This window comes from Centruroides vittatus, unplaced genomic scaffold (assembly GCF_030686945.1).
Source record: "Centruroides vittatus isolate TY-2023 unplaced genomic scaffold, ASM3068694v2 contig_628, whole genome shotgun sequence".
NCBI classification, from domain to species: domain Eukaryota; kingdom Metazoa; phylum Arthropoda; class Arachnida; order Scorpiones; family Buthidae; genus Centruroides; species Centruroides vittatus.
Window position 1 is genome coordinate 5922696 of NW_027122385.1, and position 116310 is coordinate 6039005.

Sequence of the window (116310 nt, forward strand, 5' to 3'; positions counted from 1 at the left end):
ATGTAAATTATTGTGCACATCATACAGTTAATGATACGTCACCAGAATAAATTCGATTTTTTTTAATAAATAAATTTTAAAATATATACATTAAAAGTGTAATTTTAATCTTTAAATAATTAATAAACCTCGAATATTTAATTAAATTAAAAAATTAATTAATTTACATTTAACTTTTAATTATCGATTTAAACAACAGATGGCAGTAAGATCTTTCCAGCACAAACTTCATTCTTACTGATAGTGCTGGAAGGACCATCACAATTATATTATTAATTGCTACTTACTAGAAATTTTATCAATAGTTACATTGATATTTAAATGCGAAAGGTTTTGGAACATTTCCAGAATGGTCCCCCCTTTATCCAAGCCAATAATTGTCACGCGCCTCGTGACCAAAATGACAGTTTTGTAGAAGACAAAGTGAGATAAACCCTCATGTTCATTTGCTTGGATACTTAATTGGAAGAAGATTATAGCTTATCTTTACTTCTATTCTTCACTGAAGGAAGGACATCTCTTTCTCTTTTTTCCTCTTTTCCAATACATGAACTCGACCTGAATTGATACACACATTGTCCTATTTTTTGGTATCTTCGTTTCTATTGAATTGGAAATTTTATCTCAACTGTTGGATTATATCAAAAAGTGTTTATTGAATGTCTGATAACTGAAACGATAATTTTTGCTCTTCTCTCTTTTCTGTTTAGTAATTTCATGCCAATGTTAGTGTCTGTGTTTTAAATCGATTGTTTAATATTAAACAATAGAATATTATCTAATTTTTTTTTGGTACAATTTAATTTTTTAACCAGTTTTATCTGCTGGAAAAACTTCCATTTCAGTTTACTTTTCTGGTTTTTATATCTATAGAAGGAAAGAATGGGAAAATGACCTCCAATATTTTTAAATTTTTGGACACGGGGACCATGAAACGTCCAGAATTGCAAAAAGTGAGAGTTCTGTACGTATGGATGTTAGAGTGCGTGGGGGTTGTGTACGTATCAATGTGCATGGGGGTTGTGTACGTATCAGAGTGCATGGCGGTTGTGTACGTATTATAATGCATGATGGTTCTGTACGTATTAGAGTGCATGGTGGTTCTTTACGTATTAGAGTGCATGGTGGTTCTGTAGGTATTAGAGTGCATGGGGGTTCTGTACCTATGAATGTTAATGTGTATATGTGGAAGAGACAAAAATTCTGTTCACCCATTTTAAAGCTTAATACCTCCTGTGCCTTCTGAAATTTTGCAGGGAGGTTTGTGTATTAGGAGCATTGAAGCTGTTAAATTTTGGTAGTTAAAGGTCGAGGGGTTAGGGAGATAGAATTATTATATAACATATCTCGAGTGGGATTGGAATTAATGAAGATTTTACTCGTTATTAGTATTTACAGTTTTCGATAAGACTCATCTCTACCGTTAAAATTAAACTTTATACCATTTTATAATATATAATAATATATACAGTTGTTTTTAATAAAATCTTACAATAGATGGCGCCACGCACGATTTTAAGTTTTGTGCCGAGAAAGTTACGCAATTCGTTGCTAGATTTTTTAAATTACATTTTTTAATATAAAAGAATAAAATATTATCTAAACTTTAATACATTTATTCAATTTTTTGGGTTTTATCTCAGAAAAACTCTATTCTTTTCATAGCTTTTCTGATTTTTCAGCTAATTAATCAGATTATATTGATATTTCTGCTGAATTTATCGCTGTTTTTCTATAGAAAAATTAATAAGATTAAATTTTTATATGGGATTTAAGCAAATTATATCGATGTTCTATTGTTAATTACTTTCTGCGTAAATAAAGCAAATTAATTTGCTTATTTGTATGACGTTCCTTAATCAAGCTTCTACTGGTTAGTACATTCAAACCTGTAAACAACGAACAATGAAAGAAATATATAGACTGTCCGTCGTTGGGAGGTTATTCTGTATGCCATTCAAAAAGAAACGTTTCTGGAAAAGTGGCCGTTGTTGAGGGTTAGATTTATTATGTTTCTTTATGATGTTTCTACAAATTAGTGGATATCCTTATAATATTTGTTTAAAAAATATAAAAATTTCATTCCAAAATTGCAGTTTATTTGTTAGAAAAAACTCAGAAAAAATTACATTTAGACCTTACATACAGTGGAACCTGTAATAATGGCCATTTCATTCGGAAACATTTCTTTTCTTGAACAAAATAACCTGCAAACAGCGACCAACAGCCGTTTTTTTAAATAATATATACCCGTCAGTGTCCGTTATTTACAGGTTTTACTGTATCAATTTCGTCCTATAGAATTGTGTTCTTTACGCGTAATTGATTTTTTTATTTTTATATAATAAATAAATGGAAATAAATTCGAAAAAATTTGTGAGAAATTGCTTTATTTTTACGCTGCATTAAATTTCTTTTATAAGATTTATTTCTGATAAATAAATATTTATATATAAAAATATATACACTTTTTATAGAGGACACAAAAGTACATTTTATTAAAAATGAAAATAAAAAATTTCCGCTTTAAAATATTCTTTAGAAATGTAAAAAATAAATAAATAATATTTCTATAAAAGTAAGTTTAAACTTTAAATAAATAAAATTCCATTTTTTATGATGTAAAGTATTCCTATATACTGCAAAACCTCGATATAGCGCCACCGTCTGAAATTGTTAGGCGCTAAATCGAACAATCGTAAACAATAATAATTACATAAAACAACGAGGTTTAAACACAAGCTTCAAGGTTGAAGGTTCGAAAGATCCTGAGTATTCATTGACATTTTATGGGAAGGGCGTTATATTGAGGTTTTTCACTATTAAGCAACGTTATACTGAAATTTCTTAGACGTTTTTTCTGAATCTTTTCTGTAAATTTATGCAGAAAACTAAGTTAATTTCACGTATATTTAAAGTCCCTGACCCAATTTTTACAGTTATTATACAGATAACCTATATAACAGTAAGATGAAACCTACTAAGAAGGCGAGCCCTCCTACTGTTTTCGTGTTTTAATGCGTTAATGGGTTAACTGTATGTATGTAAGCACTGCGTGGGTTCGGATTCAAAAAAGGATTCGAACCCCCACTCTTTAGCAGTAAGTACTTATAGAAGGATGAGATATTTCCTAAAATCTTATACATTTTACAACCAAACTTGTGAATAACGGCCCCTGATGGTAAGATAAAAAAAAGGGTCGCCGTTTGGAGGTTATTTTGTATTTATTTAGAAAAAAATTTCCTGAAAAATAACCGCAATTTAGAGATGGCCGTCATTGTAGGTTCGACCGTACTAATATTTTTAATGATTCGTGCGTATAAAATGTTTATATTCATACCTCGATATAGTGCCACCTCTATCCGCTTCTGAAATCGTCATTAAATCGAGTGTGCCGCGTTTACGAGCATTGATTGACGTTTTAAGCGGTTATACAGGAGGGCACTATATCGAGGTTTAAGTGTAATTCTATCAGGATTTTTATATTAACAGAAACTGTAATAGAAATATCAAACGTTTCTATTGCAGTAAGGGAACTTCATGAATATTAACATGCCGTTTATATTTTACAGTTTAAGCTAGAAATTTACATAAACACTTAAAATTTTCTTTTAAAAATAAAATTAATCTTTTATTATCTGTTAAGTATTACAGCAGATAATTATATAAGATGACGTTTCATTAAAAAATTTATGAAGGAAGAAATTAATTATTTTCGTGATATTACACAGAAAAATGTCGTAACAGTCATCGAGTTTAATTGCTATTTTCAAACTAAAATATGTTATTTATAGCCGTGTTATTGCTAAAATATTATTATAACATAAGTACTCGTAACCTTCATTGTATACTTTACAAATGAGTGTCGTGTACAGTCACGTAATAGCCACATTTCCCTATATATATTCGTACATTCGATCATATATATATGGGAAATGTGACTATCACGTGACTTTAACCCTTTACAGTGTACAGGTCATTCATTTGTAAGGTGTGTAATAATGTACAAAGGGTGAAGTCACATACCTTACACATAAATATTTGTAACCTTATTATTGTTGACAGTTATTATAGCATAAATATTCTGTAACCTGATCAATATTCATATCTTTTGTCTTATCTGATTAATATTACAGCATGAAAAATTCGATAAACTTTCCCCTCCCACCCAAAAAATGCAAAAATTTTGACGTGTATCATACAAAATATGATTTAAAATTATTCATTTTAATTGAATATTCATTGTCACTAAATTACCAAAATGGATTTTTAATGATAAAGTATTTTACAGGTGATCAAGATGTCGAACGAGCTAATAAATTATTCATTTTTTAAAAATTAATTTTCATGTAATTTATTCGAAATAAGCATTTTTTTTTCTTTTTTTTATTCTCGTGTACCAATCAACAGTCTTAATTGTAAATAATAGAAGAATTTACATGTTAAAATTGCAATTTTTAATGCAGTTTTCTTGTATTAAATTACAAATAAATAACTTAAAAACGAAGAGGTGAGCCTTATTATTAAATTTAAATATATTTAACACTATAAAATATTAAAATATATAATTAATTATTGGTAACTTTTAAAAATCTGGGGTGTTTTTTTTTCCTGTTTGTATTGATGTTAGTGTGAGGAGGGACGATTTTCTCCCACAATTTGAAGCTTAATAACTCCTGTGCCTTTTGTCGAAAATTTCTGAAATTTTGCAGGGAGGTTTGAGTATTAGGGGCATTAATATTATTAAATTTTGGTGGTTAAAGGTCAAGGGGTTGGACTTAATGAAGATTTTACTGGTTTTATCATTTACAATTTTTTAAAAATAAAACTCAATTCTACCTTCAAAATTAAGTTTTTTAGCATTATACAAAAAATATAATTGACAATATAAATTTTTAAAAATAAAATCTCATAGCAGATGGCGCCATAAACGATTTTAAAGTCTATTGCCGGAAAAGTTATGCAACTCGTTGCTAGATTATTACTTTATTAATGCATCTATGCGGTGGATTAATCAATAGAAATGCAATTAATTAATAAAATAACACATTTACTATCTTAATTTTTATACTTTTATCAAAGAAACAAACACGAATCTTCTTTTTCTGTGACAAAAAAAGACAGTAATTTCAACGAGAGAATCGATATTATAAACGTTTATTATTTTAATTATTGTTTTTATTGGTTAAATTTTGTATATCGATGAAGTTAGAGAAAAAGCGAAGGATCGAATTGCACTTAAAAGTTACATTTCATAAAGGTATCATTCATCAAAGACAATTAAAAGAAAGAATCGATTTTTCCAAAAGAGTCGCCTTGTCAACTGAATTTAAAGATCAGCTTTATAAAAGAATGAATTTTTGATAAATCTATATATCATGTAAGTCGACTCTAATGGAAATTATAGTAATTCTTTAATTAAATTTATAGAAGAGCCTCGGAATTTATGGGAATATTTAAATTTTTTTAATGATAAATACACTATGAATAGTTTTATCTATGTTTAGCCATAGTATTGTTTTCATGAGAAGTAAATATATTTCTTGAAATACTCAGTTTATGAGATTTTTCCTTGAATGACACAATGCTTTAACCACGCACTGAATGGTACAATACCTTCACAACGCCTTCACAACGGGTTGAATGGTACAATGGATCTTGAATGCCTCTCTCAACAAATAAGCCTCATATCTTGCATAAATATGTGCAAAATGTACATCTTTATTAAATTATAGAATTTAAAACTGTATCTATGTTCTTATTGTATCTATGTAAAATTGTAAAATAATTGTAATTGTAAAACTGTATCTATATAAAATTGTATTATATGTTTCTATGGATGTTCCCCCTATCTGCACGTGTATCATATGCATGCATAAAGGAAATATGCTGCATTTAGTATAAGGAAAACAGATTAACTTAGAACATAAAACAAACTAGAAACAGATACTTAACATTTTTCATCTGCTGCTGTAAATTTTCATCGCATTAACGAGATGTTATCATCATTACACGCGACACAGCGAATATCTTTTTAATTAAAAACAAGTATTTAGTCTTTTAAAATAAATTATAATTAATGTTTCTTTATATAAACAAATCATAAATTTTACGCTACAATTAAAATATGAGCAAAAATTAATCATATTTTTAATTTATTTAACTTAAAATATAATTTGAGATCGAGAGCATATATTTTAAATCAAAAAGTAAGTAAAAATATACACTCTCGATTGCACCTCGCCTCTGTACATCATACCTTTTCTGTGGAGTATGGCGTATGTGGACTTCCGGTGAAGTATGTGACTTTATTATATACGTTATCAGAGCCTTTTGCCTCTGTACTACCTACATTTAATCTCGAATTTCACCTATCTAACATGCTTATCGAGGTTAAGGAAGGACAGACAGCAGGTCGACGACAGTGGAGACCAATTAGTCTAGAAAACCATACACAGAGGTTACGTGTGTGTATTTTCTAGTAATCTCAGACATTAGAACATCTTTAAGGTTCATTAAATAAAAGATTAGGGCTATAGTATATAAAAATAGGGCTTTAGTTTGAAGAATTAATGCATTCTGTGAAGACCCTACTAAAAACTACTGTAATAAATTATTGGAGACCGTTAGGTAGTCTGTTCGTATGTCGTAAAATATAGATTATGAGCCAACTCTTAAAACTATATATGTAATATAACAATGTATAAGGCAGACGTATGCAATTCACTAAGAAAATTTGCATTAACATGATTATTATTCAGTTGAAATTTTCAGTGAGATCGATTTTTGTAGCAGCGATCATTTAGTAAATTGATCGATATTCCCTACTTAAAATAGCTTAATAATCCTTAATAATCGATAGGCTCATAAATAAAGATTTACTTATGTAAATATTCCCTACAGAAATTGATAAAAATCGATATAAGAAATTACAAAATAAAATTACAAATTTTTATTTACATTTATTTAATAATAATAATTAAAAATGAATTTTTTTGAGAAAAATTTTGATCGATATTTTTGATATACAAACATTTTTAAAGTAAAAATTAAAGGTGTAATTAATATATTTGAGTAATTGAGTTGAATTTTTACATATAAAATTTAATTTTGTATTTTTTTTTATAAACAGGTTATCTCAATGTCCGTTGATTTCAGGTGATTGGCTTTATTTCCTGTCTTTTTATTGCTGTTTGATTTCATTTTCTGATCGGAAGAAGGTGAATCGTGAGTAGTTTTCGTCGTTACTGACTGAAAAAACGTTTGAAATATTTAATTAAAATTATAAAATAGTAATTATATGACACAAAATTCAGTGGCGAGTTATCCTGTGGGCAAAAAAGGGCAATTTCCTGGTTGATGAGAACCCAAATCAATCTTTTCTCCCAAAATTCCCCCAAAGAAAATTGGTATTAAGGGGACCCCACCACTACAGGTGGGGTCCCCTTAATACCAATTAGCCCGGGCCCCTTTGAAGCCATAACACGCCACTGGTAAAATTTAATTAAAATTGAATAAATGGAAAACATTTTTTAATAGGCTGAAATTTAATTTAAAATATTTGCTCTCGATTTAAAATCAGTAGTGTTTTGCCCCTGTACATCATACTTTTCCTTACAACGGCAGTGTCGTGCCGGTCTGGTATAAAGATTTGAATTGAAATCACGTGACTTCCGTTCTAGACCGGAAGTTGGAATATAGTTAATAGGGGTCTACTGCCCCTAAGCTTTCCATATCTAATACAGTTATCGAGATTAATTGCAAATTAGTTAACTCGAGGATAAAGAAGGATGCTAACGAGGAAGATACGTTAGCTAGCATTGTTTAGCGCTATACGCAGGTGACGTTATATCGAAGTTTGACTATAAAGTTAACATGAAAGCTTTAGTAAGGAGACTGCAAACATTTAATTAACATTTTAAACAGAAATATTTATTGTTCTGCTCTGGAATCTTCATGTGTACATGTGTGAATCTGTATGGTTCTTTTAAATTGAATAAAATAACTGCAAAAGTTGTATATAATCCTAACAATATTATTTTAAATTTACTTTTTTGGGTAGTAAACAGAAATTTTAATAAGCAGACTGAAAACAGGCTTCTGGATTCATAAACGTTTAACAATATTTTTGAGTTAAAAACGTTTACTAATGCATTTTTTAGATCCTAAAACGTTTTATACCACTTTTTCCTTTTTTCCTGTAGCATTCGTGACGAATTTCTTCCATCGAAAACATTTATTAATAGAAACTTTTTGAAGGAACAGTAAAGTTTGCTCTGAAAAGCTGACGAAAACATCATAATTAGTGAAGCTGAAAATGCATTCGCTATCGGACACAAGAACCGAAAACTCTTCCTTTACATTGTGATGAAAGTGAGATATGGAGGCTTGCAACAGAAGTGAGAAAAGAAGAAATATTCTAGCAAAGAAAAAAATGTGTGTGAAGTTAAGAGAAGTGAAAGAAAAGAAAAAATGAATGAAGAAATACTAAATCAAATTAGCGAGAGACGAGAAGTGTTAAAGAAAGTAAAAATAAGAAGAGAAAGATGGATGTAACATATTGTAAGACAAGAACATTTGAGACAAGTAAACTGTAGGAAGTGCCAGGAAGAATGAGGAGAAAATAGACCAAGAAAAATGCAATCAAAAGAAGCAGTGAAGTAATATTTGAATTAAAATCCTATCAAGAAATAAAGGAAACAAACAACAATAAAAGACGTGTCAGAATTAATAACGAGAAGCGTTAAATTGTATAAAAGTTTACACGATAACGACCGTTTATACACGTAAAAAATTCTCAAAATAAATAAAAAAACAGCAAGAAGTATTTTCTTTAAATTGTCTTGAATTATACTGTTGTAAATTATAAAAAAATTAATTATAGTTTAATTTATTTCAGTGTATAAATGCTGTAAATCATGAAAATTTATCAGTTTTATCATCTCTTCTACATTTCTCACAGCGGGGATATTATTTTTACTTGTTAAGTTCATTAAAATTTATGTTACAAAATCACGATGTCACATAAATCAATGCAGAAATATAATATATTAAATTTATTTATATTATATCAATGAAACTACGATATATTTTGCAATTCTCCTACGTTTTTATATGCCTAGTGGAACTTTATCCTATACTATAAAGTCCTAACTATAATGAGGATATTATAATAAGTAATTGCTTGTGGTCAACTGAGGGATACTCTAAATAATGAATGATACTCTTTGTCTTATTGCCAGTTTCCCAGCTGCTATACATAGTTGAGAATATGGCAATAAAATGGAAACAAATAATATTTGACTGTTAAAGTGCTTTACTATTGAAATATATGTTGTAAAGCAAACGATAAATCATTCAAAAAAATCCAAGATTTAGACCAAAATGTTCTATGTATTGATAAAGTATTATTCTTAAAAGTAGCATTTTCTCGAATTGAATCGATCAAGAAAAGAAAAATTGTGATTTATTCAGGGAACAAAACGGATAACTTTTCGTGTTATTTAAAATCTAAAACTACATTCGTTAAAATGCACGATTAAACTTTACCGTGTAGTTGACTGAAGAATATCTTCTGCTTGGATCCTTCATAATTCTCATTTGTTCCCATCTCTTTTTTAATGTAGCTATCACCTAAAACAATCAAAATAATCAGCAAATTATAAAAGAAATAATAAAAAAATATACTAAATCCCTTATAAGCAACACAACTATGTCTAGATATTAATAGAAATTTTAAATTTTGTAATTTTAAATTATTATTTATACTACTTTAAAGCATCACTTACACTTATACTACTTTAAGGAATTGCTTACACTTATACAACATTAAAGTATTTCTTATTTTACGGCTCTTCTAGAAAACATTCTAATATGTGAAAAACAGTAAAATTTTGGGCAATAAACACACTGTTTATTGGCCAAACAGCGGTCAAAGGTCACGCGAGGTATACAAGTTATCAATCAGTTTTTAAATTATATACGTGGAAGATGTACTAGATTTTGTGCTGTAATTATGCAAACAATATTGAAGAGAGATTTCAGAAAACATGAGCTAAAAATAATAAAGAAAAACAATCGAAGACATGTAAAAAGAAAATATTTATGTTCTGACATCCAACTAGAATAATGGCTATTTTCCAATCAAACTTCTGTTTTGCATATTAAGTTACGTTGTTGCTTCGATTTAACGTATTTTTAATTTGACTATCTCTTCTATTTTATTCTACTTTTTGATTTAAAGTAACAAGTATAGGACCCACTAGAGGCTGGGTGGATAAAACTACTGATCAATAGAGTCGTGAGTTCGCGTCTAGCCAAGTGAGGTTTCCCGGGTTTCCTTTGCGTTTGTAACACCTAAATAGGGGCCAATTTTCCGTAGAAAATAGCTGGTATGTGGGAAAGCGCTGCTGTATACAAACAAATATAACACAATGCTAAATTCCAAGTAATGCAGGTCTTCCACGTTTTACTTCTCCCATATTTTCTACCTTATGTTGACACTAAAACGAGTAAACTATTAAGAAATATTTCACTTAGATACGTGTTTGTTCTTCTTAGTACAGGTTTATATAGTAAAAATTGTTTGTGTACAGTTTATTTCTTTTCAAACTCACCTAATTCTCTCACAGGAGCGCATTATACCTTCAAGAGACCCAGAAAATTTGAATTAGGGGGCTCCAAGCAATTGCCCTTTTTGCTCATAGGATAATGCGCCTCTGTTTTCTCATAAAATTGTCATTGTATAATGTAGATATCTCATAATTCTTTCTCTTATATTCAAGATAATTCGAGAATAACTTACCTCATTGTTGAAAAAACAGAACAGTAGAGAGACACACAATCCCTGAAATATAATAAAATATATATAAATTAATCACGTATAGACAAATAAATATTTTAAAATAAATAAAACTCGTAAATATAAATAAATATCTTTCAATAAAAGTGGACATATGACCTATACTATTTTATGGTTTGTTTATGAGATAATTTTCTTCAAAAGTATTCTATAAATAAAATATCAAGCACGGATTTAGTTACAGATATATTTTCCTTTATTTTTCCTCTTTCTTCAGATATTTCTATAATTTGTTATTTGAACTTTTATAGCATTTATATTTTTCTGAATAATATCCTCAATTATTCGGTAAGTGTTGTATTATTTTAAACGAAAACATGCTTTGTTGAGTGTTTTATTTTAGCGGAAAGATTGATCGAAATATATAAATATATATATATATTAAGTCCCTCTTTCTTGTGTAATTTTCGTATCAAAATAATCTTTATTTTTTCCCTCTACAAAAATATATTTCCTTGGAAATAAGAGTGGTTACAAGATATTGATTATTAATGAGTAAACTGACATTAAATACTCAAGTGCTTAAAGAGAAATCGATACAGAATTATGAAAGACATCCTTTGGCATACTTTACACTCTGTCATTGAGTGTCATTTACCTTGGACTATGAAGAAAATACGCATTGCTTCATAGTACTAGTACCAATGTTCATACAGGAGCATAAAAACCTGTTGTGCCAATGTTTAAACCCCGTTCATAGAATATGTTACTTGTTCTCATCATATATTTATGTGGCTATGAAGCAACATATTCACTTACCAACAACAATACATGCCACTTTTTTCGACGTGTTGACTATAAACTACCTTTCCAGTAGTTTATGCCGCTTGGTATCAGCATAAATTTGTTATATCTGTTGAAGAAGGGATGTAAACAAATTTAAAAGTAGTATTATAAGGCGTCATAACATTAATCTAAATGAAGATATCAGATATTCCTTTCACTGAACGATATTCATAAGTTGTTATTTGATAGTTCAATACGTTATAAATGAAGCTTTTCATTCAGATCATTTATCAGTTATATCACGTTACCAAGACTTATAAAAAAAAAAATAATAATAAAAAGTGGATTTATTTAAGACGTTTTTGCGTGTTTTGACGTTTACGTCAAAGTATTAAGAGATTTATTAATGATAAGGAGTATTAAAAGAAGGTTTGTCAAGTGATTTTTGAGTAAATAAATCAAGAAAAAGTACGCGTAAAACGTAATTAATTACTTTAAAAATCGTGGGTATAGATTATATATTTTTAAATTTTAAAATATATATTTGGCTCCTGTTGAAATTATATAAGATTTTTGACTGTTAACATTTATTTTGGCTCAAATTTTGACACTTGTTCAGATGAAGATTGATCATTTTAGCATATTTAGTGAGTGAATATTTGTTTCTAATGTTAGTAAGGTCATTTAAAATACTTCAAATATTATATTTTTGCATCAGCCAACAGGTAAAAAAAAATAAACCCTTGCTTTTTTGCTAATTTATTTTTTAATTCTATTTTTGGTAGATTGACTAATGAGGAAATTAGGGGGGGAAAACACCTTGAATGTGATGAACAGCTGAAACAAATCAGCTGTTGAAGTTAAAGATTGCGAGATAATTTATATTTTTAATTGGCACTTATGACCTGTTTATGCTGCAATTATTATTTAAGTACTTACCACTATGAAAAGTAACAAGTTTTCTAAGACTTAACATAATTTAATTGAACTTTTCCTAATTAAAATTCTATGATATTGGATTTAATTTTTATTTATAATTAATATTATTAATTGGTAGTTAATTGCAACATAAATAAGTTATATTTTTTATTTAATTGCTTCTGCTATGAAAGATAATATATTTTCTTGGATTTACCATAATTTAATTTACTTTTTGCCTATTAATTTCTATGATTTAAAATTTAATTTTATACATATAAATAATTTAATTAAATTTGTTTCCTTACCTGAAATGAATTTATGAAAACTGAGATAATTTCATATGCAAATTCAGCTTTTGTTCCTGGTTTTGGTCTAAGTGGTAATATTAAATAATGCAATCCTAATAATGGTATCAAGATGACAGTAGCTCTTACAGCTTTCCTATTTTAATAATTAAAAATTAATTAATTAATATTATAGAGCCTACTTAGAAATCCACAATATTATAGAGTCTAGTCAAGGGCTGAAAAAAGGAAGAGAGTGAGGAGATGAGGAAGAGGAGAGAAGAGATTTAATAGGATGCTGACCAGGGATTAAATCAAAAAGCCAAACTGGTATAAATATTCGATACCGTACTATTCCGTTTTACACAGGTTTTACTTCATTTAAATTTTATATCATAGAATAATTGAAAATTATCAAAAATAATATTCATTGTCGTATTCCAGTGCTTGTAAGTCGAACAAGAGCCTTACCAGCCTTTTGTATTATATAAATATTGTATAAAGCATGCATAAATATGTTATTTACATATAAAAATTAACATTTATTACTAAAACTTAAATACAGTCGAACCCTCTAATAACAGCGACTTCTGTTCCTATCAAAGGCCATTGTTTATAGGTTTATCTATTCATATATTAATAATTAAAAACACACTAATATTGCAATATAAAATTAAAAAATATTGCATAATAAGATAAGTTAATTTAAATGTATATATATATATAAATTTAAATTGTATATATATATATATATATAGTCTTTTTGGATAAGTTCCAACAGTAGAATTTTGATTTCAGAGTATGTTATTTATAAAATATTTATTTTATACTATTTTCAATATTTATAAAAAGTAAACAGAGGAAAAAAGGGTTTGTTTATACATTTTTCTTTAAAAATAATAAAGAAAATTTTAAATTTTCCTATAAAAATTGTAACAAAAGTACTTACTTAGTCTGTTGTGATTCTGGAGTGTTTAAGGCTCTTAATTTAATAACCAAAACTCTAATAATATTTACTAAAAATATAAAATTTAACTGAAAATAAAATTAAAAAAACATATTATTTAATTTATTTATCTATTAAAATAAAAGCATAAATTAAATTTTAAAAAAATCGACAGGAAAAAAGTAATGACTTTAAAATTTATGTTCTGACAAATAAAAAAAAAGTAAAAATGTTAAAAAAATATTACATTAATAAAATGGCAATTTTTTATGTTTATTTTAGAAGAATATTTACAGTTTTTTTAAATAAATAAATAAATAAAATGCATTAAAAATTCTTTAATAATTTATTATTCTTACTGTCTAATATGATTTGAATGAAATTTATTGATGAAATTTTATTAAAGGATTATTATTTTCCAGATGTGTAAAAAAAAATCTCATAAAATCTGCTTTATGTAATTTTAAATAATATTAATCAATGCAGTGAGTCGTAGCCTATTTATTTATTTATTATTATTATTATTTATTTTTTTTTCAATTTAAAAATAAGGGAGTTAACTAAAATTTTTCCTTTTGGATATAATTGAAATGCTTCTGGATTCTGTAAATATTCTAACTTTAAAAATAAAATTGTTTTAACTGTCATTCTTGATTTACATTTCTTAAAATAAGAGTAATGGCCGTCAATTTTATTATTTTTAATGTTACAGAAATGAATATTCTGAAGTATACTTTCAATGCTGTTTATTTTAATATAGAGAACGAATGAATAACATTTCATTAATGTTTTGCAAGTTGCATTATCAATATTATTTATTACATATTATAGAGAATGAAGTGTGCGAAAGTTCTACCTAAATATAAAGTACATTGAAGCCATATCTTGTTTATTTAAATTAAGATTAACACAAACATCTATGATACTCTAAATAAAAGAAAATAGCCATTCATGTGGTATACTTCAGCTGAACATCCTTACTTTCTTCCCTTTATATTATAGATAAATGTAAACTTTCATATTTGTGTGCAAATAAATAGTGTTTATTTAAAAATAAATATACATTAACAGATATATCTTGTTTATTTAAATTAATATAAACACCAATACCTATGCTTCTCTCTCTCCAAACGAGAGAGAGAAACATTTAGAAAACAGCCAAATTTTCTTACTTTCTACTTAGATAAATTCATGCCACACCTCCTAAAGTGTAGATAAAGGTAAACTTTCATGTTATTCCCCCAGAAAATACAGACATGCTCCTTCCATAAACATATATTTATGCCAAAAATAGAACAGAGATGTATGATAAGGTGTGCGAATCACACTATTAGTTCGAAGAAATACATAGAAACATAAATTTATTAAAGGGGAAAAAACTGTTTATTAAACTGTTATGTAAGTTATTAATCAGTGATAATTTATATACTTACTACTAATGATATACAAACTGGTCCTGACAATATCCATAAATATTTACTGTCATCCATCCAGCAACTAGATAGAATAATTTTTTTTTAAATTAAATGCTTAATAAACTTCTATTTAATTGAAATTGTATATTAGAAATAAATTACAGGCATATTAACAAGTGAATGATTGAACAGGAATTGTTATTACATGTTTTTTTTAAATCTAATATAAATACATGCTTATCACACTGTAAATATTTATACTAATTTTACTCTAAGCAGTTATATAAACATGTTATATAAAACTGTCCTTACTGTAAAATATTTTCAGAATGGCGACTTCTCGCAACTGCATAAGCTACAATCAAAACTACTGGAAATCCTGAATGAAAGTTTAATTTTTTTTATTTATAAATTAGTAAAATAATTAAATTTTAATATACTTTGACTGATTAACTCACCCCAACCAAGAAAGTATAACCATATTAAAACTTTTGATTCTGATAAGAAGGCAACGACAAGTAATACATGAAGATATAAACCTTCACACAGCATCCAAAAATAATTAGTTACCATGAAGTAGTATAAAAGAATATGCAAAATCTGGCAACTTATCTATAAAATTATATGTATATTAATTAATTAAATATATAAATTGATCAGAAAGTATAATTAATTGAGTAAACATTCCATACTTTATTATCTTCAACAATCTGATGATTAGCTACAACAGTACTGTACCATATTATCCATAGTATGCTGCTGACAAAGAACGAAATGAATAGATTTTTGTGGATGATAACTCTCGTACATTGCAAAGCTCTTGACAATAAAGACATTTTCATTAATAATCAGTTAAATAAACACTTTTATGTACTTTGAAAGTTAAAGAAAGAGAAATTGAATTAAATTTTAATCAAAAGTCACTCTTTCATTTACTTTGATATAATTACATCAAAAGAAATTCTTGATTGATAGTCACTTTGATCAAATTATATTCAAGCATTTACTTGTCTACACTTTCGAAAATGTATTGATTTAATTTATTTATACATTGTTCCATTAATAAGTTCGTTTTAAGGAGTTTAAACAGTACTTTATACTTACTTAAAGTAAAAATATAAGAATAAAGATATGATCAATGCTGTTGCTGATATTGCATATCCACCCATTTGAAGTGAATTAATCAGTTGTCTAAACTGTAAAAATTAATGAAAAAGTACTGATTTAAGGGTAAATTTTCTCAAATATCTTGTTAAGAGTAAATAGGGCCTACTTTCAAATCTTCAAAGTCTACGCAAGTTGTATAATTGGACCAAGTTTTGTTAGAATGAGGATGTTTAAACCATGTTCCATCTTCGTTACACACTTTATATGCGGTTCCTAAGTTAATTATACTAAAGAGTTATTAGAATTAATCAATAAAATTCTCTAAAATTTACACTAGAATGCTGCAATATATATATATAGGGCCTATAAGATAAATTTATTTTCTTATACGTACTTTCTTCAGAATTGGGAAATATCAAAGCTGGGCATTTGGTGTAAGCTATATCTCCAGCTTTCGTGTCATTCCAGCATCCCCATCCATCATAAGTTCTTTCACAATATAACCCATCTGTAAGTAACATAAATCATAGATCAGAACAATTCTTATTATTGGTATATTAGAGAAGAAATATTATATATAGGTATATTTATTTAATTATACAGAAAATGTAAAAGTTTTATGATGTACCTAACGGCTTATGATCAGATAATATAACTTCGGTAATACATTCTTCTAATGAAATTTCATCCATTGGTGCCTCATAAGGATTCCAATCAGAAAGTGATAATTTCGTTAGAACATACATCAGTAACTCTACATCTGGTACCTGTTTCGAGCGTAAATAACAAAAAAGTAGTAAAAAATGTATGTAATTTGTAATTTCTCACATTATTTTCTACTAAATAGAAGGCTTATATACTCAATTTCTATAATATATAGTTGTAAACAGAGCAGTCGTAAAGCGAGTATAGACTCAGGGCCTGTCATAATCGGGCCAACCCTATATAGATTTGACGAGCCAAACAAAAGGCCTCACTACACGAGTTTACAGTTTAAGGCCTCACATTTTGAACTTACTTTTCATACGGTGAAGTGTAAAGCTTCCTTTAAGAGCGCAAGTCTAACACCGACCCCGCTTGTGACCATACAAAACGAGGTATTTAAGTGTTGTATTTTTAGATAATCGTCTATAAATATAGCATATTTCCGAGAACGTAATCGTAATTTATTAAATTGAATTTACAGGAAATATAACGGCTCGCTTTACGACCGCAAAAAAAGAGGAAATTTACATACCAAAATCGAATCTTTTCTCGGAGTAATTTTAAATTATAAATAAACGCAAATAACACTCAAAGTACAGTACAACCGCATAATTAATATAAAAAAGTGTCTCGACAGTTAAGATGTTTAGTAAACTTACATATGGAATACATCGAAAGACGTGGGTTCGGTTCTCATCTGTGAAAACTGCTTTTTTTGACAGACTTAAAGGTGGGCTTTTTTTCCCCTTTATATCCTTGGGCGGCCACGTGATTTTTAGACTTTGAATGTCGTGCGTTTATTTTTTGACAAGTTGTTTACATAAAATTAGAATAGCAAGCAAAATATTTATATATGCATAAATTCTTACTTTAGAAAAATTAGATAAACAGGAACTGTAATCGATAATGTCAATTCGGCTTTTTGGATCAATAGGCCAAGTACCATCGACTTGACAAAATCTTGTGGCGTATCCTAAGAAAATAACTACTTTCGAGTAACTGTTAATGACATTTTAACAGGAGAGATGGGTTTAAAAAACGGGTGAGAATAAGGTAATACCGCATTTTTCGGTTAACAGACGTGGTATTTAATAGTTTACAGCTATTACATGAAAGAATAAGAAGAATTTCTCTTAGTATTCCTTCATGTATATGGCCGTAAATGAATAATTTCGTATACAGTAACTTACTGATTTCATGTACAGCACATAGCTGTACGCAGCTACATACATGAAAGTTTCTCTTGTGAGAACAAGAAAAACTTTCGCATCGTCTATTCACAATATTCTATAATTGTTTACAATTTTTAAGTAGTTGTAACTTGTATAAAAAGAAATATAAATCATACTCGCTTCGTCTCCTTCATATATGATTTTTGGACATGTAATAGTAGATGTTTTCCCAGCAGGTGTTGGCAACCAACAACTCCATCCATCAAAATCAGTTGGACAATATATTACTGAAAATAATATGTCCGTTTGAATAATAACAATAATGAATAAAAGTAATATTAGCATTGTTTTTAATGGCGAGAATTACTCGTATCGTTGTAAGAAGTTTGCTCAAGTTGGGTATTGTAGCACTCTCTTAGGGCACGTAACTGCTTTGCTACGAACTTCTTCTCCGTGTATGATATCGCCATCTGTTGAGGCGAATTAGAAATTGTCCCAAAAGTTATCTGAACAGAAGACGTGTTATTGTAGCACAAACAGATCCGAGGTGTCATTATCAAAAATTTAAAAAAATCAATAAAAATTCATATATTTAAGTAATATAAAAAATCCTAATATTTAAATAATATAAATCCTGTGTTAACATTAATAAAATCGCTTGTAAAAATAATTAACTCACCCCTAAAAGGTAGAGAACGGGAAACTTAAACATGCTTAACCTGCGAAAAGAGATTTGTGTTAGTTAAACAGAAAAAGCACGCGTTAATTGGTTACTGTTGTGTCACGTGCGCGCGACGTCAGCGTATTATCTAGCGTGTTATGAAGTGATAAAAATCGAAAGTAAAGACTTAAGCTCCTTTTAAACTCACCTTTGTAAGATTGTGCGTGCTTTGTCAATGGAAAGCTTTGATGTTCTGTTTTTATCGCTTCCTTTTACACCCCAATGAGACTTCAAGGACAACGTTCCTCTGTAACGTCATCGGTCATGACGTCACGGGTCAGTATTGCAAGTTTTCTTCGCTACGGACGAATATTCAAAATCACACTAGTCGATTGTTTAACCTCACAGAATACCAAAATAGAGAAAGTCGTGTTATCGCATGGGGCCAGCTTAATGTTATTTTAGTGTGACGTATACAATTCGGTACCTTAAAGCGAATACTTTTTCTTCGTTTTAATCAAGAAAATTACAACTTAAATGTATAATAATTCGTATAAGTTTTAAAACACACCAGCGTTGCGTGGGTTTAAAAATTCCCATTAGATTTATTTACCTTTCTTAAAGGAAAATTTGATATTTTTATGAATGTATTTGTATTTTACACGTTATTTACGTGTATATTAATTCTTCCGAGAAATATTTCTGCCTGTCTTTCGTAACGGTGTGTGTGAGAATTTTTATGTGTTTAATACAAGCACACATAAAACACTCCAATTAACTCTCACTACTTGTGAAAAATCTTCCTTTACGCTTATAAAAAAAGTAGTTTTCATTATAATATCACTTTACTTACAAGAAAAAGTATTAATATAATGTAATATTCAAGGTTATTTACATAGAAATGGATCATCACTTTTAATATTTGACACACTTATCAACCGATTACAAGTGACTCTCTTGTAAATATTTTCTAGATACTTCATTTTAAGTGATTTATAAACATAAATAAGGTAAAATATCATTTAAACGCCTTATAAATAACCAACCTTTAATACGTAAATAAGTAAATTCCAACGTGTTTAACGCTGATTTGTGAAGTTTTAAGTGTTATAACTTCCAACTGTCGAGCAAACCTGAAACCAAAATTGGTATGTGACATCCTTTAGATATTTTATAGATATTTGGTATAATATAGGGGAATTAAATAAGAGAAAACAATTTATATTATAATTTTCTAAAATAATTCAAAAAGAATTTACAGTGGTTGAAGTAATTCTATATTCAAGGATCGTATTTTGCCTGTACTTTGTTCGTGATATCACATACGTAGAGGGGTAGGTATTGTGTATAAAATGCATTAATTTATAATATAATTTTATTCCCAAGCTTGTTTTTGTTGATTCTAACTTATTAAATATATAATTTTTTATCAAAATTATTTTAAAATTTGGCACAGAAGTATCACAAAATCCCTGTTTACATGCACGAATCGAGTGGAAACAGGATGCTCTATCGAAAATTTAACTTCCTTCTACAATGCATTAATTACATTATCGATAAAGGAACTTAATATTTGATACGATCTTTCACAACATGAAAACAATTTAAAATTTCAACTAACGAATTTTAATACATTAATCCATTTTAGTATGTAACAACCATCCTAAAGCTTAAACTGTGTAAGGAAAGGATTTTTGTATAATTCCTTTATATCCCTAAACAATTTATGGATTCAGCACATAATAAACATGATTAGATGCGTAAGAGATTCGTGTAGGAAACGAAATTCCCTAAACAAACTTCAGTAAATTATACAGTTATCATAAATGATAATTTATTATTCATTTGTATTGACTGTGGTTATTTATTTCTTTTTCGATTACATTAAAAGTCAAAGTGTATACGTTACCAGAATTTCTACTGAACAATATAAAGCCTTTACTAATCTCTAACTCGTATTCTTCAATGTTTAACAAGCAGCAATGACAGATTGAGAGTTGATTCATTTGCATATAATCTGTATTAAAGAGTAGTGAATAAACTTTTGACGATTTTGCATTTCCTGAATAAGATTTACAAATGACAAAATCGGGTTAAACGTGAATAAAATTATGTATTTTCCTTTAACACAACGTGCCTTACAACTATATTACAAATAAATGTTCATTACACTAACCCCCTTAACTAATTATGTAATTAAGTTACATTAAACGAATTCTGGTTAATTGTGAAGTTTGTTTTAAAAGTATTTTATAAATAAAATTATTTTTAAAACGTAGTTTAAACGTTGTTATACATGATTTATAAGTCTGCAATTTTTGAAAATTGAAGCCCTATTATTTCCCATTTGTCTGTCCTTTCTTAATCTCGAGAAGAGGGTTAGATAGAGTAAAGTCGAGACCAGATATAGAAAACATTAGAAGCTGTACCCCAGATTAAGTATATAGGAACTTCCAATTTAGAGTGAAAGTCACGTTATTTCCAATTCAAAAGTTTCTCCTGATTTATCGGCATGACTTTCTTGTTAACAGGAAAAAAATGATGTACAGTACAGGGGCAAGATACTAGTAAAATTGAGAGCATTGTGTAGATGTAACAGTAATTAATTGCTGGTTATTATTATTATTATTTTATTAAAACGAAACGTTGTAAAACAATTTGGACACAACTCTCGAGTGATAAAATATGATTTTTATCCATAAAAACACTATTAAAATCTTTATTATTAATCAGAAAAACCTTATCAACATTAATTTCAAATACTTCATATAAATATATTATTTATTTTCTCGTTACATAGTTGAAAAATTTTGCAAACAAAGCTTAATTTTTAAATGAAAAATCTATTTTTGGGTGGTCGAAATTATAAAAATCGTACCATTTGCATTAGTGTTTTTCAACGAATTAATTTTTCAAAATATTTTCAATCGTAACATTTCTCCTTTTAATAATATATCATGTTGTTTTCAACAACGTTGATTTATATCTTTAATGTTTTATTATCAGGACCTATGTCTAGTAGCAGTTTTAGTCATAGGTTACTTAGGTTTTTAAGAATGGCAGATAGGCTGAATGCTTGGTCTTGTCCAATACTCAAGATCTTAAACGTGTACAATATCAAATATAGGGCTTCATATTATATAAAATTACATACCGTATTTTACGGACTATAAGACGCATTTTTTTCTTCGAAAAATTGCCTCCAAAATTCAGGTGCGTCTTATATCCGTAGCATCTTATAGGTATTTTTTTATTTAAAAAAAATGCTTAAAAATGCTTAAAAATTAAAGTGCGTCTTATAGTCTGTAGCGTCTTATAGTCCGTAAAATACGGTAATTATAATATAAATAAGTCTTGCATAACCTAAAACCGTAGCTACATATCTCGTGATTTAAGTACTGAAGTCCACCAGTGGCTGAGTGGATAAAACCACTAAACACTAGTGGGTTCTTGCCTCATTAACGTGGAGTTTTCCTGGTTTTCTTCAGTTTAGTAACACCTAAACAGAAGCCTGTTTCCCATAATAGTCCTTCCCTGTAAGAAAAGGGATGTTTCCGTTTTAGCCAGGTTCCGCTTTACGCAGATTTTACTGTATATTATTTCCAGTAATACCAGGTTTTTATTATTAAAAAATTCGGAAATTATAAGAAACTGGCATTAAATTACGTTGAAAAAATTATTGTATTATTTCAATATCCATCTAAAGACTATTTTCGAATGGTGACGTCACAGGAGATGGCCGTTATCTATCATACAACGGGCAAAAGCTGCCAGCAGGTGTCAAAATATTCAATCAGCATTTTAAGAAATGGGAAAACTGCCAAAATACACAAAGTATCTCCTGAGAATTTCTCGTAATATTCTGTATATTTTTAAAAAAGAAAATTTTCATTTATATTTTATTAATATCCTTCCCTCTTTTTACATTATAATAAGAGATCGAATATTATCATAATTAATTATCTACCCCCCAAACCTAATGGGGTTGTCGGTGTACACGAAGGTGATTTATGTAGGGGGTGATCGATATACTAAAAATATGATTGATTAATGTAAAACATGTTTTTAGAAAATAATTAACAGTGTTGAAGTGTAAGAAAATCTAGAATTTTTAATTTCTTTTAATTGTTCTTTTAATGATAAGAAATGAAGTTTTAATTGTTTAAGAGTGTCTTTGTTATTTAGATAAGAATATTTTTCTACTTCTTAGAATCTCTAGAACGTTTGGATAATCGATAAGAAGATAAATTATATTGGGTAATTAGCTAAGATTTTCTGCATCTTTCAAAGTATTACGCATCTACAGGGAATAAAACGTATAATATAGGCATAAACCTTGAACTAGTATGAGATTTTTATGTTTAAATTCAAGAAAAATGTTGTCTTGAATGATATTTTTAGCATTAACAAACTTAAATAAGGAGATCCAAACTGGAATTATTCTAATTTTAAATTTATTGTAAATGCCCCATTGCTCTAACACTGATTTTTACTAAATTTAAAACTTAATTTTAATCATTTTCTTATTAAATTTTATCTTTATACATTTAAGAAAATGATTAAATCAATTTAATAATTTATAAATTTTATTTTTAAGTAAAGCTGTAAAGCTGTCACGTTATAATGATCAATATATACATTATAAATACATATATTTATCACTCTCGATCATAATTAACTTTGGTTAATTAACAGTAATTTTAAAATTTCTCAAAATTATCTCTCATGCGATAATTTTAGATATTAAGGCAAGGTAAATAAATATATTAAGAAGAGATTTATAACACGAAATTTTCGTTAATTATATAAAACGACTTTTATGTAGTTAAGGCTATTCCTCTGTAAATTTATTTATAGAAACACGCTGTAAAGTTTAAAGAATGTTTAATTGATAATGATTAAAGTGTTAAAAGATAAGACAAAATTATAATTAGAATATTAATTTTAAATTACGTCTTATCACATTTAGAAAACCTCAAATTACTTGACTATTATTACCTTTTTTGTCTCCTTGTGTTTTTCTTTCAGTTTTCAATACTCGCCGCGAGATGGCGTGATGGTAGAGTTGTTCGTAATTACCTTCAAGCACGCAACCTAGCGATAATTAAAAGAAGAAAGGGTTTTTTCAAGGAAAATTACAGCATTAATGATCATGTCGAAGCGGAAAAAAATTGCTGCGATGCATAAAAAAATTATTCAATTTACAAGAAATTTATACTCTCATTTTTTATGGGTTACATTTTACGATAGAAATTCCCATGTTTGTGTTTGATTTAGCTCTTTAAACATAAAAACCAATGAACCAATGCAATATCTACACGGTAATTTATGACAATTATTACATTTTTATATTAAAAATATATATATTTTTTGCTGCGAATAATCCAAATGAATCCAGGAGGTGGCGACAGGAGGGTATTTTTATCCTGGGTATTTTTATTCTGTTTTACAAACATAATCTTTATCATTTTAAAATTACGGTTTCTTCTAAGTGGTAAACAGCTATGTAAGCAAACCAACAGTATACTTCGTTTCATATGAAACGAAATATACCATTGGTTTGCTTACTAATTTCCGATTATTCGGGCTAATTAGTGCACCTGTGTGCACAGAAAACACGGATAATCCAAGTTAAGTAACAAAACCAATGGTACACTTAGTTGCTCGCCACTTAGAAGCATCCATTGCTTATATTTTTTATATTTTTAATCATTATCATTTGATTTTATTCCATTTTTATCTTCTTTAAAGGTTGCATACTTTATTTTAAGTAATCATTAAAGCGATAAAACAGTTTTATTACACGAATTAAAAATTGCCTCCAGAAATTTGCTTGTGGATCCATTAAATTAACTTTTAGTTTTCATTTTCAATGGATTTATCTGATTTTATAGCATGTAACTATAACAATTTTACAACTAAAATGTTAAAAACATTGCCCACTTTTTTCTCCCTTTAATTCCAAATTTTGTTGGCAGTCGCTTCATCAGTTACTAATTATAACGAATCAATTTACAATAAAGATATTTTATGAATGATTTAAAATTTATATTCTAAACCCTTTAAAACATTAATATATATAAGTAAAAGTAAAATACAGGCAAACCTCGATATATCGCTTCCCATTATAACGCCACCCTCATATAGCGCTAGAGAATACGAAACAGAGAATGTTTAATCCTTTCATTCTTAAACTTCAAATTTGTATTTAAACCTCATTGTCTTATATAATTCTTATTGTTTAAAGTTTCTCGGTTTAGTGCCACATTCGAATTTAGTGATAGTTTGGAAGACGAAAAATCCTGGCGCTATATCGAGGTTTTTCAGGTATTTTAAGTGTAAATCTTTTAAATCGTTCCTACAAGTAAGAAAACCATTAGCAATGGCAAAATTTACAAGAAGCTTCTATTTAAATTTATAATTGTTTAAAACAAGATAAAAATTCTTCAAAATTTGAATTAATTAAGCCATTACTTTCTCAAAATTCTGAATTTTAATATATCTGTCATCGTAATAAAATATTATACTCTGCTATAAATAGACTTTTCGGTCTTTCACCCTTAGCTTAAAGTGTCGTGTGAAGTATTCAAGTTTCTCTTATGAAAATAATAATAATAATAATAATAATAACAACTAGTGACGTAGCTCGCGATCTACTGGTTGGTAAATACCAGTTGCATGCTTATATTATCTTACTTTCCCGTCTGTTACATATAACAGAGAGAAAGTATAGCGATCAGTTAAAAAATCACGCCTTGGATTTAAAAATTTTTGGATTCAGAGCACCTTAAAACGTCCAGAAATGCAAAAACGCTGGGGATTTTTGCTGTGTTTATGTTAGTATGTATGGGGGCGCGCGATTTTGTTCACCCTCTTTGAAGCTTAATAAAGCCTGTGTCTTTTGTCAGAATTTCTAAAATTTTGCAGGGAGATTTGTGTATTAGGGGCATTGATTCTATTAAATTTTGGTGGTTAAAGGTCGAAAAGGTAAAGAAATAGAGGATGTCAAATGAACACTTGTTATTAGGCTGTAATTTTCAAAACCTGTAGACATATTGGTGTTCTTCTTTCTGTTTGTTTGTCCTTTCTTAATATCAATAATGGGGTTTAATAGATGAATGTCGATACTAGGGGTGAAAAGGTTAGGGGCATGATTAGCTGTATATGAATTTCCGGTTTGGAACAGAAGTCACGTTATTTTAATTCAAAATTTTCGACTAAACACAGACAGGCATGACTCTATAGTTAACAGAAAAAGTATGATGTATAGGGCAAGACACTACTAAAATTGACGGCATTGTGACGATTTCACGATTAAATGATTGCTCATTAGCGTTTAAAATATTATTTTGTTTATAAAACTCATCTCTACCTTAAAATTTAAGCTTTTTGTTATTTTATAATAATTAGTAAAAATAAAAACATTTAAAAAAATAAAATTTGTAACAGATGGCGCAACACACAATTTTAACTTTGTTGCCGAAAAAGTTAAGCAACTCGTTGCTTGATTTTTCATACGTTAAGTTATTACGTATATAAAAGTAAGAATATCTGCTACATAAATGCAAATCACGATCAAATTTCGTACACATATCATGTGTTGTAAGCTTTCTAGGGGATTAAAATTACCGATTACTTTCACTATCATACAATCTACAAGACAATAAACATTAAATAAATGAATGAAAATATATATAAAATGTTGAAAGAATATGAAATAATCTCGAAATGTAAGAAATTATAGAAAGTAAGCAAAATCTTTTTTTTTTTTTTTTTTGAGAGGAAATAAAATATTGAAATATATATATATATATATATATATATATTTATTATAATTTTTAGAAAAGTTTGCAAACTTATCCAAGTCTTTCAGTTAGAATTGCTAGAAGAAGATTAATAATATTTTAGTGGTGTATACAGTCTTCTATTGCAGAAATGATTTATAAGGAAAGAATAAAGTAATACTACAGTTTTACGACCTTCTTTACTTTTCCTAACTCATACTCACACGTCAAAGTGACGTCAATAATAGGCAGTGAATTTCTCTGACGTATTATTTCTCTGCCCTTTTTAAGCAATTTGTTTAAATTATGAGAAGGCCGAACGCATAAACATGCGTACTAATTAACAAGAAGTGTACATCATTTTAAACCTACCACCTATTATATCTATCACCTTACCTACACATTGTACCTACTTACATTTACGCTTTCTTACCATAACTGGCTCCTTAACTACCTACTTTATACCTTATCCACCTACCTGCTACATACCTACCTTTGTATCTTTCTTACCCACCTACTTTTACCTATCTAGCTTTAAACCTTTCTTATTCACCAACCTGTTTACCTACCTACTTTATATCTTTCTTACCTATTTATTTACCTACCTACTTTATATCTTTCTTACCTATTTATTTACCTACCTACTTTATATCTTTCTTATTTATTTATTTGCCTACCTACTTTATATCTTTCTTACGTATTTATTTATCACCTTTCTTATCCACCTACCTGCTACATACCTACCTTTATACCTACTTACCTCGTCTATCAAGCTTATACATTAAATATAAGAAACAAATTTAATTATTCTTTGTAAACGAATGATTGATCTACTTTTAATTTTCATTTTTCTAACAAAAATCATTTTTCGATTCGTCATAAAATGATTTCATTATAAGAGAAAATGATATAAAAGGAAAGTTTTGAGATAAAAGCAGTGATAAATATTTCTAGAAATCACAGTTTCTCTGATGATCGCCTTTACAAAAATCATGATTGATCGTTTAATTCGCTGAAGGTTAGAGAAGGTCGATTTAACACAACAGATAAAATTTGCATAAGTGAAATCTAGCTGATTTATTTAAGAGTTTATTCATTTAAATTGTATTTTCTCTATTTTCTTCAATATTTAAGATAAGAACCACCTTAAAATATTCTTTAATAGAGCCGATAAATATATAAATACCACCAATACTTATTTTTTTTAAAGGTTTATATCTTTAAATAGAATTAAAAAAATAATTAATTATTTAAATAAAGGGTGGTCCAAAAATTAATTAACAAATTGTAAAAAATCAATTACTCAGTTATTTTGTAATTAATTATATTAAAGGTACCAAAACTGGTACAATTCTGTATTATTTCAATGTATAAACAGAAATTAATAATAATGTTATTAAATAAAATAAAATTTAAAATTTTGAAGCACTTTTGGAAAGTTTTAAATATATTTTTTAAATGAAAAGTTATTATAATTGATGTCATTTTAATTTTTTTTTTCGAAATACGATTGTTAAGTCTTTGAACGATCGTTATTATTAATATATATTTTAAACGTCAGCTACACCAATTATACATGACAGGAAAGATTATTCATTTCATTCATAATTGTTATAATTTTGCCTACTCTGCTTTTGTCATCACGTTAAATAATTATTTTCTTTTCTCTTTGGAAACTATTCGAAAATTAAAAATAAAAATAAAATAAAAATTGAAGCAACCATGCAAGATTTGATAAGAATTCTTCAAAGAAAGGAATGAAAAGATCATAATAATTCTTTTGGAAAAACTTTTTAAAATAAAAAAAATAATAAAAAAATATACATATAATACTTTCCTTTTTAATTCTTCCCGAATTAAATCCTTTTAATTCTTATTTTAATGAAATTTTCGGAGAGATTTTTACTTTTGATCCGTTTATAAATTTTTCCAGATTATTTTGCTTTTATGTAAGTTTTAAAATTTTAATATATATAAAAGAATTTTTTACCTCTATTTTTGTTGATTTTCTTTATTCCAAAGTTAAAATTATAAAATTTATTATTATTATTATTTGTTTTAACTAATGTAAAATGTACAATAAAATGTAAATTAAATCTGCAAACGTTTTAAAATTAGGAGGTTAAAGTTCGAATTTCTAAGATGGAAGGGGCGAAAGTTTTTTAAATTAGAAGGTGTTAAAGTTAGAAGTTTTAAGTTAAAATCCGTGTCTATTTTGCAAATATTATGTCACTATTTCTCATAAAAGTAAACAAATCTATCAATGTGACGCAGTTTCAGCTACAAAACCAATCCTATAGCCGGAAATGAGTTACACGCGAAGAAAGATAGTATAGAGATGAAGGAAATAACATCCAACCACGACGAAAACTTCAAGATTTTCTTTACAGATCTCTTAACGGAAATTATATCTTTTAGCGTGTGGAATGTAACAAGCGTACTAAATAACCTGTATGTAAGCTAAGAAGTGTTAGAAATATATTTTTCTTATATAAAATACACGATACTTTATCTATAATTCATAAGAGAAAACACCTAAAAAATTCCACCATTTAATTAAAAATTAGACGTGTGTGTATACAGGAGAGCAATTCAGTTTTTAATCAGAAATTTAAAAAATTAATATAAAAAATATTTGATGAGCAAAACAATAGACTTTTCAAGTATTAAAAACTTGAAGACTTAATGTTTTTTATGTATGAAAAATCATTTCGTGGAGTTTGTTCGGTGTGTCTGCAAGATCGAACATCATCTTGCAGACACACAAGGGCGTATCCAGTTGAAATCATACAAGTTCTATCTTCACTTATGAACTATAAAATTGATTAAAATACTAAAATGTCACTTTAGCCACATTTAATTTTATATTATATATTATTAGTTATAAATCTAATTGCTTTGATGATCATTTAAATTATATACTAGTAATCATATGATTAAACTATCAATTCCTCCGAATTAAACGTGTATATAGCTTGAACGAATGTGATCAATTTCAATCATGTGTTAATATATATATATATATATTTATATATACATACAGTAGGTTACTGTATACTGGTTCAGATGATTAAAATCTTACTGGAGGTATTTAAGCTTAATAATTACGGATACGGATATTTATAATAATCTAAAATTAAATTTTAATGATTGGTAATATTGATCTACATCTGTTTTGAAGGTGTAAGTATCAAAGAATATATTTTACTGTAAGTTACGTATAAAAGTTTTAAAGTAGATGTTACTATAAATCTCTTAAAAATCTCTCTCTCTGGTATAATAAAAAATAATCTTATACCAGAAATAAACCGTATAAAATATAAACAACTGTCAAGAAACGCCATCTGAATTAATATTATTCTATAGCAAAACCTGTCTAGAACGGACCCTCTACAAAACGGAAGGCTGACTCGGAACGGAAGATGTTAAATATAAAATTATACTACAAGATAGAAACCTGTCTAATGCGAAAACGGAAGACATTTTTATATATAGAATGCGTAATAGAACCTGTGTAAAGCGGAATTTTTGGCGTAGAAGCTGGTAAGTTATAATTAAAGTATATTTGATGGGGGTATTAAGTTTATACATAGATATATGCACTATAAACGTGTCTTTCAATCTTTTAGCGTAAAACAGTATCGAGCATTTAAAAAGCTGAAGCATAAACTTCTATAAAGCGGAAACCTGCGAAAATCGAAAATATCCGGTTCCGTCGTAAACAGGTTTTTACTGTATTACAGTAAAGGTAACGATTTTCTTCGAAGAGAAAACGTTTCCTGGGCCAAATCTTATTAAGAAACTTAGCTCAATTTGCATAAGTAACTAAAGTTAAGTAGATAATAAAACTTATTTAGAATAAAACATGATTAAACAAAGAATCAACGAATAAATTTTAAAATGTAAAAAGTACATAAAATTCCTCAGCAAAACTTAATTATTCTATTGCTTTTGTATCTGCATAATAATAAAATTAGCTAAAGAGGAAAAAATGTAAATTTTTACAACTCTTTTTTTCTCTCCCTGATTTTTCTCTCTTATTTTTAGTTGCAAATATATAAATTTTCTTTGATAAATCAAGATTTAAGATGGAGATTAAACAATAAAGAATCTTCGACACCTTCTCGTCTTTGTATATTGAGAGGCGGAAGAGGAGACAGGATGGAGAGACACAGGCATTACTCACAGGTATAGATGCCAATAAAACATTGAGAAGTGAAGTAAATATTATGATTTTTATATTTATACAATGCTTGAATGTTATAAATATTTATTATTTTTCTTACAGAAATATTTATAGTTTATTTTTCTAAAGGTTCGTATCATTATAAATTTATAAAGGAAATTTTATCCCAGTATAGACAGAACTTAATTACTGCACTGTAAATAAAATATTTAGGAACTTTGTATTAAAGGGGATTTTCTTCCATCAATTTTTATTTCTTTTAAATGTTTAATTTTCTTCAATTTGCATGATTATGAGAGCAATTATATGTAATCAAGCTATATTATTGTGCAAAGAAATTCCCTCTTCTCTAACTCTCTTTCAACCTTGTTAATTATACTTGTTTTTTATGTTTTGTTGATTCTAAGAAAGAGAATAACAGAAAAATTTCAAAAAGAAATTACAATGGCTTCTTCTTCTTCTTCTTTTTATACATTTTACAAAATTTATATCGTGAAATTTTCGTTTTTTTTCCGTCTTAATAAATAATATTTTAACTGGGTTTTTTACAAGTTTCATTCGCGATATCCAGGATTAAATTCTGTTGTAAAATATATATATTTTTGTAGGATTATATCGTATAAATTTCATATTTTTTAAGATTCTGTAACAAAATATTATATATAAAAATATGTAATTTTTCATTTTAAATCATTTTAAAATATATTTTTTATATAATAAATATATATAGAAAGGAGTAATCTAACACACTTTCTTGTAAAATTGAATTATTTTAGCACGAATTAATTTATAAATGTATTTATATTAATTTCTATAAATATTATACAGTTTTATTCAAACCTACCTCACGTCTTCATCTTTACCTTATTCAAACCTTCATCTCCATCTTCATTTTTAAGGAAGATACAGAAGACGAAAATGACCTTTCTCTTGAATTCACGGTATACAAAAATAATAATTAAAAACAATATAATACAAAATAACAAATAAAAATATAAAATAGTACAATATAAATAAATAAGTAATAAAAAATAAAGTACAAAATAAAATATAGAAGAATAAATAATGGCAGAGTTATTTAATAAGATCCATAACTTGTATATAAAATCAAGTACAGTGAAACATGTATAAACCGGACTCGTACGTACCATATATTTCCGGTTTGGCAAGTTTCCGTCTTATTAAGGTTCTGTTTTGGACCGGTTTTACTGTATATATATTATTAAATTTAATTTAAGGTTTATCTGATTTACTTAATTTCGTAACGTCTGCTAACAGTACGCGACATAAAAACGTCCTTCTACATATAAAAATACAATAAAATTATATAAAATATAAAGAAATACAAGTGCTTACACTTAAGAACATAAATTATGCATAATATTCTAATATAATTTAATTTTTCCATGAAAAAATCCTTGACTTCTACGCTGTCAGGAAGCTTGGAAAGAGGGAAAGGGGAGGAAAAATGAAATTCTATAACTTATATAATATTTAAGGTATATATTTATATTGTTTTCAGATACTTTTCAATATTTTCTCGACCATAGATGACTTCTAAATGTTTTTATAACATTTTTTCCATTTATATTTTTTGGGTTTCTGAGCATCAATTTTATTCCGGACGAAAAGACTAAAATAAAGTTTTCAGCACGAAAAAATTTCATATGAGTAAAAAATAAATCAATAGTAAAAAATTTATAACACACACTTACATGCAATATATAAATTTTTATGGAAAAATATAGTTATTTTTCATTTCTATATAAATAACTCACATTAAGTTTCAATTAATTTTTAAACGGTTACTTTTTATTCGTTATTTTATCGTGTGTTATACGTAACAGAATGAAAAGTACGGCGATCAGTCAAAAAATGACCCCCTTACTCAAGGTTTTTACATTTTTAGACCCAGGGGACCTCGAAATGTGCAGAAATGAAAAATTATTGTGGGGTTTCTGTATGTATGGATGCTACTGCGTGTTTGGGGGGCACTGTTTTGTCTACGCAATTTAAAGCATAATAACTGCCGTACCTTTTGTCCAAAATTTCTGAAATTTAGCAGGGAGGTTTGTTTATTAGGGAAATTAACACTACTAAATTTTTAAGGTTAAAGGTCAAGTGGATGAGGAGATAGAAAAAATCGTGTGTTATATCTGGAGTTGGGTCAAACTTAATGAAGATTTTTACTCATTATTAGCATTTAAAATTTTTTTTTTATAATTGTCATATCTACCCTCAGAATTAACCTTTCTGTCAGTTTATAATAATAATATAAAAAGTTGTTTTTTTAACAAAACCTTATAACAGATGGCATTACATACAGTTTTAAAACTTTTGCCGGAAAAGTTACTCAACTCGTTGCTGAATTTTTGATTGAAAGGTTATTTGTGTATGTTGAAAGCTACGTTTTCCATTAGGAAATAAATAATATATATTGTGAAAAATAAAGTTTATTATTACAGTATATACATTATTTCTTATATATTCTACTCATCGCAATTCCTTTCTTGTTGTACACTCTGTGAGAGGGGAAAATATTCTATATTCTTTTAAAGTTTTCTTTGCCGCTGTATAAAATAAGATGTATAAGACGAATATTTTGAATATTTCAGAACCCATGCTTGCTTATATAACACAATAAATGTATTTTTATTTCTGCTCAATACAACTTTAAAATTTAGTGTAAAAAATGCCACGTTCTCTTCAACTAAATTTATCTCCTTACAGTATTATAATGCATGAAAACATGCTAAATATAAAAGTCATTTTGCATTTTTGGGCTGCAATTTTTGAAAACAGAAGACAAATTTCCACTGGTGTCCATCTGTTTAGCTGTCTGTCATTCAATCTCGAGAACATGGTTTCATAGATGTACATTAAGAAGATGTAGAAAGCTTTGGAAAAGTGGGTCCCGATTAACTATATATCCTCTTCCTGTTTATAGCAGAAGTTTCGTTTTTTTAATGAAAACTTTTCCCCTGAATGGTGTTATATAGACAACCGCATAACTTCCTTGTTATCAGGAAATGTACGATTTACAGAGGCAAGACACTTTTAAAATTGAGAGCATTGTGACAAAACTTTCAGCCTAGCTTTCTAACTACGTTATAGTTAAATACTTATAAAATATTGTATTTTATTTCAATATTTTGCTTTATTAACTAATAAAATCGCATAATTATATAATATACATATATATTTGTATGTTTTTTCCATGTTTACTTTTCATTAAAAAGTAGATTTGCTTAGCATTTTTTTGAGCATTAATAATTCACAAAATGTAAATATTTTCCCGCATTCTGTAAATATTAAATGTTATTTTTAGTAGAAATAGATAAAAGAAAATTTAAAATGTTATAACAAACAGTAAACAGCAATATAAATGTAAAACTCCTAGTTGTTTGAACTGTTTTCAATGTAATACTTTAACCGTCATTCCCAGAAAGAATTGGCATTTGTACGTTTATTACTAGAAGTAACTGAAAATCCAGCAGTTGTAACTACCAGAAATGGATTAGTAATGGTGATTCTAGAATGAACTGACGCAATAGGACAATTATTTCTTGAAGGAACTAGAATAATAACAGTTATTACTTGTTGAAATGGATTAGTAACGGCGATTCTGGAAGGAGGTGACGTAGTAAAGACAGTTTTTCTTTTTTTTGGATGAAACTTAGAATAAAATGAATTGTTCCATTATTAATTGTAGAAATAACCTTAAAGATTCCTTATATAAATTATTGTATTCCTTATTATATAAACTGATATACTAACAGACATTTATAGAAATAATTGGTTGAATTAAATTGGATATGGCCATGCAACAAATGGGCGATGTGCCTTACGAGATGACTTTCTATAGAAATTTGTGCCCTATTTAGATGGTTATATGGAAATTAGGTCCTACTTATATGTTATATGAAAATCGGCACTCTATTCAGGTGTTTTTATAACAATGTGGGTCTTATTTAGGTGTTTCTATGAGAATTATGGCAGCATTTAGGTGTTATTAACTGACCATTGTCTAGATAAAACTGTAATTGATGTTATACATAGGAATTGCACTAGTAACAGCTACTTTTAAACAATTAAAAATCAGTAGCATAATCGGGGAGTTCTGCCCCGGTTACGCTATGACATAATCCACATTGCTACAGTGTTAGTGGTTACATCCACAGTGGTACAGGGGTAAATGCACATACGCACGTTTTAATTCAGCCTTCCTAATATTAAATTCTGGTTACGCTACTAACTGAAGAAGTAACATTTCCTAAAAGGAATGTTAAACTTAATTTATATTAAAAGAGCAATTGTTTATTTTGACATCGTCACAATGTCTGCTTTCAAATTTTCGTCACAATGCTCTCAATTTTAGTTGTGTCGTGCCCCTGTACATCATACTTTTCTGTTAACAATAGAGTCATGCCGGTAATCTAACTCCGTTCACGAGAAAATTTTTGAATTGAAATGACGTGACTCCCGGTCCAAACTGGAAGTTCCTGTATAGTAAATTTGGACCTCCTGCTACTATGCTTTTCATAAATGTTCACGACGTTCATCTGTCTAACTCCGTTCTCGAGATTAAGAAGGACACACAGACAGCCTCCATTTGGAATTTATAGGTCTGCAATTTTTAAAAATTTTAGCCAATATATACAGTCAAACCTGTAAAGAACGACCACCGACAAAAAGATAAAAAATGACTGCTGTTTAGAGGTGGCCGTTATAGAAGGTTCGACTTGTATATTTTTTATACTTCATAAATATATATTTGATTTTTATAATTTATTATATTCCAGTTATATAAATGTTTAAATAAAATATAAATAAATACGATAAAAATAAATGAAATATTTTAATAATTTATCTGCAGCTGATATATTTAACAATTAATCAAACTAATAATATATTTATTATTAATTAACGATAAATTTAATGTTACTAAATATACTATTAATACTAATTAACAATTTAAATTTATGTTATTAATTTACTGTGAAAAATATAATTTCTAAAAGTAAATCGAATGTATAATTTTATTCTTAATAATAATTAATTAATTAATTCAAGTTAATAAACAGTAAATAAGATTATAAAATCGTGTATATACAATTAGTTAAGTATCAATATCAAATAATTAAATTTTTCCTGAAGAATTTTCAAGTCTAAGGCCTAAACTAGTTAAAATTTGATGCTCTGTATGTCTGAAATATATATATATATTCTACAGCAAATAGTAGTCCCCTCTACATAATTTTAGAACGTTATAAACAAATAGCTATTAATTATTTATAAATTTTGGCATAGGCTACAATTTCAACGGGTAAAATTACCTTATTTTTTCCAAATTCGGGCCCCAGACCCAAGAAACTAGGCCTGTGCCTCACGTGTCTACGGGAAATCCAGCACAGGTCTAAACACACCGATGTGTCTAGGGCTTTTAATAGCTGGGGAGAAGCCACAGCAACTTTACCAACTCCCCAACATATAAAACACCATTAAAAATTGCATATCGTTTTATATAAATAATAAAATTTGGCAACAAATAAACATTTCTTTTTTTCCATTTACAAGAAATGAGGCCAACTTAAAATGCCAAATAGTCCGGCTAGTCGCACGTGACAGGGTTTTGTTATAACGTAAATAATAGTATAATATTAATTAACAGGGTATAAATAATAGAAAATTACGAATATTTATATTATTTTTAGCGTAAGAATTGATATTTAATAGGTTTTAAAAGAAGTTGGGTGAATACAAGTCGATAGCAGTTGAGCGCAAGCGCTTGTTGTAACACAGATTCGATAGCAGCTTGTAGATTGTAGTCTACATCAGTATACTGGCTACACTGGTACAGAACGGTTGTGTTGAAGTTAATCAGTGTAATTGCTTGTTTGACAAATAGGCAAAGTGAAAAAAAAGGTAAGTAATTCTCCTTCTAATTAAAAGCAAGCCTTAAATTAAACGTTCGTTAAGTTAATTTATAAAAGTATAAGTTAAAAAGCGTTCTTTTTGACCCTCTCCACACCTTTCAACTTTGTAAAAATTGCAAATTAATTAGAAAATAATTAAAAATTTCCGTTTTAGACAGGTGTTTTCAACGTAGAAAATCGCTCCCGTTTAGCCAGGTTTTTTTTGTATTCGGGTTCCGTTTTAGACGGGTTTCGCTGTAATTATAAAGGATTTTGAGATATTTTAACAAGCATTTTTTGCAAATTTTTTGTTAGTTTTTTAAGGATTTATGTAAAATAACGTTTGCTAATATTAAAAAATTCCTTTAATATTTGTAACTATGGAAAAAGTATTTATATCTTAGCAACGGTAATTTAAGAAAAATGCACTTAAAAGTAACGTTATCGACGTTAAAACTACAAAATATAACCTTATAAATTGTTTGCTCGCGTACTTAAAGCAAACAATATAACATTTAATTGTCCAATTGTGCCCCTGTTGCGGTTGTTATAGTGTGGTGTATGGAATTATTCAGCATAATTTACCATAATATATACTTTATATCTAGTACATTGCTGGTATCTTACTGTCTGAATTTTTCATCCAAAGTCGTGAAGAAGCAATCGTGATGAGAAAACAAACGAGCGAAAGCCATTACGATACAGCAAATGTTACTGAAAACCATCTGTTTAGCAGTTAGATGAATGGTTAGTACAAAAGAAACCAGTGTTCTAAACCAGTTAATATACACCTGTAAGTGATCAGTACAGTAATTAATATTTCATAAAACTGCTAATGTTCATTGTAGTAATTTGCGTGTTTAATGACGTTTAAAGTATTGTTATTTTTTAAATTTAAAAATACAAGTTTTGTGTAGATTATATGTGAATTTTTTTGGCATTTTTTAAGGAGATTTTATTTAGGAAAAACTTTACTTTTTTAAGTTTATTCATAAATTTAAGCTTTCATACAATCTTTTATATAGAAGGTCGTGTAATCTTGTACTTAATATATCTTTACAAAGTTTATTTTTACGATGGAAGGCCCAAAAATATTAATTTTTAATACAAATTTTTAGGATATTTCTGCAAGCAGTTTTTACAGGGATTCCTTCGATTTACAAGGGTGTAAATAAAATAAAACTATTTTAGTTTTGTTTAATAGATTATACACTGCAAATATTACACTAAAGCATGCCTTTTATATTGAATAGGAAACAAGCAACACTGTAAAGTAATAATCCTTCGTTGCAGGACGTGAGCCGCTTCTATAAAGAATCTTTAGCATTACACGAGTATTAAAGATTACTGTAGTGTACTTTTTTTTTTAAACTTTTCGCTTTATTGAGTTGAGTGAGAAACATATAAGCCTACTAAATTATTTAAAAATTACTTTATTTTAAAGGTAACCCCCTCCTTCTTTCTCGACTTTAACTTTACATAAATAATTTATTTACAGTAGATAAGATAATGTTGTTTTGGATGCTGGACTTTTCCCTGGTATTAAAGAAACGTTTATTCTCTATTTGTTCTCTGTACAGGGGAGAAAAATGTCAATTCTTCTACTTCACTTTCCTGCACAAAGAGGTCGATATGTTTCATTTATGTACTTAATTTTATATGAAAGTTACTTAATGAGTACAGCTCTTTGCGCTTTGTATAAAACAGTAAAGGTGTGTAAAGCTGCTGATGTGTTTTCGGAGTGCCACTTCCAGATTTTCTTTGTAAGTAAGCTTTAATGTTTCGAATGCTCTTCGGAAAAGTGTTATTTCTACCATAGTGTGGGATTTATTTTATTGTTGTATTATCAAAATGGCACCCCTTGTCATTTCGTCCATTTGCTCACCCATCTCAGACCCCATAAATTACGCTCTTTTGCCTTTAAAATCTCTGGTTATCTTTATACTTAGTGACATTTCTACGTTTTTTTCTAATGGCACGGATATGTGTGTCTGTGTGTTGAACTTTCAGAAATTCTTTCAGAAATTTTTACTATAGACCCAATCTATAAAACGTTGATGTAAATTTCCTGTATACACTACTGAATATTTGATCAGGCATTCAAAATTCTTTTTATAATGTATTTATATTGTGAGTGATGACTCTTATAACATTCTTTTGTACGGAAATTTGTTGGATTATATAAAGTAATTTACATATATTTATAAAGTTCTGAATAAATTAATAACGTTTATATAAGTTTATATAATTAACTCTTGTAACTTTAATCAACGTTATTTTAACTTAAGGATACGAAATTAAATTTAAATACCGTACTTTTATGGCACAGTAACACGTAACACAAGTAAAATTGTACTTCTCCTGATAAATAATTTAATTCGGTTTCGGTAGCAATACACGGAATTCCTTAGAATTAAACGATATTTTTCCAACAAAATAATATTCTCGGCTTAGTAGAATAGATAAATTTATTCTAAACATGCCATACGTTGCGTGAATGTCAGCTGTAGAAAATGGAAACATATTCACAATTATAGAAAGTAATAAAAGGCATCAAAGACTTACATAAAAAATAAAAGACTTCGTTCAGCATTTTTCACCAATTCTATAACGTTAGAACATCAGCAAAATGTACGTAAAAGTCCGTGAGGATTTTTACTTTCGGCACTTTTGATCACGCAATATAGAGGTTAGCTTGATAAAACAGTGATTCCTGTTGTTTCTGATTAATTCTTTGTTGCTTTTTTTCAACCATTTAAAACTGTCAGTACATTTATCTTGTATTAAAATATTATATTCTGCTCTTTTGGGATTTGCTGCCTACGTCTTTCTTTTCAATTTATTTGAATGACATCTTTTGATCATTCACTTCAAAGTTGCTTATGTTTAATTAATCTTATTAATGTAAATTACGAGACATTACGTTAACGATGTATTTTTATTTCGATCTTTTATTTCTTATACAGTAATTACTACGTGAGCATTTAAAACAGTAATTATTTTTAATATTATAAACTTTCCTCTTCATCTATTCTCATAATAAAAAATTATATTTATTGCTAAATAAATCGATTTATGCAAAAAAATCACTTTCTAAATTTAAATAATCAAAAAAATTGCTCAGTTTCAACTTTTAAATATTTTTATATTGTTATGTAATCAATACGTCATAAATATTTACTCCATTTCAATTTTTATAACAGCTTTCAGATATTCATTGTTGAATCATATTGTGACGTAAGAGAAAAGCTTTACGATTTTCACTTTCAATATTGATAGACTTTATTGTTACGTCATAACTGAATAGTATTCGAAAATATTCTTTAATTTTTAAATAATAAACGTAGAAATATTCGATTTCGGTGCATAAATTATAATTATAATTACGTAATAATAAAAAATTTTCTATTTCAAATTACTTTTAAAATATTTTTCATTTTTTAATTGTTACAATTAATTATTACGTCATAAACAAAGACTACACGATTTTATTTTTTAAAAAATGTTTCAATTTCTGTATTATTAAAGTAATGGAAAAAATATTTATATTATAAATATTATAAGCATGCGTCACTTAATTGTGATGTAATAACCAAAGATGACGAATGCTTAATTGTGACGTAATAATCAAGCGTACAAAACATACATCATAATTATTGCGTCACAATCAAAACTTATAAAATTATATAAATGTGACGTAATAATCAGGCTCAATAATTAGAAAGTGAAGCATTTTTTAATTGTTAAATTTAATTATTACCACACAATTGAATTTACAATATTATAAAAATTTCACTTTCAACAATTGTTAGATTCGATTATTTCGTAAGAAATAAAAATGATTAAATGATTATTTTTTAAATGTTATTTTCAATTTTAAATTTAATTAACTTTTATGTAAATTAAATTAATTTTAACATTGTTTAAATTATCGTAAACATTTCTTATTTGAATACGATTATTTGCGTAATAAAAATAAGTAAAAAAATGCCGAAAGAAGTTATGTTACTTTCCCGGCAAAAACGTTAAAATTGAGTGTCATCTGTTACGAAATTTTATTGCAAAATCTTCTTATATTACTGTATTAATTATTACAATAACAGAAAGTTTAATTTTTGGAGGATAGAGTTTTATAAAAGAAATTGTACCTTACTTGTGATACAACACACGGCTCCCTTTATCTCTCCATTTATTTGACTTTTAACTTCCAAAATTTAATAGCGTCGGTCCTCCTAACACATAAACCTCCGTACAAAATTTCAAAAATTTTTGACAAAAGGCACAGGAGTTATTAAGCGTTAAAGTGGGGGAACAAAACCGTGCCCCCTCATATATATGCAGTAACATCTATACATACGGGAAATACCCCAAAATTTCTTGTATTTGTGGACGTTTTATGGTCCCCCAAGTCCAAAAATGAACAAATCTTCGGGTGATATTTTTGACAGATCACCATACTTCCCTTCTGTTACATATAACAGAGGAGAAGTAAAGTCAAGTAAATTATTGAGAGAAATTTATTTAATATTTCACTTAGATTTTTTATTTATTAATTTTGAAAAATTGTAATTAAAAGAAAATTATACATAATTAATTAAATGATTTAAAATAATTATTATTTAGATTTAAGTATAATGATGCAGTCATTTATAAATTATCCCACTAAATTTCTTTCGATAATTTAATTTATTATTATAAGAAAATAAATAATCATCATTATTAATAATTTATTTTCTTCTCTTAGAAAATTAATGTGTTTATCTGGAAACTGTAAACAATTATTTAAATTGTAGCCGTTGTTCTTTAGATATTTATATGACTGTAAGTACAATGGAACCTCGATATAACGCCGTTCTCGATACATTAAATACAGGGCACTTCAGTCTCTGTGAGTTATTTAAATGTACGACTTTGTATTGTTAATGACATAGTGCCATATCACGTGACTTTCTCACTCCCCTTACTCGAATTTGTTTGTAGACCTCATTAGTGTGTTTATAATTCTCGTTGTGGTTCTTCCGTGTACCGCAACACTCAACTTAGTGCCATGTTTGAAAGACTAACAGAAGAGTGGCGTTAAATCGAAGTTTGACTACATTAGCAATATTGTAAGAGAGAAAGCGATTTTTAATTGAAATTTGTAGATTTTTTAAACGTTTGAATTTCGTATTCTTAGAGGTACTGCACATTCTGTAGGTCTGTCCACATCAGTTTATCTGTCGTTATTTAGAGGTTTATATGCATTTTAAAGAGAAAAAATGTCATCGATCGTTATTTCGAAGTTATTTTGTACGCATTTCCGAAAAAATTGACAGCCATTTAGAGGTGGCCGCCGTCGGGAGATTGGACTTCATATCAACTCGAGTAAATTTAATACACTTAAGTTAATCTGTTTCATGCCTCTTAAAGTGTAAAACTAACCAGATGAACACTATAGATAAACAACAATTTATTATCAAAGAATGCACACGAGATGGTGTTTTACGACTCTTTACATCTTTTGTTCTACTTGATAAAGAACATTTATTTAGTGATTTATCTTCTAATTTTATACAAAGATTTATCAGATCTAATAAACCTCATTTATTAGTCAATGTGATAATTGCTAACTTCGAATTACTTCTGTATGTGCTAATTAAAGCGCATTAACTGTCACAATTTAACAGGGATCGATACAATCGAAGGTCACTCTTCCATTTTTTTTCTTCTTCACCTCTATTAAGAAGTGACTAAAATTAATCTATCTCCGGTGTTTAGAAGTTAAAAAAATGGCAGGGGGGAGACTTAATGAATGTTACTTGATACCACTCGAATTCTACATCAGTAACTTCAATAATAGGGGTATTTTAAAACGTTTTATCGATTCATAATTCGTTTATTAATAAAGATCGATACAGAAACTTGCATCGAATGCTAAAAAATCATTGGATACTCCTGGAAAATTCAAGTTTCTGACGTAAAATGAGTAATTTAATTCTTGGTTTGCCCGTTTATAGCTCCCAATTCTGTAATTTACAGCGCTGATGAAGTACAGCATTAATACTTCGCTTCAATTCAACTCTTTAAACAATATTTTATATAATATATATAATTTTATCGATGTAAAATGTTAATGTATGTTAATATATATATATATATACTATATATATAATATCTTTCATTAATCTTATGTGAAAGGTTACAGGTCTACGAGTTGCGTAACTTTCCCGGAAATAAAGTTAAAATTGTGCGTGGAGCCATCTGTTATGAGATTTTATTTAAAAAATGGCAAAGAGCTTAATTTTGAGGGTAGAGATGAGTTTTATAAGAAGTTGTAAATGATAATGATAATGATAACCAGTAAATTTTTCATTAAGTCTTACCCCACTCAAAATATATAATAACCCCCCCCCCTGTATTTTCCCACCGCTTGACCTTTAACTTCCAAAATTAAATGGCATCAATGCCCCTAATATGCAAATCTCCCTGAAAAATTTCGGAAATTTTCGACAAAGTTATTAAGCATTAAGCTTTGAATTGTGTGAACAAAATCGCGCCCTCTGCCCATCCATACATACAGGAAAACCTTCGAAAAATACTGGAAAACTTCCAACATTTTTGCATTTTTCAACGTTTGAAGATGCCCGAGTCTAAAAATTAAAATTTTCGGGGGTCATTTTTTCATCAATTGCCATACTTCCCTTTGTTATATATAGCAACCAGAAATGTAAAAGGGTTTAAGAGAAAAACTGCAAACACTCTTTTGCTGTTTCTTTCGTTTATTTTCTATTGAAAAACAATAAAAATAACAAAAATCTTCTGTATTTAGTTTATTTTATTGTTGGTCTAATTGATTTATTTTGATAAACGCCAACAATTCAAATTGTTTTCGTTTTATCGATTGTAAATTGACCTTTGACTAGAGAAAAGTTATTGAATTTTGTATTGTATACAGCGCTTCCAATACGATATTTATGTACTTAAGAAAATTAAAAGTTTTATTTTTAATTTTTTAACATTTGTTTAGCTCGTAATTTAGGATTATTTTTGACGTATCTATACTCTACGTAGCATTTAAGAAGATTTTCAAGTTCGTATGTTCGTCACGTATAGGTGTATGTATAAACATACATTCGTGATACAGTATTTATTTATTCTAGCTGGCCGTTTTAAACGATTGAGGAATAATTTAAACCTGAAAAAAGTTAAATAAATAAAGAGAGATGTTAACGATATCGGTATAAAAGTTTACTTTAAAACGTTTATAATAAAGACAGCAACAAAGTCTGTAGAAAAATCTGTAGTTTATAACAAAGAAAATATCGGTAGAAAATCTGTACTCTATAACAAAGACAGCAACAGTGTATCTGTAGACAATTACAATACAGTAATAATTGCGAGATATCCAAATATACGCAAAGGATATTAAGAGATTTAGCAAGATAATGGGTCAATGGGGGACTGGAAGTTGGCCTGCGTCGTATAAATGAAGCCAGCTCTAAGAGTTGGCTTTATGTCAACTCTCGCATCTTTCCATTATGTTTCAGCTTTAGTTAGTTAGTTGAACATTGGCAGATAGTTTAAATCCAAGGTTTACATTGCTTTCATTCTAGCAAACTATCTATATGTAATCCCTCAGTGGTCTCGAGATAGCGAAAAGTAGTTTCGTATAATCTAGAGGATTCTCGTGTAATCGGACAGACTTTCACGTATCTAATCTTGCTTCTAGATATATAATGCTTTATCTTTATCATGATATATCTTGAAAGGGAGCTGTATTTGTTTATGTATGTATGTATCTATGAATAAACTTCATTAATCAATGCGTAGATCATGTACGAATACTGAAAAATATGATAAACTAATGCTCATGCCCGGGATTTTGAGGGGACGGAATTGGTGAGGTTGGGTTGGGAGAGGGCGATAAAAACAATAGTCTTATTAACTAAACTGTACATCAATTAACCTAAATATTTACAATAATAAAGCTGAAATACACATACAAAAATTCCTGGTCCATAAGTTAAGAGGGGAAGTCTTTAGGGTGGTTGGGGTGGAACAGACAGTATTTCATGATAAATTTGGTGAGAACATGATGAACAGTACAAGAGCCTTTACCTGACCAATGTAATAAATCAAGAGAGGATGGGTTAAGTGTAGTTGGGGTGGGGGATGTCCACAGTAAGGTGTCAAAGAATATTCATCCAAATTTGGTGTTTATACCTTCAACGGTATAGAACTGTTTACCTAACATAAATATATACTTATTTTGCCTTTTATATTAAATATATATATATATAGTTAAAAATATGTATTCCCATGCTTTGATCAGCTGCAATATAAAGCCTCTCGTTATGCCTCATACTTTTAAATGTACTATTATTTGGTGGAGAGAAAGTACCTTTCGTAACGAATCTAAGTCCAGTTTTGTGCTTCGATAATAGAAATTGGTTCATATACTGTCGATAAGCTGAAATTTCATACAAAACTTTTATGTAGTAGATAAAATGCTTCATATCTGTACCATTTTCTTAGATTCGAGATAGTAAACTTGACTTAATTCCATTAGAGTAATGCCTTTAAGTCATTAGTAGTAGGTCTTTATTTTATCACCGCTTTTCACTACGTTAAAAGTGAGTTGTCAATTAAGAAAAGGTTGGAAAACATCCCACTAAATGATCTTACCATGTCAGATGTCATCTTCTAAGTACAGAACTGGGCAGAGATAAGTCATCTTCTATGTTAGAGAATGTAGAACATTCTCTAACTTGCAAGATGACTTATCTCTGCCACATTAATAGGAGTTTGTGAAGCGATGCGTTACTGTAACATATCAAAGGGACCTTTTATTATTGAACTCTACATCCTGTTACAATCGATTGATCGGCATACAGACTTGGCCGATTTAAGAAAGGATAGACAACTACCTTCATAGATATTGGAAGAAATACCTTTCCGGGTTGCAGAAAATTTCCCTCTCAGTTCCCTAGAAAAGGGAAATTAAGAGCGTATGACAGTGAATTAATTCCTTCCCCTTATAAGACAAAGAATTTAATTATAATTACGGTTTGAAATCCCTTTATATTACTAAAAGTAAATGAATTTAATTGATGTTAAAATATTTTAAAACTTGATCTCCTCCTAAACTTATTTTTCTTCACTTGTATCGTAAAACAATGATAATCGACTTTTCCACTGCAGAAAATTGTAGTTAAATTTAGCAGAAAAATAATTTATTTAATGAAATTTTCACATAATTACAAGTACTTGGAGTCGAATAAAATAACTTTAAAATAATTACAAATTAAGAGAATTCGTTTTATAAAAGAATTCTTGCATTTTTGAAATTTCTCTTTAAGTCAAGGAAACTTGAAATGGCAAAAGAAAAATTAACTTTCGATATTACTATTTTTGACATTTATACAAAGAAAAAGCGTTAGAGTAATTGATTTTTCCGTTCGATTGTTATAGTCTTAAGTAACGGTGATGTTTCTCTTTTCTCTTCAAAAATATCAGTTTAATATTTTCATTTTTTCAAGAAATTTTTTAAAATTAACTCACAAAATATCAACTTTCATCAAATTTAAGACTTCATCTCGACTTTAAAACGATATTTTCGGGGAAAATTGAATTAAAATTACAAAAAAGAGCTTTAAAAGAATTTATTGAACAATAAAATACATCAAAAATACGTTTAAAATAAAATATAATTATCAGTAAAACCGTATAAACAGGAATTTTTACAAAATTTTCACTGTATAAACATTACAGACTGTTCATAATACACCCAATTTAAGAAACCAAGTTTAGAATTTGGGCCTGAAGTTATAGTAATGATATATTGTGACTTTTTCACATTATCAGATAATATTAAATTTAAAAGCGTGATTCCTAAGCTGTAGAATTGTAAGAGGTCCTAAGATATAACTCGTTGAGCTGCAATTTTCGAATTGCAGATTAAACATTCCCACTGTCTGACTTTCGTTAATCTCTAGAACGAAAATCAGACCAAGTTTTTCATCAAGGCCCCCTCTAAGTTTTTCATATCTGGTCTTGATTTTCATCTATTTAACTCAGATAGATGAAAATCGAGACCAGATATGGGGATGGCTTAGAGGCTGGGGCCCTGAATAACTTTATATAAACCTGATCTTAACCGAAAATAACGTACTTTAATTCGAAATTTTCTTGAGAACAGAGTTAGATAAATAACCGGCATGGCCCAATTATTATCAGGAGAAGTATTATCAGGACAAAATAGTATTAAAATCCAGACCAGATATGGAAAGCTTAGTTTAAATTGTTATCGGGTGAAGTATGATGGCTAGGGACGAGACAATACTAAAATCCAGACCAGATATGGAAAGCTTAGTTTAAATTGTTATTAGGTGAAGTATGATGTCCAGGGACGAGACAATACTAAAATCCAGACCAGATATGGAAAGCTTAGTTTAAATTGTTATTAGGTGAAGTATGATGTCCAGGGACGAGACAATACTAAAATCCAGACCAGATATGGAAAGCTTAGTTTAAATTGTTATTAGGTGAAGTATGATGTCCAGGGACGAGACAATACTAAAATCCAGACCAGATATGGAAAGCTTAGTTTAAATTGTTATCAGGTGAAGTATGATGTCCAGGGACGAGACAATGCTAAAATCTAAACCAGATATGGAAAGCTAAGTTCAAATGTACAAAATATGATTAAAAATTGCCGTCCAGCATTGTGATAATATCATAATAAGTAATATGAATTATTTACATATATAAATTCATTCCTGGACATATCCCAACTTTAAGCTTAGAAAACATCAGAAAAAATGAGTCTAAAATTCGAAATAATATGATAAACAAATTGTAAACATTTGTTTAAAAAATACAAATAAAATATTTATGAAAACCATGTACAAAATAAAGAAAGCCTTGTGCATTCGTAAAATATTTTTTGTGCTCTTCATGCTCCAAGGCTCCTAACGAAGCTCGTATGAAGTAAAAAAAGGGAAAATATGACGACATTGAAAAAAATGGTTGTTTTCTTTCGACAACTTCGAGAAATTTTCAAGAATTTTTGACATATTTTCAAACAATGTTATTCATTTTGACAGCCAAACATCTTTTTATGCGGTAGAAAAAGAAGGAAAAGGAGAAAGAAAATTATCATTTATAAATTAAATATTTATAATTTAAATTTACATAATAAAAAATGCATATAATTTATTACGAAAGTGATAATTTATTAAAATTGTAACAGGAATTATTTTACTTTGTGTAAGAAATAATCGTTACTTTCTATAATAAAAAAAATGCATACAAGTTAATAGGAAAATGTGTCAAGAATTTCTATGACGTTACATCCTTTAGTTTTAGATAAGTCACGAACTCGTGACAACTCTATCGCTAGTCCCCATCAAAAAATAAATACAGAAAAAATTCATTTACTTGTCACTTTTCGATAGGAAAATCATAATTTTGAAAGGTTCTTACGCAGTTCACGGGTGATGTACGCTGTATAAATTAATTCTGACAGTATAATACCTTTACATAACTAAGTAGAAATAGTAACAAAATATATTTATATATAAAATAAACATTAAAAAACATCATTATATCAGCCTCAGAAGACAACGAACTTCAAGTTTATGATCTTTAAAAGTTGCAGCAGCAGCATATTTATTATAGATTTTCAAAGCTGTACGTTGAAAGAAACGTCGGATAAAATATTCAAAATTTAAATTTATTCTATAGAATAATTACTTTTATATCTTTTCTATATATTTGGTTTGTAATATATATATATACAAATTAAATTAATAAAAATAATTAGAATCTACGTAGAATTTCTATGTAACGATCAGTGACATCGTCACAATACTAGGCTGCAATTTTTATTAGTTATTATTATTGTTATTATAGTATAGTTAATCGGTATGTCTGTCCCCTAAGTTTTCATATTTGGACTGGATTTTAGTACTGCCCTACACATCACACTTCTCCTGCTAACAATCGAATCATGCCTGTCATCAATCTTCCATTATGGAGAAAATTTTGAATGACTGTTTGTCTGACTGGCTGTCAGTCAGTCAGTCAGTCAGTCAGTCAGTCAGTCAGTCAAAACAGACAGGCAGACAGTAGGAATGTATGGGGGTTTGGAATTTGAAAATTGCAGTCTAATTATGTATAGAATAACGTATACGGGTTAATTTAACTAATTTCTATGCTGTATAATTTAATTCTGACAGTATAATGTCTTTAAGAATATATACCTGAATAAAAATAACGTATATTTATATAAAAATAAATATAAAAATATCATTACTTCGACCCCATCAAATTTATAGTCCCCAGAAGATTCAGAAGTTGCATATTTATCAGCGATTTTCAACATTGTTTTCTGTAAAAATACACACTGAAATTTACCACAAAATAATTTTATTATTTAAATAATTATTTGTGCATCTAATTTAATTATTTGACGGTCGAAATATATTTAAAATAATTATTAAAGTGGCGAGTTTCGTATGCAATCGTGCATCGTGACAATAGGGACTTCATAAATATTCCTGGAAGAATTTAACATGATATTTTCTGTTGTTTACAAATAGAAAAGTAGAAAAAAATGTTTTTTTTTCTCTTCTGTATTTTTTCTTGGTAAGGTAACTTCAATCTTCTGAAGTAAACCTAAAGAAACAGATGAGATGTTGTTCAACCGGAAAGCACGTAGCAATCATGCAACCTATAGATGCTTTTATTCGGTTTTTTTGCTGAATTTTTATAGTGGTTTGCTTGTTTTACATTCGATATAAACCATATAATTAAATATAAAGAAAAGTATTATAAATATATCATAAAGGTATATCTTAAATAAAATTTATACTTTCGACTTTCTAAAATTGCTTCTTGAAATAAAACTTCTATACGAAAATTTAATATCCACTTTTATTTTTTAAAATAATACAGATAGGAGTTTACCGATCTATTTTGCACAGATATTTAAATTATTTATCACTCGCTTCTCTCTGGATTAACTGATATTTCGGGCCGTCCTGTCTCTAGGTTACACTAAGTTTTATAATATATATATACGTAACTGCGTAACGTAGGCATGAAGACAGGATTGTCCTACAGTAAATTATCTTTTATAAAATCACCGTCCTAGTATACGTTTAAAAACATAATAATAATTTTTAATTTAAAATTGAAGATAATTTCACTGACTTAATCTTGTTTACTGTCTAACCAAATGAGTTAATTTCTTCTTTAATGTTGAAATTTGTGTAGGAAGATAAATTTTTATCGGGATTTAACGCTAATCTCTTTAAATTATATATACTTTTATTTTGTTGCTATACAATCAAGACAAGTAATTGTGGGTTCAAGTATGAAGGAGGGCGCCATTATGACGTTTTACTATATACAGTCAAACGTCATTGTAGCATCCCTCTGTACAGAACCCTTCTATATAGCAGTTTACTCGATTCAGCGCCAAATTTTAAAGGTGAACATATAGTGGCTTTAAATAGCGGTTTGATATTAAACACATTCAAATAGACTTTTGACTCTTTTTGGTTCCTGGAGTTTACTTGCCAGAATTCGAACCCGGACCCCAGAGCAGTAGATTCGTGTCTTAACTACCTCGGTAATCCGGCATACTGTATTTTATACAGTACAGCAAATTACGGTTTTATATAGAGTACAGTGTATACAGTTACAGTACTGCCACTGTACTATACCGTACTGCTACGTACTGCGCACAGTACAGTATATACAGTATATATATATATGTGTGTGTGTGTGTGTGTGTACAAAAATATTATGTATTGGTTATGATTACAGCGAAAAGTATACAGTACCTGTTTAAGTATTGTATTCTTTTCACTCTGCCGGTAGTAAGTTGGTATGCGTCTGTGTGTCATTAACAATGTGTATATATAAATTTTCATCTGGCTAAACTCTGGTGTAAAGTTGCAATTCTTGATATATAAGGCGAATATTTCTTTATTGTGAGGCATAAAACTGTATCTGTTGTGACTTAAGACCTGGTGCCCCTAGGCAGAGAAGATTAGAAGCTTTTTTATATAATTTTTTATGTAGTGGGGCCTCTAACCTTCTGTGCCTTCTGTGCCTAGGGGCATCAGGTTATGATATCATAAACTAATAACAACAGAGGTTACGACGTCATAAACTAATTACACTGAATTGTAGCTAAAGATTTATTTATAAATTATATAATTGACATGAAAAAATTATGTTTTTTCATCTGAGGGCACTAGACATGTGCCTCACGTTTGCTTATAAAACAGAAATGTTAACGAGTTATAGACACTGACAGATTTTGGTCCACCAGTGGTTCAGTGGGTAAAACCACTGAATGCTAGTCGTGGTTCGCATCTGACAAGTGTGCTGACCACGTGGAGTGTTCTGGATTTCTTCACGTCATCGAAATAGAAGTTGGTTTCCTTGGCCTCAGAGAAGGCACTTTACTTTTAGCAGATCATCTGCTCTACCTTATTCCAATCTTAAAATTTTGCTAGGGTCTTGTGTTTTAGGGCCTCAGACAGTCGAAAACGTATGCTTATTAAGACGCGAACTTTATTCAGTAGTATAACTGTAGAAGCGGTAAAATCAAATATAGTTTTATATATTATTAATATACATGACATCTGACGTAAAAAGGGGCCCTGCAAGTTGAAGAAACAACTTAAAATCGCCATTGCAAATAGTTAAAAGGTAATTCAGATTGTAAACAAAGTAGTACTTTAAAAAATATGTATTTTTGATTATTCCGCTATTGCAAAATTAGGGTAAAAGGAGCATGAAAATTACCATTACAACGGTAATTTTTCATTTTCCTCCCCTTTGGAAATATCAAAAATATTGTAAATTTTTAACGAATTTTCCAGCTTCAAATAAATTGACAATATTATAAAATCGGAAATAATTACCCGCAAATTTTGTTAACTTTAATCAAATAACTTATTAATTAACTAATTAACATTAACATTATGCAGATTAATTTAAAATAATTTCAATTCAGGATTCGTTTTATTTCAATTATTACAAGTCATATCCTTTTACTAATGCATTTTTATACCAAAAAGTACCATTAAAAATAATGTAAATAAATTATGCCATTAAGAAAGAAAATATTTATCGTTCGTAATGGACTAATTTTAAATTAATTATAATTTAAAGTGTTTCTAATGTCTGAAATCTTTGTATATAAATGATGTAGCGGTTTATAAAAAAGTTTATTTTTTTAACCTTTAAAACTCGATTTGATGTGCCAAATTTAGTTATTTTACTGGAATTGATGTGAAAGATATATCAAAACATCTTGGAAAATGTCTTAAAAATCGTTATTTTATTTTATGGCCAGTTTAATGATGGCCAAAAAGAAAAGAAAACAGTTTAAATTCTTCGTTTGGCATCTTCCCTTCACAATTCCTTTCCCTTCTGTTATACATAACAGGAAAAAGCATGGCAATTATTCAAAAAATGATCTACAAGATCTGTACACTTGTGGACCTTGAAAAAAATTTGGGGTTTGTTTCTTGTATGTAGGGTTGTTAGTGTGCACCCCAATTTGAAGCTTAATAACTCACGTACCTTTTGTCGAAAATTTATGAAATTTTGCAGAAAGGTATTAGGGTTATTTATGCTTTTAAAGTTTGGTGGTGATAGGTCGAGAGGGTGGGAAGATAGATAGTATCATGTGTCACTTAGTGAAGATTTTACTCATTACAACTTTTTATAAAACCCATCTCTGCTCTCAAAATTAAGACTTTTTGTCAATTTGTTATAATTAATAATATAAAAAGTTTTAAAAATAATATAATCTCGTAACAGATGGCGCCTCACACGATTTTAACATTTTGCCGGGAATGTTACGCAATTCGTTGCTTCATTTTTAAAATAATTATAGGTAACACATGGCTATAAATTTTATATAAAAATCAGCACTAAGATAAATCTAACTAGGAAATATTTTAATATTTAAATTTAATTTAAATAAAACGTATTTTTAATTATAGTTTTTAAAAAAATTTCTAGCTTAAAGAGCGCTCGAAGGCATTTAAAACTGATATGCAATTATAATTATTTAAATAGGTATAATAACTCTTATTTTCATGATAATATAAGGGAAAAATTATAAAATATCTTACTTTCTCTTATGTAAAATCAATAAAACTTTTATAAAAGTAAAACAAGATTTATCTTGAGATTTTACTGATATTCATTTAAAATTGGTTATAATATATACATTAGCATCAATTAAAATTGTGTTGCGTATGAAGATTAATGCAAATTAATGCTATAATTTTCATTTTTTAAGGCATAAAAACTGTATATTTATTAAAAATTATCCAGGAAATAATTTATATATATATTTTCTAAATATTTTGATATTAAATTCCTTACTAAACAACCATGCAATGTACAAAATTACAACGTTCTTCGATAGAAGTGAACGTTCTGTTGACTGTAGACGTAGTTCAGCCATTTAATATATTTATCTTATCTAATTAAACATAATTTATTATTAAAATTGCTTTTAATCTCTTGCCTGTTTATGAAAATTCACAACTCCATGGAAAATAAATAGTGCAACTTTCGGTTATAAGCGAATAAAGGTTTGAAAATTTCTTCGGATTTTTCCTTATTTTATATTTAAATTTATACATATAAATAATAATTTTTATGTACATTTAATCATTATATATATATATATATATATATATATTTTTTTTATAGGTTAGACTATCTTGTGGGATTTTATTTATTAATTACAACTAATAACAAATATCCTGGCTGATGGACTACTAGGGATGTCTCTCATTCAATTTCGTATAACAAATCTGATGCTATTATTAACCTTGTTAAACCCGACCACGTTGTATCTGTTAGGTCATTGATGCTGCAAAAGTATTATAAGGATATTATTATCATTTTAAAAGCTAAATATAGTCCTCTAAGTTTACAGTATACAAAACTCCTGTAAGTTTGCAGGACTATAAAGCTCTTGTAAGTTTGGCAGAGTACAGGCTCCTGTAAATTTGCACACGTACAAAATTTCTATAAGTATGCAGGCGTACGAAGCTGTAAGTTTGCAGGAATATAAGCAGTCATTAAATATACAGATGCTTATATTTCTATAGACTGTATATTTACATGTTTTCTATAACGCTTCAACTTAGTTGAATTGAAATATAAATGTCACTTATTAAATGTTATAAACATAAGAATATGCTTTATAATTTAAAAAAATATTAAATTTTTATCTGTTATATGATGCTTATCATATCAAAATATATAAAAAATAATTAACTATGAATAGAACTTAATAATAATAACAAGATAACGTTTAAAATTAAATTAGTATGCTAGACAGTAAAACCTATGCATAACGGACACTGACAATGTCGTTATTTTGTAAGCATTTCAAAAAGAAACGTTTCTAGAAAAAATGGCCGCCATTTAGAGGTGTCCGTTATTAAAGGTTAGAATGTATTTTATTTTTAAAACTGTAAAATAATCTATAATATTATTTTATTAATAAGATGTGTATAAAATTTTTAAAAATATATAGTTAAAATAATAATCTGTAAAACTTTTTTCTTCCTAAAATAAAAAATAAATTGCGAAAACATTAATTAATGGGGATTAAGTAATATTTTTTAATACAAATTTTAATTTAACTTTTTTTAAATTTAAAAGTAAAACTTTAAAAGAACATTATTTTCTAATTATTCATGAAATAATGATGCATTTAAATCACTATAAAAGATTTTTACTTTTATAAGTAAAAACCTTTAAAAATTAAAAAGAATGCTCAACAAATTTATAACTATTACATTTTTCGTTAATTAAAATAAAGTATAAACTCTTTTTTTAAATATAATTTAAAACGTTTCTTTCTTAATTATCAATTTTTAATCGCTTAATTATAATTAATTCTTTAAATAGTTAAACAAATAAGCTGAAGACGAAGAGAATTACCTTTTCTAATTCCTTTCATAGAGTCACACCTCCATATAGCGACATTTGTTCGCCTCTGAGATTGACACTAAATCGAGTGTGGCGCTAAACTGAAGATTTTGAAACAATAAAAATTACTTAGCAATGAGAATTAAACACGAGATTTGGTAATAAGAATGTCCTTTGCCCTGTAAAATCCTAAATTTGATTGGATAAGGTGATGCAGCACGTGGGTCAACTGTTAAGGGAGGGTTTTCTATGGGAAACTGGTCCCTATTTATGCATTAGACACGTGAATAAAACTCGGAAAACTCCACGAGGCTCGAACCCGTGACCAATTCTACCAGTCTTCAGTGGTGTTATCCACTTACGAGGAACTGGATCCTCTGTTTCTTATAGACACGAAGAATATTTAGAAATTTCCACGCGAGGTGCGAACTCGTGACAGACTCTATTATTGTTTAGTGGATTATCCACTAGACCACTGTTCAGCCTCTACGTTTGGAAATTTAGAAACAAAAAAAAAGATGCTTACGAGAGAGATCAATTCACGAACGTTGATTGGCACTGTACCACGGTGGAGGGCGTTATATAGAGGTTTGTCCGTATTTACTACAGATTAAAAAAAAAGAGACTTATTCGAAATTATTGCTGTTGTTGATAAGTACATAATATAAATGAAGATATTAATTTGAATTGAACCAGTGAAATGATTAAAGTTTTATTAAGAATTAGTTCTAAGCTCTTCACTATGAAAGAAGATTGAAAGTTAATTTCACAGTCAGCAAACCAATAAATGAAAACGTTACCATAGTAACAATCATCTTCAAATTGACTTTAAGTTGTTTAAACAGACCGGTAAATTTATATACAATTTTCCCTCTTATTTTATGAGATGATATTGATGTTAGATCTCTACTTTTAGTACATTGAATGACTTAGTTTTCAATTGTGTGAACTGTCAAACATGACTTTCAAATATTTTTTTATTGTGTAAAGGTATACGATAAGGAGGTGCAGATCAAAAGTGAGTTATAAACTTGATCTCATGAGATGAAGAGAAATTTAGAAAGTGTCTTTATGCAAATTGAGACGTTTGCTAACAATTTTAGCGATGAAAAGAATTTTCTGTTCTTCAATCCATCTCTGTGATCTCTGTTTACTTTTGTGACGTGGCATCAATATGCCACGTCACAAAAGTAAACCAGAAGTAAACCACCGAACACTGGTAGCTGGTAGTGGGGGCCCACCAGTGCCCAAGCGGTTCCGTTTCCTAAACACTGGAAGTTCAGTCGTGGTTTCGAGCATCTCCAAGACGGGCTGACCACGTGGAATTTTCCAGGTTTTCTTTCCGTTAGTAACGCCTAAATAGAGGCTAATTTCTCATAAAAATCCTCCTGAGAGGAATTCATCAGTGTTGCGTTGACGTATACAAATAAAACAAGCGTATTCATAATGATATAAAATGATAATGAACTATTTTGTGATACATATATTTAAAATTATTTAATAACTTAAGCTTAAATAAATTAATAATTTATATTAAAAAAGGGGGCATTGATGAAGACAAGCCCTATCACTTTAGAAGACCTTAATGGTCCTGTAATGTGATAAGACTTGTCTTCATAACGTTCTACAATTTTGAGGACCTGTAAATTTGAGACTTAAAACGTGTATTCTAAAGGGCCACAAAAAATCTTTTCTTGCCTTTTTCAAAAAAATTTCCTGCAGTAATTGCTGTTCACAGGTTCTCGTTAGGGCAAAAATTGACAGAACACAGGGAAAAAGTAATTTAATTTGAGATTTTTCAGCTCATTTCTCAAGTTGTGAAGTAGATAAAAATCTTTTAATTTGAAGTATTCTGTTGTTTAACTTTTTCCTTCCTACCCCGAGGAATTAAGGTAATGTAAGATAGTCTATTTCAAATTGGAAATCGAAACCGGACTCCTCTTCTACTCGATTGCTTTGATACGACATTCAAGTACAGCTGCTGAAAAATAAAATAGAAGAGAGTAGAGTAAAATAAAATAACAAATTAAAAAAAGTTATGATAAAATGATGAAAGAAAGTTTAATCTCTTCAAATCGCTGTCGGCTGTGGAAGTTTATATTATTGAAAAACGTATCTATTGCTGAAAAGTGAAAGCAAAGTTTTCTTTTAAGGCAGAAAATGCTGCAGAATGTCAAAACTACAGTTTATACAATACATTTCACACAAAAATAATTAAATAATATTAATAAATATCCTCTATGTTACTAATTATGTCTCCAACTGTTTTATTACGCATGTGCCACTTAGTATTTGGAACCCGTAAGCGTGTGAGGCACATGCCTGGGATCTGTACCAGTGGCCGAGTGGATGAAACCTCTAAACACTGATAGGTGGTCATGGGTTCGCGCCTCGCCAATGGACAGCTACGTAGAGTCTATTTAAAATTTATTTTGTATACTAGTATCAATACTTTCTATATATTAACAGGACTTATTATACTGGAAATTATGGATGCAGATATTTAGTCTTACAGATCAAAAATAATGTTCTTTATTTTAGTTCAGGTGAACTAAATTTTAAATAGAGTTAAAAAGGACACAAAGGCATAATAATTAAAAAGCTACGTAGGGTTTTCTCGATTTTCTCCACGTTGGTAACACCCAAATAGGTGCCAGCTTTCCATAGATAGTCCCCACAAGAGGCATTTCCCTCGGCAGATTGTCGTTTTGTATTAATTATTACCCTAAGTTAAGTATCTATAATGTTAATTATCAAATTTAGGAACTGTTTGGATTGTCTTGTATTGGAAAACTGACTCGTATTTGGGTGTTAGGCAAGTGAACAAAACCCAGAAAACTAAACGTGGCCAGCAGGTGACACAAACCAACACCTCATATATATATAGGGAGTGTTGCGCGAACCCACGACCAATGGTGTCCTGTTAGTGTCCAATGTTTTTATCCATTCGGCCAATGGTAACTATTAGGAATTTTGAATTAAAAAAAAATATATTTAGCGGTCCGTAAGCGAGAATATTTGTTATGGTGGCATTTCAGAACAAGCAGAAGACATTTTCGTAAAAAAAAAAAAATAGTACTAAAACTCACCAATATGGCACTTTTAGTGCTGCAAGCAACAACGTGGCAAGTGGACTTTAATTAGCCGTCTTATCCTACACACATGTAGTGTCTTTCAAAGCTACCAAATATGCCAAATGTCCTCGATAAACCACACTTGAGTCCCTACAAATAAAACAGCTTTCTCGTTGCTTGCAGCGCCAAAAGTATCACAATGGCAAGTTTTGGTACTAATATTTGTTTTATTTCGCGTGTCCTGAAATTCCACCATATCAGATTTAGTTGTATTTAGACCTGTGAATGTTCGTCCGATGGAGATTATTATTTTATAACATTGAAAACAAAGTCTGCCCAAAAGGGACCACCATTTATTTTTTCTGTGTTCCAGACAATACACGTTCTTGGCGACTGACCTTTCTTTTTAGGCTGCTTGTCGCCAGAAGTTAAAAAAGTCCTTTTAAAAAACACAAAATATATCTAATTAAAATTACAAGTAATTTCTAAAAAAGGAACTGGTGACATACAGACGTCTTGCTTGCATCCATCATACTTTCCTTGGGGTGTTACTGCATTTATCTACCAAAATAAGCGCTGGAAAGCTTCTTTTGGGCAGACTTTGTCTTCAATGTTATAAAATAATAATCTCCATCGGACGAACATTCACAGATGAAAATTCTATAAGTATCGTCACCAGGGGGCAGCTTTCTTAAAATCGACATTTTCCAGCACTTCTTTTGGTAGATAAAAGCAGTAACACCCCAACGAAAGTATGATGGATGCAAGCAAGACGTCTGTATTTCACCAGTTCCTTTTTTAGAAATTACTTGTAATTTTAATTGGATATATTTTGTGTTTTTTAAAAGGACTTTTTTAACTTCTGGCGACAAGCAGCCTAAAAAGAAAGGTCAGTCGCCAAGAACGTGTATTGTCTGGAACACAGAAAAAATAAATGGTGGTCCCTTTTGGGCAGACTTTGTCTTCAATGTTATAAAATGTATTTAGACCGATAAAAGTCTATCTCCACAGCGTTAAATAGGAGTACCTTAATTACTATTACTCTCAATTTTTAATTTACAATATAAAAATATTATAAAAGTCGTTTGAATAATGTAGGATTTATTTTAATTCAAATTTACACAAAACAATTTTTAAATAATTTATATAATTAAATTAATTATAATAATTAATTACCTGAATTAATATAATTAAGCTTACATCTGGTATATAATAACAACACAATTATATAAAGTACTATAATTGTATGTAAATTCTATAAAATTTTATGGAAAATAATGCTTAAAATATATTAAAATATTTTATAATTAAAGAATTTATTTACTTTTTTTTATTGAAATTTCAGTTTAATTCACTAAAATTTTAAAAATTATGCTAGAAAAGTCAGTCGAATGTTAATTTAAAATAAATAAAAACATATTTTTTAATTCTACTCGAAATATAAAATTAAATTTTAAAAATTTATATTAAAATTATTTAAATAATATTTTTACTGTTTAAAAAAGTTTATTGTAATTCATAAAAATACAATCGAACCTTTAATAACGACCACATCCAAATGACGGCCATTTTTTTTTTATGTCATCACCACTAGTCTTATTTCACAGGTGTAAACTGTACGTAATTTTATTAAAAATATTGTATTGAAAATTTTTAAAATTAATTTAAGTATATTATTATTAGAATTTATAATTAATTAATTTTTTAAAGAATAAAATTATCTGAATAATAAAATTTAAAAATACTAAAATAACACTTCTTTTAAAAATGTCCAACGAATTAAGCGTCATCTGGCGAGCAAGTTTGTAACTAATATGTAAATTTTTTTCTCTAGAGAGGATGTTTATATTTAGAAACACGAAAACGATATTCTACATGTTTATATCACTATATTTTGTCAAAGTAAGAATACTTTTAATGATATTATTAATTACTTTAAGTGGTTAAATTTATTTTCATCGTAATTGAATAATATAAATCTCGATATTTTAGAGCCTGCAACCGCACACTGATAAGATCACAAAGTCAGAACGTGAATATCAAGAACAGAAAAATAAATTAAATGAAGAGTTTTTATTACAACAAATTGATTTATATTGGGAATGCCGACAAATTGCTAATCAGTTTAATAATAATGGTAATTAATTTTTGTTTTTTTTTATTATTTTTTATGGTTTGCATGATAGAAAAACATGAATTGCCTCATACTTGATGTGTTCAAAATGTACGTTTCAATTGAGAGTTACTCAGAAACTTGGCTCTCTATTGTTTGGGTATTGTAGTGGCGTGGTGTTAGATATACGTGGGTGACATGAGACGGAACTGTAGATGAATGCAGACAAATGTGGCAAAAACACTTGTAGTGTTTTACAAATCAAAGCGATTAATGTAATTATTTAGTGGAAAGATACATACAGCAGTGCAGTCAGACAACGTTGCACCACAACCAGTGGCATTACTAACAATTCTGTAGCTCATGTTCGTGGGATTTGCGCTACCACAAACAGCAATGCCACTGATTGTGGTGACAGGAATCCTCACAACACTCATTGTCGGGACGTTCTGCACTTGACGTTTGTGGGGCTTTGTGCCACCACAAGAAATGGCGCAAAGTAGTGGAGATCACAGACTTTTGAACACAACGAGTTTGAATTATTTATTGTTTTATCCACGTCTGAACCAACAGAGAATAAAACAGAAGTAGATATGGGAGTAAAGAAAAACTGGAAAAGTGAGAGAATGTACTTCTAAATCATTTTTATTTATTTATAGAGATATTCTGTCCTGCCATTTTTGATGGCTGGATTTGTTGGAATGTAACCAAAGCTGGACATCAAGCATCGATGCCATGCCCTTCTCCAGGTCAACACAAACGTTCAACAGGTTTTTATCACTTCGAAAATAGTCATTATATTTAAATTAATTTAAAACTAGTGACGATAAATACGAGCGAAATATTTACGTTAATAGATTCTTCTTAATTGATGATGAATGTTAAACTGTATTTCTATTAATGGCGATGTTAAATCGAGACTTTTTAATAGAAAATATATTTAAATTTATTTTATATATTTTTAAATTTATTTGATACGTCTTTGAAGCTAAATAAATGAAACCAATCATAAGTTTTTATAAGAAATTATATTTTCTAATAGAAAAACAAAGATTTATACCTAATGACTTATATTAATTAAGATTATAGCGTGTAGAAACTATATTAATCGAATTAATGACGTTTCATTCCTATATCATGGAGACTATCCATTGATATCAAGAGAGATTTTTCTTTTCTACGACGTTTAATCACCATTATTCTTTAGTTATATGATTAAAATATAATAAACCAAGAAATTGTTCGTCTCAGGAACTGCATTGAAGAATTGTTTGTCGAACGGGCAATGGGAAACTAATTACAAAGAAGAAGAAATTGCAAATTATGATTCCTGCTCGTTTGACCTTAATGAGGTTAGATAAAGGATACAAAAAATTTAAGATCTTTATCATTGAAGAGCAATTCGATATACTAAATTAGGATTAAGGAATTTATTTATCTTTAGTATTCAGGGATACAAAAAAGATTAAAAGCATTAATTGAAAACTTTTCCAACTTGGATAAACCTCCTCAAGATAATTCAAAGTTATCAACCGCCTACGAACAGTGTATAAAAAGATTAGTGTCGACAAGTAAAACTTTTACAGGTAATTAACTTACCCTGTGTGAACTTAGTTAAGATTATTTTTTAGTGATTTATATACATTATTTTCTCGCGGAATTATTTATTTTCAGGTGAATATTGCACGGGGACGTTTGATGGATGGAGCTGTTGGAACGACACACCTGCTGGTGATATAGCATATTCTACATGCCCCGATTTTATACTTGGTTTTTTACCTGATAGTGAGTAAGATCGATTTATATAATGTTTAATTTAAAACCCATTCGTCAATGGGTGATAAATTTGAAAAAAAAAGATGAAATAAAGAAAACAAACCTCTTCTCAAGCAAGCTGTCAGTTTAATAGAAAATTCAATTTGAAGATAGACCAGTGACGTAAAAAAACGACATTTATATTCTTTCCTGCAAGAAATCTTAGCATAGAGTATTTGTCTTTCTCTGGAAATTTGTCCTTTGGTGGCAAACACTTAATGAAATTACCTGAAGTAGATGCTTGCTATTTTCTTTCTTAACTTAGTTCAGTTTTATTTCCTTCTTTATAACAATATTTGTAAGAATAAAAAAATTTTCTATATATATATATATATATAAATTATATTTTTAGGTAATTTGCATATGTAAATTTTCCTTTCAAAGTGTAAAATATTTTTTAGAAATGCAGTAAAGAACGTCTTAATATATGCAAAATTCACATTTGGTTAAGGAATATTTTAATTTTAATTATTAAACAAAAAATATATATATATTTATAATTAATTCTTTTCAGGATATGCTTACAAAATATGTAATTCAGATGGAACGTGGTACAGACATCCAGTAACTAATAAAACATGGTCCAATTATACCACGTGTGTCGATCGCGAAGATCTTTTAGTAAGTCACAATACTTAGATTTAATTTGATGTAAACGGTTATTTCTACATACGGGGGTGGCCCAAATGTCACCTGTAAATACATTTTTAATATTATATTTTATAGGTGCCTGTATTTTTACGTGGAAATTATAATTTTGGTTAATATAAACAAGCAGATTTTAGTTATTTTATTAAATTTTCTTTCAATTGATCATAATAATACACATGACAGAATACAGTAGTACATAATAACACGATGTCTGCATGATCGAGACAGTAATCTGGATGATTCGGATTATAATCTTCAGAGATTTTTGGATCAGTTGACTAGGATGTGTTGGGTTGTGGCCCCTCACCACTCGATCACCCCCGTTATGAGCTGCCAACTTATAAAAAGTACCATTTTTGAATCCTCGAGCTTGAGAAAAAGGTTTTCTCATCAATCAGAAGATAGAAAGAATTTAAAAGAAATATGAAACATGTAATGTATTTTATGGAAAGCTTTTAAAGTAAATAAAATTATAATGATTTATGAAATGATTCCTTTAACAATAACCATCTTAATTCTATTAGGCCGGATGGCCGAGTGGTTAATGTGTAGCCTACCACTCTGGAGGACCCGGAATTGAGTCAAGAGAGAGAAGTAAAAAAAAAAAAAAAAAACGTAAATTTTTCGGGGTGGTCTGTCCGCCGTATGTTAGGTTTTGTGCCCACACCGTTGTGGGCCTGGTCGAACCCATATTGGGCTTGCTAAAAAGAACAGTGTGTAAGGAGTTAACAAAAATTCTTTAATATTAAAAAAAAAATCTTCTTTGGTAAATTTCGATATCATTTGCATTTATTCAGTAGTGTAATGAAACAAAATTGCAAACAGAATTTTTGCTTTATTAATATGACACGTTGTCAAGTTGGCTTTCATGACAAAATGTAATAAGGAGTTATAAACAAACAAGGAAGTTTCAGTACAAAATCCATTTTATTTATTATTATTTTATGAAAAATGTCAACTCATATTAATTATCTTAAGAATTTAATTATTACTTTTTAAGGCCAAAAAAAAAGAAATTTGATTTTCTTTTATAATTGTTTCCACTAATAGTAAATTTATTTTAGAAAATGGCTGACGAATTTACACATTAAAAAATACGTATAAAAGTAAAGTTTCCATTTAATAAGTTCGTAATTTTGATTTCTATATTTAGTTCACAATCACGACTTACAACTGTCAAAAGGATTATATTGACGTTTAAATTTTTCAAGATCATAAAGTGGATTAATCGAGCAATATCTGATGACTTTTGAAATTTATCGTTTAATTTAACTTCAGGATAATTGAATCGATAAAACTAGAAAATGATTTGAGTTATTGAAGGATGTGAAGAGAGAGATATAGGAAATATATATATATATATATTGTAACGTAATTATTTTTAATTGTTCAATAAAGAAAATTTCAGAACTATGAGGAAGTGGAGTTGAAGAAATCTTCCATGAAACAAGAATCTTAGATATTTATTGATGTCTTTGATATCAATGAATTATGTCAATATGTTACATTGGAACAAGTATTCGTGTCAATATATCACATTGTGTTAAGTGGAAGAATGAGTGGAATTGTTTAAATTCTGTAATTTATCAAATTCATTAATATCAGGAATTTGAATTTTTATATTGAGAAGCATACCTTTATTGTTTCCTATCACAATTTTTAAAATTTAAATATGGTAGTTTTAATATGTAATTTTTATTTATTTCTTAAGCGAAAATATAATGTTTATGGTAAAACATTTTTTAAATTAAAAATTGCAATTTTGATCTCCTTATTTGTATTTTTGTATAAGAAGTATTGTGTAAAAATACAGGATATCCACGAAGTTTGTATAGGTTTAGTTTGCCTAGTACAGTAGATAGAACACTGGTTAGTCGTGGGTTCGAGCCAGACCGCGTGGTTTTTAAGATTTTATTTACGTGTATAAACCTAGTTTCTCGTGGAAGGCCTCTCTGAAGGCACCTCCTATTAGCACATCGCTCTTGTGTTGCATTGTATTATCCCATAAATGCAATTATGTGATATTTAATTTGGGTCTGTTGCACTTGAAACACTACCTAATCAATCGGTTCTGTTTACAAGTATAGAATATTGGCGTTGCTTGATGACTTATAAATTTAAATAAAATTAGGAGAAATCAAACATGAGGAAACTCGTATTGAAGTTAAATAGAGTGTAGAGCAGCGGTTCTTAATCAGTAGTACACGTACCACTGGGTGTACCCGTTAGTATTACAAATCTATACACAGAAGTCTCAGATGGTGTACGAGTGAAAAAAGGTTGAGAACCGTATCGAAAGTATGGAGGAGTCTGACTACAAACATAACAAGCGAATATATTGGATAACCTACCCAAAATTACGTAAAATTTTTATATAATAAACATGATGGACATCCTGTACTTTCATACACAATAACGAAATTAAGATTATATTTAATTTACTATTTATATCTCACTTAATTCTCTAGTTTAGACAGAAGATTAATAAATTATACATTGCTGGGTACTCAGTATCACTTGTTGCTCTGTTGATATCGCTTGCAATTTTCTTTTATTTTCCGTGAGTACAAATATTGCTATTCATAAAACGTAACAATTAATCTAAACAACTGATATAGATAATAATATTGATTTTAGTTCACTTCAGTGCATCCGGATTACCATTCACAAAAATCTGTTTTTCTCATTTATCATGAACAACATGACGTGGATCATATGGTATACCGAAGTGGTTCAACACGTAGAAGTTCTGGAAGCAAATAATGTAAAGATTTAGTTAAAACTTTAAATATTATATACAAATATTTATGATATATCTATGTAGTAAAAGAATAAGAAACTTGCAGATAGAATGCCAAATTTTGCATATAGTTGTGCATTATTTTCTTGTGTGCAACTATTTCTGGATGTTCTGCGAGGGATTACATTTGCATACATTGATGGTCTTCGCATTTGTACAAGAAAATAAAATATTCAAATGGTTCTGTGTTATTGGATGGGGTAAGTCGTTATCTGTATTCATTATCCAACTCAGAATCAGAAGTATTAATGTATCATGTATAAGCATGTTATTGATTCTAACAGGTGAGTGTTGATCTTAACTGTATATAATTATTTTTACAGTTTTACCGCTGATATTAATTACTATATACAGCACGGTCAGAGCATCTATATCTAAGGAAGCAGTTTAGTAAGTAATATTATCATATTTTATGATAAAATATTTTACAATACTTCTGTATTTTTAGATTATGGCATGAATGGGCTTCAGCAGTAAATTTTCCAAGGGGGGAGCAAAGCTTGGAGACAAATAATTACATCAAAGAATTTTTATTTAATTTTTTTGGAGGGTTTTACAAGCAGATTATAGAATACAGTATTGCATGAAAGCATCCCGTGGTCGAGTGTGTAAGATTATCGAATTTAAAACTGGGAATATAATATTTTTAAATTAGAAGGTAGGGCGCAATCTAGCGCCATCTATAGACACTTTTACTTACTATTAATGTATATCACAAGTTATTTAATACTATTTTATTCCGAATTATATACATTATAGTATAGTTACTATGAATATTTTATACTTATATATGTGTTTATAATATTTATTATTAATTTATTTTTAATGTATTAAAAAAGTTGCTGGATAGAAGAAAGTCCGACATTCTATATAATAACAGTACCGGTGTGTATATCAATGCTAGTAAGTATCCAATAAACGCATTGCTACTGAATTATTTATTATTACGAAGTTTCTATATTAGGCTGAAAATTGTTAAGTACTACACTATCTACACTGGTAAGTGAAGAAGGAAAAGCAATTATGGAAAAAGGAACCCACATGTATGGAAACTGAACTAACAGTTCAGTTTCCATACATGTGGGTTCCCTTTAAAATCTGGCAACTGAACTGGAGTCAGATTTTACAGTATACTTGTACTAAATAACTAAAATATATATATAAAAGATGCCCTACTTACTTAGTACATACTTGTAAATACTTTTGAATAATCCAAACAGAATGGCGACACGCATAAATTTAAGCTTGTAACAGGCCCTTTAAAGCTCGAGGAAAGGCCTCATTTGACTCTTCCTAAACTACCAGAGCATATATATTAAGAGAACGAATGTAAAACGTGTATAAACTTTTGATCTTAAATAGCATTTAAATTAAATTACTATTATTATTTATTAATTATATGCAAAAACTAAAACATATTTAAAGTAATTTGATAAGAATTGAGAAAGAAATCAATACATTTAAGTTAATTAAATTAAACTTTGGAAGCAGAAACTTCTTACTTGTTAAATCTCACGACTTATCCTCCTGGTAACTTAGGAGATTTTTATAATAAATGAAGTAAGCATATAATAATTTCCTACCCCAATATTAATTACATAAAACTGTACAAATCTTAATAATTGGAATTTATAATGTGGATAAAATAAAGCTTAATTATATTACTTTCCTTTTACTGTAAGTGTATAAATAAAATGTTTTATACTTTATAAATTCTTGCTTTTGTTGTTGATAATTTAACTATTTAATACTTTGTAGTTGAAGTTCTTTATTTACATGTAAATAATTAACGAAAACACTTAAAAATGTAATTATTTTTTACAGTTGAACGTCATCTTTTTGGTTAACATTGTACGTGTTCTAGTGACAAAATTAAGAGCTGCAAATTCTCCGGAGACACATCAAACTAAGTATGTATACAAGGACTTACTTAAACAATATTACTTAGGGATAATAATAACTTAATTACGATAGGAAAGCAGTTCGAGCTACTTTGATCCTCTTACCACTGTTGGGTTTGCATTATTTGGTAACACCTTTCCGTCCGGATCCAGGAACAAGAGGAGAAGTAGTTTATGAGATTATTGCTACTATAGTAACATCATTTCAGGTATTTATTGAGTAATTTATTACTATCCTTGTCCTTTTAATTTTAAGAATTAATTTTTTTTTGGGCTGCAATTTTTAAATTGCAGCTCAAAAAGTCTGTCTGATTGTCTGTCCTTCGTCAATCTTGAGAACAATATTAGATAGATGCTGGCATTACTCGATTGTTATCATGGAAAGTATGATTTACAGGGGCAAGAAACTACGTTAAATCGAGACCAGATATGGAAGAACATGATTAAAAATTGCATGTTTTTTGTCGATTTTGTCAAATTTTGTCTATTTTTACTGTGTAGAGAAAGACTACTGATCCTTCAGAAATATTTTAAAGAGCAGTTATTCTGTTGTTTGCAGCAAGGTTTCACGCTATCGTACACCATCCAAAGTGATTATAATATGCTAGTTAAAGTTACTAAGATTTACACTGACTTATAGTATATAATTTTCTACATTAAACAACAGTTAAAACTTAAAAATTTAATCATTTTTTTCATTGTTTCTGTGAAGAATAAGCATTTACTTTGCGGAAAATAAGCATAAGTGGTGATCAGAAGGGAGGTGAAGGTTATATTTAACTTATAATGGTATGTGATAAACATTCTCACGAGGTGTTTACAATGCGTGAAAACTAAAGAGAACAGCAATTCAATTGAGAGTTGTATAAGAGTTAACTAAATTAATTCGTGGTTTGAGACGAGCAGTTGAAAAATAACACATTTATATTAATTTTCTAAAGGCTAATCCATATTATTCTTCACATTAAAATTGTATACAAAAGTATATTCTTATATTGCGTACAAGAAATATATTTGTGTTTTATTTATGCAAGAAATAATAATACAAATATAGAAAATCAAGAAATAATTAAAGAACTTCATCCAATTCCTTTGTATTTTCAGCCAGAAGTTAAAGTTTTTCTAATCATAGAATTAATTATTAACTAATTTATTTAATTAATAATAATAATAGTTTAGTTAATTATTAAGGAAAAATATAATTATTATAAATATCATTACATGCCAATAATTAAGATATAAATTAATAATTAGAAATCATTTTTTCTGTAATATAAGACATAAAAATTAATTAAACAAATATAATTAATTAGCAATTAAAATTTTTATTAATGTGATATAAAAACTAATCGCTTAAATCTGTTTTTAAATAAATTAATTGAATGCATTTTTAAAAATTGTATTATATTATGCAGTCGAACCTCTGAATAGCGGCCATTTCTTCCGTTGTGGTCGTTGTCCAAAGGTTCGACTATAAAACCTGCATATTTATTCAAATATACATGCCAAACCAAAGAAGAATAAGCAAAACAATGCCATGCATCTTATCACCATGCATAACAGAAGAGTAAACAAGAATAACTTTCAAACAATTTTAATTAAAAACCCCTCTAAAAACAAACCAAAACAGAACAAACCTCAACTTCTATCTTCATTATACAAAAAAATATATATATAAAAAATAAAAAACACATATATAAAAAATCTGTTAAGGCATCAAGATCTTGTCTCCGGATGGTAATCCTTCCCTCACATATAACCCTTCTATGAATTAATTATTAGTAAATGTCGTGGGTTCAGATCCTTTTCAAATACATTATCTTTATCTCATTTATAATATGGCTCACACACTACTTTTTACATAAGTATGTAGTAATGAATGTCGTGGGTTCAGATCATATCCAATTCAAATACCTTCCTTTCTCTTTGATTATATAATTTTAAAGTAATATTTATCAAAATAATCATTTATGCATTTTATGATAAATATATGGCCGGTTTACTTTATATCTATAATTTTTTAAGTTATTTTACTTTAGGAAAACGTATTTTAGCATATAGAGTGGATATTTAAATTCCTGTGCATTATATCTAGTATGCTTTCCTATCCCCAGATGGCAGTACCAAACAATTACTTTCAGCTTCCTCCTCCCTCACAGCTTCCTGTACGTCAATATGCTCATAAAAATTACGTCATATACACTGTTTATATTATGAAAAATTAATTTTTACTAAATAAAACCTGTTAAGATTTTAAAGTAAACATTTTAAAGTAGCTTTCTAGTAGATAGGGTATTTACTCACGCTATTAACTTCTTCTACGTACTTAACTTTCTAAACCAATATGATATAAATGGCTTATTTCCATTCAGTTAAATGGAATATGCAAAACTGTAAACCTTCCTGATATAATGGGAAGGTAACAAACACTAGAAGAAGCCAAGTATACGTATACAGTGTACAATTACTCAATAATTATTGAGAAGGATATGAACAACAGATGCAATTACTTGTAAACAAAAAATTAAATTATCAATAGGAAAAATAAAAATTACAGGATTTAGCATTAAAATCGGAATTATTCTTTAATGGTAATTTTTAAATTACCATTAAAAATTATTCCAGAGATTGGAACTAGCAGCCAGTGCCGTAACTAGGGCGGTGCCAGCGGTGCCCAGGCACAGGGCGTAGACCGTGCGGGACGCATAAATGACCTGGACCAAGTTTTGGGTCATAGTTTTGGGGCGTAGTTACAGATGCTCGCACCGGGCGCATAAAAGGCTAGTTATGGCGCTGCTAGCAGCATTCTTGCATCCTGTGATACCTGTGTATCTCTTAGTTTTGCGTGTTAAAATGTAAAATAATAATATAAATTTTGAGTTAAAAAAGTATATTTTTTGCTTTTTTTTAAATGTACAGCTTGTACTATAACATGCAGCTTCTTAAATCCCTTTGAAATAGGATGGAAGTGTTTCCCATCTTTATTACCATTTAAAATTTAATGTATTTTTTAAATGTATTAATTTTTATTATAATATAAAACATACGAAATACAGGATTTAGCGTTAAAATTGTTAAAAGTTTTTTAAATTACCATTAAAAATTATTTCAGAGATTGGGAAACAGCAGCATCCTTGCCTCTTGTGATCCCATGTAGCTGCTAGTGTGGCCTGTTAAAATGTAAAAATAATATAAATTTCGAGTATATTTTCTGCCTTACTTTTAATAAAAAAAACAACATTCTGAATTTGCACACTCGTACAGTTTGCATTATAACACGCAGCTTCTTAAGATCCTTTTAAAATGGGATGAAAATGTTCCCCATCTCTGCATTATCATTTAAAATTAAATTTATTATTTAATAATTCATTAATATATAAAAATTACAATTTTCTAGGGTTTTTGTGTAGCATTAATATTCTGCTTTTTCAACGGTGAGGTAAATTGAATTTTTCTATAAAGTATTTAAAAATATATATATATATTATTTATACATATTCCTTATCTTATTAATTTGTTAAATACATTTATCTAACTGTTCACTTACTTACTGTAAGCAAATTTATTAAAGTTAAACGTGAAAATTAAGATAAGTGAAAGCTGCAGGTGCTGCTCTGGATAAATCTATATTTAACTCTAGGTAGTTGCACTATGGAAGAAAAAGTGGATGAGGTCAAGACTAAACCGTGGAAAGGATATGAGAGTATCGTATGCGGCTACAACTTTGTCTGTAAGTATTTTATACCTTTATATTAATTTCTACAAAAATTATTAATATGTCAACATTATAATCCACTTTTAATATATTTAATTTAAATGAAAAATAAAAAAACAGTATTAATTTAAGCAAAAATTTTTTTTTCTCTCTACATGCACAATTTATATTTTACTGGTTCAGGAAGTCACAGAGGTCTAATCCTGATACTTAATTTAAGGTAAAAATTATATTATTTTCCTTATTTATTTCTATAATAATATGACTTTTAGTATGTGCAGAAATGAATTAAACAACAAATTAAGTTTTTAATGCCATTTGTACAGTGTTTTTTGTTTATCATGCTCTTATATAAGTTACAATGTTTATGTTTAGTAAATCACTTAGAAAATTTTATTTACATAAAAAGAGTAAATATAATATTCAGTTGGATTGTATATATTGTTATATATAGAAAGAGAGAGAGAGAGAGAGAGAGAGAGAGAGAAAGAAATTAATAAATTATACATCAGATATAAACATTTAAAGCATAGAATCTCATCTCACTCATGCAATGAATTTTTAATATATTAAATTATACGGATTGGAAATTTATAAATAGTTAAATTGATTTTGGAATTTGTTTTCTTTATTTAATTATTTATTTATTACCTGAAAGTAATTTTCTATTCAGTAAAAAGATTTGTTGTTAAGAAAATAAAATCAGGATACCATTAAGTAATAGATACAATGCTTTTTTTTCTTTTTTTCTTATTGAAAAGTAATTAATTAAAAGTTAAAAATGTAATTAAATCATTAAAAATAATTGTAAAATCACAACTAGTTTTTCCGAAAATTAAAGTAAACTTTTTAAAAAATTTTATTTTAACCTGCAATAAACGACCACCTCCTTTTTAAAATGCATACAAGATAACCTCTAAACAGCGACCATTCTGTTGTTTTTTATGAGTGGACTCTGTTTACAGGTTTCTGGCTGTATTTAAAAATGCTTACAATTTTTTATAAATTAATTAATTTATAAAAAAATAATTTTTGTAAAATATCACTTTATTAATTATACAAATATTGATTATTTAAATAAAGTTATACAGACAAAGAGTAGACTTTTTTTAAGAGAAAAAAAACTATTATTTTTCTTTTTTTGCATCATTGATCCATCTTTCAGACAAACTTTCAAACAAAATGCTAATGTCTTCTAGTTTAATGTGATATTTTTGTGAACTAAACAAGAAACACTTGAAAACATTCCATTTATTAAACAAAAAAAAAATTATTTTTGTAAAAGTTCAAGTAGAATGAGATAGGATACAAAGTTTGCCAGCTTCAAACAGAAATTCTTTCACGCTCCTTCACATAAAAACTTGAAGATGCTTAGTGAAAATAAACAAATTAATATAAATATACAAAAAAATGAAAAGTTTTAGAGTAAATATAAAATAATAGAAAGAATTTAAAGATATTCTAATGTATAATTCTATAAAATTAATAATTATATTTATAGGATCATAAATAGATATATAATATACATAAAGTAGACTGCAGGATTCTAATATGAATCCTGTATAGGATCCTAGTATGAGTTTATAAATAAACTGAAGGTAGAATCCTGGTTTAATATTACTTATGAAGTTATAAAATCCTATAAGCATAAAACACTCAATTAGTATTTACAGGATCCTAAATAAACGAATAATATTTCTATGTGTAGTAGGTTAAAAGAGATTGCTATGAGAGATACCCTTAACCTTGTACAGGATCTTAGTATGATTATTATAGAATACTAGTGTAATATTATTTATAAAATCTTATCAGCTTATAGCTAGTTCAATTAATGTTTACAGGATCCTAGTGTGAGTAAGCTACAGTTCTATGCATTATCCTTTGAAAATTTTCCAAAAATATTTTTATGTATTTTATTTATTTTATAAAGTAAATTATAAAGTTAAATATATTTTTATTCTTTAAATTTTTCAGTTAATATCATCTAAAATATAGCCTATTAGTTATGTTAATTAAGTAATAAGTTGAATATTTTCTAATTAAAAACTATTGAATAAATATGTAAAAATTTGTATTCATAAATAATTAAAAAATATAAATAATAAATAAAATAATTTAAAATTTTTCATACTTTGTGTAATTATTAAAAAGTAGAAGCAGAATAAATATTTTATAATTAGACATATAATAAATGTAGAAGAAAATAAGCTATTTTCATTTTATTTTCTTAAATAAATATATTTTTATTAAACAAAATAATATAAATTATGTAAATATTTATTTAAATTTTATAATACATTTAATTTATAAAATTCAGTCTAAAAATAAAAGTTAATTGAAATTTTTAAGAACAGTATTTAAATAAACTCGACCCTGCAATAAAGACCACCTCTTAACGGCGGTCATTTCTGAAAAACTCTTTAAATGCGTACAGACTAACCTTCAAACAGCGACTATTTAAAAAAGAAATGTTTCCATCAGTGGCCGTTGTTTGGAGGTTTGACTGCGTATAACAATTAAAATAATTAAATTATATATGTGATTAATATTAAATTTGTAACGACAATTTAATAATTAACCAAATTATTTCTTTTATTAATTAAAATATAAAGTGTTTCTGAATTTATTTCTAACTTTATTCTTTAATTATATACAGCAAAACTTGTGTAATGCGGAATCGCACGATAATTCCGTTTTAAACAGTTTTTTTTTTAACGTAAATAAATAAACAAAAAAAAAATCTCTCCACTCAGAAGAATGTTTTCTCTTTAAGCAGGTTTCCGTTTTAGGCAGGTTTTACTGTATTCTATTTTCAAATAAATTGATAATAATTAAAAGCAATTAAAATTAATAATTATTATTGAATTTAAAGTGAATAAAAGTATTAATTTATTTACTAAATTCCATTCTTTACTTACCTTAATTTAATTAAACAATTTTAATAAATAAATTACTTTGATAAATATCAGCGTAAGGATGATGTAAAGTGATTTTAAAGTAAAAAAGTAAATTAATTAAGATAAAAATTTTAAAGGAATTTTTCTTATTTCTAAAATTTTAAATACAATTTCTCTCCATTGCTCTCTTGGATACTTCAAGTAAATAAATGACGATTTTTTTTTAACTTAAAGAAATATTAATTCTAGTTGATCGATTAAAAATTTATCTTCATTATTTTTAAAATAGGTTGTTGAAACATTTTCGAAAGCCGTCAAAGAGAATATAAAGAAATATCTTCTTCGAATAAATTAAAAATAATAATAATAAATAATGTCGAGAAATTCTTTAATTTTATCTTCATTTGATGTTAATAGCATAAGAAAACAGCAATTACAGTGTGTTGTATATTATTTACTCTTCATAATTTATGTTAATTATTGTAAAAGTATTGTAAATTGTCTAATTTATGTAATAAAGTATGTATAAAAATAATAAATTATATATTTATTTTAATATTTATTACAGTAAAACTAATAGAATATCACGTACGATGCTGATATACTTATTTATTCCTATATACTGTATTATTTATATATATATATATAATCTACATCTGCTTTTTTTATGTATTATAAAAACCAAAATCTGCTTAATCCGATTAGAAAAGTGATAAAATTTAGTATTAAAAATAGTAATTTATTATTTAATAATGATAAAATAAATAAATATAAGTTATATAAATTTTTTTTGTTTCAAATAATTTTCTCAAGTGTACAATCTTTTCCGATATATTTCTCCATTACTAAAGCAGCAACCGTCAACCTGTAATGTTGGCTTATCCGCAGAACTTGGTAGTCAGCAGTGAAGCCCAATTCCCAGGCGCTTATAGGTTTTCCGTGATTGATTCCTTCCAAGCTGGAAGGAAATAACAGTTTCGAGGGGGAAAACACACACACACATACACAACCTGGATAGCAAACAAGTCGATTTTTATATATTGAAACTTTTCAAATATTAATAGAATTTTATAAAATTAAGAACGCTTCTTATTAGATATATGAGAGGAATTAAATGATAAAAAAATTAAATTTTTGGACGTATAAAAAAAAAAGGAAAAAATGCCAGAAAATTAAATATCAGTAACACCACCAAGTTTGTTTTTTCTCTCCCTCTTCCTTTACTTTCCAATTCTTCACGCACCTGAAGTGATTAATTGCTTAGCTCGAGTTCTAGTCCAGACTCGACTCGCTACATTTACATAGCGACAGCTTGCCGTAACCGCACACCCGGAAAAACAACCCCGTCTGATTCGATGACTGACAGTTTCCTGCTATCCAAGATATAACGGTTTGGAGCACGTGGACGCACCTGTCGACAATCCTATTGGCCGATTCTGGCTGGCTGTCTAACGTAGCATGAAATTTGGAACTATGCCAGTACGTTGTGCCTTCTAATAAACGTTCGGGCATGGAAAGCCAGCACGTGGCGCGTACAACTCGCTCCAGCGATCACGTGACGTGAACGGACGACGATAATTCGTACCTGGAGCGATTCCCTAATTACTCCAACTGCCACCTATCGAACAATTTTTCAGGCTCACATGGAGTTCTCTAGATATCAGGTGGTACCTTGTATACGTCCAGAGTTATTCGATGCTACCAACCACCAAGACTACTACCTACCAGCAACGTATATAGAAGGGAGCTTACACTACCACAACAGTACCAGCGTTATGGGAGTTAAAGACGTGCAGTATCCTTCTAGGATGAATCGAAAGAGGGTGGTGACCATGGCACAGAGGAGGGCAGCTAATGTTAGAGAACGTAGAAGAATGTATAATCTAAATGCAGCATTCGATAAATTGAGGAAATTGGTCCCCACTTTTACGTACGAGAAGAGACTTTCCAGGATCGACACACTTCGTCTTGCTATCATGTACATCGCCTTTATGACTGATGTTGTTCGTGGTACTGGAATGTGCTCCACATGCACGTGCGATGTCAGATGGTGCTGTCAATCGGAATACCTTCATTAAGGTATGTTTGACTTTACAAAGAAAACATACCTTCCTTTTTTTCTTTGTGTTTTCTTTGTATCCTTTCGTGGATTTTCTTTCCTTTATCCTGTACATGTAGAGTTACTGTATAAACTCAAGAGATGTGCCAACATAAATGTGTATTCATATGTATAAATATTCGTGTTTAATTTTAAGTATTACATAAATTATAATGGAATATATTATTGTTAATATTGTAACGTCAGTATATATATATATATGGAAGAAATAAAGTTAGAAGATTAAAAAATGTGATATTCTAAGCATTATTATTCGATTTTTTTAATGCAGAAAAGATGTTTTCAGAGTCGTGATACTATAAATGACATTTGCATCATCACAAATATATTAATTATATAATTATAATTTTAAAGTATAGGAGAATGCAATTAATGCATACTTTTAAAAGCATGTAACAGCTTATGGCATGAATCGAACTTTTAAAATATAACTTTTTATGCTCTTTTCAACACTTTTAATTATTTTTTTTCGTAAAATTTGAAGGGAATAATATTAAAAAGATGTCAAAATTTTCATTTTCAGAGCTTTTATAATCGGAGCTTTTCAGAACATTGAAAAAATTTAATTTTTAGGATTATAAGAGAGGAAACGAATACAAAAATAATTTTTAAAATAAAATATTAATTTATATCATATACTTAAATAAAACTTTTTAAAAAGTTAGATAAATTACATTTAAACAATTTTTTATAAGTAATTTTTACTATATAATACAGCAGCAACTTTTATACCAAATTTAATGAAATCCAATTGTAAAAAGTAATAAAATTTAAAGATAAAAAGCTCAAAATTTTTATGAAAACATTAATTTTTAACTTCTTTTATAATATTTTTAAATCTTAAAAAGGAAAAATAAAAACAAATACAATCTGGCATAAGACTGCATTATTGTTAATAATTAACTAATTATCATTAATGCACTGTTATACAGCGTTATATTTTTAATTAAAATTTCATTTATATGCTATATCAGTGCTTAATTAATAATTTTAAATGATTTAATAATAAAAATTTGCACGCTGTAAACACTAATTAAAGTGTAATATACTTAATTATGTTCTTGAACACGTAAAGTGGAGAGGGGAAAATACAATTTACAATCTGTTCAATATTTTTTATTTTTATTTTTATTTTTTATTTATTTTTTCTACTTCGTACTTCCAAGTTGACTTTCCTACAAAGTGAGAAATAATAACCCGAATAAGGTTCAAAGGTTATTGTCAATCTGTGACATTAAAAAAAAGGAGAAAAAGAGTCTGTCAACTGAGTGAATTTCTGACGTAAAAAAATCTGTTTGTATATAAAATTTTATTTTTATTTTTTTATTTTTTAGTATATTTTACATAAATATATATATATAATTAAAATTATTATCGAAGCATCCCTACTGGAGTTTCATCGTCATAATTTTAAACCCCTATTTAACACTACTTATATTTTAATTTTTAATTAATAAATCTAATTTAACGAATAAAGTTAAGTAATATTTCATTTATTTCTTACTGAAAAACATATTTAGCGAATTATAATTAAACATGGAATTAATAATTAAGTTTTCATTAACAGTGCTTTAATTAAATTGAAGAAAATAGCAACACGCGTGCACCTTATATCTTATTTATTTATTTTTTATTAACAAGCTGGCTTGATTTTTTTTAAATAAAAATTAATTCAAAATATATATGGGAAGTATCCAGATGTATTGATATATAAATTAACATAATACAACACTTGTGACCTCAGCATTGATGAAGGGATTTTTGGAACACTGCCCAATAGAGCATAGGGTAAAGCGGATTATATGCTTGATTAGACAATTCATGGATTAACACTGGGTTAAGTGAAAGATGAATAGCAACTTAGCAAGAGGCATCTTTTTTTTCCTCCTCACGTGTTTAAGCTTAATAATGAATTGTGTCAAACACCTGCCTACAACGTTATTCAGGTGGACAATTCGCCATTGTTGTTAACACTTACAACTTTTATACTTGAGCACGTGTGTTTGCGATATAGAATTAATATTTTAACTGTTTCTAGAAATTAAATACACATCTTTTAATATAAATCTTTATATTTTTAAGCTTCGTAAACCGAGTTTAACGAAAAATTCTCAGTTATCATCTTCCATCTTTAGGAAGATGCGGATGAAAAATTAAGAAACGTGATGTTAATTATTTAATTTTTAATAATGTTTTTGCTTATAAAACATTATTTTATATTTTAAATAATAATATATTAATATTCTGGAATAATTTATGTGTTGTTTTCCTTCGTGATTATTAACATTTTTTAAATAATTAGCAGAATATTGAACTTGTTGAGTGGAGGAATTATACGAAAAACTGCATAAATTATAGATTTAATTTAAAAATTAATGAACGGTAATTATTTTTAGCGTGTTTATAACTGCATAAATTAATAATTTGCGTAAAAATTTTTTAATTATAAATGCTTTTAAAGATTATTTTGTTTACATTTTTTTATTCAATAATTGCGACATTTTACATCACGTTATAACAAAACTAAACGAAAAAATATTACTGTAACTTATAAAATGAATATTTCTTATTCTAAATTAAAACATTTTCATGTATAACATTCATTTATATCTTCTGTGACGTCTTCAACTTCTGAAAAACATTGGAAATGCTTGATTTTCCGGAGTTCTAACGAAGAAAACATGAAAAAAATATTAATTTATTATTTAATTATTTAATAAATTAATAAAATAAAATTCCATTTTAAAATTACAGTTAACAGAAAAGTTGTTAAAGCATGATTTATCTATGATGTTACCTATTATAAATCATACAGCAGTAACTTCCTATAGATTGCATGTTAAAGGAAGATAATTTTAAATAATTTATGATAAATTCAAGATTATAAATAATTAAATTATATCGATTTCGAGTAAAATAGTTTATATATATAAAGAAATATATATTTTTCTTACCGATAAAGTGGTGGCAGCATAGGAGATCCTTTGATCTTTACCTCTATTCAGTTTGTTCCTCATCCATTTTTTCCTCCAAACAGCTAACACCTGTTGGAAAATTGTTTAAAAATTTAAAAAATAATATAAAATTTCTAACTATTTAATATCATATAATGAAAATTTACTTACTTCCCCATTAAAAAAGCAAAATAATGAAGCCACACACAAACCCTACACATAGAAAAATATAAAATAAAAACAAATTTATAAATTAATTGAGACCTGATGATTAAAAATTACGAATTAATTTTTGGGTGTAAATACAGGAAAAAAATATTTTAATTACAAAAACTAATTAAATTTTGCGAGAAAAAAGAAATTAATTTTTTAAGTTAAAAAGTTTTGGGGAAAAATGAATAATTTTTAAACTAAATATTTTAAGATTTAAGTAATAAAATTTGGCAGAAAAAATATGCTATTTATTTCAGAATTTTTTCCTATTTCATTAATTTAACATAAAAAAAATTTTTGTTATTAATTTCTCGAGTGTTGAGAGTACTCCAAGTTAACAAAATTAATCATAAAAGTTAAAAGATAAACAACTAAACTTATGTTCTAATATTTCATTCGCAAATGTTTAGTTTATCTAAAACTTAGTTTATTTGTAAAGTGGATTTTTTTTATTTTTTAAATTTGCAATTATAATAATTTTCTAGAGAGCAGAGAGAGCACGAGGAGCAGAGAGATGAAAAGATGAAACGCACATTTTAATCCCAATAAGTCAAAGATTAAATATAATTACGACGTAAATTATGATTTAAAAATTCAAATTAGAATTTAGAAATAATAAAAATTATTTTAAAAATTTGTAAAATTTCAATAAAAAGTTAAAACTTCCAATTTAGGAACTCCTGATGACGTTCCTAAATTGGAAAATCTGACTTTTTATCATTGGAATTTATTAATTATATTTATAAATTTATAAAGTTTTAAATTTTTTAATAAAAAATAACAACTAAAATTGCCTGTTTTTATTGAAAATAAGTCTTTAAAAAATCTGAAACAATTCCTTTATTCAAATTAACAAGCTTTAAGTACCCGAAAACTGCAGAGTAGTCCATGCAAGTAGATGCTTTATTTTATTATCTCGAGATATAAAACTTGAAAATAATTAAAGAAAGTAAATAAAGGGAAATTTCATAATGTAAACTGTCTTATAAAATAAAACTTTCAGTTGCAAATACCTGAAAAGAAGTTACAATGGCAGCTACAATTTCATATACAGCTTCACCAGAGGTACCTGGTTGAGGTCTGAATGGCGTTACAAGATAATGAAGTCCCAGGAGTGGAAGTAGAATTAAAGTAGCTCGAACTGCTTTTCTATAAAATAAACACTCAAAATTCTTTCTTAATTTACAGAAAAAAAAAATAATTTATAAATAAATAAAGACACAACATCACTTACTTTGTCTGGTGTGTTTCTGGCGAATTAATAGCACGTAATTTCGTTATTAAAACACGAACGATATTTATCAAAAATATGACATTTAACTATAAAATTTTAAATTTTAAATCAACTTAATTATGTACAGTTTTATGCCGTATTTATTATTAATTTTATTAACATAATCTCACCATCATGGATAAACAAACAGGCCCAGAAATAATCCATTGCAAATTAGTCTCCTCTATCCAGCAGCTTTAAATAATTAAAATTAATTAATTTTTATGCTAATTAAATTTAATTTTGTAGTATAATTAATCTATTATGTTAACAGATACTTACTAAACTGTTAATTTCGGTATGGACATTCTTACACACCCGTATATTGTTATCAGCAATAGGGGTAGAGCTATGACGTTGAATTTAAGGTGAAGGTGAGGTAAAATTTTTAAAAGATGGAAGTCTAAATTTGAATAATTAGTTGGAAAAGTTGTATTTACCCCATCCTATGAGGAAGAAGATTTTCAGCATCATCTTCTCTTCCACAAAAGTGAAGATCATTAATGTATGCAAATGTAAACCCTCACAAAACATCCAGAAATAATTGCAAAGAAGAAAATAATGGACTAACAAATGCAATATCTGACAACCTGGCTATAAAGAAAAAAACATGTATGAAATTAAACTAAACTGTAAACAAAAACTGTATAATTAATACTTACGCTATTTCCTACGACTATATCAACGTGCTGTACTACTTCTGTATACCAAATTATCCACATGATATTATTCATGATAAATGAGAAGAATAAATTCTTGTGAATTGTAATTCTAATGCACCGCAATGACCTGTAATTAGGAAATTAATTAATCTAATTAGTAATTATAATTAAAAAATTCAAATTTAAAACATTACCTAAAATAGAAAAAAACTGCCAGAGATACGATAAGAGCTATCAACGAAATGGAATATCCAGCGATGTATAAGTTGTTTATTTTCTGGCGAAACTGCATAAAAATTAATTAATTAATTATAATTAAGGTTATATTTAGTTTTATAATTAAATATTTTACCATTAAATCTTCATGGTCGATGCACGTTGTGTAGTTTGACCATGTTTTGTTGGTTTCTGGATGCCTAAACCACGTTCCATCAACGTTACATACTTTAAAAGCAAACCCTGTCGAAAAATCGATTTTATTATAGGAAAAAGAAAAATTATTTAAAATTATAGATTTTAACAATAAAAATTTTATAGAATAAAATAAATTTAATTATTTTCACATCTTGTTGGACAATGCCTGAAAAATTCTATATGGAATACGAATCTGGAGCAATAATTCAATTAAATCTGACAACTGTTTTCCTGGAGCATCAATAAATGTCATTTATTCTATCCATTAACTAACTTCTTTATCAAATTTATAAATAATTTTAGTTTATAAACGGCTTTTTAAGACTTCTAACACTGTTTAAAACACATCTAAGTACAAATTCATTCATAATTTATTATATATATATATATATTGTTTTTGTAAAATTTGATGATAAAATTAAACAATAATGGAGAAACCACGTGGACAAAATCGATCCATTTGCTATGGACTTTTCTATAGACGATAGTTTCTTTTTTTTTCTTAAAATATCCAGTAAAATCTTACTTGAATGCATATTGCTGTTATGCATTGCTGGAATGTTTCTTGTTACAGTATGCTAGAATGTTTATTATTGGTTTGAAAATATCGACATTCATTTAAAGCCACTCAGTATATCCAATAGGAATACATATCAAGAACAATTCAGTAAATGCTATCCAATAAGTAATAAAATACAGCAAAACCTGTGTCAAAATGGAATCTGAATAAAACGGAAACCTTCCTAAATAGGAAAAGTCCATCAAAACGTAGCGATTTCTATGTTTAAAAAAATAATAAAAAAATAGAAAATCGCCAAACTGGAACAACGTTTGGCACCGTACGATTCCGGCTTACGCAGGTTTTACTGTATATAAACTTTTATAAAACGTAACTTACTATCTGGCAAGAAACCTGGTATAAATTTAGGACAAATAGCGTAAGTTACTTCACCAGCAGGAGTATCATTCCAACAACTCCACCCATCGAACGTACCTGGACAGTAAGTACCTGTAAATAAAATACATATATTTAAATGCCATAACAGTAAAAAATAAACTGTATAAAAAATACATAATTTATCAATTTTACCAGGTATAGTTGATGTTCTAGTAACTAAATTTTCAACACATTTTTCATACACATTTAGAATCTTTGGATCATCGTAAGGAGATTCATCTAAACTTGCAAAATTTGTAATTAATTCATATAATCGTCTCTTAGTTTCTGGGCTCTAAAAATAATTATTATTTTCATTAAAGTTTATTTAATTTACATCAAAATTTCAAAAAGTTAATTAATTTTTATTAATGAATTTAGTAGTAATATAATTAAATATTTGCATAAATATATAAATTCTATTTATAGTTTTTTCATCCGACCATTTCCATTGTTGGTATGGCTCAACTCACTTCGGGTATGGAAGAAGGCCCCTTCAGTAATTGCAGGGAGGTAAGAAGAATAAATAAATAAATAAATAAATAAAACTTTATGTATTACTCTTTCCTCCCAGTGGGCACTAAGAGGGCCTTATTGAGCCAGGCGCACAATGGGAAAACTCGGGTGGTGAACCATGAGGCCCGACATATCTGGAAGTGATGTGTGAAAAATTCCAGGAGTGGCTAGCTAGGATTCGAACCCACGCAGTACACTAAGGCCTTAACAGCATCCGCCATAAGGCCACCTGATAAACATGGTTTTAAATTATGAAATTTGCATTAGAAGTTTATAATTTATAAATTAATGCAAAAAAATTGTTCATTTGACATAAAATGACACCAGTTTATATCAATTTGACATACAAGTTTATGCTAAGTTGACACTTATGTTTATCTCATGTCAGTAGTGAATAACCGTTGTATCTTTGACATAAATTCCAGGTGGCGCCACGAAACCGACATTTTTATTGCACGTGTGGCGCCATCTGATAGAGAAAATATTACAAAAATGTAGATTATTTTCTGCAAAAATTAAAATAAAACAATTTATTGACATGAGTTTGGGAATTTAACATTTGAGTAAATTATTTTAAAATATATCAATTAATTATATAATGTAAATGTTGATAAAATTTCGTTACATTAGTTTTTTAATCTGTATGCAATTAAATTTTATTTTATTTTTATTGTTTTGGCTTATATTATATACCTGTGTATAAACCAAACATTTACATAAATTAAATTTTCCTTTATAAAGAACACTGTACTGGTAGATTTTGAATGTTGTATTGTTTCATGGAATGAATAGGGTGTATCCTCTATTTTTTCCAACCTAATGAAATTCTCTATTCTAATAAAAAATTAACGGTTATTAACAAAAAACAATTAATTTCTTACATTTTTCACACAATTTTATTTATTTATATCACTTTGTTTAATTTCAAAATGAAAGAGATTTATATTTTTCCTATTATTAATATTCCACTTAACGTTAAATAGTTAAAATGTTTTCTTATTTAAATATGAGTTGAAATTTATGAAAATAAATAAACTAAGTAGCAATATTATGAATCAACAATCAAATATTAATATTATTTATATAACGTTATTCGATTATACTAATTTATATCCTGAATAAATGTGTGTAATTTTAAATATATCAACCAAACTGTAAATCACGAACGATTAGAAGTAAATTTTGTTAAATCATTAATATATTTAATTTATTCAATCTTCATTATTTAATATCTTATAAAATAATAAAAAAGGCTTATATGGTATTTATAAGAGGGCTATTTTTATTATTAAAATTAATTTTTTTTATTTATATATATATTTTTTCATGAAAATAAATGTAGAAAATAGGTAGGTCGACAAAGAATATTCATTTAAGAACGTTGAGTAATATAAATAAAAACATTATGTACTTTAACGCAAATATTTACTTATATTCTGTAAGTTCCCATTAACTATAATGGCACTTTTGTTAGAACAATCGTACTGTAATACTAATATTTATCTAGCAAACAATAAAACAATACTTTAGTATCATGACTTATGGTTCATAAGATTAATCATAATAATAGTATATATAGATTACTCTTATAATAATTTTGTCTACTACAATCTAAACAAAAATCTATGTTTCTGAGAGGAGGAGGAAAAAGATAACAAGGAGTTTACTTTATCAGATCAAACTAAACATAAACCAGAAGTGAAGTCTTATATTAAATAAATATTAATAAATTAAGTTATGTAACACCCTGATTAATTTTTATCGATAAAATCAAGATTTTTTAATATATATATATAAGCAAGTATTCTAAATAATTTAGATTACCAAATTTCTAACTGACCAGGTGCTTTATATTGCAAGCTTCATAATTAGTAGCATCCTCTCCATTTTGATTTTTCTCCCATTTACCACTTGGTAAACAATTCTTCAATGCTATACCTGTAGATAAAATGCCTCTTAGTACTTTGATAAAATTAATTAAATATCTATTTATGACAGATTATTCATGCCTGATTGACGTGTATCATCATCATCATCATCATCATCATCATCATCTGTTGACGGACATTGGGCGGTTGCTTGAACACGTGCCCTTGTTGCATTCCAGCATATCCATCCATCAAACGTTGAAGGACAAAATGCATCATCTGTAATAGTAGTAGGTAATCAAAATTTAAATATGGCATCATTTCTAAGTGGAAATAAAATATTCCAAAGTTTCTATTAAATAATTCAAAACGGAATTGAAACGAATTGTTTTGAATATTTTAGTAGAAAAATGTAGCAAATACGTTGAATGTAAATTGGAAAAAAAATGATTAAAAAAAAAAAACATTGGAGAATACTGGGAATGTGGAAAAATTGGGGTAAATGGGAAGACTAGGGAAAATTGAGGTAAATGGGAAGACGAGGGTAAATCGGAGAAATAGAAAATTGTGGTAAATGGGAGAATTTGGGAAATGGAAAAATGGGGTAAGTAAGAAAACATGGAATTTTCTTACTTATCCCAATGGTAGGAAAATTTTGGAATTGGGAAAACAGAGAATAAATGGAAAAACTTGGAAAATTGAAGAAAATTAAGGTAAATGAGACAAATCAGAGAAGAGGAAAACAGAGAGTATGGGAAACAACTATATTTTCTACCATTACGCTAACTAAATAAAGTTTTTCAACGTATTGTTTTAAGTGAAATAAAAATAAATTACTATATTTTATTCGAGCTTGAATGGAATATATTTTAAAAATGAAATAAAATAGAAAACTTGAAGCAATTAATTACCTAATTCGTCAATTATTTTCTTTCTATAATGGGTTATTCTCTTTAGAGAGAGAAAAAAACAAGTGTTATATAATAAAATCCTACAACAATTATTTTTGATATTTAATATTTTAAATTGTTTTAATAACAAATAAAATTCCGTAATATGAATCTGTAGAAATATTTAAAATTGAAAAATGTATTAAAAAATAAATGTATACATTTGTCCACTTGAAATTTATATTTAAAAATCTATTTTTTCCCCAGTTCTTATAGATAATAGAGGGAAAGGATGCCCATTAGTCGAAATATTAACCCCAAAACTTTTTGCTTTTTTATAATACTTAATAATATAAAAAGTTTTAAAATAAAATCTCATAACAGATGGCGCCACATAGTTTTAACTTTTTTGCTGGAAAACTTACGCAACTCGTTGCCGGATCTTTTAGTATTTATGAATCCATAATTTGAATTATTTTCTAAACATAGTTTACTACGTCTACGTCTATCTGTATAGTCAATGCTTCACTTAATTGTGTGTGATAATTTTAACCTTAGTCCTATATGGTGTTTACAGTCAAAATTTTATCTAGTTCCACATGTATGACAGATATAAGAAGTGAAGAGCACTTACAGTATAAAGCCCTTCTCCTCTTCTATCTGTCTAAAAGTATCATTATTGGTTTAGGATCATTAGTTTTCTCCCCCTTACCATTAATGATTTTTCTTTCATATCCGTATAAACTAAACAGAATTTTAACAATGGAAACAAATGGAAACAAATCATTAGCGATAAGGTAAAGAAAACTAAATATGTAAATACACTAATTAATTGGTTACAGTTTAATTACATTTAATTTGTAACGAACTAACTGTATAAATATATGTCCCCCTTGCAATGACACTTAATTCCCATCAGGAACCATCGATATTTTAAATAAACCTGTTTTATTTTTGAATTTTTCAATTTATTTATTTATCGAAAGCAAAAATGAATAGAGCGAATTTCTGAATGTTTGCTCCAATTCTTATTATAAACGAACGAGGATAAAGTGTAGTGGTATTTGGATGTATAGACTGTGATGCTTTTCATTTATCCCACACTACTTTAATGCTGCAAATATTGATTGTCTAGGTTGCATGGGAGAAGAATACAATCCTCATGAGCAATTGAAAATATAGGCCAGTCGGTGACTTCAATCTTCCTATATTACTTTCCTCTTTCAACAGTTTAGAAACTACAAAAGCATTGATTGAGTACATTTCACTTGCAATTACGGAGCAAAGCTCTTCTTGAGAGAAATTCTTGATAACTTTAAAAATTTTTCAACTTGTAATTTTTCTGGGTATTTTTGTAGAATTTACACGTAAGTTTCAAATTATACAATTGTTAACAAAGGCAGTTCGATTGTTGTTTTGTATTTACTGGTAAGTCACGTAAGGTTCCGTCACTAAAAATAACTAAAGCAGACCTGCTTAAAAAGTATCGAAAGAAAAAAAGAATTATAAAACATAGGCTGTTGAATAAAACATAACTCTCATAAATATCGAATAAGTTTCATATATCTCAATATATTTTATGCTTCCGAAGAAAATTATACATTTAAAAATTCTTTGAATTTACATAGAAGTTATGTATTGTTCTGTTTGTCTGTGTATCGCAACGCCACACATGGAGATCTGTCGAGGGAATAACTCTCAGAAGGACTTTCTATAGGAAATCGCCAACAATTTCGGTGTTACAAACGTGAATAAAACCCAGAATACTCCACGTGGCTAGTTCGTTGGCGAGGTCCGAACCAGGACCAATTACTAGTGTTCAGTGGTTCTCTCGGCCACTAATGTGTAAAGTACACATCATAGGAATGTTTATAAATTGAGTTGCAAAAACTTCTCTACTTTAGAACTGCGTAAAGAACCAAGTGATGATGTTGTACTCCTCTTGTTTCCACGAAAACGTGTTTACTATAAACACTGTGACGTTAAAAACCTGTGAAATACCACCATTTAAAAAAATATATGAATTATCTGTATTTAAGAACTCTTAAATCAGCGTGGGATTATCAACATTTAAACGATTTCAAGGAAAAAATTATATCTCAGTTAACTGACTTTTGAGCTAGACTATATTTCCAAATACAAGTGACATTATCTGAAATTTTTTTTCTATCGCTGTTTCCGTTTAGGCCGGACAATCGAGATTTCGATATACAGATTACAAATAAGAGAAAATCAAATGAGAATTTATAAATAAAATAGCAATTATCAAAAGTTTTGAAATTTCATAACAATTTATAGAAAATTTTTAACATTTTTATTATAAATTTTTTACTTTTCTCTGACTTAGAAGAAAATTATTAAAACTTTATAAATTTCTAACAAAATAAAAATGTTCCAAAAAAAAGAAAACGAACTCTAGGACATGTTTTCTAACAATTTATCGTTTAAAAAATGATAGAAGTTATGAAATTTAAGTTCAAAAACAACTTTTTAATATATTTTATAATAAGTTATAGTAATTGGATTGATAGGAAATGCCTCCCGGAGGGATATTGTATAAAAATTTGGTCCTAATTTACATGATTGACATGGTAGTTTCGGTATAAAACCCTTAAATCCCACGCACGAACCCCCCCACCTATCAATGTTCGGCCACAACCGATAATAAAATGCAGAAAAAATTTAAATAAATAATTATATCTTTATTTAAAACCATTTATCTTTGTTTTATGAAACAGTCGAACCTCTCATAATGGGAACCTGTTAACAGCGACCACCTTTAAACGGCGGCCATTTTCTCAGGAGAGTTAGAGAAAACAGGCATAAAAATTAACCTCCGAACAAGGGCAATATTTACGTTCCTGTTAGTGTCCGTTGTTTACAGGTTCGGCTGTATCACAGAAATTTCAGTAGAAAGTGAAGGTAAGAAACAAAAAAATATATATGTAAATTCAAAAACAAATTTTATAAGATAAAAAGAAAGTTATATATTTTTTTTTAAAAAAAGTTGAAATTTTGAAAGGAAAATATTTAATATAACTTTAAAATGCTTTTAGTTTTAATTTTAATTTTAAAAAGTATATTTTTTTATATTGAAAATGCTGAATTGTCAGCTTCAAATACAGACTATATTAATTTACCTCCTTCAACATCAGATGGCAAGTTAATAGCATTTCTTCTACACTTCCAGTACATCTTGAGTTGATTTAATAAAACTTTTTGCCTAACTTTATGATTTTCATGTCGAATGTGATTATTTTCAAACTTTTCTATGTTTATTTGGGACGCCTACATTAATTAAAAAGTATTATTATTAGGGTGTTAAACCTATTCAAGGATCTAGAGAGTAAGAGGATGAGGAAGAGGATGAAGAGAAAAATAAAATAAAGGGAGTTAGAATAAGAAGAAGAAGATAAAGAGAGTAAGAGAATGAGGAAGAGGATGAGAAAGAGAATGAAGAGAGTAAGAGGAGACGGAGAGGATGAAGTGAGTATGAGGATGAGAAAGAGAATGAAGAAGAGAGGAGGAATTATAAAGTATTTTTTTTTTGCAAGACATTGAATTTAATTGCATTTAAAATTTACTTTTAAAATGATTAAATAAAAATACACTCGTACACTTTTTAGATAATTTTAAAAATATATTTCCTAATGTAAATATTCTTTCTTAAGCATTAAAAATTAAGAAATGAATTTTTTCACATTTCTATTTTTAGCTTTAAAAATAATTTAAACGTGGTAAAATACAGAAATATCTCTAAATAAATATTTAATACATCCACACACACACACACACACACATATATATATATATATGTAATAAGTTTTACCTGTATAATGTAAAATACGTTTAAAAATTGAAGTAGAATTAATATTTCTCTCCACTGTATATACTTAACCTGTTAAGTATATAAAATTTTTAAAATGGGATTAACGTAAATAGTCTTAAAATTAAAATTATAAAACCTTAATATTTAACTTAAAAAGTATGTAAAAATATTTTAAAAAATAAGAATCAATACCATTTGACTTGTTTAAATCTCTTAAAATCAATTTCCAAACCGACTGAATAATACAATTGAAAAAGAAGATGTAGATGAAGTAAATGATGTTGCAAGATTTTGTTGCTATGGTAACTTGTAACACATGTTTCTTTACTTTTCTCTTCAATCTTTAATGCTTTGAACTTCTCAACTTTAATCTGGATAAAAATTAATGGTTAGAATTAATTAAAAATAAAATTTAATAAGTTTGTAATAAGTGCTGATGTACAACAGTTTTTTTCAGTTGTGTCAACTTAAAAATTCCAAAAAATTAATGAATTATGCACTTACACGGATTATTAAATTCTGTTTTTCCCCTTAGATTTAATCTGTACTTCCATTTTTAATAAGTTATAATTTATATAAAAAAATAAATTTACTACTTCCGTTTTTATATGGGACTACACGCTGGATGATCAAAACGTCATAGTGTCTTTTTGATCACCCTGTACATAAATACAGTATAAAATATATGATTGATATCAGAATTATTATAATTATTATACAAAATTTTATCATATTTTAATAAATTTTATACGTCAGATTTTAAAAAAATATATAAATAAGTATAGTTCAACAACCGTATTCTCCAACAAGCTATATATCTAAGCTGTCCAGAGAAGAAAAGTTGTCTAAAATACTGGATTTATTTCAGCTCATATTTCATAAATTTTTTCACGGTTGATAAAAGGAAAATATATTATTATTATTTTTTAAAAATTGTATTTATTTTTACTAATTTTTAAATGACAATATCAGAAAAATAACAAAAATTCCAGCTTCAATTCTTAAAAAATTCCAGCAACGAGTTGCGTAACTTTCCCGGCTAAAAAGTTGAAATTGCGCTTAGCACCATCTGCGATGAGATTTTACTTAAAAACCTTTTGTATCATTAATTGGAAAAAAGCTTAATTTTCACGGTAGTGACGAGTTTTGTTAAAAATTGTAACGAGTTAATTCTTACCCCACTCGAGATACGCCACATAATCTCCTCTATCTCCCCATCCCCTCGACCTTTAACCACAAAAATTTAACAACATATATGTCTATAATTCGTAAATCAACCTGCAAAATTTCAGAAAATTTCGACAAAAGGTACAGGAGTTATTAAGCTTTGAATTGAGTGAAAAAAAACGTGCCCCTATGCACACATACAGAAAAAATCCCGCATTTTTCTTGAATTATTGGACGTTTCAAGGTCCACTAATTCTAAAATTGTAGAAATTTTGAAGAGGGTTTATTATTTTAACCAATCGTCATACTTTCCTGTGTTATACATGACAGTTATCAAAATAAAAACAGTTAAAAGATAGTAAAAAGTTTAAATTTATTTAAATAAAGGTATTCATAATATACAAAAATTAATTTTGCTGAAGTTGCGATATTTTTAGTTTATTTTTATTTTTATTTTTAACCTAGAAGCACTGATAATAAACACATAAATTTATGTTTATGAATAGATGAAGAGCTCTTATCTTTATTAGTAACATTTGCCTTTTCTCCCCTCTTACTAAACTTAAATGAATAAGTTAAAAATCTTTTAAAATTATTCACGTGTAAGAGTATTTTTACTTACAGAAATATGCCAAGAATTACACACGCAACGTGTAAAATTACAACAGGTGTAAGTTATATATGAAATCACTGCCGTATCAACTAGCGAGTCATGTATATCTTGCTAGTTTATATATAAAATTATTCAGTATAAAACAATCGAACCTGTAATAACGTCCACCTCTAAACAGCGGACATTTTTAAAACGAATGACAGCCAGACAGACAGTCGACAGTATAACTGTATGGGTCTTAAATTTAGAAATTTCAGCCTAATTACTATAACTTTCCGCGCAGAAATGATTATATTTTAATTTATTTTCAGTAAAAAATTCACGGATTAAAACAAATTAATTTTAATTACAATAATTACAGCAAAAAAGAAATCTTTTATGACGTTTTTACTATTTTTAAAACAAATTTATTATAATTTATTTTACTAAATTTTAAGTAATTTATTATTAAAAATAATAAAAGAAAAATTTTTATATCGATTTAATTTTTTTAATTTCTTAATTAAAGTTTTATTAAATGCCTCAATGAGAGCGTTAAAAATTTAAAAAGAAATTAAGTTTTAGAAGAAAATTATAAGATAATTAAATGAATTTTTCTTCTTATTTAACACGAAGCTCAAGGGGCGAAGAGATTAAAAAAGAAAAACTCGATAAACTCTCCCCGATAAACTTTTAAACTGTGTGATTTTGAGTCGTAAATTGATTTTAATTAATAAACTCCCAGTAAAGTTTCTGATTGTGGTTGTGTTAGATAATAAACTTCTCCATCTCGTGAGTGAAGACACACACTTAATGGAGCATAAATGAGAAGAAGGATTGAATTGGGAAGACATCTACTATTCCATTTATACACTGATCGACAACGTATACCAAAAAATCAATAAAATTCAGTTTTAAACATCTACAAAAGGTAAAATAGTAGGAAAAAAATTGTCTATTATCTACAGTAATGTAGTAATTAATGTAGTTTATTATTATATATTTTGTTTACCCCTTTTCTGTTTTTCTTAAATTACTGTATACATTCTTTCTACATTATACATCTCACATCACTGTATACACCGTTTCTAAGTTATATTATACGTCCAAAACTACTGTATATACTCTTTTAAAGTTATATTATACATCCTACACTACTATATGTACGCTTTCTACCTCATATATTACTGTATACATTCTATCTCCATCACACATCCTACACTACTATGTACTATACACTCTTACTACATCGTACGGTAATATAGTAATTAGTGTACAATATATAAACATTACACAGTATAATTTATTAGTAACTAATCCATAAAACACAAATTAAAAAAAATCAAGGATTTCTACATTTCTTTCTAATTTCCAAGTAACTCATTAAGTACTTTATGATCAATAATATATCAAACAATTCTCCCGTTTAATACGCCAGAAGGTTTATAAATAATTCCGTGTTAAATAACAGCAATATATTAAAAAATAATAAAGAAATTTTCTAAAATTAAAAATTGTTGATCTTTAATCGGCAAATGATCTTTTCAATAGGAAACAATCGATTTATATAATCGATATCGATTCGCGTATCCTTTAACACGGTGCCAACGAACGTTGATTATCTAAACTTAATGACTTAGCTAATAAATTATATCTCTGTATAACACTTAAAGTAATTTTATTCATGAATAGCGTTAAAAATAAACTCGATAAGAAAGTTTTACAAGCGTTATAAATCTTCCAGTGAATTTATAATTTATAAAATTAAAGTTCGAATTAGACGAGGGAAAAAGAAAAATTATGAATTAAAATTTGTTTTCCTAAATTACATTTCTGCTTCTAGAATATACTTTACAAAACCCCGTTATAGAGCCACTCCGAAATCGAGTGCGGCGCTAAACCTGAGAAACTCACGCAATACAAATTGTTTGTTTTATAAATCGAAGTTCGAATTAAACGGTAAGAAATTAGGATTTAAATTATATATTTGCTTTAAAGTAAATGCAGTTAAACCTCGATATAACGCCACTCCGAGATTGTCGATAAATCGAGTGCGGCGAGTGCGGCTTATGGGCATCGACTGGTGATATACGAGAATACGCTATACAGGGGTGCGCTATATCGAGGTATTTTTAACTTATTTTTTAACTTTTCCTCACTTTTTACAGTAAAATTTCTTGTGTATAGACAGATTTATTTTCTTTTCAAACTTATAGAAAAATATATGTTATGTAGCGAAACCTGCTTAAAACGGACTCAGACTACCAATATATGTATATATTTTTCCGGTTTTCTAGATTTCCGTTTTAAACAGTTTTTTTTTTCCTTTAACTAACACAGGAAATCTCTGCATACCTAAGAACTTTTCCACTACAGGCAGGTTTATTAAGATTTCTGTTTTAGGCAGGTTTTACTGTATATATATAAATTTTTTAATTAAAAAGTAATATTTCCTACATTTTTTTATATTAACAATCCTCTTTAAGTAACCTCATTTTTCAAGATTAGGTTTCTACACTCATAACTTCTCTTCCACGTAACTAAAAATACACTCATGACCCGACAAGTTCAATGGAATTCTTAAGAGAAAAGAATATTTATATACTGTATATACATAATGTCTCGCCACAATACCTTGTATTTATATATTCTCTGTTTTAAATGGAACCTGAAGATATTAATTAATTAATTTTGACAAATAGGAAACTCCGAAAGATAATATTTTTCTTTTACAATTTCTAAAAATATATGACATACTTTTTACAATTTTTATTTTTTTAAAAAATTAACGTTTTATTTTCTAATATTTTACATTTATTCAATAAAATTAAAATAAATTACACCACTAAAATCCTGCTTAATGCAGCCAGCACTAAATTGCATATATAAACTCGTAAACATATACATTCTATACGCATGTATGCACTTATAAATTCATGTATTCATCTATACTAAAGCATACACATGTACATACAAGCATGCATACACTCTTATGTAAAAAACATATGTATAAATGTATTGTGACACGTTGAATTGTGTCTGACTTACCATTGACTTATATATCCAATGTTAAAGTGCAATGTGACCGATCGCTGCAAGAGTTAGGAAAAGAATGACAGCAACCGGTAGAATTTTATAAAACGCATGCGCTTAACTGTCAAAACACACGGCTTTATGTATTCAAATTGAAAAAGTATTAACCATTCGAATATATTCGATAATTTGCATACGTTGTAACCGGATGCGCAAATAGAAAATGATATTACTTAACTTAAACTTTGTAGAAAAATGTTACGTATTCTTGTATTTTATTGGTTAAATTTAAAATTTTTTAACGGTTATTACATCTTTACAATTGTATTTTCATTTTATTTTTTATTGTTAAGGTTAATTGGTATTAAAGGTTATTATTTTTATCCCATTTATTACTTAAAGAATCACTTTAAAAAATTAATATAAATGTTGTATTAAATTAGTTTGTAGTATTAATATAGTTTGTTGGTGTTTTATTTTTAGTAATTGAAATACAATTATTTTAAATGGAAAGATTTATGTTTTACGATGTATTGGTTAAATACTTTAAGTTAAATTATCAATAAGTAATTTTACTTGATGTCATTTATCTTGTGGAATTGCTTATAAAGGATTAAAGAGTATCGAGATTTTAAAATATAATAAAGGCTATTGACAGAAAATCTACAAAGGAATATAATGAGACTACATAAAAAAGTGATAGAACATAGAAAAGAATATAATAGAATTATATAAATAAAAATAGGAACAGAATAGGATTACGTAAATAGAAGGGAACAGGTTAAGATTGATTAAATGAAAAGGAAGAAGATTAAATGAAGAAAATGAATAGAAAGGAACAAGACAAAAGGATATTAATACAAACGAATAGAATCACACAAATATAGAGGAACCAGAATAGTTAGCACGAATATATCAATAGAAGAAATAGAATAGGATCATTCGAGTACTGGTAGAAAACGATCACACGGAAGATGAGGATCAGATCTCACGAACATAGAAGAAATCAAGATTAGATAATTCGAATATAAAAAAAGACTAGGATAGCATCACACGAGCGTAGAGAAGACCAAGATAGGATCATATGAATATAGAAAAAGCAAGATAGAAACAGTTAAGAAGTATAAAAATGATGAAGATCGGATCACACGAGTACGCAAATGAACAGGATAAGATCCCATTAGTATAAAAGTAACAAGATAGAATCTAATGAATAGAATATAATTAAATGAACAGGAAGAAAGTATACCATCACACGAAAAACTTCCATACCAAAAAATGCAGAATATACAAATAATAACAAATATACAAATTATAGGAAATCGAACCCTCCTTAGAGATAAAATGTTCCAATTAACTTCAAAAACATTTAAATGAAAAGAAAAGAAAACTATAGACTTTATAAAATTATTCATTAATTCATTAAGTCAACGTATAAAATAAAATCATATTCTCAGTTAATGTTCTTTATTTTAATATTTTAATTAAAGAAAAATCAATGTTCTATTTACTTAAAACGAATAATTTATAATTTAAAACCCCTTTGCAAAAATTTCAATGTAAGCATAATTATAAAATTTTAAATTTATGAATAAATTATTAACATATAGAGTAATTCAATTACATATAAATTTTCTAGGTAAATTTTCCAAAAAATATGCAAATTTCGCATTACACATTTGTCTCGTTAGATAAGATTATTTATATAAATTCTATCAATTTTTTTTCCATGTACAACTTCCTAAATTTCACTTTAATTTCCGTTATTTTCTTGACTATATTCAACTAAGAAATTCATTTCCGGATACGTGATTTGTTTATAACTAAAGAACTATATTTACTGTATAAGATTTTACAGCATCACTTATTCAAATATCACGTATAAAACTTGTCTGAAGTTCAGTACTTGTAGACATATTATTCCCTTAACGCCATTCCAGAATACGTAAATTATTCTGGAATTAGAAATGTACATTAACGTTTATAAACTTTCAAGTAAAAATTACTTTAATTCAAAGAGACGAGTAAAAAATAAATAAATAAATAAGAAAGAAAAATTAACTTCAATTTTTCTTGCTAATTTTAAGAATGTAAACATTGCATTTAACTCCGTTACGTGACTTGATACTAAGATGTAAAAATAGTATTTGAGTGGAGAAAAAATTGTATTGGAGTGACACAAATTACCATGTTTGGTAAGAAAATTTTCTGATTTCATTTTATTATTTTTTCCTTTCTTTGATATCGATGTTTTTTGCTGTTATTTTTTTTTTATTTCAAGCGTGTTAGATAAGACTCGAGGTATAATATAATAAAATTATCTCAGATAGGAAATTTATTTACGTTAATTATATTAAATTTATTTATCTTTCTTCATTCTACTGTGGTTTTTTTCACTGTAAAAGTATTTTTTTAAATAACCATAACTGCTAAAATACCGCAAAGTATACTTTTTTCAATACAAAACCGCATGATTACTTTTCTGAATGAAAAATCCGCAGAAATAATTTTTTGAATAAAAATAAAACTGTAACAATATTTTTTGAATGAAATATAAACCGCAAAATATTTCTCTAAATGAAAAATGCACAAGAATATTTTTCTAAATTAAAAAATCGCAAAAATACTGAATAAATAAAATCGCAAAAATGCTTTTATGAATTGAAAAATCGCGAAAAATGCTTTTCTGAATGAAAATAAACCTCAAAAATATTTTCCTGAATGAACAAAATTGGAAATATGCTTGTATTCAACGTAAAACACTGGAAGAAATACTAATAGAAATACTGTACTTATAAATTTTAAACCATAAAATATATTTTTAGATATAAATTGAATAGAATCACATAGGGTTAGCTGAAAAATCAGTTAATTTAGAACTTAGTTCTTAAACATTTTTTTAAGAAGAATGTTTAAGACCTGTTTGGAACAGCTGCAAGTTATTATTCGTGATTCAGTTACTTCACTGGAAACGAGTGAATCACGATTAATAACCTGCAGCTGTTTCAAACCTGCTTTAACCAATGTTAAGAATATATAGATATTTTAGTTAACTAGCTTTAGGCTCTCTCTATGTAAAACAAAAGTTCTTAAACAGAAATAACAATTTAAGAAGTGCATTCTAACTACTTATAAATGAATTATAATTGGTGTTTGAACTGAATAAACACTGCAACTCTTATATAACGCCGGATTTCTGTAAGGAAATTCCCTGTTAAATTTCCACGTGATGAAAACAACTCGTAACAGCGTATATTGTGGAGAGAAATCACAAAGGGTGTTTGGAAGCCATTGTTCTGAAAAGTTAGGCTTCCATAGTAGATTTATCGTCGTGCTCTATAAAGGATATCAGCAAAATGGCAGCTGACTCCTCACAGGATTTTAACACTATGGGGTAAAGTTCGTCAGGAGGCCAAGCTGCATAACTAATACCGATATTAAGAGAGCATGAATTAAAACGTGCCAACGAAAAGTTGCAAAAGAAAAGAAGTTCTTCTTTTTCTTTGCAAGTATTGGAAGACTTTTGTTCCCGCTTAGTAGCAAAATCATTTGCAAAGGAGGAAGAAGAAGAATGTCTCGTTGCTGTGTACTAAAAAGATAATTTGCAAAGGGAGTTCTTACTTTGCTTCTTATGTTCTTATATTCACCAATTCTTAACCGTGAATATAGTCACCATCATGGTGGTTGAAGAGCAATATCGAATTATCTAATAGGTTCCAGTACATCTCTAGGATCTCTGGAGTCCTGAAATTGAAAAACGTAAAGCTTCTGCAACTATATTACTACTTTTACAATTGTATAACAGAACAAATAATTTCACAGTAACAATCAAATGATATTAGTGATGTCGTGCAATCATATAGTGTCCCAATCCTCTGTAATTGTTGAGATGTAGCCTATTAAAAATTGGCTTCAAGTGCAAAATATAAATATGTATTAATGAAGAATAGTACTTTTTATCTCCTCTGAGCGCGAGGCCCTATGCAAATAGGGCCTCACGCTTAGGGACCCTGGAAAATTTTTATCCACCATTTTTTAGTGACGAATGAAGTCTTAGATGTTGTATATAGACGTGTATTTGTCACATTTAAATCGTTTTTCTGTAATTAGACTTTATTCGATTACGCTAATTAAGGGTTCACACCAATTTCCATTATTAAAAATTATTTTTATACATTGAAATTCGTAAGAAAATATGTAATTCCCTTCTGGAACTGAAAATGACTTATTGAATTATGTTGCAGAATAACACTTTCTGCAAAAATTTACTCTGAAAAATTAATTCATAGCAATACTTTCGAAGTTTACACAACTTTAAATACACATGAGAATAAAACAATAAGAACAAAGGATGTCTGAGGATATTTCTAATTATAAATTCCCAAGTACAATTCTTTATTTCTTATATATTGCTCATTAATATTGATGATAACTGCTGAAAATTATCAAGAATATCGAGTTTCAAACTTTATTTTATATAATTTGTATCTAAAAATTTCCTACGATTCTTACAAGGACGGGATTCCAAATTACTCTTCTTATATAAAGTGCTTGAAAAATTATTTATTTATAAGTGAATTTTTTAGAAATATTCACGAGGTAAATTATATTATTGTATAATATAATTTAGCTCGTGTATATAATATAAAAGATACATGTACATAAATTTACTTTGTAAATAAAATATATGGAAGAAGATGGCTGCCATATTTCTTAAACTTCGAACCTCCTTTCGAAATTTATTATATATTATACTCAATTTCTCAAATATCGTTCATGAAATTCGCTCAAATTTAATGGAGCATCTCCAAAAATTTTGAAATGATGCTCCATTAAATATCAAGTATTATACCATAACTTATGATGGGATCTTGTTTAGAAAATAAGATAATATTTAATTTGATATATTTCTAAAGAAAAAGTCTGAGATAAGTGGGATAAGACATTATCCTTACTCTCTAACAATGAATTATGTATCTCAATTATCAATTCTAGTCATTAAACCTGCTCCTGATTCTCTGGAATAACAATAAAGACAGTCTTCAAAGTCCTGAATACCAATTATATGCATGCTTTGAATGAATCACTGTATTAACTAAATAATTAATAATATTGTTTTAAATATGCAATTTATACTAGCAGAGTTTATATTAGAAATTGTCGAAAAGCATAAGCTTTATTTAATAAATTTGCTTAAGGCAAAGAAGAGGAAGGCATGCTGTTCCAGTTCAGTAAAGAATAGATCCTTGCAAACGAGGAAGAAGAGGAAGAACGTGTTGTTCCTGCTTAGTAGAAGGATAATTTGCAAAGGAAGTTCTTACTTCACATCTTATATTCCTCCAGAAGAAATGCGTAAAAATAATTAACGCAATATAAAAGTTTATTAAATATTTAAAAAAATATTTTTGATATTGCAAAAATAACCAACAAAGTAAAAATAAACTTAATAATATTCACAAAAGTAAACATAAAGAATTTAAAAAAAGAAAAGAATTTATGAAATCATTACATGATTGAATCACTTATTATATGATAAATAAATAAATAAGCAGCGTACGGTATATAGAAATTTCAAGAAAAATCGATGTACAATTACGTTGTGTAATAAAAAAGAAGAAGAAAATCAGATTAGATAAAATTACAGGAAAATAAAGAAAAGATTGTGATATAAAGGCTATAAATGGCGAGACATTACACAGAGCGAAATAGAATAAATATGTTGAAGAAATACTTGATGAAAGAATAACAAGGATGATTAAGAAGTAGGAAGGACGTTATAAGTAATAGCACTAAATGATAATATCCCAAATCGAAGAAAATATCTTAAGGATTTGCAAAAATAAAGAGCAATTATTTATTGTGATGTAGTCACAATACCGAGCTGCAATTTTTAGTTAACTTTCAATTTAGAAAATCACGTGACTTCCGGTCCAGATCAGAATTTCGTATATAGAAGTTTCCCTCTAAGCTTTCCATATCTGGTCTCGATTTTTATCTGTCTCATTCGTTTCTTTAAATTAACGAAAGACGGACAGACACTAGATGGACGACTATGAGAATGTAGAAGTTTGCAATATGAAAATCGCAACCAAATTAATAAAGAAAGTATAACCAATTTAAAATATATTCACTCCTAATTAATCCCCGAGGAATCTCCCAGGAAAGATATTTTTAAAATGCTTTCTTAAGAATAAAATGATAAGAAATTAAAAATTTTTATCCTTAATCAGAGTATAACCTGTGTAAAGCAGAAAGCGACAGTAACAGAGTTACCGTTTTGGCAGGTTTCCGCTTTATAGAGGGTTATGTTTTTTTTTCTATTATTAACAAATCTAGAGAGAGCCTTCCAGCTAACGAAAGCACAATTTTAGCAATGAAATAATACTAATCGATGTCCATAAATTCCTCGTTACTCAAGTTAATTTATGCAGAAACTCAGTCTTACATTTCCGCATTAGACAGGTTTACTAATAATGAAGTAATGCTAAACTGTAACACTCCTCACAATAATTCGACCGTAATTAATGACCACAAATTCCTCGTTACTCAGGTTACTTTATGCAGTCGGTACTTGCTCGCATTAGACAGGTTTATAGCTTATAATAAGTTAATAACAATTTACATAGAGGCCGTTTCGAGATATAGTAGGCTGTCCGTTGTAGACAGGTTTCGCAATATATCTTAATAAATTTGCAAGAAAATAAAAAATTGAAGTTTTGAACTTGTTATATAAGCATTAATAAAATCATACAGGTCAATACTTTATGTCAAAAGAGTTAAGATTGGTATTTATTTAGCACTTGCATTTGTAGAATTGTTTAACTAAGAAGATTACTTTTCTAAAGAAGTGATCTTCAAAGGGTGTTTACTCGTATCTTTATGCGTATCGAACGTACAGACCCCAACTACTGTCACAACTACTCATCTAAATACTGTAATACATTGATGTCAATTATGTATTTTTTAAAGGAATTAATCATTGAAGTAAATTACCAACTTCTTTCCGCCTCTCAGTATTTTCTTGCAGAAAAATTTGAAATAAAAGTAAAATATAGAGATCAGAAAATAGGAAAACAATGTGATAAGAGAATGGAATTCGATAGTACAATTCTCCTTCAAACGTATAAAATACATTTCTTTCGACGTATATTCAAATACTTTCTAAAGTATGAGAAATCAACGGAACATGTCGAAAAACCAATGGGCACGTTCGTATGTCTGCTTTCAGATTGATGAATCAAAACAATTTTTTCGTACGAATGTAAAAATGATAGAAATAGGTTACATAAGTCTTTTAACATTTAAGAGGCTTAATAACTTATACAAAACACGTTATTTATGATAAATTTCAAGTTAAATTTTAAAAAAATCGTTTAGGTTATTAAAGTTAGATGCCAGATTTTAGGTCGTAATGAATAAGTTTCCTAGAAATTGCTTATTATAATGCACTGTATTTTTACGTTCAGATCTCCGTCTGTCTGTCTAACTGGTCTAATAAATGTGTAGTAAGTAATGCATTTTATACATATGAAAATATTTTATGGTAATTAATTTTTATTTATAATTCTTTAATATAATTTAATTAATTCTAAAGTGTATTTAGAATATAATATGAATAGTTTATGAATATCATAATGCTGGCTTCAGTTATATTTTCCAATACAAAATTTACTGTAAATACCCGTAAATTTGATGTAATAAATAATTTTTATTGTAATCAAAAGTGTTTTTTAAACTCAATTATCATATTAATCTCTATATAAAAAATAGAGTGGTGTACGTATGTATATTCTCTGTATACTTCTAAACTGTTTGACCGATTTGCTTAATGGCCTAGTGTATAAGTAGGACAAACAGGCTGGCCACGACGGGATTTACTTTACAGTCTAATTTTATGGAGAATTGCTCCATAAATAGGGAATTTTATGGCTAACTGTTCCCTATTTAGGGACAGTTAACCATAAAACTCTTCCTTAGTGGACAAATCGCCTTTACACTGCAACTGTTTCGAGATTTATTTTCCGTTTTGTAGAGGGTCCATTCTATATAGGTTTTACTATCTAGCCCACATCTACACCTAATTTTTTAATGTTACACTACAGAAATAATACCCTATTGTAAAATACCCTTTCCGCAATTTCATGCCACTTATTAACTTACAAAATCCTTTATTTCTCATCTAACTTGCCTCGCTGTAGGCCTGTCTGAACCTGTGATTAAAAGGCCTTCTAGTGCCAATTTCGTGAGCATTAGAAGGCCTTTTAATGACATACATTCCTTAGGGTGGAAAGAGTAAAAACAATAAATATATAAAATAAATTGTATTAATTAGAGCAGAAAATAAAAATGTTCTGGTTTCATTCCAGATAAAATCTTCCATTCTTCTTGACAAAATTAAATTCTAACTGGACATTTATATTATATAAACCAGACGCACTGCAATAAAATTTGACAAATTCAATCCGAAACAATCTAAGTTATTTATAGTTTTAGTATTATTAAAAATTATTGTATTATTCCATTTACTTTAATAAATTCACGGAATTTTACCTTCCATTTGTTATATAATAACAGAAGGAAAACAGGACAATTTGTCAAAAAATAACCCTCAAAATTTTTATATTTTTGCACTCGGGGATCTTCAAACATCGAGAAATGCAATAAAATCGGGGCTTTCTTCATTATGTATGGACACTACTATGTGGAGGAACACGAATTTATTCACCCAATTTAAAGCTTAATAACTCCTGTGTTTTTTGTCAAATATTTATGAAATTTTGCAAGATAGTGAGTATTAGAGCGGTGAATTATGTTAAATTTTGGAGGTTAAAGGTCAAGTGGATGAGAAGATACAAGCGGGTGACGATGTCGGACTTAATATAGATTTTACTCGTTATTAGCATTTATAATTCTTTATAAAACTTATTCATACCTTTCAAATTAAGCTTTTTGCCATTTTATAATAATTAATAATAAAAAAGTTTTTAAAATGGCGCAACACAATTTTAACTCTTGCCGGGAAAGTTACGTAACTCGTTGCTGGATTTTTTAGCTGTAAATCTAAATATATCGTTGAATAAATGAAAACATTTTATATGGTTTTTTGGTGATATCTTTAATTAAATTTAATTAATTAATTAATTATAATATATATTTTTTAAATTTTAAATTAGCTATTTAATATAAAGATATTAATGAATAATTTTCGTAAAAAGTTGTAAAGTATAAACAAATTTTAATTGCTTTTGGTTCGCGTGCTCTTGCGTGGAAAGTTGAATTTCTTAAAATTGATGTATTGCACGATATCTACTTTGTTAATAAACTTCAGAATATTGTAAATTTTTAGTAATTTATAGTGTAAGATTGCAATGGATGAATGAGATAAGGCAACGCTATATATAAGCAATATATGCCAAGAGGGCACACGTCGTAGGAGGACTTTTCATGGAGAAATTGGGTTTATTTAGGTGTCAGACATGCGAGGAACAAGCAGAAAAATCCACATGGTCTGCCCCGTTAGTGAGGACCGAACCCACCATCAGTTTGGTAGTTAGGCGCTTGATTTGGTGTCTTATTCATTCTTGGTACTTGCTACTTGGTCGTTATTCATTCATGTAAACAAGTACAAAAACCGGCCACCGTCTTGCAGACGGTGGCCGGTTTTTTCAGAAACTTACGTCAAACATAAAATTGTATAGAAAAAAAAACTTCTAAACGACGGCCAAATTTGAACAAGGTCATTTTTTATGTTCCCGTTAGTGGTCGTTGTTTACAGGTTTTTCTGTATATAAATTTCTGTGCAAAAATATTTAATGCATCTGAGTGGAACACAGACATATTGATTTCAATTTCCTCCAACAAATATGAAATCCAAAGTGAAAATTCCCTTTAGAGCAGCAACAGTATGTTACATTCGTAAAATGTAATATACTGTAAATGTGAATGGAAACAGAAAATATGAAAATATTTCCTTTATTGAAAATGGTTTCAAATTTATATTTTCGTACAGAAAAATATCCATTGTATAAGAGAAAGAAGACTTTGAGAATTTTTCCATTTATCATGGAACTTATTCTTTGTTTATGTGTTTTTTACTGTTACAGAGCTTTGTAAAATATAAAGGAAGCAAAATTGAGTTAGGGATTTATTTAATGACAGTGAATGTCCATTTTCTAAATTAAAAAATTCAGTGATTAAAGATTGGATTGGATGAAATAAGGCATTGTCTATGCTTGGATCCATGATTGGATTCATGGACAATCTGTCAAGATGTAACTCTGTTGTAGGGTTTGGAATCGCTAGGCGAGCGATTTCCGCCCTGGTTTATTATAACGAACTTTCATAACGGAAAAGCCGTTGGGATCGGCCGTTAGCAACGACCGTTAGAAGATCCGTTGTGTTTCAAGTCGACGACAGACGGACGATTGGCCGGCGAGAAATGACCGTTGGCGGCCGTTGTGGAAGAATTCAAATTTGATTGGCGGACGATTCGAACGTTAGGACTATTTAAACCATAGTTTCGGCGGGAACAGCAGTCCGTATCGTGAGTTCGTATCGGGGTCGGCTGAGTTCGTATCGGGAGGATCGGATCGGATCGTCGTTATCGAAGTGCTAACTAACTCTCTCGTCGGACGCTACGGAATTCTGGGGAAAGTATACTCCAGTGGTTGAGTACGGACTTGTTCCTGACTCGGAGGTGCTGTTAATTACAAGTCTGTTTGTGGAGGTCGTAAGGAGTTTCTTTCGACGAACGTGTACGGGAATAGTCGGTTGTCGTTGGATTAGTGTTTGTGCATATTTAATTGTGACTCTAATTTGTATTATTTTGTACATTTTCTGTAAATATAACTTTTGTGTTTCGTCAAACCGACTGAGTGGTTATTTTGAACATTACTTCTGTGGAAGACTTTTTATAGGAGAGTGCACCTTATTTAGACAAAGAAACCCTGAAAAATTCCACGTCTTCATAAAGTTAGTGAACACCCCCGGCCACTAGTCTTTATTGGTTTTATCCAATTGGCAGTTGGTGGTCCCAGTGACTAAAAAGATTTTCATTAAAAATTTAGTAGGAGTATGAAAGATAATTGCCTGTGAAACTAATTAGTATATATTGTGATTAACATGTTAATTAGTAAACAATATTAATGAAAGTTGTTTCATTTAATTTTTTTGTCTTGTACTCACTAAGAGAGTGTTTTTACGAGTATATTACGAATTCGTCCAGTCCACGCAAATCCACGATAAGCCGAGATAATAAGATATAAAACTTCATATATCTAAGTGTTTATTCGGGTCTCACCATATTCATTAGAATCAAATCCTGGAAAATTTTTATGGATGATTATGATGATGTCGAATCTCTCAACGTAGCAGGCTGAGTCACACGTTAAGACTGAAGGGATTTCAAGTCCCTTCACTATACTATTAAAAAAGTCTTCTTAGTGGCTACAGAGCGAAAATAAATAAAAAACAAGAATAAATTAGAAGGTGTCCCACAAGTCATGCATCATATGGAAACCGTGATATAATGGGTTTTCCCGTTTCAGGACAGTTTGGCGATGTATTGGTTGACATGAGCCAGTGGAGTGACCACACAGTTCCGACTTCATATCGTTGGACTATCTGGGGCTCACTTGAAAGCCTTCGTTTATGAACAGATCGTGTCACTTACTCGCTTGAAAGCCAGAATCCACAGACGGCCTTGACATCTTCGAGGATTCGTGCCTGACCAACGAGCTTGAACATTTGTCTTTAGTAAAATATAAAATTTAGTCAATTACTTCGCTATGTTATTCACATTATTTACATCGAATGATTCAATATAAACACGTGTCCAAAACCCAAGGACATACGGTATTTGCAGACGAATGCAGACAAATGTGGCAAGAACTATATTACTCGATGTCTAACACAGAGAAATGACAACTTGTAGGAATTTATCAAATAAAAGCACTAAAATTGTCTTTGGCGAAAAAGAAAATTTAACAGTTGGACAGGTAGAATGTATTTACCAATACCCATACAAAAAGACCTGTCAGTATAGAACAGGTACACTTCTATCTGTGATACAACACTCATTACATCGTGGCAGGCTCTTCAACATTGATTCAGATGATCTTGGGGCATATTGGTCCACTCCTCCCTCAGATCAATTGTGTTCGTCCTTAAGTACGTGTGTACTTTATTATTTTTAGTTTTCATGGTGTATGATATTTCAAAACTACTACAAAGAATAAAATGTCTATCAATTTTGTAAAAGGAAAAGACAATGTTTTATATTTACTTTACGATTTATATTTATAGATGTAGCTAGAACAGCAATAAAAAATTGTTTTCATCAGATAAACATAAAATGTTTAGTGAAAATATTTCACTTAACACACCAAAACACCTAAACAGCAGAACATATAAATATCAGAACACCCTATCACCAGAACCCCGATCGCCTGAACATCTTAACACCAGAACACCTAGTTACCTGAACACAACATTTAAATACCACAACACCATATCTTCTAACTTTTGTACCACCCTCTGAATTTTTAACGTATATTTCTATAACACTTTCACTTCTATTGATTTTTCTTCTTTACATCCGTTTCTAAACACTTTTCCTTGCATTTAGTATGCATAAATTGTATCAAGATTCATCCTGAAAAGATAAATATGTTGTAAACAAGAGCTAAATTAAAATGTAAACAGGAATAAATTTATATATTTAAATAAATAAATTTTATATTTAGCTATTGAATGCAATAACATTCATCTAATTTTACGCTTATACTTTTATACATTTTGATATATGAATTTTGTCACAATAAACGGAATATTTAAAATTTAAATAGAAGAAGAAGATCGAAGAAAGGCATGATTGCATGATTTATTTTTAAGTGTTACACGCTTTAAAGTAAGAATATTTAAGTGAAGACAAGAATTTCGATGCTACTTTCTTTCAGAATAGACATCATAAATCGAACTTTATATATATATATATACTATATATACACACACACACACCAAAAATGAAATGTTACAGAAAAATATATCAAACGAAAAATACAAGTAGCAATATATCTAGGGAGTGAAAATAAAGATATAGTGTTATTTGTAGTCGTCAATGAAAGCTATAAAATTGTAAATTCACGCCATTTTTTTTTAAATGAAAGCATAGAAAATAAATAATTATCTTGAAAGTTTCAATTATCTATATTTATCACCTTATTTTACGAGAGTGAGCAAACACGATCCGTATTAATTCATACAAGCATAAAATATAAATTATGTAAACAATAAAAACTTAAATAAACGTCAGTTTTGAAAAATTCTTCTCAAATATTTAGACAGTAGTAAACTTCAAAGTCTTATTTTAGTACGTCGCAACGTTGTCTATTTTTTATTTTCATGAAGCTGTAGGCTGGTCATCAATATCTCTTAATGTTGTAATTAATTCAGAGTGGTGAACCAACTTAACCGTTTCCTTTCTCTTGTTGCTCATTTCCTTTTTATTTTTTTCTATTTCTTGCTATCGAATAAGTGATTGTATAGAATATGCCAGGCCTTAATTTTAGAGAAAAGTGGTATAAGTGTTTATATTATACTAGAATTTAGCTGTGTAAACCTAAATACAGCAGAAGTTATCTACCAAACATTAAATTTAATATAAAATCAGTGACTCTGTGTTAAGTCTCACCGTCTATTAAGATACTCACCATAATAGTTGAAAAAATATGAACTTCAGACATAGAAAGAATGCTGATGATTAATGTTTAAACTCGATTCATGGATTAAAGAAAGGATAAAATAAAGTTGCATGATAATATAAATTCTTCTTGAATAATGCTTTTTATCTGTAATAAAAAATATATCAGAATCTCATGAAATTAAATGAGATAATTTGTGATTTATGAAGGAGTATCTAATGGAAAAATTTTGTAGTTTGAATATCTGGAGTTAGGAGAAATTTTGAAAGAGAATAATAGCTTTATTCTGTATATATAATGATTATTATCAATAGAAAAGTTTGATAGAATGTTTATTAATTTGCTTTATTCGTGAAAACAGCAATATTTCTTTAATGAAGTTTGTATAGACACTAATTATGTTTGCAACAAGGGAACTTCAGGATGTACACAAAAAATAGAATTTTTATTGAGAAGATTCGGGTTTACAGAAACAATATAAAAAGTTAACAAACTTAAAAATTAAACATTATAATAATAGAATTTATTGTAAGACCATGCAACTTGTCAGGATATTTACGTAAAAAAGTAAAGAATTCTATATATAGAAATAGATTGATAAAAGAAGGCAAAACACTTCTGCAATTTTACGAAATTTGTATGGAAAACTGAGCCCTATTTAGGTGTTAAGTACTGTACGTGTAAAAGATGCAGAAAAACTCCACGTGGAGTTTTTCTGCATCTTTTACACGTCAGGAGCAAACCCATGACCTGTTCAATAGTCGCTGATTGGTAGAAATAGTGTAATTAATACAGAAAACTATGATATTTTTATTTTGAGAAATAATACGTTAACTAAGTACATAATAAATATTTCATAAGGCTTATTTCACTTATACAAGATACAAGCCAGTGCTAAGAAGAATATAATGAGATCATAACACGCTAATGGATGATATATAAAATTACATAAACAAATTTAGTAAAAATCGCTTACGATGCAAAAATATGATCCCATGCTGTCATTTAAAATAAAATTTCTTAAATTTAATATGAATATATGAAAGTTTAAAAATATATTTATACTTTTTTAACTGTGAAGTTTGGTTTCAAATTGAAAAATTTCATCTTCAGTTAGTCAATACCAAGCAGATGTAACCTTATAGATTTTAGCTTAAAGTACGTTTCCATGACGAAAGATTCTTGAAAAATACTTTAACTAACTGGTAAAAATGTCAGTAATTGGGTTAAAAAACAATACAACTTGATGTAGTAAGTCTGATCCAATTTAAAATGTTTCTACACATTAACTTATGGATTCTATTGGAATTCTAAGACTGTTTACTTAGATAGATTAAGATATTTACAATCATTTCAGATGTAAAAACTAAAAATTTTACTATTAAATTGCTTCATAGTTGTTTTTTTTACATTAAAATATTTTATAATTACAAAAAGCGCGAGACTATTAAATTACCAGAATTGCAAAGTTTCAATTTTATATTTCACATAAAAGTTATGTAGAAAATTTTATACAGGTGTATAAAAAACTGTAGTAAATTTTCTATATATATCATATTTTGTCTTATAATCTGCAAAGGTTGGAAAAAGTATATATTTAAAAAATAGTAGCAATAAAAAAAATCAATTTCTGTAAAATCTGTTTCGTATCGATCGTTCGCAATTGGGTAAATTTTTTAAATGACATATTTTTTGTTTGTTAAGTACTTTAAAAAACTAATGTAATCAGATAAATATAAAATTTTTAGTTAAAATATTTTATTTAACACCTTGATATGTCTGAACATCAGAACATCTAAACACAAAAGCACATAAACACCATAACTCCTAATCACTTGAACACCTAAACACCATAACCGCTAATCATATGAACCCCTAGTCATCTGAACACTTAAACACCATGACCCATAATCACCTAAACTCCTAAACACCACCCTAATCATCTAAACATGTAACACCATTAAACCATAACACAAGAACACCATCACCCCTAATCACCCGAACACCTGACTCACATGAACATCAGAATCCTTAATCACCTGAATACCTAAACACTTGAACACCTGCACATAACAACTAATCATCGGAACACTTACTGAACACCTAAACATCTACACGTATATACAAGCATATAATATGCCAATAATATCAATAAAGCTTATTCTTTATATGTTTTAAAATAAAATTAGTAAACTTTACTATAAATTATATTCGAAGTTATAGAACAAATATATTATTTTTATAAATCTGCATTAGATTATAATATAATTATCTTTTAAGTAAAGCTTTATATGAAAATTATACGAGATAAATCACTGATGCATTCGGTAACCTTTTAAAGTTATAAAAAAGAAATCTTTAAATGAAAGAAAGTTTTATAAATATTTTTAGTTCACTGTGTAATAATAAAAGTAGACTTTAAAGATTGTGAAACACGATCGGTTTAAAATTATGCATTTCTCAACGGCTATTGGCTGAAACCGAAATGATTATAATTAATTCTTTACTTTGTCTAGTTTTATCTCTAAAATTAATTACATTTAACTAACATCAACGCGTTTTGATTTAAATCTTTTATTTTATATATACAGAAAAATATATTATTTATTTATTATAACAATTCGAATTTATATAATTTTAAATATATTTATACTGTAACATACTTTAACGTGAAGAGTATACGTTAAAATCTCATTCGCGTGTATGAAATTCAGTATAAAATTTACACAATTAATTTTTCTAATTATGTTTCAAATGTTATAAGTTTAACGTAAAAAATCGAATACATATATTAAGAAAGCAACAAAGTTTAACACATCTAAATTAACTTTTATTCTTTTTTCACACACACAAACGTTAATTATTGACGCCTAAAAGCTATTTTTGTCAAGTGTAACATAAAAATGGCATGTTTTATATATTTTTCTTTTGCCTTATTTCTTACATATTCATATCCAAGGGATTAAGAAATTCTCAACATCTTAAATATTTAAAATTTAGCTGCGAACTTCGCAAGAGTCAATGAAATTGTATTCAAAGACATTTGAGAACAAACCAGAAAAAGTTCTTATAGAAGTAATTTATCATCATTTTCGATATGAAAATCTAAAACACGCAATAATTTTTTTAAAATTATATTAAGAAGTTGCATTAAAAATTGATGGTAAATGCATTTTTTCCTCGGATCATTCAAGGAAGAGGCGATTTCTCCTTGATGCAAAAATCATTCCATCTGTCCGATATTCAAACGTCTTCTTAAGTCTTTCCACGACCTTTCTTTCTCTTTGTTTACAATGGAGCAGTTCTTTTTGAAGTCTTCCATCTGCCATTGTGTTTACATGCTCCCATTTTTCTCTTCATTCTGTTATACAGTATTATTGGAGAATTTCAGCAGGCTGGCCTCTGCCTACTTCCAGGCAATTGAATAAACTCCAGGAATTTTTCGGGAGTGATATGTACGAATATATCGGGTCCAACCTCACAACCATACTTCACCCCACTACAATAGGCTTGAACAGAGTCCTCTTGTGCCCACAGTGCAGAAAAAATTAAAATCCAGTATGGTGCAAACTTCAGCCCACCAGTGGTCGAGTAGATAAATCAATAAACACTAGTCACGGGTTCAGGCCTCACCAATGGGCTATCCACGTGCGATGTTGTGGGTTTCTTCACGGATCTAACATTTGAATAGAGGCAAAATTCTTACAGAAAGTCTTCTTGAAGGGTATTTATTCCCCATGTCAGAATTGGTTAATTATTTTTTTATGGAAATCAATTATCTTCGACGAATGATTTATGTAAACAATGATGCATACAAACAAACCTGTTTTTTAAATATTTATAGAAGTTATCATTGTGAATAAGGATTTCATCCGGAAAATTGTATATATACAATACCATTATCTTCTAAATTAAATCGCTCATGGGAATAATCAGATTTCGTTTATTTGTTTTAAAAAAAAATTAAATTTAAATCCAATAGAGAGAAATGATTTTAATCGTTCGATAAGTGAGGAAGATTAATGAGAAATCGTCTTTCATTGAAAATTCTTTAAAATTTAAAGTAAGAGATCTTAAATGTTACTACATTAATCCTTGCAAATGTCATGTTTATTTATTTATATAAATTAGGCAAATATAAATAGTGACATTGTAAATCTATTCCAAAGAAAAGAAAGCATATTTTTAATTTTTTAGAAAAATAACACAAAAATTAAATTGAAAAAAATAATAATAGAAACTTTTTGATGTTTAATTTAAAAAATAATAATTCTTATTTATAAAGTGACTTATACACTTTATTTTTTGTTAAACTTGCCTCTTTGTTCCTTTTCTTTTCCTCTTCCCTTCTAATCCACGAAGTAGATAAAAACACTGAGCACTAAAAGTCGTGGGTTCGCACCTAATCAACAATCTGGCCATGTGGAGTTTGTCAAGTTTTCTTCACGTGTCTAACACTAATAGGGGCCAGTTTTCCATAGAAAATCTTCCTCCTTAACAGATCGCTTACGTATTTTCTATTTTAATCATACAAACACGTGTATGAAAAATTTACATTTATAAGGTGGACTGAAAGACAGTTATCCGCGAGTAGTATATACTTTTCGACCACTCTGTATAATTTAACTTGATTCTACAGCTATATACAAAAATATTTTTTATTTTACAAAAATACGAGCATTGTAATAGTGTTCCGGTGATATAATTTTCTATAAAAACTTATCGTATAGAGATTCTCTGAGTTACTTTAATTTATTTTTCGGATTTACTTTGTCATAAGTGGATAAAAAAAGTTAAAATTTTATTAGTTTATTTTTATCTTATATATATATTTGCTGTTATTTTTATAAAATAAATATTTTAGCTACGTGCCATGATATAATTTTCTAAATTGCAGGATAAGGTATTCTAGAAATGTCATTTTCGCATAGTCGTCATAGAATAGTTATACAATCGCACCATTAAAGTTCAATGGCACTAAAACAGAAATATTTCTGCTGAAGGATAACACAAGAAAATAATAATATTATGTTTAGATTTTCACAACGAATTTTTTCAGAAAAAGTTCAGCTTGACGATAACACGCCTGACTTATAAATTCAGGGTGGTCTAAACGTCAGTAAACTGCGCGTTTATTTGTGTTTGAGTACACTCGTGCTCAATACACAGATTACACAACTTTAATGTAAACTAACTTCGTTAAAACATTGTAATCTGTCTATCGAACACAAGAAGAGTTCACATTAAGCAATTTCTGTGGTTTTGTATGCAAAAAGTATTTGAAAAAAAGCAGAAATTTAGCGTTGATAATAAATAACTGGTCCCACAAGTGTATGGATGAAACCACTAAAAACTACGACTTGCTCGTGGGTTCGTGCCTGACTTTTGTGAGTTTTTTACGAGTCTAACACCTCGAAAGTCCTTCAAGAAAACACCCCCTTTTGCAACTGGCATTCTTCTCTCATCAATCCCAAAGTTAGCTGACCTCTAGGCCACACTGTAAGTTTTAAATTATCAGTATTATTTTTATAGTAGTTTATATTTTTAATTGCTAAGACTGTATTGTTGATATATTTGAAAAATATTTTATCTAATAAAAAACTTTTGTTTTAATCGAATAAAAATAAGGAATTAAAAAGTAAAGTATGCTCAGAATTTGTCAAAATGTGAACAAATTCCATTTAACAACTTTTAAAAATTAAAATAAATCTTAAACTTCTGTAGCTTCCAGTCACAACAGATGTAATTGGATTAGATATAAAGATTGTATTTTGGAAATTGGATATAAAAATCTCGTGTAAAAAATTGAATTCATAAAATAAAATAAAAAGTTATATTTTTTAATTTAGAGTAAAAACACCTAACAAATAACACTGTACCGTTGACATTATATACGTCACAATATAAGAGTCAATACTCACGAACTAAAAACAGAGATTAACTGAGTTGATATATTAAAATTTTATTTATTTCCCTAAAAATCTCTTAAGAATCCCTAAAAATTTTACTTTATTTCCTTAAGAAATCCGATATGTATGTACATTAGGGCTACAGAGCCGTTTTATATAACAATACATTTACATTTCATCACGTTGATAGAACAAATTAGTGTGAATATATAATACAATATTGTTAAACAATTAATTATACAATTGTATAATTTGTAAGCTGTATTTTTTCCAGCACAATTGGGTAAGGATTCTGATTGTTCTGCCATGAAAGTCGACCCCATTGCGGGTCAGACCCTCCTGTAATGACATTGAACAACTTACAAGTATTACTAGAGTGAAGACTCTGCTCAAGGGTCTAGTAAGAAAGAGGAAAGGAGACTGCTAAAGGGTCTAGTAAGAAAAAGGAAAGTTTTATTTATGTTTAATATTCTGAATTTCAATATTAGACAAGTAATAAACTTCATCTCTCAAAACTTATGTCATTATGATTGGATGCAAATAAGTAATTATGAGTTTATTAATTATTTATAACCTCCTCATTAATTTAATAAAATGTCTATAAAAAATTAATAAATGTATAGAAGTGATAGTTTTTAATGCTAAATTAGTGAATTCTATACAATATTTTCTCTCTCTTTCCACTTCTGCCAGTTGATTAGTAATTGTGGATACATAACGAGCTTTCTCCATTTCTACCTACCTTACGTAAGAAAAAACAAATTGTATAAAGTTAATTAATTAAATTCATTGATATAATATTAATAGATATAAAACTTTTAATTTAAAGACCTTTAATATACGAATTCAAGCTTTATTATATGAAGCACGAAGCTGGAAAACCATCAATACATATAGAAGATGTGACTAAAGAAATACAAAATTGTAAATAATTTTATTTTAATTCTCATTGTTGATATGGAGTTTTAGTAAAAATTGAATCTTCTTCATTTATAGTGTCTAAAGATATAGGTATTTCTTAAGTATCATCAGAGATTTAAGAAAGAAACCAGTAGTACCAATTCAAGAATTAAGATAACAGTCAATTGACTGTATTAATTTGTTTTAAACATTATTAAAAGGAGTGAAAATGAAGAATTATTTTGCTTATGTGATAAATAACTATCTTAATATATTTTCAATATGAAGCGATCTGTATTAACTAACTTTTTGTAGCCAGTTTAATTCTGGCCATGCAGATAAAAATACTTAACAATGGTAATTGCTATAGGTTTCCGCCTGATCAACGGGTTGGATACTTATAGTGTTCCGGTTTTCTTCACATATCTAACATCTAATCAAGACAAGTTTCTCATAGAAAGTTCTTCTAGGAGGCATCTTTCCATTGGTAGATCGTCTGTGTTGCGTTGCTTTATACCATCACCAATTCAATCCATTGTAAAAATCCAGCAACGAGTTGCTTAAGTTTTCCGTCAACATTTGGTAACACCATTTGTCATAATATTTTATTTAAAAGATTTTTATATTTTTAACTATTATAAAATGACAAAAAGCTTAATTTTGAGAGTAAAGATGGGCTATATAAAAAAAATGTAAATGCTAATAACAAGTATAATTGTCATTGAGTCTGACCCTGCTAAAAACAGACACGATCTCCTTTATCTCCCCACCTCTTCATCTTTTAGTTACCAAAATTTAACAGAATAAATCATCCTAATAAATAAATCTCCTTGCAAAATTTCAGAAATATTTGACAGAAAGCACAGGATTTATTAAGCTTCAAAGAGGGTGAACAAATTCGTGCCCTCCCCATGCATATATTAACATCCATACATATAGAAAAAATTTCGAATTTTTTGCATTTCTCAACGTTTAAAGTTTTCCTGAGTCCAAGAATGTAAAAATCTCGGGGGTCATTTTTTCAACGATCGCCATACTTTCCATCTGTCATATATAACAACGGGGAAAGAAAAAATTACAATTTGGATACGCCTTAAGAAAGTTACATTTCTAGTAAACCTTGTTGTTTACGTATACAATTTAACACACCATGCATTAGCTAGTGTAGTGTTATAAATTTAAATTAAATAAGATACAGTTTAATAATGTAACGATGCGAAATTGCACATATCCAATATATATATTTACAAAATCTTCAAAATTACCATTCTTGTTTGATTTGTACACGAATTATATATGTCTAGAAGACATCAAAAATGTAATATTGTTGAAATTCAGCAACTGAATATTTCCACAGCTCAGGAAATCCTCTACTGACAATGTTTACAACTCTCCTACTCTATCTGAGATATCCTCAAGCTACGAGTTCCATCACGTATCAGCAAAGAGCAATAATTTATATCCACGAAACTGTAGTAGAAACTACGATACTTTCTCATATAAATAGTGAGATAAATTAATATATATTTAATGCCATTTATATACTGTTAATTTCTTATAATATGCCAGCATTATCAGTATATTAATAGACCATGGCTAGTTACAAGAGAGGAAGATTTACTATGGAATTTTTAGCTTCAAATATTATTTTTATTTACAAAATAAGTTAAAATGCTTTTAAAATATTGTAAGCAACTTAATATTTTACTAGAAATACGATA

The 116310-nt window shown here is 28.1% G+C and overlaps 3 protein-coding genes across 6 annotated transcripts; 1 reads left to right on the forward strand and 2 right to left on the reverse strand.

Moving 5' to 3' along the window:
• Positions 1 to 6746: 6746 nt before the first annotated feature.
• On the reverse strand, positions 6747 to 19258 carry LOC136979582 (calcitonin gene-related peptide type 1 receptor-like). 2 transcript variants are annotated; one of them, XM_067275603.1, is made up of 18 exons: positions 19007 to 19258; positions 18817 to 18856; positions 18505 to 18643; positions 18314 to 18424; positions 17835 to 17938; positions 16889 to 17027; positions 16655 to 16768; positions 16427 to 16533; positions 16258 to 16349; positions 15846 to 15972; positions 15612 to 15765; positions 15466 to 15532; positions 15172 to 15235; positions 13742 to 13827; positions 12814 to 12949; positions 10805 to 10846; positions 9550 to 9633; positions 6747 to 7251 (listed from the first exon to the last, which is right to left on the reverse strand). In XM_067275603.1, the coding sequence occupies exons 2-18, from the start codon at positions 18847 to 18849 to the stop codon at positions 7123 to 7125; spliced, it is 1728 nt and encodes a 575-aa protein (XP_067131704.1). In that variant the 5' UTR covers positions 18850 to 18856; positions 19007 to 19258; the 3' UTR covers positions 6747 to 7122. The 2 variants fall into 2 exon arrangements, with proteins under 2 accessions (XP_067131704.1, XP_067131703.1); XM_067275602.1 differs by having other exon boundaries at positions 16889 to 17030.
• Positions 18951 to 73949, forward strand: LOC136979581 (calcitonin gene-related peptide type 1 receptor-like). Of its 2 annotated transcripts, none has more exons than XM_067275600.1 (19): positions 18951 to 19134; positions 59556 to 59623; positions 59714 to 59858; positions 60494 to 60604; positions 61086 to 61186; positions 61279 to 61420; positions 61509 to 61619; positions 62164 to 62270; positions 64769 to 64860; positions 64938 to 65064; positions 65147 to 65300; positions 65424 to 65490; positions 65940 to 66003; positions 66925 to 67010; positions 67075 to 67210; positions 70399 to 70440; positions 70642 to 70731; positions 70900 to 70936; positions 73903 to 73949. In XM_067275600.1, the coding sequence occupies exons 1-18, from the start codon at positions 19047 to 19049 to the stop codon at positions 70915 to 70917; spliced, it is 1749 nt and encodes a 582-aa protein (XP_067131701.1). In that variant the 5' UTR covers positions 18951 to 19046; the 3' UTR covers positions 70918 to 70936; positions 73903 to 73949. The 2 variants fall into 2 exon arrangements, with proteins under 2 accessions (XP_067131701.1, XP_067131702.1); XM_067275601.1 differs by lacking the exon at positions 18951 to 19134 and adding an exon at positions 36575 to 36693.
• A 4283-nt stretch (positions 73950 to 78232) lies between these two features.
• Positions 78233 to 94173, reverse strand: LOC136979538 (calcitonin gene-related peptide type 1 receptor-like). Of its 2 annotated transcripts, XM_067275541.1 has the most exons (20): positions 94096 to 94173; positions 89481 to 89659; positions 89289 to 89357; positions 88600 to 88747; positions 84720 to 84848; positions 84542 to 84639; positions 82339 to 82480; positions 82147 to 82257; positions 81187 to 81293; positions 81029 to 81120; positions 80835 to 80961; positions 80613 to 80766; positions 80455 to 80521; positions 80304 to 80367; positions 80134 to 80219; positions 79913 to 80048; positions 78858 to 78899; positions 78687 to 78776; positions 78530 to 78557; positions 78343 to 78399 (listed from the first exon to the last, which is right to left on the reverse strand). In XM_067275541.1, the coding sequence occupies exons 2-19, from the start codon at positions 89481 to 89483 to the stop codon at positions 78540 to 78542; spliced, it is 1683 nt and encodes a 560-aa protein (XP_067131642.1). In that variant the 5' UTR covers positions 89484 to 89659; positions 94096 to 94173; the 3' UTR covers positions 78343 to 78399; positions 78530 to 78539. The 2 variants fall into 2 exon arrangements, with proteins under 2 accessions (XP_067131641.1, XP_067131642.1); XM_067275540.1 differs by lacking the exon at positions 78530 to 78557 and having other exon boundaries at positions 78233 to 78399.
• Positions 94174 to 116310: the final 22137 nt, after the last annotated feature.

Bases quoted from the DNA above. Each gene is read 5' to 3' on its own strand.
- LOC136979582 (XM_067275602.1), bottom strand. From the start codon at position 18,849: ATGTTTAAGTTTCCCGTTCTCTACCTTTTAGGG. The intron at 16,769-16,888 runs GTACATCATAAA...TGTTACTTACAG, and splicing joins ATCTGATCATAAGCCGTTAG to ATGGGTTATATTGTGAAAGA. The intron at 16,534-16,654 runs GTACGTATAAGA...TAATTAACTTAG, and splicing joins ATTTCCCAATTCTGAAGAAA to GAACCGCATATAAAGTGTGT.
- LOC136979581 (XM_067275600.1), top strand. From the start codon at position 19,047: ATGTTCTGTTTTTATCGCTTCCTTTTACACCCCAATGAGACTTCAAGG. The intron at 64,861-64,937 runs GTGAGTACAAAT...TATTGATTTTAG, and splicing joins GCAATTTTCTTTTATTTTCC to TTCACTTCAGTGCATCCGGA. The intron at 65,491-65,939 runs GTAAGTAATATT...GTATTAAAAAAG, and splicing joins ATATCTAAGGAAGCAGTTTA to TTGCTGGATAGAAGAAAGTC.
- LOC136979538 (XM_067275540.1), bottom strand. The intron at 80,049-80,133 runs GTAAGTGATGTT...TTTATTTTATAG, and splicing joins CCAGAAACACACCAGACAAA to AAAAGCAGTTCGAGCTACTT. The intron at 78,777-78,857 runs GTAAGTAAATTT...ATTTTCCAACAG, and splicing joins TTTGCTTTTTTAATGGGGAA to GTGTTAGCTGTTTGGAGGAA.